The following is a 144,179-nucleotide window of genomic DNA, read 5'->3' as shown; positions in this document are numbered from 1 at the left end:
CAAGAGTTAAATGGTATCCATAAAATGAGGGACCCAATAACCAATAAAATTTCATATGACCCTGAGGAAATTGGAGAAATATTTGAAGACTATTATCGTAAACTATATTCTCAACCGTGGTCGGAAGGAGGAGAATATATGACCAAATTTTTAGATAATTTGGATTTACCAAAGATAGGCATAAAACAAAATGTGATGTTGATATCGGAAATTTCAATGGGGGAGATACAAAAGGCAATAAGCCAAGTAAAACCAGGAAAATCGGCAGGTGCAGATGGATTTGGGGCTTCTTTTTATAAAACATTCAGAGAGGAGTTAACTCCAGTTTTACAGTGTTCATTTAATTATACTCTTAGGACAGGAAAACCCCCCCCCCCTCCTGGAAAGAAGCCATCATTTCAATTATTCCTAAAGGTAAAGATAGAGAGCAATGTTGTAACAACAGGCCCATTTCACTTTTGAATGTGGACTATAAACTATATACATCAATAATAGCGAAGAGAATGGAGACATTTATGCATGATTTGATAGATGAAGACCAGATAGGCTTCATCAGGGAAAGACAAACACAAGATAATATTAGAAGGACACTCCTTATCATGGAGGAAATACAAAATAAAGGAGAAAGTGCAATCTTGGTAAGCATAGACGCGGAAAAGGCCTTTGACAGTGTTAATTGGGCCTTTCTCTTTACAGTAATGCAAAAATTTGGTTTTGATGAAAGATTTATTAATTGCATTAGATCCCTATATCAGGACCCACATGCAAGAATTAAGATAAATGGCAGCCTGACTGGAAATTTCAAATTGGCACGAGGGACGAGGCAGGGATGTGGCCTTTCCCCAACTCTTTTTGCGTTGGTCTTTGAACCATAAGCACAAATGATAAGACAACAGGGTAATATCAAGGGAGTGACAATTGGAAGGGAAGAGCATAAAATAGGATTGTTTGCAGATGACATTTTGGTCTACCTGCGACAACCAAATGAAAACTTACCAAAGTTGATGAGACTACTGGAGGATTACGGGAAATACTCGGGATATAAGGTCAATATCTCCAAAACTCAAATATTGACAATAAACTATGTGCCACCACAGGAAATAAATGATATGTATAAAATAAATTGGACAGCTGGATCAATAAAATACCTGGGTGTGAATCAGGGGTCGCGTTAACCGGAAATTTTCCGTCGTTGACCGGTTTTTTAAAACGGTGACGGAAAAAACTGAAGTCCGTCAGTCATTTTGACAGGTTGCAATTCACACCCCAGACCACAGGGTGGCGAGTTAGCATATTAATTAGCTATTGTCTCTCTTAATGCATGACGTCGTTGGCTATTCTGTCAGAATATTGTAGCGTAACCGGGGTCTGGCGGCGGCACCGTGATTGACACATCAACGCGAGGTTCTTATTGGTGCACCCGGTGTGCCAGTGCGTCATCCAATTGATGGACAAGATTCCCGCCTGTGTATAGACCCCAATCACATGACATCACAACTCCGCCCCCCTGACCGGAGCCGCCATATTGTGTGTCAGCCCGTCATGTTTATACATTACCGCTACGTACATGCCTCCTATTACGGCGTGTTTTTCTGCTCGTTAATATTAATAATCAAAATGGTGAAGGCGTGTGTGGCGGTTGGTTGCTGTAACAGAGAAGATAGACGGAGAGACTTGAAGTTCTACCGTATTCTGAGAGACGCGAAGATGAGAGCGAGATGGACTGCTGTAATTCGACAAGAAATTTGGGCACCAAACGATCACCACAGACTATGTAGTAGTCTTTTTATATCTGGTAAGATGCATTTAATATATATTTAGAAGATTTTTGGGCTGACAACCACAATTAAGATCATTGTGTGACGTTGGTGATTGGGGTCTATATCGTTGCCTCCTTTTCTTTGGGGGCGGAGTTGTTGGCGGTAAGCAGAGTAAAAAGGGAGAAAAATACCACGACTTCCGTGTCTAATTTTTCGCCGCCAAGCAAGCGTTACAATATTAATTAAAAATGAATGAAAACTAAATACTATTGAATATGTCATCATTATCATTTTAAAAATTTAAGTGACGGGTAAAAATAGACTATGACCGGATTTTTATGACCCTGTCAGTCAAAATGACAGACAACGAAAATGTCTAGCGCAACCTCTGGTGTGAATATAGCGAAGGGAATGGACAATTTATATGAAGCAAATTATACAAAAATCAACCAAGAAATAAGAAAAGACTTGGAGAGGTGGTCGGATATGGTTACTGATCTGAGTTCAAGGATAGAAGTGGTCAAAATGAATGTTTTGCCAAGACTATTGTATTTGTTCCAATCTCTGCCAGTGAAAGTTCCAAAAAAACAATTTGTAGAATGGGACAAGTGGATCTCGCGGTTCATTTGGAGGGGTAAAAGACCAAGAATAAAGTTCAAGACTCTGCAGCTGCCAAAGGAGAAGGGTGGATTGTCATTGCCAAATCTGCAAGAATATTTCTTTGCAGCACAAATCAGACCTTTGGTTTATTAGTGCAAGGAAGGTTACTCTGCAAAATGGAAAGATATTGAATTAGGAAAAACAAATATTGAGATGCGGAATTTAATAGCACACAAGGAACAGATTAAAATACTGCATAACCAACTGGGGGAGATAACTAAGAATACAATGGATATATGGAAAACTGGTGGAAAGGCACAATCTGGAAAGGGAAACAAAAATTCTGAGTTGGTTCGCATTTGATGAAACTTTTACACCAGGATTAAATGATAAAGGGTTTAGGAGGTGGGCAAAAAGAGGCATAACGGCAATAACTAAAGTGGTGGAAGGCGGCAAGCTGCAGAGTTTTGAAAGATTGAAGCAGAGATTTGGATTGGAAGAGGAGGACAATTATAGATATATACAATTGAAAGACTACTATGACAAAGAGGTCAAGGGTGAAACTGAAAATGAGATTATCAAGGTATTCAAGAAAGTTTATGATGGGAAAAAATGCAAAGTTATTTCTGAACATCTTTTAAGCACTCATGTCATGTCAGACGCACACATCTCTGTACATTAAAGAAAAATGGGAGAAAGAACTCAAAGCACAAATAACCGAGGGAGAATGGTCAAAGATGTGTGAGACACAGAGCACATCCACTAGCTCCAAGGTTTGGAGAGAATTTATTGGAAAAATATAGTACGTTTTTTTATAAGTCCTCTGCAAAAGAAAAAAATTATATTCACTCAACAACCATGCTGGAGAGCATGTAGCTATAAGGACGTGGGACACTTGCATATATTCTGGTCTTGCCTGAATATAAAAGAATATTGGAATATAATTTGGAAAGATTTGTGGAAAATAATAGGATATGCTATTCCGAAAACATTCAGGGTGCTTTATTTGGGGAACTTAACTCGGGAAATGATTCAAAAGGAGGATGAGTACCTTGTTAAGGTGTTGCTGACGGCAAGTAAAAAAGCAATCACGAGACTGTGGTGTAAAGTGGATCAGCCAACTGAGGAGCAGTGGATGTGTACGGTGGAAGAGCTATGTGAAATGGAAAGAATTACGTTTAGATTAAGACTACAAGAAAGTCAATTTGAAGAGAAATGGAAGAAATGGAGAGACTTTAGAAAATAAAAGAGGGCACCAATTTCAAACGATAAACAAGAACTTTGATGTGGACTGGATTATTCAGGAGAGATTGAAGGTTGGGCCACGTTACTGTAGACTAGTGTTATTTTTATTTATTTATTTATTTTTATTATTTAACTTATATATGCATGTTTTTCTTTCTGATTTGTTGGTGTATCTTGCCTTGGTTTTTTGTCTGTCATTTCGATACACTGGGTGTAAATGTGATTGGTTTTGTAAAAGGGAATAAAAAACAAGTGGGGGAAAAAAAGAAAGACACAAAATGAGCAAAAGGTCTGACAGATATAATGCTTGTATTGATTTTTTTTTTCCAAGAACAAAAGTCAACCATTACGAATACAATTTTATAAATGTACATGCGTACATATAAACATATTTGTAGACATTATACCACTTTTCCCATTCAAGGGTCTACTGAGAACGATTTAAAATTAGACTAAATGTGGCTGGCAAATTCTGGACCAACTTCCTTAAATTTCTAAATAAGTAAATAATAAATAGGATGTACACATTATTATTTAGATTTGTCATAGGTCAGCTTTTAATTCAAATTGTTAAGAGATTGTACAATTATGTCTCCTTAAGTTTAATTTCCTACGTAAATGTGCGTTAACCTTTTTATTTGGCTTTTGCGCCTCATAAATTAAGCAGACAAGTGAACAAAATGGTGTGCACAATAAATTGAAAGTGACTGTGGAATAGTTGTTGAAAAAAAAAAAACATGCAGACAGTGGGAACACTGGGTATTTGGCTTTTTTTAAATCCAACTTTTTCTCAGACAGTTTGAAGAAAATTGCTTTAACACAAGATTTTTAATCCATATCTATGAGCAGTTAAACAATTATTTGAGAGCACACTCACATTTGACAAAGTCCTTCTGCAAGACTTCTCTTGTAATTATGTTACTGTACTGCTGTTGTTGTATGTAACTGGTGTCATTTAAAAAGCAATGGCAGGTTGTGTATGTATTATTTGCAGTCCGTCTCAGACCTCCAGGAGGCCCTGTGCCTGCTCAGTAGCTTGTGAAGTCCGTGGCTCCAGGCTGCACATTGGTGTGTTGCACATGGGGCAGACACTACGGATCTCTAACCATTTCATTAAACACCTGAAAAAAAGAAACGACAAATCTGATGTTCACATTTATGATTTCATTGATAACGGATGCCATAAATCCGTAAATACATAAAATATTTTAAAAATGCACGTTCTAATTTCTACTCTATTCCACAAGGCATAACAAGTTTGCTGTTGTATGAATAATGTGCTTGTTCAAACGTGTAACTAGGATGCACTGTTCGGAATGTGCAGTCTGAAAAAATGTCTGCATCCCTCTGTGCTTCAGAACAGAAATGTATACTACTGTGTGATTTCTATTCTACCAAAAGGTCAGTCAAGTTTTTTTTGTTGTTGTTGTTTTTTTTTTTTTTTTTTTTGCTCGTTTTTTGAAAAGATGCTTTGAGGGAGCATTTGACAATGAATTTGTAAATGATGCTTGTTCATTTGTGTGTTTCTATCAATTATTATTATTTAACAGTTGAAGAACCTACTTTTGATGAAAAGCATGGGAACACGGGCACACTCCAAGCTCATCCCGGCTGCGAAACTCTTCTAAACATACAGCGCATGTTTGCTGGAAGGGAAAAGTATTGAATTATAACATCAGCATTTCCTTGCTGTATGGCATCATACTTGGTGTTCATTTTGGATACACCTCTCAGAAATTACAATTCATGCAAGTTATGAGTATACTAAAAATTTAGCAACAGCTACTGATAAACAGCCAAAGCTACAGTTACTATTTATGTTGAGAAAATATGAAAATATGCTTCTAAGATCAAACATACAGTGGGGCAAATAAGTATTTAGTCAACCACTAATTGTGCAAGTTCTCGCACTTGAAAAGATTAGAGAGGCCTGTAATTGTCAACATGGGTAAACCTCAACCATGAGAGACAGAATGTGGACAAAAAAAAAACAGAAAATCACATTGTTTGATTTTTAAAGAATTTATTTGCAAATCATGGTGGAAAATAAGTATTTGGTCAATACCAAAATTTCATTTCAATACTTTGTTATGTACCCTTTGTTGGCAATAACAGAGGCCAAACGTTTTCTGTAACTCTTCACAAGCTTTTCGCACACTGATGCTGGTATTTTGGCCCATTCCTCCATGCAGATCTCCTCTAGAGCAGTGATGTTTTGGGGCTGTCGTTGGGCAACACGGACTTTCAACTCCCTCCACAGATTTTCAATGGGGTTGAGATCTGGAGACTGGCTAGGCCACTCCAGGACCTTTAAATGCTTCTTACGAAGCCACTCCTTTGTTGCCCTGGCTATGTGTTTGGGATCATTGTCATCCTGAAAGACCTAGCCACGTCTCATCTTCAATGCCCTTGCTGATGGAAGGAGATTTTCACTCAAAATCTCTTGATACATGGCCCCATTCATTCTTTCCTTTACACAGATCAGTCGTCCTGGTCCCTTTGCAGAAAAACAGCCCCAAAGCATGATGTTTCCACCCCCATGCTTCACAGTGGGTATGGTGTTATTTGGATGCAATTCAGTATTCTTTCTCCTCCAAACACGACAACCTGAGTTTCTACCAAAAAGTTCTATTTTGGTTTCATCTGACCATAACACATTCTCCCAGTCCTCTTCTGGATCATCCGAATGCTCTCTAGCGAACCGCAGACGGGCCTGGATGTGTACTGGCTTCAGCAGGGGGACACGTCTGGCAGTGCAGGATTTGAGTCTCTGGCGGCGCATTGTGTTACCGATTATAGCCTTTGTTACTGTGGTCCCAGCTCTCTGTAGGTCATTCACTAGGTCCCCCCGTGTGGTTCTGGGATTTTCGCTCACCGTTCTTGTTATCATTTTGACGCCACGGGGTGAGATCTTGCATGGAGCCCCAGATCGAGGGAGATTATCAGTGATCTTGTATGTCTTCCATTTTCTAATAATTGCTCCCACAGTTGATTTCTTTAGACCAAGCGTTTTACCAATTGCAGATTCAGTCTTCCCAGCCTAGTGCAGGTCTACAATTTTGTCTCTGGTGTCCTTCGTCAGCTCTTTGGTATTGGCCATAGTGGAGTTTGGAGTGTGACTGAGGTTATGAACAGGTGTCTTTTATACAGATAATGAGTTAAAACTGGTGCCATTAATACAGGTAACGGGTGCAGCCTCATGAGACCTCGTTAGAAGAAGTTAGACCTCTTTGACAGCCAGAAATCTTGCTTGTTTGTAGGTGACCAAATACTTATTTTCCACTCTAATTTGGAAATAAATTCTTTAAAAATCAAACAATGTGATTTTGTGTTTTTTTTTTTTTTCCACATTCTGTCTCTCGTGGTTGAGGTTTACCCATGTTGACAATTACAGGTCTCTCTAATCTTTTCAAGTAGGAGAACTTGCACAATTGGTGGTTGACTAAATACTTATTTGCCCCACTGTACATAGGTTTTTGAGAGGTCAGCAAAATGTCAGTGAAAAGGATTCACTCTCTGTACTTCAGTAAATTTTGAATACTTGGAAGCTAGCAGGTAGTGCTGCAACGATTAATCAATTAACTCGGGTAATTCGATTATAAAAAAGATGCGAATTAAATTTTGCTTCTTCAAGTACTCGTTTAATTAAAGTGGCGCTGTAATGGTTCGTTTTGTGTGTTTGCATTTAGTTTTATTGATTTGGATGGATACACTGCCCTCGAGTGGCAAAAGTGAATATGACATAACTCATTTCACATGGCGGAATCCAGCTCATCCCTGTTAAGACCAACATAAGCTAAGTTTTTGTTTGACCTAATGTGGTTTTTAAATGCATTCATAATTTAGATTAGAGGTACAGTGGTATGAAAAAGTATCTGAACCTTTTGGAATTTCCCACATTTCTGCATAAAATCACCATCAAATATGATCTGATCTTTGTCAAAATCACACAGATGTAAAACTGTCTGCTTTAACTAAAACCAACCAAACATTTATAGGTTTTCATATTTTAATGAGGACAGCATGAAAACAAAGACAGAAGGGGGAAAATAAGTAAGCGAACCCTCTGCCTAAGGAGACTTAAAGAGCAATTGTAACCACTTTTTACCAAACAATTTAAGTGAGATGCATGGTGCATGGTGAAGTGCTCAGTGATGAGTGGTTTAAAGCGGCCCTGCCCACTATAAAACACAAACCTGGTAAGAATTGTGTTGATGAGAAGCATTGTTTGATTTGCATCATGGCTCGGTCAAAAGAACTACCTGAAGACCTGTGATCAAGGATTGTTGATTTGTATTAAGCTGGGAAAGGATACAAAACCAACTCTAAAAGTCTGGATGTTCATCAATTGACAGTCAGAGAAGTCTACAAATGGAGAGAGTTTAGCACGGTTGCTTCTCTGTCAAGGAGTGGCCGTCCACCAAAGATCACACCAAGACTTCAGAGCAGAATACTCAGAGAGGAAAAAAAGAACCCTATAGAGTTTGCTAAAGACTTACAGAAATCACTGGCACAGTCCAATATCTCTGTGCACACATCAACTATATGAAAAACTATGGCCAAGATTTGTGTTCATGGGAGGACTCCACGGAGGAAGCCACTGCTGTCTAAAAAAAAAAAAAAAATGCTCATTTAATGGTTCGCAAAAACATGCTTGGACAATCCACAGACGTTTTGGCAAAATATTTTGTGGACTGTTGAAACCAAAATTGAATTGTTTGGGAGTAACACACAATGTCATGTGTGGAGGAAAATTTGAACAGCTCTCCAACATCAACACCTCATCCCCACCGTGAAGCATGGTGGAGGGAGCATCATGATTTGGGGCTATTTTGCTACCTCAGGGCCTGGACAACTTGCAATCATTAATGGAAGAATGAATTCAAAAGTTTATCCGGATATTTTGCAGGAAAACCTGAGACCGTCTGTCAGACAGTTGAAGCTAAAAAGAGGATGGATGCTGCAACAAGACAATGATCCAAAACACAGAAGTAAATCAACTTCGGAATGGTTTCAGAAGAACAAAATACATGTTCTGGAGTGGCTAAGTCCAAGTCCAGACTTGAACCCCATTGAGATGCTGTGGCATAACCTAAAGACAACGATTCATGCCAGACATCCCAGGAAGCTGACTGAACTACAGCAGTTTTATAGAGAAGAATGGGCCAAAATTAGTTCTGATCGATGTGCAGCTACAGGAAGCGTCTGGTTGAAGTTATTGCTGACAAAGGGCGGGGGAGGGGGGGGGCACAAAATATTGAATGTTATTTTTCCCCGTTCTGTCATAGTTTGCATACTATCCTCATTAAAATATGAAAAGCTATAAATGTTTGGGTAGTTTTCGTTAAAGCAGACATTGTTTTTTTCATCGGTGTGATTTTTACAAAGATCTGATCACATTTGATGGGGATTTTATGCAGAATTGTGAGACATTCTAAAAGGTTGCGATACTTTTCATACCACTGTATATTTAGCTGTTTTTTGTGGGAATATCTGTTTGAACAATTTGTTAAGAGCATTGTACAAAAAAAAAAATAATAATTTTATTGCATTTAAGCTAGCAGACTTTTGCTATGTAAGTTGGCCAGTTGTTGTTTTGTTGTACTTAGATCCTCATTTATTTATTTATTTTTTTATACCATTTGAGGCTTAGCTCAGGTATTTTAATTGCTTATGTTCCTTATCCAATTACTCGATTATTCAAACTAACTAGTTCATCGATTAATCGACTACTAAAATAATCGAAAGCTGCAGCCCTACTAGCAAGCATCACTAAAGAATAATCTTTGACAGCAAAATAAATTTAAACTGGTCCCCAATTACCTCGTACTCAACTTACCCCAACAAGGTTCAGCTTTTTGCCAGCTCCTTTAAGAACCACCTGTCAAGTAACAATAAAAAAAATATTATTTCTCCATTTGTAATAACCAATACAATGTGATTTTGTGCTACAATTCTTACCTCATTATAGCCATAGTATTCTCTTGCATTTTGCCGGCTGAGTCTGTGAAACAACATTACACTATTAATGCAGTTACGTAGTAATCAAGAATCATGGAAATTACATAAATTGCACATTATTATCCCAGCATGGGTAGCCGTGCCTCAGGAATCAGCAATAGTCCTTGAACAAATCTTGGAATTCACATAATGGCCAATTCAAGTATGAGCTTGTCTAACCAAGCTTACCCCATGTGACCCCTATCCGAATTGCCAAAACGTTGGTCAGAACAGATGTTAGAAGTTAATGTTGGGTGTTAGATATTTTTGGTTTTGGAGTGTAAATAAGCTTTTTATCTTGTTACTGATATAGTCTGGGTGTAAAGAATTACATAACAACCTGTGTGAAAGTACTTTACACGGTTTTGCAGAAAATATTTGTCTAGTAGACAGCACAAACATTTTGAGACGTGACTTTCTGAAAATAAAAATGAACACCCTGATTAAACCGTAGTCCAATTCCGTTAAGATATCATGTGTCAAAGAGTGCATGTAAATGTCTGGCGCTCCTCAAACTGGAAAATGATCAGTACTGGATGTAGCCTGCTTGGGATAGATTCCAACCAAGTATCCCTTAATAGAATACGATGTGTATGTTATGGATTTTAAAACATTTATATGTATTAAGCACTCAACACACAACTTGCCATTCATATTTGTTCGGACAAATTTTACCGAGTACTTCTGTATGGTTGAAAGGAATTCTGCATGTTTTGTTTTTTTACTGTGTGATTCTTTTCTAATATAACTAGTAAGAGTGTAACGAGTACTAACGACATTTGTATTCGTCCCGCCTCAGTACGGGCATCATCGTTAGTCCTCGAGTTAGACCTCCTCCATTCCAGGGGGCGGGAGAGGTAATGCGCCTAAACCAACAACCAACAAAAAACTCACTTCAAACTCACTACTAGCAAAGTTATGGCGAATATTCAGAGAGGGAACAATCAAATGCAATTTTTGAAGTCCATTTATTTTATATTTTCAAATCAGGAAATGTTTATTTTGCACTGTACTTTTTCAGTTTTGGAATTATTGGCACTTTTTATTTTTAGTCAATATAAAATTAGGGCTGTCAAATTTATCGCGTTAACGGGCGGTAATTAAATTTAATTAATTACGTTAAAATATTTAACGCAATTAACGCATGCGCAGAACAAGCGACACGCGCATTGCCACAAACAGACTACAGTGGCGCCATTTTACTAGTATGCAGAGCTAAGAGGGAGCGTCAAGTGAGTGGAGTAGATACAAGCTTTCATTGGGGCCGTGCTTTTAACTGGGAAAAGACATCTCTCCCACATCAATTATAAATATTGTGGGAAGCGAAATGGGGAGGAATGACAAGAGTTCATCTTTTTCTTAACACCCTGTATTGTACCCAACACAGAGAAGATATACCATTTGCAGCCACCACACACAGTCATGGTTGCGCCACTTCCCATCATGCATTTGGGCAGAACAATTAAGTATCATTTACTGAAAGCTCAACAAATACACTAGATGGCAATTTTTAGCCACAATATACAAACTCACATTTATCCTTTAAGAATTACAAGTCTTTTTTATTGAAATTTTTACAAATTTTATTAAAACGAAAACATTAAGAGGGGTTTTAATATAAAATTACTATGACTTTTACTAACATTTATAATTTAAGAACTACAAGTCTTTCTTTCCGTGGATCCCTTTCACAGAAAGAATGTTATTAATGTTAATGCCAGCTTGTGGATTTAATGTTATAATAAACAAATACAGTACTTACGTACAGTATGTTGAATGTATATATCAGTCTTGCCTTATCTTTCCCTTCCAACAATAATTTACAGAAAAATATAGCATATTTTAGAGATGGTTTGAATTGCAATTAATTACGATAAATTAATTTTTAAGATGTGATTAACTCGATTAAAAATTTTAATCGTTTGACAGCCCTAATAAAAATATCTTATGCGGCAGTGTACGTTCACTGGTAATGATTTACAGTTAACTGTGTCCAATCTACAATTGAAAATGGTGGTATCTAATTTTCATTTTAAAAAAAGTTACCAAGGTTCAACTTTTACCTCAGTCGATCCCTACAAAAAAGGGTGTTTTGCCTGTTTTTGCACATAAAGTGTGAATTAAAGAATGTTACAACAATAAAACACAAATTCACAAGTTTGATGTTTTCTTCTATTTAAAAGCTGCTTTTTAGTTTTAGCCAACAGAACAACCTTAACTTCCAAATGCTATGATTAAAAAAAAAACAAAACCTTGTTTTTACTGTTGTACCGAACCATGACCCCGTACCAAGGTAGGTACCAAACCATGACTTGTGTGTACCGTTACACCCCTTATCATTAAGGATGTCTCCGATCCGATTCGATCACGTGATCAGAAATACCGACATGTTAATTTTAGAAGATCGGAATCAGGTGATAAAGATCACAGTTTTTTAAATGTATTTATTTTTATTTTTTAATATTATCTCACATGTCTGCCATTGACGGCAATAAGACATCCTGGGAAGACTCAGGTAACAATTAGGGATGTCCCGAATCTGATCACTTGATCGAAATCGGGTGAAAATTTGTTTTTTTTCCAGATTTTTTTAAAGGCTACAAAGCAACAAAATAGGATGCACAGTGATACCTCGACATACGATCCCTTCGACACACGATCTTTTCGACATCCGACGTAAAATTTGACTCGCCATTTGTTTCTACATCTGACGACATGCTCGAAATACGACGACATGAAAGCACCACAGACGGACGCACAGCAGATTTTCTTGTGAGAGAAATCAACACAGGCTTCAAAAAGGTTGGTACAGGTGCCGAAAAAGGAAAAAGGTGATGCTGACCATTGAAATGAAAATGCAAATAATAGAAAAATATGAGCGTGGGGTGCGCATCCGTGAACTGGCTCAACAATACAGCCATAGAATTTCTAGAATGTCCTCCTCCAACCACTGTTCGCCAGTCTTTAAAAGTGAAGGTGACAATTATTTTGTGGTAACATCGTCAAAGAAATCGCCAGCTTTGTCAGGTTTGTATCATTTATTTCATAACCGTAGTTGACGGTGTTGTCAAAAAACAATAAAAGTGAACGTAAACTCAACTAAACTCAACGGCACCGCTCCCTCTCTAAGTCACGCCAGCCACTGGGTGTGTTCAGGTACAGCAAAAAACGTCCACCACATTAGAATCCGATTCGTTACGTTATTACAGGAATTATTAGTAGTATTATATTATTATTATTATTTTTATTTATAATTTATTTTTTTGCTATGTGTAATTGCCATTTGTAGTATAGTACCAGCAGTATTTATTAAGGATTTAGTTTGGTTTTTGGGCTGTGCAACGAATTAATGGAATTTTATTGTATTCTTATGGAAAAATCCTACTCGACATACGACCATTTCAACTTACAAACAAGGTCCTGGAATTAATTACCTTCGTATGTAGCGGTACCACTGTACAAGGATATCATCAAAAGAAACAACAACTACGCAACATTTTTAGAAGATCGGAATCGGGTGGGAAAAGATTGTTATTAAGATTTGTATTTAATGACTACAAAGCAACAGGATAATAAAGATGGGCAAGAATAATGTCAACGAAAAAAATGTATGTTTTGTAATAAATTATTTGATAAACTAATAAATATCCGAGGTATCAGATCGGTGTTGGCAGATCCTAAAAATCAGGTGACTCGAACTCGGGGTGCAAAAATATGTGATTGGGACAACTCTATCACTAGGGATGGGAATTGATACGATTTTTACGATTCCGATTCCATTATCGATAGTGCTTAACGATTCAATTCTTTATCAATTCTCATATCGATTCTAATTTGGGGAAAAAGAAGGTCAAACGTTTTGATTGGCATCGAGTTTAATCAGAAGTATTTAATCAGAAGTCACAACCACAGTTGGAAATAAGTGGCAAATACACAAGAATGTGTAACATTTCACTGAAACATTTTTCTAATAGAAATGAAAAAAAAAAGTATATATTGGCATATTGGTCGTTGTTCTGCCTTTGGCAATATGTGCTCAAGTGTATTATTTACCATTATATTGAAATCCATGACTTTTAGTTTTTAGTGTGCTTTCACGCTCAAGTGGGGGTGCCCTTGCGCTTCCTCACGCGAAGAAGAACTCGCTCACGTGAAGAAGAGCGCGCTTACGCGCGATGAAGAAGTGCAGCTACAAAGCAAAAACATCCAAGCGAGTGAGCGAGTTAGTGAGAGAGGGAAACACTGCTACGAGCCTACGTTCTTTGTTCATGTTTGTAAAATATATACAGAGGCAACACCTGTATGTATCATCTTTCGTGTTGTTGTTGTGTGTTTCCACTCGCGATCGGACACTTAAATTGAGTTGTGTAGAGGTTTGACGATGTGCTAATGCTAGCGAACGCATGCTAACCCTTTGTGTCATTACTGTATTAGCAGCTAATCAGCGCTGATTTACATTGATGCGAACCTGTTTGTTATTGGGGACGAAATTGATTTGTTTCATTTCTATTTTTAGTTTCACTCTTCAAGTGATGGTGTCGTAACGTAGGCTGAATAAAGTCAGCATATTATACCAACGTTTTCTGCATCGTCATTTGGGAGTTTAGCTCGCTGTATAGCCAGGACTGAGCCTTTGCGTCTCGGTGAGGACAGTACAGTCGTATTCCCTCCCGATGCAGTTTTCTCCACCTTGCAATGACTGCAAGTCGCTTTGTTGTAACTTTTATGTAACTGTAACTGGTACTGGTGAAGTGTAGTCAAACTTTGCAGCGAGTGGTTCTTGGCGCCATGCTAGTTTGATGCGCCTGGACAACAAGACACGCCACATGACGACGCAATACGCGTCTTTAGGAATCGTTAAAGGGAGCGTTAAGGCTTTTTCATTGTGATGTCGAGGCTTCGAAACACTACGAACCGGTTCAGAATTGGAATCAGATTTCGATTCCCATCCCTATCTATCACATACCTGTACAGGTAGCAGCAGAAAATGAAAATGACCAATAGGATAAAAAGGGCAATGCCCAGAATGATGATATAGACATTAAGCGGCAAATCGAAGAGCTCTCGAGATGTCATCTTGCAGGTGGGGTCTGAGTTCTGCAATGCAAGGTCACACCGACACCCTGAAAAAATAGGAGTAACCAAAAAATGAATGTAGAAAAATATCTGGGTCTCACCCAACTATACATTCTTGATAGTGCTTGTTGTCATCAGTGCGAGTTGGAGCCCATCCCTGCTGACTTTGATTGAAAGACTGCTGTTCGATCATCAGCCAAGTGATAGACATCCAATCCGTTTTGACTAGGAATGCTGGCAGCAATCGCCCTGATAGGATAACTTTTTAGATGCTGATTAAATATTTGCTTTTAACAATTATTGTTTACAAATAGTCAGGTTGTTGATGATTCATTGCAATAAAGAGATGTTTTCATGACTGATTGCCAGAAAATATAGATAGACATGTTTTGCTCGCAATAAAACTGCCTTGTCATTTTCACCAGTTCAAAACCGGCCTTCATTCTACAAGTCAGCCTTGAGACAACCGGCAGACATTAAGAAATCAAACTGACACATTTAATCCCTTGCTAAATGCATATTGCTAAATGATGAACTAATTCCACCTACATGCACACGCATAGCAAAACGAGTTCAAGCGGTGTCGCCAGCTTGCTTCCCCAATTTCCTTTTAGGGCAAGACACCAATCGGTTGCTAGGGCTATCCCGAATAAAAAGAAAGCAGATGAAAGGCTTAGGTGAGAACGATGTTCAGGGACTGTATTGTGTAGTCTAGTATTGCACTTTATAGCTCCCTTCTGTTCGCCTTGTTGCTTGCTATTGGAATGGAAAAGTTAACTGTTGATGAAAGAGGCGTTAACATGGCACAAAAACGAATGAGCGATTTTTTTCTTTACAAAAACAGCGAAATTTTCTAAAATTCAATTCGAGGTCAAAAATTACGGAAGAGAATTGCATTCACATGAAAAATAAAAAATTGGGGTGGCTGTTTTTTGAAATAATTTTTTTTCAACTCTCCATTTTTCTGAGTCATTTATTTTGGAGGTCGTTTTTTTGAATTATTTTTTTTTTCCAACTTTATTTTTCTGAGTCATTTATTTTTGGAGTTGTTTTTTGATTTTTTAGCCCAAACCTTGTTTTTCTGAGTAATTTGTTTTGGGGTTTGTTTTTTTGAATTACTTATTTTTTCCAACTTTGTGTTTCAAATGATTTTTTTTCTCCGTTTTTCCAAATATTTATTTAATAATTTGATAACTTTTTTTTTCTCCGTTTAAAAAAAAAAAAAAAAAATCCTGAGCTTGGCTACCAAAGAAAAAAAATTGCAAAATTCAAGCACTTGTGAGTAATCAAGATAGCTTGTTGAGTCTCGCTCGAACTGCGTCCTTCAAGTTCAATACTGAAAGACACCTCCCGCGACCCTTCAAACCGCCGTTTTTCGGGGAAAAAAAAAAAAAAAATATTCAGAAAAACAAATTTGGAAAAAAAAAATTCGAAAAACAAACCCAAAAATAAATTACTCAGAAAAACAAAGTTGAAAACAGCCCCCCAATTGTTTTATCTTTCATGTGAATGCAATACGCTTCCATAACAAAAAATTAATTCAAAAAACAGCCCCAAAAATAAATTACCGTATTGGCCCGAATATAAGACGGCCCTGATTATAAGACGACCCCCTCTTTTTAAAGACTCAAGTTTGAAAAAGACTTTTTGAACACAAAATTAATTTTTATATACAGAAAATAATTACAGTACATCCGAAACAAATGATAACAATATATTTGAGAGAAAAAGCATGTTATTTTGCCTCATTTTAATCTTAATATCTGATCATTTAAATATGTAAACTAAAGTCCAATGACATTTGTAAATTAATGGCTTTTGGTTTTTGAAATGTAAATAAACCAATCTATTGTGATAAAACAACAAAATTGCAATAACTGCATTAACCATCAAAGTGAAGTCTAACTATAACTGTGGTCTTGAAACAAATCTGAATAAGGAAACAGATTTTCTATGGGGTTGAGATCTGTAGAATGGCTACGCCACTCCAGGACCTTGAAATGCTTCTTACAAAGCCACTCCTTTGTTGCCCTGGCTGTGTGTTTGGGATCGTTGTCATGCTGAAAGACCCAGCCACGTCTGGGTTCTGGGATTTTTGCTCACCGTTCTTGTTATCATTTTGACGCCACGGGGTGAGATCTTGCATGGAGCCCCAGATCGAGGGAGATTATCAGTGGTCTTGTATGGCTTCCATTTTCTAATAATTGCTCCCACAGTTGATTTCTTTACACCAAGCATTTTACCTATTGCAGATTCAGTCTTCCCAGCCTGGTGCAGGTCTACAATTTTGTCTCTGGTGTCCTTTGACAGCTCTTTGGTCTTGGCCATAGTGGAGTTTGGAGTGTGACTGACTGAGGTTGTGGACAGATGTCTTTTATACGGATAATGAGTTAAAACAGGTGCCATTAATACAGGTAACGAGTGGAGCCTCGTTAGACCTCGTTAGAAGAAGTTAGACCTCTTTGACAGCCAGAAATCGTGCTTGTTTGTAGGTGACCAAATACTTATTTTCCACTTTAATTTGGAAATAAATTCTTTAAAAATCAAACAATGTGATTTTCTGGGTTTTTTTCCCCACATTCTGTCTCTCATGGTTGAGGTTTACCCATGTTGACAATTACAGGCCTCTCTAATCTTTTCAAGTAGGAGAACTTGCACAATTGGTGGTTGACTAAATAGTTATTTGCCCCACTGTATATCAACTGACAAGGTAAATTTTTAAATTAAAGAAAGAAAAACTTACCGTTGCACCACTGGAAAGGTTGCATGAAATATTGTGGATTGTACAGATGTCCAAGTCAAGAAATGTTTGGAGAAGAGTAATTAATTCCGCAAAGGCGCAACTTGATAGTGATTGCTTCTGTAAAGCAAAAAAGTTGTATTTTCCAGTTCTTGATGTCACAGTACTTTATCCCCTAAAGTGACAATCAGTTTCTCAAGAAGTCATCACTAGCTCCTTATTTGTCCTCCAATTACAATGTCAGTGATGTTTCACCCAAAAATATGGCACAAACTTACTCCATGATTCCCATGGGATTAAACTCAAATTCTCAAACGTCCTTGTCAACCTAGAAAATAACAAGTCTTGAAGAGTGAAGCCCTACAGTGCGGAGAGGGAACCCAATGAATAAAAATATTTCAATTCCCATACAACACTGTGCTTGAAGGGTTTTTTTTTTTTTTTTTTTAACTGTGCAGTACCTTTAGCTTCGTCTCCCACTCAAAACATTGTCACGAGGCTTAGCTTTCTTGTCTTCACTCCTCTTTTAGATATCCACGTCGCTTTCTTCCTCTCTGGGTGTGAAAACCTGCCGTGGCCAATTATGGAGATACATAGGGAAGGGACACGGATGGCAGCAACGAAGCCAGCCAAGCAAGCAGCCTCGGTGTTCTTGTTGAAAGCAGCTCTTCATTTCTTCACCTGCATTCCTGCTATAAAGCCCAACATAAATGAGGCTACGTGACACAGCTCAATCCTTCAGATGAAAGTGTCGATCCTTCGTTTTGGTCTTGCGCTTGTTCCCGTCTTTTGACTTTACCTCTATGGAGCTCTCAGTTTGTAAACAGATCCATGCTCATGTGATTCGCTGCCTGCATCCCAGCTCTACTTTCACTGCCCCCTCCCGTCGTCTTTCTCTCTCCGGCCAGCCTGCCGCCCCTTTCGGTTTTTCTTTCCACCTCCCCCACTTCTCTCCTTCCTTTGCAGCTGCAAGTTATTATTAAATAACATTTAAGAAGCCAGATGTGGCAGTAGAACATGAATATCCCATAAGCGGATTTTAAGGGGGGGTCAGGCCCCCCTGGTGGCCGAAAAGTGTAATTGCATGTAATTCACTTGCCTATAAATGATATTAAAATTTAGTTTTCCGGTAAAATATTGTCTGTAAAAGTTTTAAAGCAATAAAACATCAAAAATAATAAAAATAATGAAATGAAGAAAAAAAAGATATTTTATAATGAGTCAAAACCTTAGACGGTCATTTGCTTTGCATATAATTTTTTTTTTTTTTAATTAGAAAAAAATATTTCAAAAAATGATTTTATTCTTTGATTGAAAATATTTTTTTTTATTTTAGCAGCTTTTTGGGGGGATTGAATGATCTAGACACAAATGTCCTAATCATTAAATGGCCCATAAAGAGGATTGCTTCAATCAAAGAAAACTTTAATTATTAAGATTTCAAATGCAAAATTTTTAATCTCAAATATTTTTTGGCATTCAAAAACTTTTTGGGGATTAAAATTTTTCTTGTTTTTTTTTTTTTTTGTTGAATAAAGTGATTTTCTTTTTGAAAATGTATATTTTTTTGGAGCAACTTATTTTTGGATTGAATAATAAAGACAAAAATGTCCTAGCCAAAATGTCGCCCAAACACAAATCAGCATTACTTCAATCAAAAAAGTTGCTCCAGGTAAAAAAAAAAAAAAAAAATGACTTCAATCAAAAAAAAAACAAAAAACAAAGAAACAAACAAACAAACAAAAAACAATCAAAGAAAAATAGCTTTCTGATGCTTTTTTTTTTTTTTTTTTTTTTTAGTGTTTCAAATTTATTTTTGCATTCATTTTTTTTAAGATCGAAGTAACATTTTTTTGGTTGAAAATATACATTTTGATTGAAGCAACTTTTCTTTTTATTGAAGCAACTTTTTTTGATTGAATAATAAAGACACAAATCTACCTCCATATGGTTCCGCCCAGGGGATACAATTTTTGACTGGGGTAACTACATTGGCATGACACCGGCGGGCGTACCATATTCAATGGATGATGATCTTGGTGAAAATTATTGCCTAAGCACCCTGATTTAGAACTCCCCTCAAGAATGATGGGAAACAAAAAAACGCTCATTGTGAACTTATTATTATTAATATTCTTGTAAGTTAATTTTATTGCTGACACTGTGTTTCGGGGTCATCAACATGTTGTGCCCCCCCTGCCCCAAAAGTCAAACTACGCCTATGGCATATCCCTTTAAAGCAACACTAGGTAACTTTTCAATTTTGGTCGATTTTAGCGACGCAGGTGGACAAAAGCGGTAGTGTTTTGTCCATACGACACCAAAAAGCATAGGCGGAGTTTGACTTTTGGGCCAGGGGGGCACAACATGTTGATGACCCCAAAATGCAGTGTCAGCAATAAAATCAACTTACAAGAATACTTGAAATAATAAGTTGAAAATGAGCGTTTTTTTTTGTTTGTTTGTTTCCCATCATTCTTGAAGGGAAACTGCTTAGGAAAGCTATACTTTTCGCCAAGATCGTCATCCATTGAATATGGTACGCCCGCCGGTGTCGTGCCAATATAGTTACCCCAGTCAAAAATTGTATCCCCTGGGTAGAGCCATATGAAGGTAGATTTGTGTCTTCATCATTCGATTAGAAAAAAAAAAAAAAAGTGTATCAATGCAAAAATAAATTTGAAACTCAAAAAAATGCATTTGAAAGTTATTTTTCTTTGAATTTTTGTTTTGATTGAAGTCTTTTTTTTTTATTGATTGGAGCAACTTTTTTGATTGAAGTAATTGAAGTTGTTTTGCGTTTGGGCCACAATTTGACAAAAAATATTAGGGCAGTCAAAATTTTCGCGTGAACGGGCGGTAATTAAGTTTTTTTAATTAATCACATTAAAATATTTGACGCAATTAACGCACATACCCCGCTCAAACAGATTTAAATGAGAGCACAGTGTCATGTCCACTTGTTACTTGTGTTTTTTGGTGTTTTGTCGCCCTTCTGCTGCCGCTTGGGTGCAACTGATTTTATGGGTTTCAGCACAATGAGCATTGTGTAATTATTGACATCAACAATGGCGAGCTACTAGTTAATTTTTTGATTGAAAATTTTACAAATTTTATTAAAACGAAAACATTAAGAGGGGTTTTAATATAAAATTTCTATAACTTGTACTAACATTTATCTTTTAAGAACTACAAGTCGTTCTATCCATGGATCGCTTTTACAGAATGTTAATGTTAATGTCACCTTGTTGAGTTATTGTTATAATAAACACATACAGTACTTACGTCCAGTATGTTGAATGTATATATCCATCTTGTGTCTTGTCTTATCTTTCCATTTCAACAATAATTTACAGAAAAATTTGGCATATTTTATTGATGGTTTGAATTGCGATTAATTACGATTAATTTTTAAGCTGTGATTAAATCAATTAAAAATTTTAATTGTTTGACAGCCCTAAGAAATATATTTTCAAATCAAAAATCACTTCAATCAAAAAAAAGACAAATTTCAATCATAGAAAAAATGTGAAAAAATATTTGAGACTCAAATATTTGCATTTGAACATTTAATTTTCAATTTATAAAAATGTCTTTGATTTTATCAATCCTTTTTGTTTTTGGGCCATATTATGGGTAGGACATTTGTGTCTAAATCATTCAATCCCCAAAAAAGTTGCTTCAATCCCCCCAAAATATTTTCAAACAAAGAAAAAAGTCATTTGAAAGACAAAATTGCCCTCCCCTATTTTTTAAAAAAATAATATGCAAAGCAAATGACCGTCTAAGGTGCTAGTCACATGATCTGTTCGAAAAATAATTTTGACCCATTGTAAAAATCTTTTTTTTGTTGTTCATTTCATTCATTTTTGTTGTTTGCTTTAATGCTTTACAACTTTTATACATATAGGAACGTCAGTTACATACAATGACACTTTTTGGCCACCAGGGGGGGCCCTGGCCACCCCCATAAACTTAGTTTATGCCAAAAAGCATGTTTATCCATATTTCACGCGGTGTTGTATGCATACTTGTCAAGTTGTACGGTTTCGGCGTAATTTGTACGTGTGAGCACTGATTTTTAAATGTGTTCGCCGTACGTTCAAAATCTGTACGTTTTTCGTGCGTTACGTTTTTTTCTCCATTCGGATTTTTTCACCGTTTCTGCAACGAGACAATGCACCGAAAATGTGTGCGTTGCTATGCGTTACTACGTTGGTTGAATGACGCAAGAAAAGTCAGAGACACGAGAGAGGAGCGGGAGTAGGGAGGAGGGAAGAGTGTTGTGACGTTGTTGCAAACGCAATGCAAGGCTAGGTGGCTCCGATATTTCCTGACTGTAGCCGACTGCCTACAATCTACGCCCACTTGATGCTACGCTAGATATCACATGCATATTGAACTAGATGCGAAATGACTCGGCGGCGTTAGTAAGCAGCCGCCATCTTAAAGCAGTAGACTTTTCAGAAAAGCTCTGTTGTAGTGAACCTTCCGAGCGAACCTAAGAAACTTTTTATCTAAAATACTCCTAAATTGGGAAACTCTTGATTAAATGATTAAACAGTTTTAAAACTTTCACACGCCGAAAGTAGACAGAAGGGAACTAATGCAAAAATGGGAGCAATTTGAACAACTTTAACGGTTAATTCATAACATTAAATGACTTCCCAACATAGCAAAGGTTACTATGTTTTTGTTTTGTTTGGGTTTTTTTTGGGAAAGGTAACACCAGTTACTTTGCCAAGTAACTAATTACTCTTAAATTCAGGTAACTGAGTTACTAACTCACTTACTTTTTGGGAAAAGTAATTTGTAACTGTAATTAATTACTTTTTTAAAATAAGATTAACAACAGTCTGCAGAATGAAAAGCTATGCTGTGACCAGTGTTGTCAGTAACGTGTTACACGTTAATGCAATCCAGTGCTTCTCAATTATTTTCTGTTACGCCCCCCCCAAGGAAGACGTAAATGTTTCGCGCCCCCCCAAACTCTGCTGCCACTGTAAATAGTATCATTTGTCTATAAAATTACTATTATAAATACGCATCTGCCTAACATTGTATCCTTTTTTTCTAATAAAGAAAAAAAAAGTAACATAGATCAACTTATAATAAAGTTATACTTTATTAACATTGTTTTGTTTGTAACAGAAGACTTGACGCGCATCAATTTGCCTGAATTAAAAAAAAAAAGTCACATCCAAAATGTAAAAATACACTCAACGTACATTTTTGACCATTTGATACAGAAAAATAAAATGTAGTAAAATCAGTAAATAATAACAAATTCAAATTCATGAGAAACATTCACTCATGAGGACAATATGCCAAAAAAATTGACCGAAAAAAACAATACTGAATAAAAGGGAAAAAAAGTGTCCTTGGACAGAAGGACAGTTTTTATTTTTGCTGCTCACACCTCCTTTGCAATGAGCATGCTAAAAATGCTAACTGGTTTACTGATATAACACTGACAAAGCAGGACGATTGTTGGCAATATTCGGCACGTTTTCACTGAAAAACAATCAAGCGGCTTATCAATGAGATTGGGGTCTAATGTCTTTAAGTGGCGTCTTAATTGATTTGGCTTCTGGCTGTCCGCTATAATTATTTTTAGACACAGTAAACAGTGGTCTTTCCTCATCACCCACTGTATTAAAAGTCAAAGCTAAAAGGCAAACGGCACGAAAAAAGCGCATTCTCGGCGGTAGGTGAGGGCGGTCGTCGTGACGATCCCAAGCCGAAAATGGTACTTCTTGGATGGCGACTTGAGAACCGGACAAGACACAAGTCACAAGTCGCTGCGTGAGTGAGTCCAGTCGGCCAAACGGCTTTCGGAAAACGGCTTTCGAAAAACGGCGGCGGCGCACTGCTCTTCATATCTGTTTACTGTGTGCCGAGTGCTCTTCCTTAGTCCAAAAATACTGCGCGCACTCTGAAAATGAGAGCGCCACTGCCACCCACTGAGTGGATGTGTAAGTACACTTTATTCCAGTACGGCGCGCCCCACTATTTGAGAAGTACTGCTGTAATCTGATTACGTTCTTTCAGTAACGAGCAATCTAACGTGTTCATTTTTCCAAGCCAGCAATTGATTAAAGTTTACAGCGATTACTAAGTAGACACTAGAAACATTCTTTATATGAAGGACTATTTACTTACATTTGATCATGGACGGACATGTAGAAAAGTTCTCCTCAGACACATCCTGCCATGTTAGCTGCACAACAACTGCTCTCTCACTAGGGCATTATTTTACGCCATATTCGTATTGACCATGTGGCAGCTACGCGCTCCTCCGACATCAGCCAGTTTGTCCGGCGGTACTCTCCAGCTGCTTCCCTGGCGAACTCTCCTGTCAGCACCGCAGGGGAACGAGCTGTAACTTGCTCGCCGCCAGGTGGGTTGCCGATTGGTGAAGGCAATCGACAACCCCGCCGCCACGCGACATGTTTCGGGCTAGTTTTGTGTGATTTTTCGCTTCGAAAAGCGAAAATAGACTTTGAGACGTCACTCGGTTCGGGTTAGCATGTCGGCTAGCTGTCACGCCTCTTGGTTTGTTTACATTCTCCGAAGCCGGAGCAGGGAAATGACAAAAGCCGGACTAATTACGGTGGCATAAAATATCATTCGGGAGGAGCGACAGTAAAGGTGAAGTCGACAGTTTTGACCATTATGGAGTAATTTTGCCATGTCGTACTGAATAAATGCATTTTTATTATTTCATAATCCATTTAGCACAATACTGATATTTGTCATGACCATACCATTTATTTAGCATTTGGGGAAAAAATACTACAATAAAAAGAAAATCCAAAAAAATATTAAGAGTAGAGAGACTGAAACAATGACAATTTGCGTCTCTCTTCGTCGCATTTTCCTCGTTCTGAATAATTCCCCCTCAGTGGACTGAATTCTAAATCAGATGAAACCATGACCCTGCTGACGTCATCCTGCTGTTGGGGACGCTAGAGCCCTATAATGGTAGGCGTGGCTAAACGGCAGATTCAAAAACTAATTTCTCGTTATCTGCGCTTTGCCAAATTGTTGCGTATGATCGAATCGTCCCAAAATATGATTCTAATTCACATAATAATGCGGTGTCGTAAAATCAGGATCTCCCGGTCGCCTGCAGATGGCTTAAATGATATTTCTGTTTCCAGCATCTGTTAGAAGGATTAATAGTAATAAGGTAATGAATCCAGTTGTGGCTAAACAATAGCATATGACGATGTTGATTATGCATGCACAATATATCGTTTGAACTTTGCCATCGCAATGTGCGCATGCGCTAAAGTCCTATCGCAGGATCGCTTTTATATACACCAATCTTCATCATTCACAGATAAACACCCTTAGCCTGGATTAAACGGTATTCTATAAATGTCCCGATTGCGTCAGGATTATCACTTAACCCTGCAAAATGCATACCACATTATTCTGTGGTGATGTTTCTTGGCAAGCCGTCATATTTTTTCAGATTTTCATTCATTTGAGGCACAATATCACATTTTAACAATTTTGAGGCAAATTTTTGACCAATTACTTTAAAAATATACACTTATTCTTCCTTTGCCCCAGTGCTGTTTTCGTCAACGATGACGGTAACGAAAATATTTCATCGACGAACAATTTTTTTTATGACGATGACGAGCTTAAATCGTGTCTTGGGGGACTAAAACATAACGAGACGAATGCCAGTTTTCGTCTGATGAGACGAGAAGAAAATGTGTCATAGAATTCGTCATAAGTGACATTTTCTTATCGTATGTGCAGTTAGCCTGCATTGTAGCGGGTGTTTCGTTGTGTTACTCATGTGACGTGCCCCCCCTCGCCCCACGCACACACCGGTGTCCTCTCCAGGCTCCAGACTTGCCTTTTTTGAAAGACATGTCAGTTGCTACTTGGTGAGTTTTGCTTTCTTATCTTGGCTAGATATGCCATGTTGCTTTAGCCGTATGTGCTGAATGATCATCACACTAAATGTAACTTGTTGTGTTAGCTTAGCATTCGCATTAGCATTCAGCGTGGTGAGTGTCGTCTTTAACTCTTGGAAAACTTTTTACATACACTGAAAAAATAACTGGTGGATTTACTTAATAAAATCATTGTAACAATTTGCACTTACTTTGAGTAAATTTTATTGCTTGCAATATTAAGTTCAGTTCACAAGTGATTACAATGAAATTTACTTAAAAGTAAATGCAAATGTTTACAATGATTTTATCAAGTAAATCCGCTAGTTATTTTTTTCAGAGTACAGTTTTGTGGCATCCAGGTTAAGTTTAATTAATTGAAAATAATGTACTGTTTTCCTGCTGAGTGTGCATTATCATCATGAAGATGGTGATGTCCTTGTAGACGCTAAGGTTATGTGGTTTTCGGTCAATGTTAATTTGAAATTGTTGGAAACCTTTTATTTATTTATTTATTCATGGTAATAAAACTTTTGAAGTTTACAGACGGAAACATTTTGGGTAATTGTCGACTAAAACTAAACAAAGACGGACACATTCTGAAATTACTCAAATATGACGAAGACTCATTTTTATCCAAAAGACAAAGACAACAATTAAAAGGGCTGCCAGTCTGACAACAATGCGATTTATAGTCTCCAAATAAAGTTGGATGGACAGACAGACAGATTACGGTATTATTGTTATTGTATGATGAAAATGTACTGTGTGTGTAGAGTATGAAGAGCATGGTCTATTTACAAAAACATGAGAGAATATAATTGTTGTAAGAGGTCTTCCAAATCTTATTTTGTTGATGTTATGCAATCTGGCCTGTTGACATGTTGTCCACATGTCTTACTCGTGGATAGTGGTCTGGATCTTATTGCAAGTTTGTGGTGGAAGGTTGCATAATAAAGAATGCAGCAAGGGCATGTCAAATTTCAGGGAAATGAGCAATGTTAGCATATTCCAGAAAGTAACCAAGTAACATGTATTTCTTATTTGGAATGACACTGCTCGGTTTATAACGTTGTCTTTGTTTTCAATAAATAAATGTGAAAATAACATGCAAGTATTTTCATTTCAAGTATCCATGGCGTCAATGTCTAAAATATTATGAATGATTTTGAGGCCTCATTTCATGTACAGTGGGGCAAATGAGTATTTAGTCAACCACCAATTGTGCAAGTTCTCCTACTTGAAAAGATTAGAGAGGCCTGTAATTGTCAACACGGGTAAACTTCAACCATAAGAGACAGAATGTGGGGGTGGGGGTGGGGGGGACAGAAAATCACATTGTTTGATTTTTAAAGAATTTATTTCCAAATTAGAGGCTGTCAAAGAGGTCTAACTTATTCCAACGAGGTCTAAGGAGGCTCCACTCGTTACCTGTATTAATGGCACCTGTTGTAACTCATTATCCATATGAAAGACACCTGTCCACAATCTCAGTCAGTCACACTCTAAACTCCACTATGGCCAAGACCAAAGAGCTGTTGAAAGACACCAGAGACAAAATTGTACACCTGCACCAGGCTGGGAAGCCTGAATCTGCAATAGGTAAAACGCTTGGTGTAAAGCAGGGGTGCCCAATCCCGGTCCCCGAGAGCCCCTATCCAGCTTATTTTCCATGCCTTCCTCCTTTAACACACCTGAATCAAATGATCAGCTCATCAGCACCCTCTGCAGCAGCCTGATAACGATCCTGATTAGTTGATTCAGATGTGTTAGAGGAGGGAGACATGGAAAACAAACTGGATAGGGGCTCTCGAGGACCGGGATTGGGCACCCCTGGTGTAAAGAAGTCAACTGTGGGAGCAATTATTAGAAAATGGAAGACATACAAGACCACTGATAATTTCCCTCGATCTGGGGCTTCATGCAAGATCTCACCCCGTGGAGTCAAAATGATAACAAGAACGGTGAGCAAAAATCCCAGAACCACACGGGGGGACCTAGTGAATGACCTACAGAGAGCTGGGACCACAGTAACAAAGGCTGCTATCAGTAACACAATGCGCTGCCAGGGACTCAAATCCTGCACTGCCAGACGTGTCCCCCTGCTGAAGCCAGAACACGTCCAGGCCTGTCTGCGGTTCGCTAGAGAGCATTTGGATGATCCAGAAGGAGACTAGGAGAATGTGTTATGGTCAGATGAAACCAAAATACACCTTTTTGGTAGAAACGCAGGTTGTCGTGTTTGGAGGAGAAAGAATACTGAATTGCATCCAAAGAACACCGTACCAACTTTGAAGCATGGGGGTGGAAACATCATGCTTTGGGGCTGTTTTTCTGCAAAGGGTCCAGGACGACTGATCTGTGTAAAGGAAAGAATGAATGGGGCCATGTATCGAGAGATTTTGAGTGAAAACCTCCTTCCATCAGCAAGGGCATTGAAGATGAGACGTTCCTGGGTCTCTCAGCACGACAATGATCCCAAACACACAGCCAGGGCAACAAAGGAGTGGCTTCGTAAGAAGCATTTCAAGGTCCTGGAGTGGCCTAGCCAGTCTCCAGATCTCAACCCCATACAAAATCTGTGGAGGGAGTTGAAAGTCCGTGTTGCCCAACGACAGCCCCAAAACGAGGCCCAAAAGGAGATTTGCATGGAGGAATGGGCCAAAATACCAGCAACAGTGTGTGAAAAGCTTGTGTAGAGTTACAGAAAACGTTTGGTCGCTGTTATTGCCAACAAAGGGTGTGTAACAAAGTATTGATATGAACTTTTGGTATTGACCAAATACTTATTTTCCACCATGATTTGCAAATAAATTATTTAAAAATCAAAACAATGTGATTTTTTTGTTTTTTTTCCACATTCTGTCTCTCATGTTGACAATTACAGGCCTCTCTAATATTTTCAAGTGGGAGAACTTGCACAATTAGTGGTTGACTAAATACTTATTTGCCCCACTGTACTTGGTGATTTCCATTCAAATTTGGCAGGGGTGTTGGTAAAATTCCTCTCTGGAGTGTCAAATATAGAAGATATATTTATTTTCACAGACAGGGTCATCAAGGGGATGAGCTAGGAGCCGATCCTAATAATACTTCGGGCGAGAGTCCAGTACACCCTGGAGTGATTGCCAGGCAGTAGTGGAGCACATATAGCCAAACAACCATTAAAGTCTACAGACAACATAGTCTTCAATGATCAAACATGCACGTTTTTTTTGGAATGTGGAGAGAAGCTGAGGTACCAGGAGAAAACCTATGCTATATTTTAGGGAAAACATGCGAAATCTGGACAGTGAAACTCCACACATAGTAAGGCAGGAGCTGAGATTTAAATCTCAAATCTCCAAATTGTGAGGTAGTGCTGTGAATAAATATTAATATATTAGCTAGCAGAGACGCCCTTTTGAATCATATTTTAAAGTTCAAATATATAGAACTGAATGAATTAGTAATTTGTGCTTCAGATTCTAATATAACATAGGCTACTGTAAGAGATGGGTAGAGTAGGCAAAAAATGTACTCAAGTAAGAGTAGCTTTACTTCTCAATAATATTACCCAAGTAAAAGTAGAAGTAGTCATCCAAAATTTTACTCAAGTACATGTAAAAAAAAAAAAAAAAAAAAAAAAAAAGTATAAGTTGAAAAGAAATCTCAAGTAATGAGTAATATTGTGAGTAACTGCTCACGATAATGGTATATTTTTTTCTCAGTACAAGTTCATCTAAAGCAGACATGTCCAAAGTCCGGCCCGGGGGCCAAATGCGGCCCGTGGTCAAATTTCATCCGGCCCCCAGCCTCTAACATAAAATCAATAACGTCTGGCCCGCACACAAACATAATAAATTGGTCAGCTGTACTGCTACCAGCATATGAAGCAGCTTACACACTAAATGCTGCTCCTCATTTACGCACTAAAAAGCAGCAGCACTCTAAGCAACATTATCTCGTGTGAATCTTTACTCCCAATTTTCTAAAATGGCGACAATCAACAACAACAAAAATTAAGTTGACTCCGACGGCCGATTCTTCAAGGATAGGTGGAAATTGGACTATTTCTTCACTAAAATACGCAACTGTGTCTGCCTCATTTGCAAAGACAGTTTTAAAGAGTTCAATGTGAGGCGATATTACCAAACAAGACACGCTGACATGTACGACAAGATTACAGGCAAGATACGTAGCGAGAAATAGAAGCAACTTGAAGCTAGTTTAATTTTAAAGCTGCAGTATTTCGCGAGAGCCAGAGAGTCGAGAGAGAATGTCACAAAGGCTAGTTGCGAGATTGTTGAAATGATTAATTAAAAAAAATACTAGAGCAAATTTGACACACAGAATGGTTTGCTAAAATTTGCTTAAATATATTTTTTTACGTAAAGACGTCAGCCAAGGTCGGCCCCCCACATTTTTATCACACCAAATCTGGCCCCTTTTGCAAAAAGTTTGGACACCCCTGATCTAAAGTAACTGTTATTATTACACAAAGTGTTCCAAAATGTTTGACCCCATTTCGTAGGCCAATAATTTTGACAATTTTCATTGGAATGACCTCAAATTTTCACAGCTTGTGAAGAAACGTTTCAAGTTTTTGTGTGTAACGTTTGGCATTTCTATCTTTTCAGGTTAAGAAATGCCGTTCACTTCTAAAGAAAAGGCATTTTGCGTGTTAGAGTATGCTCAGACTCATTCACCAAAGACAGTGCAGCGTGCCTTCTTCACAAATTTCGTAAAGAAGGCACCAGAACTGAAACGGAGAATTACAGCTGCACTAGAAACTGTTACCGAAGACATGCGAGTTTGGCACGAGCTGGAATACCGACTCGACGTGTGCAGAGTCGCAGGCAGCGCTTATATTGAACATTTATGAAAATCTGTAATAGAACCAACAAATATTTGTACTTTTCTTTGTAAATTTAACCAATAAAACTTATGACCTTCAAAATAAAGTGTATTTAGTTTCATTAAGCTCCATCAAGTATTTTCCGAGATATGGGCATTTGGAATGGAGTCAACCGTTTTGGAACACCCTGTTCTATAATCTATTACATGACAATATTAGGACAAAAAGATGACACAAAAATCGAATTCAGACCAGAACAACACTCGATACATCACCCGTCGAAAGAGCATGAGCGTCCTCTAGTGGAAAAAAAACATTGTTACCTCTGATTGATATAATGGAGTCATGTGGTTATTGTTGCAAAGTCTCATTAGTGAACGTGAGACAGCCACTATCGGTATCTCTGGCAAAAATAAAGCCAATACTGTACTGTAACGACTCCATTGTAGCCCAAAGTAACGAAGTGTTTTTTTTCACAAATCTGCTCAGGTAAAAGTAAAAAGTATTTGTGGTAAAATTACTCTAAGAAGTACATTTTTCGTATAAGGTATATAAATGAATATAACGGAGTAAATGTAACGCGTTACTACCAACCAGTAGTAAAAATTGTCTTGATGAGAAGCATTGTTTGATGTGCATGATGGCTCGGTCAAAAGAGCTGCCTGAAAATAAAAAAAAATAATAAAAATTTTTTTAAAAACTGTCTGAAGACCTGCGATCAAGGATTGTTGATTTGTATAAAGCTGGGAAAGGATACAAAACCATCTTTAAAAGTCTGGATGTTCATCAATCGACAGTCAGAGAAGTTGTCTACAAATGGAGAGAGTTTGGTAAGATGACGCCAAGAGTTCAGCGCAGAATACTCAGAGAGGTGAAAAAGAACCCTAGAGTGTCTGATGAAGACTTACAGAAATCACCGGCACAGTGCAATCTCGCTGAGCACACATAAACTATATGTAAAACTATAGCCAAGAATGGTGTTCATGGGAGGACTCCACGGAGGAAGCCACTGCTGTCTAAAAAAAATATTGTTGCTCATCTAATGTTCGCAAAAAGGCACTTGGACACTCAACAGACGTTTTGGCAAAATATTTTGTGGACTGATGAAACCAAAGTTGAATTGTTTGGGAGTAACACACAACATCATGTGTGGAGGAAAAATGGAACAGCTCACCAACATCAACACCTCATTCCCACTGTGAAGCATGGTGGAAGGAGCATCATGATTTGGGGCTGTTTGACTGCCTCAGGGCCTGGACAACTTGGAATTGTTAATGAATGAATTCTAAAGTTTATTAGGATTTTTTGCAGGAAAACCTGAAGCCGTCTTTCAGACAGTTGAAGCTAAAAGAGGATGGATGCTGCAACAAGACAATGATCCAAAACACAGAAGTAAATCAACTTCAGAATGGTTTCAGAAGAACATAATGCACATTCTGGAGTGGCCAAGTCAAAGTCTAGACTTGAACCCCATTGAAATGCTGTAGCATGACCTAAAGACAGCGATTCATGCCAGACCTTCCAGGAATCTGACTGAACTACAGCAGTTTTGTAGAGAAGATTGGCCAAGATTAGTCCTAATCGATGTGCAAGACTGATGGAGGTATTGGGGGGGGGCTACAAAATACTAAATGCGATGGCTTACTTACCTATATTCCCCCCATTCTTTCATTGTTTGCATACTTTCCTCATTAAAATATGAAAACCTTAAATGTTTCGGTGGTTTTTAGTTAAAGCAGACACTGTTTTTTCGTCTGTGTCATTTTGACAAAAATCAGATCACATTTGATGGGGATTTGATGCAGAAATGTGAGAAATTACAAAAGGTTCAGATACTTTTTCATATCACTGTATATAAGGTTTTCCATTTTCTGACATATTTGTTATCTTTTTTGGTCCATCTTTTTTTGGCTGTCTTTTGTCCAGGCGCTACTTTATTTGGCCAGGAGAGGGTAGTCGAGAATCAAAATTGAAGCCACAACGTCAATCACTGATGAAGCAGAAGATGGCGCTGCTGATTGGTATTTTTTAAATTCTACTCTGTGACAACATGGACTTGGGTGATATGACCAGTCACGATGACGATCATATTTATTCCTTGTAGGCATACTTTAGCGACGAACATAGACAGATTCCTCCGAACAAAGACAACCTGACTTAAAATAAATACAAAAATTTTAAAAAATTAACTAATTTATTTAATGTACTTCATTTAATTTTAAAAAATATATTTAGACATTCACAAAACTTTTATATTCACTCCTTGGTAACAGGACTAAGTAAATTTTAAATGACTTTCAAATTATTTCCATCATGAGGTCAACACAGATTGGCGTGATAATATATGTAAATGAAGTGTCACGCTCTAACCAGACAAAACAAGCTACAACCAGCCTCCACCTGACTCTCCCCGCTCTCCGAACTTCGCACATGTGTAACAATACATTCCAGCCCCTTTGCTTTGAGGGGAGTTGCGTTTGTAAATAGAAAGTTTGAAAAGTTCCCCACTTTCAGATTTTGACTAACAAAAACTTTATCATTACCAATAGCATGTATTTATTAAATAGAAATAACAATACCTTCAGAAATGGATGAACAAAAACAACTTTTTCAGATACTGTAGTGTTTTACCTCAGTGTAAAATAATGGCAAAATCCTGTTCAAAATATATACACTTAACTCATTCACTCCCAGGAATTTTCACCGATGCAACCCCCTTCGCTCTCGGCCGTTTTACTGGATTTTGTCTGATTTTGCAAGGCCCACAGAAAATTATGTTCTATTACTATATAAACATGGAACCCACCAAAAGAAAGATTAGACTCTCTTCTTTCAGCAGGAAAACAAGTTAGTTCATATCTTTTTCCATTCTTTAGAAATTTTTAGCAAAGTTTGAGCAATTTTCCAATTTCTGATGAAAAAACAGCGAAATTGAGCTTTTTGTAAAAGCATACATTTCAAACATAGCTTTGACTTTAACACAGCTATTTTTTGCTTTAGTGACATCCCAAACATCTGAATAATGTTTTCCTTCTACAAAATAACACAAACAACAAGACAAATAGAGCTTTTGATGCAAAGTAACAATTTATTTACACATAACTAAACTACTAAACTGAGAGATGACGCTGTTGTGGCTGCGACAGCCGGGGTCGCGGGACACTGGAAGGTGGCGGGGGACGCGAGCGGCCGAGCACGGCGGTGCGGGCTCTGCAGCACGGACTCAACGGCATCGTACTCTGCACTGGTGGTCCCGGTCGTTCTGCTCAGTCGTCCAGCGCCTGGCATCCTGGGCGTCCTCCCAGTTGTTCTGCTCGGTCGTCCGCCGCCTGGCCTCCTGGTCGTCCATTCGGTCGTCTTCCGCCGGCGCCCCGGCCATGCGTTCCGTTGCATCGGGTTGCGGGTCTTACCAAATGCGCTACTGCCCTCCAGTGGCCAGTTTTAAAATAGATTTTCAGCATTGTGCTTTGGAGCCAAGTTGCATCAGAACCTAGAGATGTCTCTTGTGGAAAAAAACGTAAAAGACGATTAAATCTGTCTTTAGGACACTGAAACAATTAAAAATAGAACATATTTATACGTTTTTGGGAGGCAATGAGTTAAGATAGCAGCCTTTTGCTATGTAAGTTAGCTAATTGTTCTTTTGTTGTACATAGATCTTCATTTTTTTGTTTTTTTTTTTATACCGTTTGAGGCTCAGCTCAGGTATTCTAATTTTTTATGTTCCTTATATGATTACTTGATCATTTGAACTAACTAGTTGATGCGATTTATCGACTACTAAAATAATCAATAGATGCAGCCCTAGTTCATACTACAATTATTGACATGCTATGGTAAATTCTAATAACTTTATCCTGAAAACTGAGTCAACACTGTTGATTGCATGGGTCATCTGTGATTCTCATGTGAGCATATGATGTTTTTATTGGTATGTAAAGCAGGCACCATTGACCCGCACTAGCTTAGCCACTCCGGAGCTAACAAATAACTGACAAACTGCACAGAATTTGTTGAAATCAACTCCACCAATTAATTAAACCCCCGCTAACTCGAAGATTAAGCCTCATGTCAAAAATTCTGATTTTCCCTTTAATGGGGTTATGTAATAGGTTAGAATACAGTATAATAATAATTGTTTCCATAACTTTGTGCTGTGAAAAAAATACCATTGTTTAATTTTTTTTAAATCAAACATCGCAAGCAGTTACTCACAATGTTATTCATTACTTGAGTATTTTTTTCACCCAATTCTTTTTTACTTGTACTCCAGTAATTTTTTTGGAAGACTACTTTTACTTTTGTAACATTATTTAGAAATAACGCTACTCTTGAGTACACTTTCTGGCTACTCTACCGACTTCTGTTTAATTGTCAATTATGCATACATAGTGTATAGTTGTTAAACTGAGGATTGAAGCCAAGGGCGTAGGTTTGGTCTCAACATTGGTAGCGACGATATAACAGCATAACCTGCATGTACACTTTTTGCTGGGGACGGGACATTTATAAGTCCAAACAGACTGGGTGAACAGGGGTCAAGGCTACTTTTCAAACCTTTGTTTTCAAAAACTACTAAAGAAACATTTTTAAAACTTCCAGAATAAATGGCTGGATTTTATTAGCAAATTTAAATTGCAATATTTGACACAAATTGCATTACCAAACACAAGGAAACAAAATTGTTAATAATCAATTAACTATCGATAACATCTATTACTTACAGATTAATTAACGTTAACAGTAGAAAAAATACAGGAGGATATTTCCCTTAGCGCAGCTTCCTCCTCGAGTTCGAGAAATTCACACGGATTAATGTTATGCTAACTCTGATGCAGGTCGGACTTTTAGTAGCAAAATGTGTGGTGTGTTCCCCACCTCCACAACATTGATGTCTTTTTACATTACTTATAGTGGCTGCTGCTGTTGGAAAAAAAACTTCTAATATCCCTCGTCTTCGAAGGGGGCGGAGGAGGCGGCATGTTGTATTTCTGTCAGGCTGTGAATGTGTGTGTGTTTGGATGGAGTCAAGTCATCAGCCAATCAAATGTGCGTTTGAGGATAATTCGCTGCTCAGCCTTCACCGTGTACAGACGCACTCTGAGCTCCTGAAGCACTCATGAAGCTAGCAGACCACAAGACCAAGACTGCCCTGCTTAACCAGTGCAAGAAAGCTGGGAAAATAGCCAACACCTGGGTCTACTAAACCCAGATTGTTGATTGTGTTATTGTACAGTTTTGTGGCCATCTGATGTATGTACTATGTCTGAATGTGCGTCTTTAGTTGTATGGGGGCGGGAAACTGATAAGCATATGCTTCATCCCGTCCGCCTTTGTCTTCTTCTTCAGTTCTTTCGAGGAAATCATATCACATTTTGTAATTGTCAATGATTGTCAATGATACCGATGATGATAATATAGTTTCATTCATTCAATCATTCATAAATAAATTACTGTAATTAATAATTGTTAATAATGGTCAGGTCAATTCTATCCTTACAACATATGGGGAGACAATCTAAATGACCTATATAACTGAAGTCATTATAAAATGCAAATAAGGTTGCTTAAAAGTTGGTGGGGACAATTTCAGCATCCTGAAAAGTTGGTAGTGTTATGTCCCTACCGTCCCTATGCAAACCTACGCCCTTAATTGAAGCAAATTGTACCCGTTTCTTAAAAAATTCGAGGTTGGTAGTTCATGGAATGTATTAAAAAATAATAATATTGAATTTACTTCAATGACTTGAATTATAACCATTAATCGTAGTGATTATGCAATGATCTATCCTAGTCCAGCCCAATTTAGTGACTTGACATTAAATTTAGCTTTAAGTGGCCCCTGAACTGCAATAAGTTTGCCACTCCTGCACTATAGTGTACCTAATCGTTATTTCAGCATGACAACAACAGTCTTGCTACATATGCACCTGCTGTGCTTGACGTTGCATTTGTTTGGATGTCTAATGACGATCAATTTGCCACTAAGTGAATGTTGCATTACTATTAGGTAGATAGTTCAAATGAATACTTGCAGAATGATAAATAACGTGACATCATTTAATAATAATATAAAATAGTTATATACACGCAAACTCCCCTAAAAAACCTACAAGAAAAACAAGCATCGCTCGATTGTCGTGCGCGTAGACGTGAAGACGTTGTTGCTGGGTGAAGTCCGAGACGCCCTTAGAAAAATCCTCTGTGAATGACTTTGTACTTGGTTGTGTACTGTCTCTCCACTCAACACCAAATCCAGTATTTTTCCATCAAGTAGCGCGCTGAACCACGTGACCACAGAGTGGGTGGGGGTGGGGGGCGCTGTCATGTTTGCATCCTCGTTGACAGCAATGCCCCGAGTATGGTTCGGAACGGGCTAATCCTGCAATGTTCCACTTTATAATCTATTTATGCTGCCACTGGCGATCTGTGCATCTAAAGTCCACCTGTTAGTTCCTACCGTTGCCCATTCTGGAAGCAAATTCTCCGCCAGGTCGTTTTTTGTAACCTCGTGCGTTAGTGATCGTGTAACCACTCCCACTCGTGGCTGGTGGAAAATTACCAGCTTACAAGCAACAGGCACATGAATGGTGCTTACAGTGGTTTTCACCACACGAGCCAGCAGTGTACCTGTCAGAGGCTTATGTTATTCTTTTTTATTATTTCATTTGAAAATAACTCAAATAATGAGTGTTAGTGGACAGAAATATTCAACGGCGTCACTTTTTACGGCTGGTCGCCTGTTTGATATTGATTGAAACCTACGTTAACCCCAGTGTTTATGCATTTCACGCCTTCATAACATGAATTAAACATGTATTTAAGCTGTTCGCTTTTCCGACAGAGACTCGTAAAGAAATCCATTCTACATAGGAGTCTGCCCTCTTTTTCTCTCCTGGCGGAGTGGTCGCGTGGGCGCTTGAGCCAATTGAAAGTGATTGACAGGTTCCTCGTCCAATGGGAGCGCAGCCGGGATTTCTCCGCCAAAGCTGCAGCCAATCACAGCAAGCGATGGGCGGAACTCGAGTCCAAACTTTACGCGGCGCCATCGGCTGAAAACTAAACCGAGATGGAATCTCCCAGTCTGAACCGGTTTCAACCGGTTGCGAGTTAGTTGCTTGAGAGAGGAAAGGAGGCGCAGGCACACAACCTCCATACCGCCCCGCTGGAAATTTATTAAGAGTAACGAATTTATTAGGTTTGTGACTCAAGGTTTGCTTTGTTTCGTAAAATGTCTCGGAGTGACAGCTTGCTGTCTTTACCTCGATAGTAGTTTTGCTAGCCACATCAGTGGTCATTACCAGTCAGACATCCCTCGCTGCTGGAGCTGGAGATAGTCAACGCTGCAGAAATAGGAAACCTTTTCTTATCAACTGTGATTCTCAAGTGCTCATTATATCTCGTACATTGTTTGGCTAACGCCACACTTTTCAATCAGAGCCTCGGACTTTAGGTACGTAAACTGAGTGGAGTGCAAAACCGCTAAGTTGTCGATAGGTCGGCTGTATTCATTCATAACTAGCGGAAATTGTATTGTTTCATGTCGTATTTGTTTAGCGATCGCTTTGCTCGTGAAACGGCTCTTAATTGACACCGATAGCATACTTTGTATCATCAAATAGCCATGCGCGGGGCGAGCGTGGTCTATCTGGTGAAGGTGGAAGTTACGTGTGGGGTCCGAATTGTGTTTGAACTTGATTTGAAACCAACGTTGTGTGATTAAATCCACGCCTCTCCCACCTCGCCAGCATCACTCGTGTACGTGATGGCAGCGGATGTCAAGTTGGTGTTGCTAGGCACTCTTCTTGCTCGCCACTGTAAGCCTTTTTTGTCACGTGTCATGCGTACACAGCCAATCATCTTAAAAGCACTAACTGTATATTTTGGAGGAAACAATCTAAAGCACCGAAAAGTCATTCCACTTAAGGAAAATCGATGGCGCCTTGATCGGGTGGGAGGGGTTGTACAACGCCATTGCTGGACCACATGGGATCTGTGAGCCACTCCACAGCGTCACAAAATAGATCCGAAGGACAATTTCATGTTTCGCATGCTTTGTGTGAAGTTGTGCAGAATGAATGCTGACACGGCCACAGTTGCTGCTTGCTATTGTCAATACAATTGTTAATTGCTCACTTTTTTTTTTCTGTGGGGGGGGGGCGACTTTGGTTAGCGCTGTTTTTTTTTTCAGGATGTAAACAAAGTGACGTCGAGTTGTGTATCTAACACGTGGCTTGGTTAACTACTTCACAATCAAAATTGAATGCATAACATATCAAGGTGCAATATACAAGTAGTTGTATAAGTTTCCAGTCGTGGGCAACGTTTGGCCAGAACGTTTCTGAATCTGACAATTTGATTTCTTTATAATTTGTCTTGGTTTTAGTCAAGTTTCCCGGTTGTTGACAGTTGGTAGGTCGAGGGGATGTTGTTGTTTCATTGTCAGCTGTTTGGAATTGTTTCAAAACACTCTGTGCACATGACTTTGCCTGTTGAATGAGTTTGGTGCTTCCATGACCCCTCCTCTCCTTTCCTGTCGTTGTTTCAGAGCTCTATGCCAGCAATTATGACAATGTTAGCAGACCATGCAGCACAGCAGCTGCTGGACTTCAACCAGAAACTGGATATCAACCTGCTGGATAATGTGGTGAACTGTGTATATCATGGAGTGGGGCCGCAGGTATATTATGTTGCAACTTGCATTTTTGGTAATTTCCATGACATCGTATTTCGCATAATTTCAAAGCTACAGTCTCAGTATCAACTTTTGTGTTGTGTAGCCTAAATTGTGTATCTCTTTCGTGTAAATGGTTGTATTCAGTAATGTCTTGAATAATTTCATTGCAGCAAAGAATGGCACAAGAAGTGTTGACACACCTCAAAGAACACCCAGATGCCTGGACAAGAGTGGACACAATCCTTGAGTTCTCACAGAATATGAACACCAAAGTAAGCAGAGTTTATTTGTAGAAATTAGGTGTGCACCAGAAACAATCCAATTGTTGTATTAACTAAGTACTGAGCTGTACGACAGAATGATGAAGTCGAATACAATCCACTCTGATACATGGTTGACCTGATCATTGGTGAAAAAAAAATAATCCCAGGGTGACAGTGGAAACTAAAGATTTTAGCATCAACCTTTAGCCACTATAAAACATTTACATACTATTTTTCTTCATCCCTACAGCCATTCAAACGTTGCTGTCGGCCAATGGCGTACCGCACGCATGCTATTTTTAGACCGTGACGTCGCATCGTAAAGCGGAAGTAAAGTAGAAGTGGGACATTATAGACCCGCCCTCGCATAGAAGCAATGGAAAATCTGCTACTTTTCTCCGGTAATCTTTCAAAAACGAGCATGCTGATCACACGTTGCTTTTTTGGAACTTGTAGAAACGACTAGACATTACGACATATGAAGGATGTTTTCTTCATACGTTTCCCGAAACTAACAATTCGGAGGAGAAAATGTGAAGTCTGAATCGACTTGCACGGACTTTTAACGCCAGCTCGGCAGTAAATATTTATGCAGTAAACATTTTGTTGGGTTGGCATTGTCTTTCAGAGGACAAAGAGGTAAGCCATTTTGATATTTTTAACTTATTTTTTGGCGTGACGTGCTGCTTCTGTCTGACAATGAATGACCTGAAAAGATTTAAAATAGTATCTGACTGCCACTGTTAAATTTTCTGTTGTAAATAAAACAACTTTAGTAAGGGGGAAGTGTAAATAAGTTATAGAATTAAGATTTGTTAACAATGAAAAAAAAAAAAAGTGTTCGTTGGCTGTCACTGAGTAGCATTTGCGATTTCTACACAAAACTAGCTAAATTACCTCCAAGAAGGGTCAGAGACGTAGGACAACCAGAGGATATAATATGTAAGAAAGACAAGGCTGGTGGTAAAGGATAGCTTGCTGAAACAGGAGAATGTCAATTGCCACGTTTACATGGAGCCAAATATTCCAATTACAATCGGAATATTTGTTCAAACCGAATAAATGTGTTCCATATAAACACCTCATTCGGAATGAACAGGCCCAAACCAAATGGAATTTCATTCCGTTTCACAGGGGTGGAATATTCCTTTTCCCAAACCGATTAGAAGTAAAATTATATCATGTAAACAGGGAAGCGGAATGGTGTCTGGTTGCGTTCTTTCTGCACATGCTCCGTACTGACGTGGTGACGTCACTTGGTGACGTAAGTAACGTCACTTGCAACATGGCTTCCAAGCACACGCACAGCGCACCCACACAACTTTTTAAATGAACGGCGTGTCATTCTGAAGTTTTGTTTCCACTCGAAAAGTTAAAACAGTAGCTGATCTGACGATCGATCTCCATGTTTTGCAACGTGACGCTTTGTTTTGATTAATCTGCGCATGTCAGACGGCAGTTGTCAAACGTCTTTTCGGAATAAAGGCAGACACATGTAAACGCTGGATCGGAATAGATGAAGTGACATGTAAACAGCTGATCTGAAATTTCCATTCGGAATGATTTGAATCGGTATGAATAAAAGTCAGCATGTAAACGTGGCTAATGTCAGTCGCATCGATAAAAAAGCTAAGGCTATGCTTAGATCGGCTCTTTTTTTTTTTTTTTTTTTTTTTTTTTTTTTTCCCCCCGTCTTTTACCGCCTTCGACACTCAAGCCATCTCTTTAACTGAACATTTTTTTGTTCTTCCACATCTTTGCCAGTGAATTTGGCACCAGGGACATCAGTTTCGGAGAGAATTGGTAGGTTTAGCTCTGTAAACATCTCCTTCGTACACGATTTACATTCATTTCCTATGAGGGACAAACGGTGGCTTGTCCCCACTTAGCAACAGTAGCTAATGTCATGAATATTAATGAGTGGAAGTGACGTGTTGCTTGCGGTACGCCATTGCAATCTTTCCTAATTTTTTGTGCCATCTCCACTTGGCGATAGGGATCTGACAAATAGGCATGTGCCGGTTACCGGTTTCAAGGTATACCGTGGTATGAAAACGTCAAGGTTTCAAAACCGCGAAAATTTTCTGTCATACAGTCCCTACGGTATTAGTTATTTTTTATGTCCCAAAAATGCTGGGCTCACCACTCCCCCTGAAGTTGTTGCTCTGTGTCAGTGAGTCAGGTGTGCTGCACATTGGCTGGAGGACATGAAACACCTGAAATGTTTCCCCCATCGAAGAAAATGAAGTCGCTGGTACGGGAATACTTCGGGTTAGGCCTGAACGATATTGGAAAAAACTATTGCTGCGATTTTTTTGGGGGGGGGGGGGGGGTTGCGATATTATATTGCGATATTAAAAAATATATATATTTTACATTTCTTTTTAAAGAAACTTTCACTAGATGACTTGAATAGCTGTTTGGAAAGACTTTAGATGACTCACAATGACCAGTGTACAGTGATCCCTCGTTTTTCGCGGTTAATGGGGGCCAGAACCCGCCGCGATAAGTGAAAAACCGCAAAGTTGTGCACCCCCCCAAATTTTTATTTTTTTGTGTGTGTGCTCAATGATTTTTTTGATTTAGCATTGTAAAGAGATACATATAAGACATGTTTTTTCTTACTTTTTCTCCAAAGTATGATTTTAAAAAATGTGTGTGTGTGTATGTATATACATATATATATATATATATATATATATATATATATATATATATATAAATAAATGGTTTTAAGCACTTCAAATGTAATAATTTTTATCAGTTTTAAACATAACTGTCCAACCAAATAATTTTTGAACAAGAATAAAGTACTGTAGTAGAAAAATGCTTGGCCTTATTAAATACTTCTGTTTTTCTACCTTAGCTGTGACTCTTGGTGGACTTGTAGAAATTACAGACTCCTCATGATCACTTCTGGCATTTAATTTATATGTCTCAAACATCTACACACACACGCACGCACGCACACACACACATTCATTCCAAAGCGGCCTCCTTGCAGAAACTGCTTAACAAGTTAAATGATGATTGACAGCTGCTGCGCTGTGATGTCCGCTTCTTTGGCAAGATCAAAGATACCAGCATCTTTAACTTTAATAAGGAAGTGCTGCAGTGACTGTGAGGTTCAAAGAGCTGGGAGAGGGAGGGTGTGAGGCTCTGTGCAGAGCAGAAAGCAGGGCGTATGTGGATTAAAAAAAATAAAAACTATCGCATGTCCTTGCGATGGGACTATCGCGCACGCACACATCGCGATGGCAATGTTTAAACGATATATCGTTCAGGCTTACTTCGGGTACAGGAAAGTTATAGACAGCCTCAGCTTATGTGGGCCAACCGACATGTAAAACATGTTTGCGGGGGGTGGCTACTAGAGAAGGCAATATCTCCAATATGTTTTCTCATTTATACAAAATTAAAGGTTAGTAAACGCTGTCATGAACGTTACCCAATAGCTAGCAGAGTTACCTCCAGCGTGTGCTGTGTGTCTAACAGTGGTAAAACACTAACGTAAACTTGTTAACGAGGTAGATAACATGGCTAATTAGCATGCCAATTTAATGTTGGAGTATTTTTTTTATTTAACTTAACATTATGCTTATGTTCCAATTTGCTAATATGTTGTTCTGAAAAATCTTGTTCAATGGAAAAAGTTTGTTTTTTTTAACCCAGAAATCTGGGTTAAAAAAAAATAAATAAAAAAAAAAAAATTTTTTTTTTTTTAGAGCTATAATTCCAATACTGTGGTACAGTGTAACTGTGATATATTTGCTTAAGGTTTTCATACCGTCAGAATCTCATACTGCCGCGTGCCTAGTGACAAAATATCAAAATGATATTAGGGCTGCAGCTATCGAATATTTTAGTAGTCGATTAATCATGGACTAGTTAGTTTGAATAATCAAGTAACGGAACATGAAAAATTCAAATACCTGAGCTGGGCCTCAAACGGTATAATTAAAAAATATATATACCTATGTACAACAAAATAACAATTGGCTAACTTGCTTAGAAAAAGTCCGCTAGCTTAAATGCTATAAAATGCTAAAGTTTTATTTTTTTTTTTTTTTTTTACAATGCTCTTAACAAATGGTTCAGACAAATATTCCCACAAAAAACGGCTAAATTTACCTACAAACTAAATTAAGAATGCATAAAAAAACATTAGCTCAAAAAAAAACTTAGCTTACGTTGGTCCTAACAGGGAGCAGTTGGATTCAGCCATGTGAAAAGAGGCAGACCAGAGGGCAGTGTGTCCACCCCCATCAATAAAACTGAATGCAAACACTTTCAAAATAAACCATTACAACGCCACTTAAATTGAACGAATACTCGAAGCAACAAAATTGAATTCGAATATTTTTTTTCTAATCGAATACTCGAGTAAATCGATTAATCGTTGCAGCACTAGATGATATATCCATACTTTGCATCCCAAAAGGTTATCGGTACGCTCATGCCAAGAATCGAGAGATTATTTTTAACAGGTAAACCAACAAGTTGCTACCAAAATCTTCCACCATAATTGTGTCTCTCAACTCTATGGCTGCAAAAGACTGTGAACCACGCCCAATCCAGGCTGGGAATTAAGACTGGGAAGGGTGAATGAACCGTTCGTTCATTCGAAACCAGATCATTCTCAGTCATCACTCTTTCCAATTTTCGGGGCATTTACAGGTCACTTTCTGTTGAGTTTGAGTCAGTGCTTATTCATTTTAGAGATTCCCGGGTAACTCTCTCTCCTGTAACCCAAAATCAACAGGAAGTAACTCTTTAAATGCCCCAAAATCAACAGGAATTGACTGAAAGTCAACAGGTAATGACCTGAAATGGCCCAAATGACTTCGTGGCTTGGCATTGGCGGCCACTGACGGCCATAGAAGTGGGGGAAACCCATTTGAAGTGGGAAGGGTTTATTCGCTGCCACCATACAATTTAAAATGGATTGAACGTCTACAAGTGAAAAACTTACAGCAGAAGGATGAAGATAGCTTGTTTTTCTGTTTATTATTTGTTTTGTTGTTGTTGTTGTTCCTAGAATGATTTCCTGATCAATGTATCGATAATCATTGTATCGCCATATCGTGAGATCGTTATCGAGAGCTTTGTATCCCATATCGTATCATGAGGTACCAAGAGATTCTCACCCTTATTTGAGGATGACAGTTTTCAGTGTTTCATGGCTTCTGTAATCATTTAGAAAGTATTTCGTACCCTTCTAATGACTGATATCCGTTGAATGGTGAGAGACTGTCTCTTTGATGCTCTGCAAGCTCAATGTAGACCATTGCTTTTTCCATGAGTGTCACTATAAAAATATTGGAAAAGCCTACTACAACATATGACGTTTATTTGGGATAAAACGGGTGCGCTTGAAAGTTAACCATTTACAATATAAAAGCCATCATGAGCTTGAAAGATATTTTGATACAAACAAAAAAGGTTGAGGTAGGCTGAAAATGTTTGCTTTTTTAAATCGGTTTAGTTTTACAATTCATTACACTATACAGCACGTCGGCTACACTAATGTACCTCTTGTCCGTAGATTTCATTGCACAGGGTAAGGGGCCATGTAATTTCATGAAACTTCAGACCCGCAGTCTTATTTAGCCGGGGTGTACGTGTAATAAACAGAGCCAAAAGAAGCGACATCATGGTGCCATGGCCATTTTTTTGTGTGGCATTATGGCATTGTAAACAATGGAGGTGAATAGGACGCGGCTTTCCTGCTCCTCTTTGTACAACTGTAAGAGCTTGTAAATCTTAGCTTGAATATGGCTGGAGAAGACATCGAACAACGCCGAAAAATGCTAAGCGTCCAGTTCAGAGGTGACCCGTGCGGACGATGGCATCACACATGAGGCAGCTCTTTTTTTGCCCATGTGTAGTCTGCGCAATTGCAGGCATCCCGTGCAGGAGCAGGGCGTTGAACGCACCTTAAACGTGGTGTGGACAGTTAGAAAATATTGTTCGAATTATAAGGCAGAAAAATTGTATGTCCTAGTGGATTTAGCATATAAGAAACGTTTACATAATTGTTGTGTTTACTTTTCCACAAACATTTGCGTTGCTCAACCATCTGTGGCCTTTGTTCATCAGATAAAGGCAGTTAGTATAGGCCTTGAATATGTACTTTCTTGCCCATAAGAATAAATCTTGTAATGCCATAGATTAATAGTTCTGCCTGGTCTGTAATGACCCTGGGAGAAACGGCAGCACCTCTGCAATACTTGAATTTACTGCACGTAGAAATAAATGCATAATCTACTTGAAAGATGGGGTCTATCAAATATTTAGCTAGAACTAGGCTATTGCTGGCATTTCATTTGTTTTCCCGTCAAAGTTCGCGGCATATTATTCACTGTATTTTAACATTTGTCTCTTCGCTTTTTTCAGTACTACGCACTTCAGATCCTGGAAACAGTTATCAAAACAAGATGGAAAATTCTCCCAAGGAATCAATGTGAAGGTAATTTTTTTTTTTTAACTTTCATTTGATGTGTGATGCTCTCAAACTATACTAAAATCTAGGGCTGCAGCTATCAATTATTTTAGTAGTCGATTAATCTATCAATTTGAATAATTGAGTAATCGGTTTAGGGACATTTAAGGCGTTGCAGAATAAATTTTAGGAGATGAAAAACAAAGGCTTGCGAAGATTGCATTTTTAAAAGAGCATTAAATGCGAATATAAAATATAATTCCCCAGTGTTTCTTCAAACTGAACAGAATTTCACTTTCATTTAAAAATAAAATACCTTAGCTTAGCCTCAAATGGTATAAAAAAAAAATACATGAGGCTATAAGTACAACAAAACAATTGACTAACTTGCATAGAAAAAGTCCGCTAGCTCAAATGCTATGAAATGCTAGCCTTTTTTTTTCTTTTACAATGCTCTTAAAAAATGGTTAACTTACCTTATGTTGGTCTTAACAGGGAGCAGCTGGATTTAGCTATGTTAAATGAGTTGCGTCATATTCACTGTTGCCACTAGAGGGCAGTGTATCCATCCAAATCAATAACTTGAATGCAAACACTTTCAAAACAAACCATTTACTCTAAACTCGAAGCAGCAAAATATATACAAAGCTTTTTTTTTTTTTTAAATCGACTTAATCGTTGCAGTACTACTAAAACCCTCGAATGATACGTCCGGAGAAAACGTCAAACAAGGCAGAAAAACGATAAGCCTCCGGACATGACATGTCATGATTGGTGCTCGGTGGTTCCAGTCATGACCATTGGATAGCATTTGGGCGATGCTGGTCCTCTTAGCCAGTAAGCAGTAGCTCTGAATATGTTGGTATTTTAATAAAATTTCTTAATGCGGAATACAAGCGACCCTCGTCCACCTTGTTGTTCATGACTATTACTGTCTGACTGATCAATTGGCGTTTGTGTGCTCTCAAGACCATTTGAGGTGGAAACGGTCTGAGCTTGGTCGTGGTACTACTGGACAGTGGAAAGTAGCCAGTTAATGTGTAGTGCACCACTAACCAAGCTCACCTTGAGGTTTCAACTCTTCAAATTTTTTCCCCTCCGATTTTACCATGCGGTCCCTGTAGCGTAATTTTATTGAAGTCATTTCATCTTGCCCCAGTGGGGCTTGCTGATAAAACTGAAAATAAAACTAAGTATATTCATCATTAACTAGAGCAGAGCTCAGGCTTGGGCTATGCAATTAGCCCCCCACAAAAAAGTAAAAACCGCAATTTGGTGCTTCTAACCCAGATAAAGCCGCGATCTCAAATGGCAAATCTAGTGAATGGCAACCAGCAATCTCTTTTCCCCCCTTGTGTTGGAGTGTACTGCCTTGTTTTCAGTTGCATTTGCATCAATCAACCATATTGATAATATATTTAATCTGTTCAGCATTTAATGACACTGTGATCTGTAAAATAAATTGTGAATGATAGAGGTGTGCAAAATTTCCGATTCTTAGATTATTCGCGATTCTGCCGTGGAAGATTCAAGAACGATTCACAAATATCCAAATTCCGATTATTGAAATATGCGAAATAAAGCAGAAGTACAACACACTCAGTGCGCTACGCGGGCTTCGGGACACAATGAGGAACGAAGCGAGAGTAGCTAAACATCATGCTTCTCATTACCCAGACCCTCGGGTAATGCCAATGCTCAACTCACGGCTCTAGCTGAAGTCATGCCATGAGATAAAAAAAAACCACAACAACATACCTGACTGCTGCCGAAAAGCTGCTCCAAAGTACATCCACACAATGTTATGGTAGATATCATTTATATAGGACTAGATGCAATATAGATTCGATAGCCTTAGCAGCACATCTACAAAAAGCTAGATGTGGGTAGACATGTGCCGGTTACGGGTTTCACGGTTTACCGTGGTGTGAAAAAGTCGCGGTTTCAAAACCACTAAAATTTTCCGTCAGACCGTAGTACGGTATTCGCCATTTTTCATGTGTCAAAAATGCAGCCAGAAGTGGCGTGGCGCGGCAGCGCTCACCCCCTCCCGTTTGTTGCTGTGTGTGAAAGTGACTATCAGCTAAACAGCCAGCAAACCCTAAACAAATACTCCAAACATAAGGCGTTCTTTTCTTCAATTTATTGAGCTCTCAAATCGTGGTAAATGGAATATACAAAATGAATACATTTAAAACGTTGTACAATTGTATTTTTCCATGTGTGAGTAGCTAAACAGATTAGCACTATGACAAAGTTCGCCAAAAACAAAACACATATTTTCCTTTGAAATTCGATATACAAACTAACTAAAAGCTTAAAAAAGACGAATTTTAGCCTAGACTTAGCTGGGAGAGCAACTTCGTCGAGTGTTACAGCCGCAGAGTGAGAAAAACAAGCTTGATTCGCGTGAATGAAGGGGGGGGGGGAGGCATAGCATCAAAAATCGTTAATTGAGGAAAGATGATCTTGCCCTAAGCACAAATCCACGTTCACTGGATCAAGGAGAGGTCTCCCTCCCAATGAATTTTTTTTTTTTTTTTTTTTGATGAAACCTTTCCACAACAATATTTACATTTTAACTAACTTATACATTTTTAACTAACTTATGAACTTTTGAATTATTTGTTCTTTCTAACACAAAGGCATGACATCATGTAGACTAGAGTTGACACAGTGGCTGAAAATGGCAAAACTTCACTTGAGCTTTTCAATCCTCAAAAAAAATTATGCAGTATAAATTTTTAAAAATTTTATTCAGAAGAGTTTTCACTTTTTATTTTTATAGAAATTATTTTGTTCTTGCTCTAAACTTGAGCAACTTGAGCTGTGGGTATAGTCTACGTTATATTTTAATTTTATTTAAAATATATGTATTTTTTTTAATTGATTATTTATTTTAACAATACATTCATATTCCAATTTGCAACTATGTTCTGAAAAAAAAAAATCCTGTTCAATGGAAAAAAGTTTTTTTTTTTTTTAACCCATACATCTCAAAATAACACATTTTGGAGCTATAATTGCAATACCGTGATACCGTGAAACCGCGGTATTTTTGCTCATGGTTATCGTACCGTCAAAATCTCATACCGGCACATGCCTAGATGCGGGTGTTAGTAAACGGCCGCCATCTTAAAGCAGTACACTTCCCTGCAAGGCTGTTGTAGCGAACCTTCCAAGCGAACCTAATTAACTTTTTATCTAAAATACTCCTTAATCGGTAAAATATTGACTTGAATCTATCTTTAAAATAGTTTTAAAACTTTCACATGTCGAAAGTAGACAAAAGGGAAATTATGGAATAACGGGAGCAATTTTAACAACTTTAATGGTTGATTCACAACATTAAATGAATTGAATGTAGTTTAAAGCTGCTGATACAGAATGGGGACTGGAGTTTTTTATTTACTGTTATTTTTGTATATTTGTTTACTGCTATATGTTAACTTGATACTGAAATAGTAGTTTGGTTTAGCCTGAGAGTATTTTTTGAACAATTTTGGAACTAATGTACAAAACATTAAAAAAAAAAAAAAAAAAAAAAAAAAAAGGAGGGGGGTGCATCAATAATCGTTTTATAATCGAATCAGAGCCTCTGAATCGTAATCGTAATCGAATCGTTAGGTGGCCAAAGATTCCCAGCTCTTGTGAATGATTTAAAACTTCTTTTAATGCACCCTTCTCACAGTGACACTTGCCACGTTTACATGGAGCCAAATATTCCAATTACAATCGGAATATTTGTTCAAACCGAATAAATGTGTTCCATATAAACACCTCATTCGGAATGAACAGGCCCAAACCGAATTTCATTCCGATTCACAGGGGTGGAATATTCCTTTTCCCAAACCGATTAGAAGTAAAATTATATCATGTAAACAGGGAAGCGGAATGGTGTCTGGTTGCGTTCTTTCTGCACATGCTCCGTACTGACGTGGTGACGTCACTTTGTGACGTAAGTAACGTCACTTGCAACGTGGCTTCCAAGCACAGCGCACCTAATTGGAGTCCGGCGGAAAGATTGTATTTAATTCAAACTTTAAAAGAATTGAATATAATTGCTCGCTTAGACGGGCGTAAAACGAGGAACAGTGAACTATTTAAAAAAGTTCACGAGAGGTTAGACGAAGCCGGAATAGACCGGAGCGTTGACCAGATTAGAAACCGGTGGAAAACCAGCTACTACAAGGCAAAAGAGCAAAACAGCAGAAGCGGATATGACCCCACAAACACAACAAGTGGGTTAAAGTTAAAACAGCAGCACTTCGATGATCGATCTCCATGTTTTGCAACGTGACGCTTTGTTTTGATTAATCTGCGCATGTCAGACGGCAGTTGTCAAACGTCCTTTCGGAATAAAGGCAGTCACATGTAAACGCTGGATCGGAATAGATGAAGTGACATGTAAACAGCTGATCTGAAATTTCCATTCGGAATGATTTGAATCGGTACGAATAAAAGTCAGCATGTAAACGTGGCTAATGTCACTCTTCTAGGGAAATATAACAAGGTCTTCATCCCATGCAAGTTTAGTGGCGGTCCAAAACCCACAACGTTGTTAAACAATCAATTGGCAATTTGTAAATGAAGAAACTGTTTATTATTCAAGTATAGAGTTACTGGAAAAATGTCAGTTTCACCGAGATAATGACAGGTGATGTTCATGTAAGGATATGTTGATGTTTACATACTTTTATCAAAGTGAGTTAACGATGTATCGTCTATATTTTTATAGGAATAAAAAAGTATGTTGTTGGTCTCATTATTAAGACGTCATCTGATGCTGCAAATGTCGAGGTATGTAACACTGTTTTAAGTTTCTGTATTTTTTTTTTTTGTCTCTGTGACAAAAAAAATTGTAGTTTGTAAAATTTGAGTGGCTAGTAACACACTGGAAAACCCCAAGCTAAAGTGGCTGGTGGTTTAATATAATAATAATAATAATAATAATAAATGAATAATAAATATATAATTAATAAATAATACAATAATAAAAAAAAAAAGTTGTCAATCTCTTCAACTGTCAAATATTTAGCTATACAGTATTGCATAAAATATCTGCATCAAAGTGGTTGTAAGTAGAGACTGGGTCATTTTTTTATTGTTGTTGTGAAATGGTGTTTGTATTTTTCTCGTGCTCTTTTTGTTAGCATAATTTTCTTTTTTAAACTTTCTACAACCATATATTAGTGGCTTGCACTGTTGTCAGTAAGGTTGCCTTAGAATCAAGAAAAGCTCACATGTTGTGTTTCAACTTTTTAGAAAGAAAAGGTGTACATTGGAAAGCTGAACATGATTCTTGTTCAGGTAAGTCCAATTATTTCTACTGATAATGATGTGATGAAGAGATTTTTTTTATTGCAATTTCCACGAAATGGTACCCCAATATCCATTACATGTGTAGTAAGAGGGTGAGGAATAACACGTGAATTAACTAGAGATGTCCCGATCCGATTGCATCATTTTTCAGAGGATGAGGAATCTGCCGAAAAGGATCGGGTTTTTAAAGAAATATATTTGTTTCTCTGCTTCATGCGCGTACAGCCTTCACTCTCCCTCCTGCTGCTTTTCTTGCTCACCAGTGCACTGCAGTTCGCTTGTTAAATTTAATAATGAGTGACAGCCTTTGAGGCTTTGATGTTGCCAGAGAAGCCTGGAAGTGCTACCTTGAAAGATGCCGCATGTGTCAATCATAGTTGAGCTTGTAAAAACACTGCGGTAGTGTGCTGTGGCAACTCATTGTGTGTGTGTGTGTGTGTGTGCGTGTGTTAGTGTTCTAAGCAGCGTGAGCGGATTTGAGTGAACTCACTCAATGAAGCTTAAAATAAAGGCAAGTATTCTTCTATGTTATTCTTGTTTAAAAATAATTTGGTGGGACAGTAAAATGTTTAAAACTAGTGATGCACGATAATACATTTTTCAACCAATATCGCTAACCGATAATTACCTGCCCCTTCCACCCGATAACCGATAATATCACGCCGATAATTCTATTCAAATATGTATGTAAAATTTTAATGTATACAAAGATAAATGTTACTGTGCAAAAATGTAATTTAGTGCTTTTTTTTCCCACATCAAATGTGAACAAGTAGTAAATTCCAACAACTTAACAATGGCAATGACATTGTGTAATAGTAAGCTTTTGGAAACAATTACTTAAGGAGTAAACACCCAAGTTGCACAAAAATGCATTTAAAAGTAAGCCATTCCTAACATATATCACATTACTACACTGCAAAAACACCTCCTTAAAACTAGCAGAATTGGACAAAACTGTTGATTGCGCACATTTGGAGGCTAAATCAAGTATATAACTATCAGATTGCATTATCGGTTGAATTTCGTTTTATCTGGATTATCTGTGTGACGTCATAATTGCCATTATCGGCCGATAATTATCGGTGACCGATATTATCGTGCATCTCTATTTAAAACTATTTTTTTATGGAACAATTTCTTATCGGTATCGGATCGGGATTGTATCGGCGGATTCTCAAAATCAGGTGACTCGATGACTCGGGTGAAGAAATATACGATCGGGACATCCCTAGAATTAACTGTATCCTGTGAAATCTGTTGTCATCGATAGTGTTGTCCAATGTACATTAGTGAGTGGTGTGGCGTGGCATTAGTCAGACGTGAGTGGAGGAGTGAAGTTAAGCTGCATTCAAATCTTGCTGGCACCTTGATCGCTACAAATAATACCTTTTTAAATGTTATTGGTCAATTTGCAAAATGTTGTTTGACCTTCATGCACTTAAAAATTATTCAAAGATTGGGCAAATACATGACAATCCACCTTTGCAGGGGTTAATAATCAACAGGGTAATAATCATTTACATAAAATGCTCTGTTCAGCAGCTGTGCAATGGTGTGGACTGGAGAAGAAGAAAAAAAAAAAAAAAAATTCACCTATGATCAGTTTTTTGTCAATTCTTAACATGTGAGTCATTTGACTCGCTCAAATGAACAATCATGCATGTTCCTGATTATTCTTTTAAAATTCAACTAACCTAATTGCTAAACTATTGTCCAGAAAATGTTTGAATATGTGCTGTATATGAATTGGACATGAGGAGATCCCCAAAAAATAACGTAATATTAAAGAATTGCCTTTTGATCGTGGGAGTTTACTTGTGAGGAAATATTCCCATACTAGCTAAGTAATTGTTTTATTTAGGAAGATTGTATTAGATATAATTATGAAAACAGTTTGGAGTCTGGAGAAATCAAGAAATGTTAGCGTAATTATAATAAAGATTTTCCTTTGATATTACTCGGAGCTTAATAACATTTTTAATGATAGGTTTTGAAACGACATAATAGCACAATTTTGCTTCTGATCGTCTTGTATACACTTAAGATTTAAGCTAATTGTTCATCGGCTTCATGAGTGACTGTGCATTAATATCAGTAAAAATGGCTTACCTCTTGTGTTGCTATTAATGTGTGGGACTTTAGGGCCAAGAAGTCCAGTTTACATAGCTGTTCTCGGGCAGAATTTGAAATTAGATGATTTAAAACCTCTCTCAGTAAAGATGCATTTGACTCTGTTGAATGGATATTAGGGGCACACACTATACTTATTTTAAGGACGAGCTATTTTTAGTCACACAAAATTTGACTCTTTCATCTGTCATTTTCATCGAATTTGTCCCTCTAAAAACGGTTTGATTCATTGTGCTCTGTGATTACGTAGATCTTGAAGCAGGAGTGGCCTAAGCACTGGCCCACATTCATCAGTGACATTGTAGGAGCAAGTCGAACCAGCGAGAGTCTATGTCAGAACAACATGGTCATTCTCAAACTGCTCAGCGAGGAAGTCTTTGACTTTTCCAGTGGCCAAATGACCCAGGTCAAAGCCAAACATCTAAAAGACAGGTTGGTAAAGTACTGTATTTAAAAACACAAGACATACTATCTCCACTGCACAGCTTATAATATGCCCTTGTGTGTCTTTCAGTATGTGCAACGAGTTCTCCCAGATATTTCAGCTTTGCCAATTTGTAATGGTATGTGAAGCCCGGTCCCATATCATAACAGTGTTGTTTCCAGATTGTTTTTAAATCTTATCATCTTGTACCCTAGGAAAATTCCCAGAACGCGCCATTGGTCCACGCTACTTTGGAGACCCTCTTACGTTTCCTCAACTGGATTCCGCTGGGTTATATCTTTGAAACTAAGCTAATAAGCACGTTAGTGTATAAGGTAGGCATGCTTGGAAAGAGTGAAAAAAGGATCAAGAAGGTATTTCGCAGCTAAATATCTCTTTTGATTGTTTATAGTTCCTGAACGTCCCAATGTTCCGCAATGTGACGTTGAAGTGTTTGACAGAAATTGCCGGAGTAAGCGTCAGCCAGTACGAGGAGCAGTTTGTCACACTCTTCACTCTGACAATGTGTCAGCTCAAGCAGGTGACCTTTATGATACTCTGATAAGCAGTAGCAGGTTGTAGCCTCCCTCAAAGGAAACATCCAATTCTTATTTTTATGTTTTTTTAGATGCTTCCCCTCAACACTAACATCCGGCTGGCTTATGCCAATGGGAAGGACGATGAGCAGAACTTTATCCAGAACCTCAGTCTGTTCCTCTGTACTTTCCTGAAAGAGCACGGAACGCTCATTGAACAGCGGCTTAACTTGAGAGAAACGTTAATGGAGGTAAGTGGCTAGCCAGCAAGAGTTGTGGACTGCATCATAGAATCCCAACAGGTTTCTGATCTGCTAACTTGACCTGGTCTTGTTTCAGGCACTCCACTATATGCTACTGGTGTCAGAAGTAGAGGAGACAGAGATCTTTAAAATTTGTCTGGAATACTGGAACCACTTGGCGGCCGAGCTCTACAGAGAGAGTCCTTTCTCCACATCCACATCACCGTTGTTATCTGGCAACCAGCACTTTGACGTGCCGCCACGTAGGCAACTCTACCTGCCTGTGCTGTCCAAGGTAAAGTGAACTGCAACCATAACTTGAAATTCATTCATCCTTCTTAAATGGTTCTGTGGGGCACTCGTAAATGACTAGTTTTGTTGTTAGCTGACTTTTGCAATATTGTGGCTGATTTTTTCACTCAAAATAGGATTTGCTCACACCCTTGCCCCACAGGTGCGCCTGCTTATGGTGAGCCGGATGGCCAAACCAGAGGAAGTACTCGTGGTAGAGAATGATCAGGGAGAGGTGGTCAGAGAGTTCATGAAGGATACAGATTCCATAAACCTCTACAAGAACATGAGGGAAACACTTGGTAGGTCTCTCATTCGATCCAATTCAGCCCTTCGTTCAATTTTTTTTTTTTTTAACTTGACTTAAACTACTGATTCTTCACTTATTGCTCACATCCAAACAAGAAATGTACAATTCTGATCATAAATGTTCTCTGCAGTGTACCTGACTCACTTGGACTACGCAGACACAGAGCGCATCATGACTGAAAAGCTTCACAACCAGGTGAATGGTACTGAATGGTCATGGAAGAATCTCAACACATTGTGTTGGGCCATTGGATCCATCAGTGGTGCGATGCACGAAGAGGATGAAAAGAGATTCTTGGTCACCGTCATTAAGGTATTTTAAGTTTATTTGTGAGACAAATTTAAAAGGCGACAAAAGCTAAACTTAATTTTAAACAAATAATAGATATAGCTTTAATCAATGTTTTTTTTCTTTTTTTGTGTGTTTAACTACGATTGGTGCGATTGTTACTTGTATAAAAAGCCGCCAAATTTATGAGCTCGTTGAGCAGCACTTAGTGTGCTGTGGCAATTCATTGTGTAAGTGAGGCTTTCTGTACATTTGAGTGGACTCACTCAATGAAGCATTTAATAAAGTCGAGCATTTTTCTATGTTATTGTTGTTTAAAAATATTGCACATTATGAAGTTGGCGTAGTGATTAGCACGTCCTGTTCTGGGATTGTGGGTTCAATCCTGGCCTATCCGTATGGAGTTTACATGTTCTTCCCCTGCCTGCCTGGGTTTTCCTCCAGGTTCTTGCCACATCTCGAAAAAATGTGCATGTTATGCTGATTGTACACTCCAAATTGTCCGTAGGTGTGTGCGTGAATGGTTGTGTGTCTACATGTGCCCTGCGACAGGCCGACAACCTGTTCAGGGTGTACCCTGCCTTCTTCCTGGAGTTAGCTGTGATAGGATCCAGCACCCCCACAAACTTCATGAGGATAAGCGGTTCAAAAAATGGATGAATGAATTATATGAATGTTATGGAGAGTGATTAAAAGTATGGCGTTAAAGGTGATGCAATGAAAAATGTGGGTTCGCCTACATTTTGTGCTGGTGCACCGTAAGAAAAAGTTGTGAGCACCGGTGCACCCAATGCATAAAAGTAAGCGTGGAGCCTTTACAATATATATCGCAATGTTAATTTTTTCCAATATTCTTCAGCCCTATCTAAAACCGCTATTCAAGTTATCTAGTGAAAATGCATCTAGTTTTTTAATATTGCAATATAATATATTAAAATTCCCCAAAAATCGCAATGATCGTTTTTTTTCCAAGGCCTAATTTATATATATGTATTTTCTACTTTTTAAAGGCTAAAAGTAACAATATTATCCAGAAATAGTGGCATTGGAAAAAGATAATTTTTTAATACTCTGCAACACTCCTAGAAAAAGCGTAAGAGGAAGTACTGTAAATAGTACAGTAGTTACTGTAACATCTTTGCAACTTCTGTTCAAATAAAAACAAAGTTTTTGTTGTTGTATCGGTTCAAGACTGTATCGGCAGATTCTCAAAATGGGGTGTCTCTGACTCACTCGGGTGCAAAAATATGCAATCAGGACATCCCTAATTACAAGTGGTTAAAATCCTGTACGCATTCGATCTTTTGTTGCTCTCTATTAGCCTGGCGCCCCACCAGGCTTACAGAGTGCTATGGAAAAACCTTTTAACACCTGTGTTTGTCCTAGGATCTGCTCGGTCTGTGTGAACAAAAGAGAGGAAAGGACAACAAGGCCATTATTGCCTCCAACATTATGTACATCGTCGGCCAGTATCCTCGCTTTCTAAGAGCTCACTGGAAGTTCCTCAAAACTGTGGTCAACAAGCTCTTTGAGTTCATGCACGGTGAGGTTTTGAAGGTGGCAAATTTTGTATTACTGTACTTCCGCTTAATAATCTTGCCAACCGCCGGCAATGGCGCTTTGTCAACAGAGACCCACGACGGGGTTCAGGACATGGCCTGCGACACGTTCATCAAGATCGCTCAAAAGTGCCGGCGCCACTTTATCCAAGTACAAGTGGGAGAGGTGATGCCCTTCATTGACGAGATCCTCAACAACATCAACACCATTATCTGCGACCTACAGCCACAACAGGTCAGTACACAGATGCATTTAGGTTTCACAGTCATCGCATTCCGCTCACCTTACCTCGTTTGCGTCCAAGGTGCACACGTTCTACGAAGCTGTAGGTTACATGATCGGCGCTCAGACAGACCAAGCTGTACAGGAGCATCTTATCGAGAAATACATGTTACTACCTAACCAAGTGTGGGACAGTATTATCCAGCAGGCTACAAAGGTAAGCCATATACTCGTTAGACTTTGAAGGTGCCATCGGGTATTTTAGATTTCAGGACATACAACATTTTAAAGTCATCTTAAAATGTGTGGCCTCAGGGAATCATATTTTGTCAAACACTTTTTGACTTCAATGGATCTTCATTCTTTGTGCTTTTTTCTCCTGCTGCGTTGGCCTTCAGAACGTGGACATCTTGAAGGACCCAGAGACGGTGAAACAACTGGGCAGCATTCTGAAGACCAACGTCAGAGCCTGTAAGGCTGTCGGACACCCTTTTGTCATCCAACTGGGACGGATTTACCTCGACATGCTCAATGTGTACAAGTGCCTCAGCGAGAACATATCTGCTGCCATTCAGACAAATGGTATGGGAGGTGTGTGTTCATTATATGGCATTTGTGATTGGACTTTGGAGATATTTAAGGAGTACATCAAAATTCAACTTGGCGATTCGAATCTTCAAACCTCTTCATTTTACACACTGACCTAAACTCATTTGCTTGCTCTTATTACGCCTATCAATAGCTCACCTTTAAACAGATCAAGGCAGATGTTCCTAGGGCTGCAGCTATCGGCAATCGCCTACTAAAATAAATCTATCAACTAGTTGGTTCGAATAATCGAGTAATCGGATAAGAACATTTCAAAATTGCACTTTCAAAAGATCTTTAAATGCTAATACAAAATAAAATTCCTGAGTGTTTCTTTCTACTATGCAGAATTTCAATTTCATTTAAAAATAAATTAAAATACCAGAGTTTAGCCTCAAACGGTATAAAAAATAAATAAATAAGAGGATCTAAATACAACAACAGAACAATTGGCTAACTTGCAGAGCAAAAGTCTACTGGCTTAAATTCGATTAAATGCCGTTTTTTTTTTTTTTTTTTTTTTTTTTTTAACGCTTATAACAAATCGTTCCAAAACATACTGCCACAAAAAAAGAGTTAAATATAACTATAAACTAAATTACAAATGCAAAAAAAAAAAAAAAAAAAAAAAACAATAGCGGAAAAAATAAATAAGAATAATTGGCTAACTTCAATAGCAAAAGTCTGCTAGCTTAATTGCTATACAATGCTAACTTTGTTAACAATGCAAATGGTTCAAACACATATAACCACAAAAACAGCTAAATATACCTATTAACTAAATTAGGAATGTATTAAAATAAACATTAGTTTAAACAAAAATTTACCTTATGTTGGTCTTAACAGGGAGCAGCTGGATTCAGCCATGTTAAATGAGTTTCACTGTTGCCACTAAAGGGCAGTATATTCACCCAAAACAATAAAGCTAAATGCAAACACTTTCAAAACAAACCATTACAACGGCACTCTAATTAAACGAATACTCAAAGCAAAATTTGATTCGAAGCTTTTTTCTAATATAATTACTCAAGTTAATCGATTTAATCGCTGCAGCACTTTTTCCTTAAAAAATGAACTTCCTTGTTTAAATCAAGGTTTGGAAAAATTTCACTTTATGCCTGTATAAAAAGGCAGCGTCGTGTGAAACATTTACATTCTCAAATGCACTGTGCTAGTAAAACAGGAAAAAAATTGAATTTTTCATCTTTGTTATGAAGTCCACACTACATTTCTTAGCAACTCTGCAAACTGGTTGTAATTACACCCCCTGCTGGTTGCTTGAAAGCTCTACATCACTTTAAGAAGCAGCAATTAAATTACAATTCACATTCTATCAGGACCTGATTCACATGAACCGCTTGAATTAGTGAAGGTTGAAGATTCTAGCCATACCTACACTTTAGAGTTGAGTAGTCTGGTGGCGCCACCAAAAGGTGAACTCGGTCAGCAAAATCATTTCCATCTGATTTAGTGCGCAAGTCGGGTTTAACATGCTGTTTTGTTTGTGGCGCAGGAGAGATGGTGACCAAGCAGCCTCTGATCAGGAGCATGAGGACAGTGAAACGGGAGACCTTGAAACTGATCTCTGGTTGGGTCAGCCGATCAAACGATCCGCAGATGGTGAGAAATTGCCGTGAATTCTGGACCTCGTAGATCTCACAGCTGTTGAAATGAACACATAGGACTAAACTTGGCAAATGACTCACCTTGGGCACAAGCGTTTATACTCAATGACGGCCATAGACGTCCAATCCCTTTCAAGTGGGAGGGTGGCAGCGAATGAACGGATGTTCATTCGCTGCCACCCTCCCACTTCAAAGGGATTGGACGTCTACCAGTGATGCTGATTTAAATTCACAGCTGAAGAATGATTGGACGTAAGTCATCGTCAATGACACTACATTTTTTTTGTTTTGTTTTGGTCCATTGCAGGTCGGAGAGAACTTTGTCCCCCCGTTGCTAGACGCCGTCCTCATCGACTATCAACGCAACGTGCCGGCGGCCCGCGAGCCTGAGGTTCTCAGCACCATGGCCACCATTGTCAACAAGCTGGGCGGACACATAACCTCTGAAATACCCCAAATTTTCGACGCCGTCTTCGAGTGCACTCTAAATATGATCAACAAGGTACTTGTGATGTTATTTGTAGGCTTTTGGAGTAGAAGCTCAGCTCTAAATAAGGAAGCTTTCATGTTTTGGCAGAACTTTGAAGAGTACCCAGAGCACCGAACCCACTTCTTCTACCTGCTCCAAGCCGTTAATTCGCACTGCTTCCCCGCCTTCCTCGCCATCCCTCCGGCCCAGTTCAAATTGGTGCTGGACTCCATCATCTGGGCCTTCAAACACACAATGAGGAACGTAGCTGACACCGGTAAGAACTCAGGAGTCGCAGTTTGTTAACTTTAAAAAGCAATAGGGCTGCAGCTTTCGAATATTTTAGTAATCGAGTATTCTACTGAAAATTCCTTCGAGTAATCGGATAAAACATATATTTTTAGGTAAAGAGCAATTATAAATATGGCGGAAAACACTCAGGTGACTTGAAGTTCCACTCTGACACCCCCAATTTGGCCAAATTTCAAAATTGGCCTATACGCATGTGTGATAGCTCATTGGAAAGCTTAAAATCTCAATTTTCTGGGGGAAGAAAAATTTTGAACAGGAGGACATTTTTAAAAAAAAAAAAAAAAAAAAAAAAAAACTTAACCCCTAACTTGAGGTGAGAGCATGAGAGAGTGTAATTAAAGACAACTAATGTAAGACACGCTAATTTTAACGAGATATTATCGCGTATTTACCTTTTTTTTTTTTTTTTTTAAATCCAAAAACTCCATGTAGCATGTCTCAACAAGTGTCAAGAAACAGCTGTGAATGGGCCCAGCTGGACTTTTGGGGGATTTTATGGGTGAAACACTGTAATACAACAAGGGTCGCAATGCAGAAATCACAGACATCAAGGAGTGGTCGAGATTTTCTTTTTCAAATATTTACCCATGTAAAAAAATTTGTTTTCAATTTTTCTTTGTTTGGATCGATTTATTTAAAAAAAAAAAAAAAAATCTAAGCTATCGGGGAAAATGTGACAGTAACAAAAAAATACAATTAAGTCATGTAATGAGGTAGGTATCTGTGACCTATTTACAGGCACTATTTTTTCATTGTGACATAATTTGTTGAAAAGTTTACAATATGCGAGTGGTTGCCAGCCAATCGCATGGCACAAAAAACAGGATCTTATTAAAAAAAAAAAAAAAAAATCTACATTTTTACTTAAAAATGATAACGCACATCACTTAAAAATTTGGTGTTTTTCCCATGTGTTTCAATTGAATTTCCATTTGTGTCAAGCTATTTTTAAGTGCTTGTTGGTCTACATGGTAAGTCCCAATAGGATTTTGAGTTTTTGCAGTGTTCAAAATAAATGTGTGATGCCTGCTCTATTGGAGTACATTAGGCACCAGTGCTACTTGGTTTTTTTATCCATCAATAAGTAGCGAGCCAAGATTGACAGTTAGCTTTATCATCACTCTACAATGCTGTTTTTACATATTAAAAAAAGCCTGTATGAAAGACACGTTAGCCACGCATCGACAGTAGTCATAATTAATGGAAACCCAGCCCTCCCCCCAGGGCTAACGTTATATTAGCAAGGTACAGTAACGTTAATCTTGTCTATTAGCGCTACGTTAACTTAATTTTACCTTGTATCGCTCCTTCGCTCTCGGAGTAAACGTGGTGCCTTCGGTGGAGCGGGGGCTAGGCAGGGGGGTCGTGCGGTGGCACCTGGCCTGTGTTTCGGGGGCTGTCATCGGTCGCGGGGTCCAGCCGGGGCAGCGGAAGCATTGGCGGGGCCGAGCGGGGTCATTGTTATGCTAGCGCTGTCTTACAGTGAATACATGAAACTAGTGCGGCATTTATCGATTATTATAGTAATTGATTAATCGATGAACTAGTTAGTTCGAATAATCGAGTAATCGGATAAGGAACATAACAAATACTTGAGCTGTATAAACAGTATAAAAAAAGGTTCTAAGTACAACTAAAGAACAATTGGCTAACTTACATAGCAAAAGTCCGCTAGCTTAAATGCTGTTTTTGTTTGTTTGTTTGTTTTAAACGCAATGCTCTTAACAAATGATTCAAACACATATTCTCACAAAATCTAAATATACCAAAGAACTAAACTGCAAACTAACGAATGCATTAAAAAACATTAGCTCAAACGAAAACTTAGGTTGGTCTTGACAGGCCATGTGAAATGTTACACCATATCAACACTTTCAAAACAATCCACTACAATGCCACTTAAATTAAACAAATACTCGAAGCAGAAAAATTCAAATCTTTTTTTTTTTTTTTTTTTTAAATGACTTTTTAAAATTGAGTTACTCGAATTGTTTGAGTAATCGTTTCAGCATTGGAAAGCAGAGACGACTGGTGTGAATGAGGATAATGCTACGCTAGTAAAGACAGAGCATTGTTTCCCCTCGATCAGGTCTTCAGATTCTCTACACCATGCTTCAAAACGTGGCACAGGAGGAGGCCGCCGCTCAGAGTTTCTACCAGACGTATTTCTGTGACATCCTCCAACACATCTTCTCAGTGGTCACCGACACATCTCACACTGCCGGTACGCTCGCACACGTTGTGACAACAGAGGGATTTGTGATCAAGTTGTAATGCGGGGATATCACTCTTAGGTTTGACAATGCACGCGTCCATCCTGGCCTACATGTTCAATCTGGTGGAGGAGGGCAAGATCACCACTGCACTGAACCCCGCCTCTCCCGCCAACAACCAAGTTTTTATTCAGGAGTACGTGGCCAACCTGCTCAAGACGGCCTTCCCTCACCTGCAGGAGTAAGTCCAAATGCATGCAAAATTAACCGACAGCCGGTCTGTTATCAAATTACCGTATTGGCCCGAATATAAGACGGCCCTGATTATAAGACGACGTTTTTTTCCAGGCTGAAGTTTGAAAAAACTTTTTGAACACCTAATTAATTTTTATATATTCATAATATTCCTATTCATATTGCATATTAATCATAATAATAATTATTAATAATAATAAACTAGTATAGTATATAAATAGATAGTTAATAAAGAAAAACTTTATTTTATTTTATTTTTATTTATTCCATTCCTGTTCATATCCAATTCCTCATTCAAATCTTAATGTCTGAACATTTAAATATGTAAATTAAAGTGCAATCACATTCGTAAATGAATGGCTTCTGGTTTTTGAATGTAAAAAAATCCATTTATTGTGATAAAACAACAAAATTACAATTGAATTCCCTGGGGAGTCAAATTCAGCATTTGCTTCAATGATAATCTGGCGCCATCTAGCGTCGTGAATGGCTATAATGTCTAGACCCCGAATTTAAGACGACCTAGTCTTTTTCAGTCTTATTTCAATGCATAAAACAGTCTTATATTCGGACCAATACGGCAGTTGTCAAGTCTTGGTTAATCACCAGAGACGTTTTTTTTTTTTTCCTTCCAAACTCATTGGCTGCCGTTGACGGCAATAGATGTCGGATCCATTTGAACTGGAAGCGATCCAATGACCCAGTTTTTAATATTACTTTTTCCGTGAAAAAAAACAAAGATGGAATGGTAAATAGATTTTTAAAAAATATGTATTTAAAATTTTTTTTAAAAATCATTCCCTAATTTCTAAAGTTGCACCGATACCAGTATCGGCAGGGGGCGCCGATCCGGCCCAAATTGGTGGTATCGGTATCGACGAGTACCAACATTTGGGGCGCCGATACCATCTACCGGCATCATTTGAAAGCAAATATACTGTCCTCCCCACGTGAGCTAACTTCCCAAATCATTACCTCTGTATGTCTTTGTCTCGAAATTACCACACGAAATTTACACCTCCGTCTTCGATATTGCGGATGTACACTACAACGCATATCCGCAATGTTATGTTGCTCATTTAACATGGTATTCACAAACGATTAGCATGCGTAAGCTAATGCTTTCTGTTGTGGCGCCGATGGGATCAGAAACGTTAAGACCGTGGGAGACTCCGCAAACTCATGGTTTCATGATGAACAATGAGTGGCAAATTAAGAGTGCCGTACTTCAAACTCGTCCTGTTTATGAAAGTCGATTGTAATATGGTGGTGTTGTGCAGTAATGAGCAGAAGTGACTTCTGTGGCCAGAAAACACTCTAGCGGCGCAGCGCGCGCACTAGATATCATCAAATAGCAATCTAGATGTCGTATGTTAGATCCCATGCCGACTCTCGCGCGCACACACTAGATATCATCAAATAGCAACCTAGATGTACTACATTAGATCCCATGCCATGAGCTGCGTGAGCCCAGAGCGACGCATAGTCCACAGACTACATTGATTAAATAGAAACCGCCATGACTGAATGGCGAAATCAACCCATACCAGTGACTATAGATAATGCTGCAAATACTGTAAATTCAGTACATGTTACAGATGGACTCGGACCACAAATAGGATGTTTAAATATAGCTGCTAAGAGAGCTGCAGCAATCAACAGTGTGACCCACTTTACAAACAGTAAAAATTGTTCTCAGCACTTATATACAAAATTTTTCTTCAGATCAGTAAGAAGTAAGCACATAAATATTATGCACTAAAATGCTTGTTTATATGGTGGCACTGTTATTTTTGCTTGTTAGCGCAAAAAAAAAAAAAAAAAAAAAAAAAAATAATAATAACAGTTGTATTTTCTGTTTCAGAGCATTAACTGTATTGAATTGTATCGAAAATCGTACCGAACCGTGACTTAACTGTAACGTTGCATCCGTTATACGCGCACATACACACACACACACACACACACACACACACACACACACGTATATATATATATATATATATATATATACGTATGTATTTATTTTTTTTGCAAACAGATTGGTATCGGAATGGTATCGGTATTAGGGCTGTCCCAAACGACTAATTTTCTCCCGATTAGTCAGCCGACTATTTTTACGATTAGTCGACTAATCTAATAATTATTATTATTATTATTATTTTAAACTAATTTAGCAATGAAATTTTTGTTGACGCTTATCAATTCACAAAAAACATATTGGAACACTCAAATTATTTATTAAAGTACAAATAAACACGTAAATAACAATAATAAATCACAAATAAACAATGAGTTCAAATGCTGATAGAATTAACTAGTGTAGCATCCCGATTGAAAAGATGGTCTCTTAAACTGATGGTTTACAACTTTTATTCCATCCTTGATGTAAACACACTGTAAGAGCTACGGTACACACAAATAAAGCAACACAATTAGAAATTAACAAAAACTTTTCACCTTTTTCCTTTTAAACCTTATTTATATATCAATGAATTGCCTATATGAATTGCCTTTACCTTATTACCTTATCATTGACAATCTCTCCCTTGAGTGCAATCACTGTATATACTGTATATATTTATAACCTTTTAACCTTATTTTAACCTAATTTTCTATACCATAAAATAAACCATAACATGAAATAAACCTTTCAATTAGCATTAAGAACAATACTAATAGCACTTATAGGCCCATTGTCAATGAAACATTATTATTTAGTAAGGCGACAGCACCCTCTGGTGTACAAAAAATGAAAAAAAAAAAAAAAATTACAAACTGCGTGAAGGCGCTTGAGGTGTTTATTCACGGCCGACGTGCAGCCAAGCTTGGCATTGAAGAGACAGGACAGAAGAGTGTACTCTCCTTTGTTTCTTTGAAATAAGGCAATGTTTTGGACACTCTGGTGCGCTTTTTTTGGCTTTGTGCCGCTTCCCCCGCTTGCAAACAGAGCATCCGACATTTTAACTTTCCACGCATATATTTTTTTAACCCTTCATTAACCGTCGACGGGATGTTGTGCTCGTCGACGGATTTACGTCATCGATGACGTCGACTATGTCGACTAGTCGGGACAGCTCTAATCGTTATCGGCTGATACTGCACAGCCAGGTATCTGTATCGGTATCGGGCCCAAAAAATGGTATCGGTGCAACGCTACTAATTTCTGTAATACAAGGCGATTGGCTGGCAACCAGTTCAGGGTGTCCCCTGCCTACTGCCCGTAGTTAGCTGGGATAGGCGCCAGCACCTCCGCGACCCTCGTTAGGAAAAGGGGCATGGAAAATGAATGAATGAATGAATAAACGGTAAATGAGGTGATTAAAAGTTGAACTGATTGGTTGATTAATCCCAACAATTATTTGGTGATAAATCGACTGTCAAAATGGCTGGGAATGAATATACAGTGATCCTTCGTTACTTCTCGCCCTCAGTCCATCCATTTAAAAACTTTTTTTTTTTTTTTTTTTACAATTTAAAAATACAGATGAGCTGTCCCAATCGGATCACGCATTCTCACACTCCCACCTGCTGCTTTTATTGGTCAGGCAGTGCACTGGAGTTGCTTACTTAAGTTAACGATGATTGACAGATGTTAAGGTTTGATCTTGCCAAAGATGCTTGGAAGCCGAAACTTCAAAGTGCCGCATGCGTCGATCATCGTTTAAGTTGTTAAACAGTTGCTGTGGAAACTCATCGTGTGCAATTGAGCAGTTTGAGCGGATTTGAGTGGACTCTTTACAAAAAGGAGATAACTTTACAAGCTGACAATAACTCAAGTGCTAATATGCTTCTCCAGAACACAACAACAATGGACACTTAACACTAATTAGCATATTCGCTAACTAGCTTAGCACTCCATGCTAAATAGTAATATCTCATCAACAAAAGATACAAACAATAGAATTGGCTTCATATACTCACCTCTGACAGAGGCACACTGGATCTAACAACACAAAGGACAATTAAACTCTTGACTCTTAATAATATTGATTCTGCAACTCAACAGCTGCAGTTGCAGCATTAGTGAACTGTCGCTCTAATCACTGGCGCACACACACACAGCCTCACATTACAAACAAGGACCCGAATGATTTAAATCAATTATCAAATTAGTTGGCAACTAATTTAATAATTGCATTTAATCGATTTACCTTAATTTTCGCACTATAAGGCGCACCTGACTATAAGCCGCCTCCTACCAAATTTGACACGAAAACTGCATTTGTTCGTAGATAAGCTGCACTGGACTATAAACTGCAGCTGTCCTTACTGTATTATGAGATTTTTACACCAAAAGATATCAACCGGTAACACTTTATTTGACACCGGCATCATAAGACCAAATGAACCACCATGAAGCTTTGAACCAATTGGCTGCAAAACATCATTGCTTTAAGAAGCTTCATTTAGCCATCACTGTTCTCTTTGGGGGAGACGGTCAACCTCTGCTGTCAACACTGTTGTCGTCCAACATGCCTCCTAGCATGTATTGCAGCACTACAGATGTACAGTGGGGAGAACAAGTATTTGATACACTGCCAATGGGTTTTCCCATTGGCAGTGTATCAAATACTTGTTCTCCCCACTGTAAATGAATAAAAATTCACTTTCTGTGCTAATTCTTCAGTTACTGTTCTAGTTGTTTCATTCATTGCTAGTTATGGAATTTGGTAACATTTTGACAGTGGTGCCATAAGACTGTCAATACGACCATCGTAATTATGACACGACACTGCCAAGAACATTAATAAATGCATATGACCGATATAATTTTGTGTCATCTGGCAAATTATCTCACTTTTGAATGGATGTAAAAGATCCGAGCTGGACATAAATGGAGTTGGTAACTTAATTTGCCGGATGAGACTTAATAACATCTGTCATAAGCTTGCCTGGCATGGCCAGACTGTTCTCCCTGTATTTTTCAAACACTGAGAGAAAAGTCTGGGAACCAGCCCATTAACGGCCTCTCGAGCAGGTACAAAATCAATCGACAAATCAGATTTGTTTATTTGCGTGACGTGTTCTTCACGAGCAACGTTACTCTTGCGCGTCGAAAGTCGTCTCCACAACAACACAGATGGTGAACGGGAGAGCCGAGAATATGTTCCAATCCACGGTAAAATCAGTTTTAAATGACCAAAAACACATCGCGCTAGCCATGTTGAATAAACTCCGCTCTCCTCGTATGTTTACTTCCGCGTGCAAGTCCCTCGTCCTGCTCGTCGTTTTACTAACGTCACGTCTGCCCGTCACTGATTGGTCCACTCCGCTGTCTGTTTGCTGTGGCTTGCTCCGCCCTGGAAATTGTATCCGCTGAATGGTGGCCAGACTCAATAGCTGGAACAGCGGTGAGTCTGGTGTACCAGGCAAGTCATAAGCATTCATTAATGCCCATGATAATGTCAGGTCATAATTATGACGCTCTTTTGGCAGTCTTATGATTCCGCTGTCAAATAAAGTTTTGCCTATTAACTAGTGTGTAACGGTACACAAAAATCTCGGTTCGGTATGTACCTCGGTTTTGAGGTCACGGTTCGGTTCATTTTCGGTACAGTAACAAAACAAAATGCAAAATATAAATGTGCTAGTTGTTTATTACACACCTTTGTGCTTTCAACAATAGGAATATTAGCCTATACAAAGCTAGAATTCTGCTCAAAATGTAGCGGGTATTTAACGATAATCCAACAACAATTTGCCTTTCAGACCCCGCATATTGGTCAGCTTTCTTTCTGAAAGAAAGAAGAAAAAAGAAGTCCTGTGCTAAAGAGAAAAGCAATCCCGATGACAAAGATTTTAATATGTATTTTACAAATGAAATGCCTCAATGAATCCTTTCTTTTTCTTATGAACGGTTTTCAAAAGCTTTATTGGTGGATTTTCTTAAGTTAAAGCACCACACAGAAATTAATAAATTTAATTGTGTAAGCAGGACCTGTGTTTTATTCTTAATATCTAATTACAGGTGTTTTAACTCATTTCAATTTATTTTATTTAAATGGGCTATTATTTATTTTATTATGTTTATATTTTACAAATGTGATGTAGTGTTCATTTATATTGTATATTTTATGTTGTATAACTTTAGTTCCTATGTGAATATTAGTTCCTACTTGTTTTGTTGTGGTAGGAGGGTTTTGTAGTGAACACGGGGCCGTGTTGATTATTATAGCAGAGAAGACAGCAGTAAATCAACAAAGACAAATCAACTGTGCCCCGATCTACCACTCAAGAGATCTGATGGACTCAAAAAGTGGGTTACGATTGCATATTAGTTTTAAAAAATCGACCGGATCCACCTTATTTTTACACGAGTGACTTCCGGTCTGCCTGATCCCAGCTACCGGTGGTAGTAGTATCGACACAGGAGGGTCGCGTCTCACGTCAAATAATAAACTCTGCCGTTCTTTTCGCATGCGTCGTGTTGAGCCGTTTCTGGGACGCGTCTAACACGCGGCTGCACTGCGACTGGTGTGCATTGGCTGATTGACTTTAACGGCTGCGTTTCACTGCGTTCTCGTGGCGGCCACGTTGTCGCGCCGTTGATGTTTCTGGGTTATACTGTTCTACCGTGTTGGTCCTCATTATAGTAGAGAAGACGGAGTAAATATAAACTACACAAAGAAACTGTAACCTGATCGACTCACAGCCTCGAAAAGTAAGGGTTACATGACGTCAGAAACTCGTTTGGTACGCCTCCGTTCTGAACCGAGCACCACGTACAGAAACTGTTCAATACAAATACATGTACCGTTACACCCTTACTGATAACCCAAATAAATTAACAAATAGGCCGCAGGATTCAAAAAGAGGGTAAAAAGTAGTATAGTCCAAAAATTATGGTAGTTGTTGCAGCCTTAATATTTATTTTAAGGGATCCTCTATTTTTAAGACAAGTAATTCTTATAAGATAAATGTTAGTATGAGTTATCATAATTTGGTATTAAAACCCCTCTTAATGTTTTTGTTTTAATAAAGTTTGTAAAATTATTTTAAGTGATAGGTCGCCATTCTTGTTACGTCGCATTGCGTGACGTCACTGGCCCCGATGCCGAAACATGTCGTCAGTTCTACCCTTCCTATTTGAACCAGATCTGAAAAGTGAAGGGCAGGACAGCACTGTCGGTCGTTCACAAGACGAGCTTCAGGGGAAAATGCGTGCAGCAAATACCTGATCAGACAAAAGTTGGGCAAAACTGGTGATGCACTCGCTGTCTCAATGGCAACAGAGCGACAGAGTGCTATTGGGAACTCGGGTTGGGAGCGAGAGTGTTGGGATCTCCGGTTTTATTAGCAGATATTCAAGGTACGCATATTGCGTTTTCAAACATCCCAATATAATTTTGTAGATTGTTAGCATCCAGAGCTGTCGTGTGCTTTACATACAGTACAGGCCAAAGAGCACACCTTGTGTAATCCATGTCTTGTACATTGTAACGCGTGGTAGGTAGGATACATGTATATAAGTACCAAAAAGGGGAGAAGCATCCACTTATGCACATTTATTCACAAAAAATATTTCCACCTTGACCACTCTTCACTGGGGAGCTCAGCAGTACGCAAACCCGTGTTCCCTGACGAACTCCAACATTGTTGTAAGGTCCACGACAGTCACTGTCGTCACTGTAGCGTGCCATAGTGCTTTAATTATTTAGTATGATTTGGGGAAAACTTCCACGAATAATAGTCAACAAAAAAGATCGCAATAGTAATCCAAATCCGCGTTTTTTTACTCACTCGAAGATCCAGGAATTAGACCGATCCCATGGCAATGGTTCAGCCGCAATCAGGCCGTCGATTCCACAAAATAGACTGATCCGAAAAGCCGCGGTGGGACCGACAAATCAAAACAATAGACAGATCCGAAACCAATATTGCAGGCGCGGTGGGACCTTGCTCGACTGAGGATCCAGGATACATGTTCGGGCGTCAGTTGCAACGCGTGGTGGGTAGGATACGTGCATACAGGGACCAAAAAGGGGGAGAAGCTTCCACTTATGCACATTTATTCACTAAAAATAATAATTCCACCTTGCCCACTCACTTCACTCCCCTTGTTTCCATTTGACTGGAAATGGCATCCAAAAGCAGCACATCGTGGCATTTTACTTCGCGAGTTTAGGCAGCAATAAGCAATTGTTGAACACGCTACACATTTGGAAAGATGCCATTGACGTCATCACTGCGAGCCCGCAAACCATGGTGTCAGCTAACGGTCAAAATATGTACTATAAATATTGCCATTGATTTAACATTTTATGTGTTTCGAACAACATATTTTAGTACAAGAGAACAATTGTGGTTTATTAGAGCCTACATGTATTTAAGTTAGAGGATCACTTTAAAAGAAAATACCCAATTTCTGTAATATGAGTGGTAAATAACTGAAATCAGTGATTGACCAGCTACCAAAATAATTGTTTTTAAGCGGGTTTAATTGGCTTCTGGAATCCTAACATCACCTTTGTGTTGTGTTGTAGTGCTCAGGTGAAGGTGTTTGTAACTGGACTGTTCAGCCTCAACCAGGACATTCCCGCCTTCAAGGAGCACCTTAGGGACTTCCTCGTGCAGATTAAGGTAAAGAAATGGCGCGCCCGTTTAGCCGAAAGTGGTCCGCATGACTTGCCAATTTACAGGAATTCGCCGGCGAGGACACGACGGACCTATTCCTGGAGGAGAGGGAAGCGTCGCTTCGTCAGGCTCAGGAGGAAAAACACAAAATCCAAATGTCGGTTCCGGGCATCCTCAATCCGCACGAGATCCCCGAAGAGATGTGCGACTGAGCCCCGTCGGCCGGCACGCCTCCGTCGAACTGTCTGACTAACTCGACTAACCACAGCAAAGACAACAAAAGCAGAGAGCGGCGCGACAACGGGGGACCACCCCAATCCCCCGGAGCGGAGGCCGCTCATGCGAAACGACGCCAACAATGTGTAAATGGACTGTGGCCCTTTTTACATAACCCACGTTTTGTATGAAGACTTTTCCTCTAAATCTCTTTCCACAACTTGCGTTTTATCAGTCAGGCTCGTTGCCGAACTGCATGATCAAGTCTTGTTTTTGTCGTCACCACCACTTCCCTCGCTTCCTCCCCGTATATTTGTTGATATATAAATATATATGTGATATATATATATATATTTATATATAAGAGAGGTTTTTGATCCGCATCGCAGTTTGTAGATTAAGAAGGTCTTTTCGAGGCACATACGCCGTTTGACGGGAGAATGAACGGAGCGGCTAATGAATGAAGGCTTAAAAGACGGCAGCGGGAGTTGCGCCGCATCTGACGGCAAAGTGGATTGAACATTTTTTCTAAGGAACGTGTGCATATCATCCCAATTGTATAGCATCTTTAATACCATGGGAACATTTTGTTTTTTTCCTCTTATTCTATTGTTTCTTCGGCGTGTGGTTGTGTGCGCGCGCGTATGATTGGGTACTGTCGCGTAGTCGACATCGGGCTTTTGTTTTCCTCTAAGAGGATTGTTGCTCATTTGTGAACCTTCATGAATGGGATGTTTTAGAGAAGTGGCACAGGTATTTATGGGTTCTCGGTTGACTGCTTTCAACACGTTCAATTCCGCTCACTTAGATTGTTTACTCGGCAGTAGTGAGTCAAGACACTACCCGTAGAGCAAAATGACAAATAATTCGGGTTTACATTTAATTTTGTATTTTTGCATTTTTCATTCATGTGTTCTGAGTTCTGGCCAAACAAACAATTAGGCTAAAGAATGTAAATTCTTCATAAGTACCCAGTCTCTAATGGCAAATATCCCTTCTCGAGGTGTTACATTTGTTGTGAATTTTTTGAACTGATTAAAAAGTTTAGAGTTTTACAAGCCTCTTTGCGTTTTTTGTCCCTCAACGTGTCAAATCAACGGGAACGGAGGGGTTGAATCTAGGGCTGTCACAAACGACTAATTTCCTCCCGATTAGTCAGCCGACTATTTTTACGACTAGTCGACTAATCTTTTTTTTTTTTGTACTAATTTAATGATGAAATTTTTGTTGAAGCTTATTAATTCACAAAAAACATTTTGGAATACCTAAATTCTTTATTAACGAATAAATAACAATAATAAATCACAAACGAGGTCAAATGCTGCTGGCATTAACTAGTACAAAAAAAGTAAACGGAAACACTTTGACTTCACCTTTTTAACAGGAGTCAAAACAATTCTTTTTTTTGTGGTATGTCATTGTATAAATTGTTCTAAATTTTAAAATCAATTGCAATGTCCTGAACAATCATTTTCAGAATACTTTGATTTCAGATGCTCTTTCTGGTGTGCATTCCGCATTTTTTAGGGAGGGGGAAAACTGTTCCTTTTGCTTTTTTTTTAACCTGAAAATACATAAAGCAGAGAGCACACGGAAATATTACAATTATTTTGAATGAAAGGCACACATAGTCGTAGTAACAAAAATTATAGCATTCATTTTATAGTATACTACTATATGTACAGTGGCCTCCATAATTATTGGCAGCCCTGAAAAAGATGTGTTTTTTAGCATCTAATAATTTTTTTAAAATTCAAATAAAATGGGACCTTAATGGAAAAAAAAGAGAAAAATCCAACCTTCAATACAAGTGCATTTATTGAGTGGGGGGAAAAAAACCACATAAAGAAAAAAATATTTGACATCAAATAATGTGTGTCACAATTATTAGCACCCCTGGTGTTAATACTTTGTACAACCCGCTTTTGCCAACAAAACAAGGTCTGGGGACTGAGATGGCCATGGGAGGAGCTTGATTTTGTGTCTGGTGAACCATTTCTGTGTAGATTTGGCCATATGTTTAGGGTCACTGTCTTGCTGAAAGACCCAGTGACGACCCATCTTCAGCTTTTGGGCAGAGGGCAACAGATTTTGATTTAAAATGTCCTGGTATTTCAAAGCATTCATGATGCCATGCACCCTAACAAGGTTCCCAGGACCTTTGGAAGCGAAACAGCCCCACAGCATCACTGACCCACCCCCATACTTCACAGTGGGTATGAGGTGCTTTTCAGCATGCGCATCTTTCGTGGCACGCCAGACCCACTTAGAGTGTTTGTTGCCAAAAAGCTCAATCTTGGCCTCTTCTGACCAAAGCACACGGTCCCAGTTGAAGCCTGGGACCGTGTGTATTTTTTGTGAGACCAAGATTAATTCATTTTCAATCTGTAATTAACTCGATTAAAAATTGTAATCGTTTCACAGCCCTAAATATAGTATAATATAATATAAATAATATAATATAATAACACTATTAATTAAATAGATAATAACCAAATAACCCTCTCTGGGTTCTTCACAGAAAAAGCCAGGAAATAAATAACACAAGTAATAAAAAATTTTTAAAATGGAAAAATTGTTTAGGGGGTCGGACCAAATGTGGAGGCGGGCCCGCAGGCTGTAGTTTGGGGACCCCTGGCCTACACTAACTATGAATATGTTGGTGCTATCGTTAGCTAGTTGTATTATTGAATTAAGAACATTTCTGACGAACAAGTTTATTTAAGATTAAATATACCAACTTTTGCTTAAAATAAGTCTCTTAAGCTTATTTTCAGCTAGCTATTTTTCTTATTCCAAGAAATCTGAATAAAATTTACTTGAAGCATTTCCCTTATTTCTAGTAGATTTACACTGAAAACAAGGGGGGGGGGCTCAAGTCATCAGCCAATCAAACGTGTGTTCGAGGAAAAAAATGGAATGGCACATTCAGCAAGTGAAATGTAACTAAGTCGAAAATAATAACCACTTAATAATGGTAGGGTCAATTCTATCGTTACAACATATGGGAAGACAATCTAAATGACCTATACTAGCATAACTGAACACATTATCTAATGCAAATAAGTTTGCTTAAAAGTTGGTAGGGACAATTTGAGCCTCCTGAAAAGTTGGTAGTGTTTTGTCCCTACCGTCCCTATGGAAACCCTTGCCCGGACTACTTTTGAGACACAATGCGCTGACGTCACGTGGGTAGATGAAGAAGGGAGAGGCGGCGAATATATTTGATTTCAACCACGCAGAGGTAACGGCGAAGAGAAAGGCACTGGATTCAATATTAGGTGAAATGTCTTGTTTTCTCATGTATTTTTATAATTGCTCTGTACTAGGGCTGCAGCTATCGAATATTTGAGTAATCGAGTAATCGACTGAAAATTCTATCGATTAATCGAGTAATCGGATAAAACATTTTTTTTAGGTATTGAGCAATTATAAAATATAAGAAAAAAGACATTTAATCCAATATTGAACCATTTTCAGTAAATCAATGTCTTAATTTTCGATGTACATTGTTGAAAACAGCTAACAATTGCATCTCAGATGTGACTAGAAAAAAAATTCACTGCTTTCACTCAAAAAACTTCAAGATCTTATAAAAAAACAAAACATATTTCTTCCCTAAAAATGTAATTACGCTTGATCATCACTTGAAAGCTAGGTGTTTTTCCCATGTGTTTCAATTTACAGTAATTTCCATTTGTGTCAAGCTATTTTTAAGTTCTAGTTAAGTTTTTAGTTAGTCTAAACTGTAAGCACTGATAGGATTTTGAGTTTTTGCAGTGCTCAAAATAAAATGTATGATACCAGCTGTATTGGAGCACATTAGGGACCAGTGCTACTTAGTGTCTTATTCAGCAATGACTACTGAGCTAAAACTGACAGTTAGCTAGGGTGACCATATTTTGATTTCCAAAAAAGAGGACACTTTGCCCGGCCTCGAGATACTTGAATTTTACTTGAAGTTCACTCAAAGATGCCTATATCACTTTAATATATTTAAAGTGTGCCTCCTCCGTCTGGACAGAAAAATTCAGTTTTATTTAAAAAAAAAAAAAAGCCATATAGTTATAGTATATTTTTTTACTCAACAGGCTTTATTTTTACTAAAAAAAAATAATCAAACAAACAAAAACAAAAAAAAACACACAAAAAAAAAAAATTAAATAATGACCACAAAAAAAAAAAAAAAATGCAGACCCGTGGAAATATAGTACAGTCAATACAGACACACAGTAGGCTTGTGCCACATAAACATTTTTATAAATTATTATCACGACAATTGTCGTTGAGAAATTGTTATTCCCACTCAATTTTTATTCTCATTCAATGTTCTAGATTACACGCAAACAATAACTAAAATAAACTGACAAATTATTCAACCGGCATGTTTCCAAACGCAGCAGTTCGAAACTACATTTCGCATAATGCCTAGTGCGGCTTAGTTAGCTTACTGATAGCTACCTTATTAGCGAGTACCGGGAGACGAGGCAAAATCAAACTTTGCTATATAAGTTTACAATCATCTGTAGCACAACGATGCGACACCAAACGGGATTTTACAGATCACGCCAGTACAAAACTCCAACAGAAGTCAACAGTTGCCATTATATACGTATTTATCGTAAAAAACTTAACAACTGTGCAGGCGCTCCCACTTAGAATATAATACTAACATTCAACCAAATACACGAACGCAGAACAATTAATACAAGACTAATACATTCATTCATTCAACATACCATGTACAGTATATACTACTATTGTATAATATATAACAGAAGACACATGAGCGACACTAACAGAAGATAAACTTACAGAAAGGTGCACGGAGCATTATAAACGTCTCTTAAAAGTACACCTTATTGTAGTCTGACTGCCTGTTCTCTTGCCAAACCGTCAACCCAGTAGATGGCGGTAATGCCCCATAATACAAGGGGTAAACTGTACTCCTTCTCCCGCCCCTACTAGTAGGAGCCACGACAACGCAGGCAAGCATTGCCCCCCAGCGGCCGGAGGGATTCTCTTCAAATTGGTCCCGTGAAAAATCATAAAAAACGGACATTTTCATGAATTAATATAACCCGGCCGGATGACGAGGACACGACGTGAAAGGTGGACATGTCCGGGCAAAAGAGGACGTTTGGTCACCCTACAGTTAGCTTTATTATATTTTAATTTTACACCCTCATCACTCTACAGCGCTGTTTTTACAGATTAAATAAAGCCTGTATGTAATATGTGTTAGCCACGCATCGACAGTGGTCATAATCAATAGAAACCTAGCCCTTCGAAGGGTTAATCGTTACGTGAGCGAGTGACAGTAACGTTATATTTATTAGCGATAAGAAGTGCTTAAAGATGGTGGCTGTTTACTATCACGTCCCAGACGCGGCCGAGTCTGTCATTTCGCATCTAGTCCTAAATGCATGCGATATCTATGAGACACATCGGACACTACCTGCTACCACACTAGCATCATGGGGGCGTAGTTTTTAGCAACGTCGGCGTAGTTTGTAGCGGCTGTCGGCGGCGGTAAGTGTTTTTTTAAATTTTTTTTTATTGCTTCTTCCTCTACGCACGTGATGTCAGCGCGTTGTCCCGCATTAAAAGTAGTCCGGGCAAAACGTGATCTTTAGAGCTGGCAAAATTAAACGATTCCTCGAGGTGAATAAAATTACTCGGATCAGTTTTTAACCCTTGAGAGTCGAAGGACGCGCCGGCGCGTCCTCAGCGCACGTCGTCTTTGAAGCGCCCTCACGTTTAAATTACGTCACCCACATGCCGTTGGTTGGTCTCGTTTTAAAGTGCGGAAGTTGCGGTTTACTCTCGTTATTATTTGAAGTCAATCGACCAACTAAAACGTGAGATATTGTCATTTAAGTTTTATAGTTTTATTGTCCTCTCAAAAAAACATTCAAACGCTGCATGGATCATTTGTTTATGTCTATATTTCCATCATTTCTTGTCCTTTTTCAAAACGGAAGCTCCATGAAAAAAACACAAATCAAACGAACCCTTTCGAAGTCACAGTGGAAGCACAAAATGCGATTTCTTTTAATAAATATAACTGCCGTGCGAAGTTCCACCGAACGAGAGGGAGGAGTGTTCTGAAGCAGCGAGGTGGCGAGCGACGGCCGTTTGGATCGAGCAGCGACTTTGTGTGACTTTGAGAATGAACGGAAAACTTAATTTAGCGCAAGCAATTGTGCTTTTTGATCAACTTGAGGAAGAGGATGGTCCAAATTCGTCATCATCGTCTTCTTCGGAAGAGTCCTCGAGTGAAGATAGTGACGGATTTGAACACGTGGGTGACGCCATCGACGAGCAGAGGTAAGCCAACTCACTTTTTTTTTTTTTTTTTTATGCTGAAAAGGTTTCTTTTGAAAGTTTCTTTTGATATTGCAAGACAAAGTTAATTTTGATGCAATGTAAGTGTGTGTTTGTGTATATAATGATAAAATGTGCATATCAGATCAAAGTCGTACGTGCACTGTGTGTATCCCAGGCAGGAATTTATAATTTGTGTTCTTCTTTCCATATGAAGATTAGGGATGTAGCACATATTCAGCTATGATATTCTTTCTATTGTCATACATATAGATTTCCATTATTATTTATTGCTGTATATATTTTTATTTTATACTTTATTATTTTCATAAATACTGACTTTTTTCATGTACATTTATAGGGACTAAGAAAGTAAAGTGAAATGAAAATGGAAGGGTGGAAAGAGGACCGACACCCCATGGAAGTGTGGACTGTGTGATGTAGCCCTGTGTCTAATTCCAGGACGAAACTGCTTTTCGGAGTGGCATGCCTGAAAAAAATTTAATTTGTTTATTGTAAATATTTTTGAAAATACTTTTTTTCCCAATGTTATATATATATATTTTTTCCCACAATCAGTCTTCTCAATTTGTGCATATAAATGTGTGTTCAAGAAGCTTGATTGTGTGTACATAGTTTTCATCAGGTGATGGGCCGCAATACCTAAACTCATAAAGAGATGGCCTCTAAACACTTTTTGTGTTAGATGGTATATATTTTTTCACTGTTCTTCACTGTTTGGTCTGCTGTATATAACCTGTTTTGACTAGAGCATGTATAAAGGCAAAAAACAACTATGGCTATACCTGTTGTTAATGTTGAATTGTCAAATATAAGACTATTTATTCTAAAATTTTTTGGTTGAATGTTCATCCTAACATGTTGAATAAATATTACAAAGTTTCAAAACGGTTCGTTACGCATGTTTGGTTGTCAATTGGACATCAATATTAAAAATTTTGACAAAACGATTTTGGAATTTTTTGTCTTTTTGGGCCCAAAATGATGATTTATAATTGGTCAGTGAAGGAAACAACAGTCTGGACATGAAGTTCTAGGTGTCACAAAAAAAGGGACCAAACCAGGCCATCGTAAACAATTCTTTCTTTGAAATATAAAGGCAACTTCAAAGGCATGCAAAATCAGACAAAATAGGCCCAGACCTTAAAGGGTTAAACTCGAGTTGCTCGAGTATTCGTTTCAGCTCTACTCTGTACCTTTAAAAAAAAAAAAAAGAAGTTTATTCCGATTACTCGATGGAATTTTCCGTACAATCCGTACAATAAAATATTCGACGGCTGCAGCCCTAGTTGAATGTTAAAATAAATAAAAAGACAAATCTATTAAGTGGTGTTCTGTTGCTATTTTTATTTCTCTTAAAAGCAGTAAAGAATAGTGGACATGCCAAGTTAGGTGATGAGATTGTTGATGGGAGGTCACATCAATTCAGATTCTTGTTTCATGTTCTTTAGAAGACAGAAATGGAGCTACTATAATACTCCCATGTTGTCCTTTTGCAAGCCCCTCCTTGTTTGCGGTCCAAAAATAAATCCTCCAAGAAACACTTGAGATGTGCGAGCAAGTCAAGAGTGGCGCTTCCTACGTGCTCCTTGTTTTTCAAGGACTGAGTGCAGCTGCACAAACAAACTGTGGCGCGTGTTGATCCCTTCATGGTCACCTGAGTTTAGCAGAAGAGACGGCTCGATGGCGTTTGACGGCCCTCTCGGTGTGAAAAGCGGGTGCGTAGGGGGGAGGGGGGGTCGATGAATGGCCGCATAGCAAGCAGACATGTCAACCATCACTTCTCGGTGTTTGTCCGGATTTGAGCGTAGCGTAATTTTGGTCTAGAAGGGGACACAGACATACAGTTTTCAGTCATTTTTGTCAACTTGATAAAGGAGCTGAATCACAAGTTTTATGTTTAAGTAATAATATTTTTTTCCCAAATCATTTTTTAAATATTTTTTGTATTTTATATATTCAAATATTTTTTTTTTCTTATAAAAATAGATGCTTTCCTCAAAAATTTTATATCACAGAAAATGTTTTGGGATTATGGAACTTGAAATTCATTTCATGCATGAAATTCAATTTTTTAAATGTGTATTTTGCGGGAAAGGAAAATAAAAAAAAAATTTTTTTTAAAAACTAAAATGAATAAAATCAAATTAGTTCTAATAAGACAGGTTGATTTAAATTGTTTATAGTATCAAAATGAATGCCCTATAAAAATTTAACAAGGAAACAAAGTGATACTTTTTAGTAATTTGAATCAATCATCATATTTAAATACTATGAATAGCGTACCGCACGAATGCTATTTTTAGACCGTAACGTCGCCATTGTAACCCGGAAGTGGGTCAACATAGACACGCCCTCGCATTCAAGTCATGTTATTACTGCTTGTTTTCTGCCAGTAATCTTTCAAAAAAGAACATGCCGAGTGAACCCTGCTGCTATGGAACTTGCAGAAACGACTGTAGACAATACGACAAACAGTGGGGCAAATAAGTATTTAGTCAATCACCAATTGTGCAAGTTCTCCTACTTGAGAAGATTAGAGAGGCCTGTAATTGTCAACATGGGTAAACCTCAACCATGAGAGACAGAATGTGGAAAAAAAAAACAGAAAATCACATTGTTTGATTTTTAAAGAATTTATTTCCAATTTAGAGTGGAAAATAAGTATTTGGTCACCTACAAACAAGCAAGATTTCTGGCTGTCAAAGAGTTCTAACTTCTTGTACGAGGTCTAACGAGGTCACTCATATTAATGGCACCTGTTTTAACTCATTATTGGTTTAAAAGACCCCTGTCCAAAACCTCAGTCAGTCACACTTCAAACTCCACTATGGGCAAGACCAAAGAGCTGTCAAAGGACACCAGAGACAAAATTGTACACCTGCACCAGGCTGGGAAGACTGAATCTGCAATAGGTAAAACACTTGGTGTAAAGAAATCAACTGTGGGAGCAATTATTAGAAAATGGAAGACATACAAAACCACTGATAATCTTCACCGATCTGGGGCTCCATGCAAGATCTCATCCCCTGGCATCAAAATGATAACAAGAACGGTGAGCAAAAATCCCAGAACCACACGGGGGGACCTAGTGAATGACCTACAGAGAGCTGGGACCACAGTAACAAAGGCTACTATCAGTAACACAATGCGCCGCCAGGTACTCAAATCCTGCACTGCCAGACATGTCCCTCTGCTGAAGAAATTACAAGTCCAGGCCCGTCTAGAGAGCATTTGGCTGATCCAGAAGAGGACTGGGAGAATGTATAATGGTCAGATGAAACCAAAATAGAACTTTTTGGTAGAAACACAAGTTCTCGTGTTTGGAGGAGAAAGAATACTGAATTGCATCCGAAGAACACCATACCCACTGTGAAGCATGGGGGTGGAAACCTCATGATTTGGGGCTGTTTTTCTGCAAAGGGACCAGGACGACTGATCTGTGTAAAGGAAAGAATGAATGGGGCCGTGTATAGAGAGATTTTGAGTAAAAATCTCCTTCCATCAGCATGGGCATTGAAGATGATACGTGGCTGGGTCTTTCAGCATGACAATGATCCCAAACACACAGCCAGGGCAACAAAGGAGTGGCTTCGTAAGAAGCATTTCAAGGTCCTGGAGTGGCCTAGCCAGTCTCCAGATTTTAATCCCATAGAAAATCTGTGGAGGGAGTTGAAAGTCCGTGTTGCCCTACGATAGCCCCAAAACATCACTGCTCTAGAGGAGATTTGCATGGAGGAATGGGCTAAAATACCAGCAACAGTGTGTGAAAAGCTTGTGAAGGGTTACAGAAAATGTTTGGCCTCTGTTATTGCCATCAAAGGGTACATAAAAAAGTATTGAGATGAACTTTTGGTATTGACCAAATACTTATTTTTCACCATGATTTGCAAATAAATTCTTTAAAAATCAAACAATTTGATTTTCACTTTTTTTTTTCCACATTGTCTCTCATGGTTGAGGTTTACCCATGTTGAGAACTACAGGACTCTAATATTTTCAAGTGGGAGAACTTGCACACTTAGTGGTTGACTAAATACTTATTTGCCCCACTGTATGACAGAAAAACGTGTGCCGACAGCTGGGATGCCTGTATGTGAGCCCGTGGGCTAAGCTACTATCTGAGCATATATCTCGTAGGTTAATTTTATTGCTGACACTGCGTTTCGGCGTCATCAACATTTTTGCCCCCCCCCGCCACAAAAGTGACATATCGGTCGACCTCTTCTCTTTTAATCCTTATCCAAATGAGTTTGTCACGAGCAGACATCCAATTTATCGGAACGGGGAGAGTTGGCAGTCAATGTTTTTTCGCCAAGCTCATCACCTGGGTGTCTTGTCAAAGGCGTGTCTGCTTTGGGTGGCGCTCTTGAAATGTGCCTCCAGCCTGGAGTAAATTCCCCCTGCCGGCTGTAGCATAGACATACAAAACACTATAAATCCAACTCCTCCGTAGTCTGCACTGCGACACAATGTTAAACAAGCACCTCCTTAGTGTCCTTGAATCTGTTTTGCTCGTGGTCTCCAAAGCGCATCTTGGTGAGGTAGTCGGTGATCTCGGCCATGCGACGCTGGTCTGTTAGGAGACAAACGGAATGTTGTCATGCTATTAGGGCGTGTGACTGCAATAGATACTTAATTACCTCCTAAAAGTGTGCTTACCCTCCTCTCTCTGAGCATCTTGGTTGTACCGCATGGAACGGGAATTGTCCCACTTACTTTTCTGGATGCTCACTCTGCAGTTGCAAGTAAAGAACCGCTCCATTATTGAACAGAAGTATCGTAGAGTTAAAGTAAGATACTGTTTTTCACTTGAAAACTCACGTGAAAGGAGTGTTGTCTCTGCTTTGAGACTAGAAAGAAATCACAAGTTTGAAATGTCGATTAATGTTAACAGTAAATAATACTAGTAAGTAAGGCTGCAACGACTAATTGATTAAATTAATTAACAGCGATTAATAAGATAGTTGCCAACTTATTTGATAATTGATTTTTGCTGCCGCTTGGGTCTTTGTTGTGTGTAATGTGAGGCTGTGCCCGCACGCCAGTGGTTAGCACAAGAGAGAGAGTTCACTGCTGCACTCGGGTTGGGTTGCTGAATAAATACAGTAATGATACGTGACAAGAGTAGTGCTGCAACGATTAATTGGTTAGAAAGAGATTCTAATTCAATTTTGCTGCTTCGAGTTTTCGTTTAATTAAAATGGCGTTGTAATTAGAGATGTCCCGATCGATCGGGTCCGATCACGTCATTTTCAAAGTATCGGAATCGACAAAAAAATATCGGACATGCCTTTTTTTAATATATATATATTTTTTAATTAAATCGTTTTCTAATTGTATTTACCGTTACAGACATAATGTGTTACACTCTTCCAGAGTCTTTAGTTTAAACCTAAGGTAGGGTTATCAAATTTATCGCGTTAACAGCGAGAATTAATATTTTTTACATTTATCACGTTACAATATTTAACGCAATTAACGCATGTGCTGCACGACCCACTCACGCATTGTCGCATTCAATCTATAATGACGCCGTTTTACCCATACAGTATATAGAGCTAAAAGGCAGCGTAAATTGAGTAGAGTGAATTTAGGCAGCCTTTGGAACCCATTTTTAAATGGCTAAAGCCTTACAATCCCTCTCCCAACGATTAGAATAATCGTGGGAAGCACTGTGGGGAAGAAAGGTAGTAGTTGATCTTTTTCTTAACATCCTATTTTATTTCCCAACGCAGAGAAGATATCTCAATTGGTACCACGAGGCACAGTCATGGTTGCACTTCCCATCATGCATTTGGGCAGAAGTTAAATGGCTACAGTATCATTTACTGAAAGCTCAACAAATACACTAGATGGCAATATTTAGTCACAATATACAAGGTCACATTAATCCTTTAAGAATTACAAGTCTTTCTATCCGTGGATCCCTCTCACAGAAATAATGTTAATAATGTAAATGCCATCTTGAGGATTTATTGTCATAATAAACAAATACAGTACTTATGTACTGTATGTTGAATGTATATATTTGTCCGAGTTTTATTCATTTTTTTCTTAATGCATTGCCAAAATGTCTATGATCGGGAAAAATTATCGGGAATGAACTGAATTGAATCGGGAACAACAAAAGCAATCGGATTGGGAAATATTGCGATCGGCAGATACTCAAACTAAAACGATCGGGATCGGATCGGGAGCAAAAAAACATGATCGGAACAACCCTAGTTGTAATGGTTTGTTTTGAAAGTGTTTGCATTTAGTTTTATTGATTTGGGTGTATATACTGCTCTCTAGTGGCAACAGTAAGTATGAAATATCTCATTTTACATGGCTGAATCCAGCTGCTCCCTGTTAAAACCAACATAAGTTTTAGTTGCGCTAATATGCTTTTTTATAGTAATTTAGTTAAAGGTATATTTAGCCGTTGTTTGTGAAAATATGTGTTTGAACCATTTGTTAAGAGCATTGTAATAAAAAAAAAAAAGTTAGCATTTTATAGCATTTAAGTTAGCGGACTTTTGCTATGTAAGTTAGCCAATTGTTCAGTTGTTGTACTTAGATCCTCATTTATTTATTCTTTAATACCCATTGAGGCTAAGCTCAGGTATTTAAATATTATGTTTAGGGCTGTCAAACAATTAAATTTTCTAATCGAGTTAATTACAGCTTAAAAACTAATTAATCGTAATTAATCGCTATTCAAACCATCTATAAAATATGCCATATTTTTGTGTATATTATTGTTGGAATGGAAAGATAAGACACAAGATGGATGTTTACATTCAACATACAGTACATAAGTACTGTATTTGTTTATTATAACAATAAATCACCAACAACATCAACAACAACAATCAACAGCATCAACATTATTAACATTCTGTTAAAGCGATCCATGGATAGAAAGACTTGCAGTTCTTAAAAGATAAACAGTTAGTACAGGTAATAGAAATGTTATTTTAAAACCCCTCTTAATGTTTTCGTTTTGATAAAATTTGTAAAATTTTCAATCAAAAAATAAACTGGTAGCCCGCCATTGTTGATGTCAACAATTACACAATGCTCATGGGAGCTGAAGCCCATAAAATCAGTCGCACCCAAGCGCCAGCAGAGGGCGACAAAACTCCAAAAAACACAAGTAACAAGTGGACATTTGCACTGTGCTGTCATTTTAATGTTTGAGCGGGGCATGTGCATGTGCGTTAATTGCATCAAATATTTTAACGTGATTAATTTAAAAAATTAATTACCGCCCGTTAACGCAATAATTTTGACAGCTCTAATTATGTTCCTGATCCGATTACTCGATTATTCGGACTAACTAGTTCATCGATTAATCAACTACTAAGATAATTGCTAGCTGCAGCCCTAGTCGAGCGTTCATCTTTTGTGTTGTTAGATCGAGTGTACCTCTGTCAGAGATGAGTAAATGAAGCCAATTGTACTGTTTGTATTCTTTGTTGAATAGAAGTTACTACTTAGCACGGAGCGCTAAGCTAGTTAGCGATAATGCTAATCAGTGTCTTAAGTGTGTTTTGGAGAAGCATGTTGCTAATCAGTGTCTTTAAGGGAACTTCGGACCTAAGGACTTGTAGGCATTTAACCACAATAAAATAAATAAACAAATAAAAATAAACCACAATTGTTCTCTTTTACTAAAATTTGTTATTAGAAACACATAAAATATAGCCAATCATGTTTAGGCCATGTTTTATGCGTGCAATGCACACTTGCGGTGATGATGCAGTTGGCCTGGGGTGATGATGCGGTTGGCCTTGACTGGGAGAATAGCTGTGCTAGCTAGCAAGCGAAGCTAGTATGACGACTGACATGATTTTGTCACAACCTGCTGCTGGTCAGATGGTTTTGTTACAGAGCTGTGGAATGAGTTCCCAAGGTCGTACCTGCAGCCAATTCCCGCTCAACAGTCTTTAAACCGATCATAGGCGGCTTGCCGAGATATTGACTTGCTGCCATTTGACAGTTTGTGTTCTCGATCCCATCCCTGCTTGCCTTAATTTTTTACGTGGCGAGACGTCCAACACAAGCGCACATCAGTTTAAAGCGGTATTTACTATTGTATTTTTATTGAGACTTTTATTACCTTTTCATTGCCTCAAAATACATTTTGCATGTGTTTTCCCCTGATACTTTTTAGCATTGTGTTTTCTTGTGGTAGCTTTAAAGCAGATTGTTGATCTGTTGACCACATTAGTCATGTCGCGAATTTAAACCACCCTTAATTGATATTACTCCGTTTAAGTATTTCTTAACGCATCTTTAGTATGTTCTGTCTGTATGCATCTAAACAAAACAAGCTGAAAGCGCACGGTAGTACTTTGGGTGTCAAATTTGCCTCTTGTAGCACGTTTTGCCGGTGTAGCACATTTTGGCAGAACACCGGTTTTGTCCTACTCTCGTCTCATCCAGTCTTTCTTTTGCTGCTCATTTTGTGAAATACTAACAGTGCTGTCCTACTCATTAACGTTGAAATTGAAAGGGCTGAACAGATGACGTTTATGTCGCTAGTCATACTCTGGAAGCCCGGCAGCGTAGTCCAGTGATGTCACCGCCGTTAACGACGATGGCAACCTACTAGTTAAACTAATTTTACAAATTGTATCAAACGAAAACATTAAGAGGGGTTTGAATATGAAATTATTTTAACTCTTACTAACGTTTATCTTTTAAGAACTATTCTTTCAATCCGTGGTTCCCTTTAAGTGTGTTTTGGAGAAGCACATTAGCACTTATTAGTTAGTAAATTTTATAAAGAAACCACACATATAAACCTAAATTAGGGTCCTTTCAACACAAACTCCCATTCAAATTGTAAATTGTCATACAAGAGAGCGTGCTTTGAAATTGGACTCGCGTTTTATTTATGAACAACTGTTTGCTAAAGAAAACGGATTCAATAGTATTCCTCCTCCTTATTTGATTTTGTTGTCTAGTTTGTTTACAGAAAATAAGTGAGTCATTAAAACAATTTATATTAGCGCTTTGCCCACAAGAAAAAAAATGTCAATCAGCAGCACTTTTTTCAACTTAAAAAAAACTTTATTAAAAACTTAAAAAGTTGTGTGTACTTAAAACAGTACAGTTGTAGACTACAGTAAAGTCCAGAATAAGTAATAAAATCTTATTTTTGAAGAAAATGGTCATCCATTTTGTATTCATTGTTATTCACAGCATGCCTAAAAAAACGTATTATAATTAAAAAAGTGGCATTTATCAAATGAAACGATTAATCGTTTAATCGTCCGATTAATCAATTATAAAAAACAATCGTTAGTTGCAGCCCTACTAGTGAGTATTCAAGTCACATTCATATTTTGAATCGAAACTGGGACTTACTTTGTCTGTTTGTTTGACTTTTCGCTGGAGGTTTGGTGAGGACATTTGCTTTTTGAGAACTCTGTTGTTCTTCTTGGCCTTCTTTGCAGCTGCACACACAAACAAGAGGATGAGGACATACTAGGTAAATGACGCCATCTGCTGTTCAGAGAAAGAAACAGGAAGTGAATGGTCGAATTAAGGGTTACATGAAAATAACATAATAGAAGGCAATTTGGTATCTTTATATTCAGAGGACATGCTGCATTCATGAAAATGTGTAAATATGTGACGAGCATACAGTAGATGCACAGCCGCACTTGACTACTTTGCTCCATTGAATATGAAGTCAAATGATTAAAAACAAATTATCATGATGTTCTTTAAATAGAAATGAGCGAGATTTGGCTTGGTGCTACAAATAGCTTTTCTTATTTTGTTTGTACTTCATTTTTTGGTCACGTCATTTTTACAGTTCCATGCTGAAACTCTACAACTTTATTTGATCAAATTTAGGGTGACCAAACGTCCTCTTTTGCCCGGACAAGTCCTACTTTCACGTAGTGTCCTCGTGGTCCGGGCGGGTTTTATAAATTCATAAAAATGTCCGGTTTTTATGATTTTTCACGGGACCAATTTGAAGAGAATCCCTCCAACCGCTGGGTGGCAGCAGTTGGCATGGCTCCTACGAGAATGGAGGGAAGTAGTAGTTCTTCTTGTTTTTGTTGGCAGTTTACCCCTATCATGAGGCATTACCGCCATCTACTGGGTTGACGATTTGGCCACAATGCCTGAATTTGTTTTTTTTTTTAATGATAAATACGTATATAATGGCAACTGTTGACTTCTGTCGGAGCTTTGACTGTAAAATCCCGTTTGGTGTCGCATCGGCGCGCTGCCCATGATTGTAAACTTTTATAGCAAAGTTTGATTTTTGCCTCAGCTAGCTATCAGTAAGCTAAACCGCGCTAGGCATTATGGGAAACATAGTTTTGAACTGCTACGTTTGGAAACATGCTGATTGAATAGTTTGTCAGTTTATTTCGGTTTTTGTTTGTGTGCAATCTAGAACATTGAATGAGAACATCAATTGAATGGGAATAACAATTTGTCAACGACAATTGTCGTGATAGTAATTTATAAAAATGTTTAGTTGGCACATAGCCTACTGTGTGTATGTGTATTGACTGGACTACATTTCTATGGGTCTGCATTATATATATATATATTTTTTTAAAGGTATTATTTTGTTTGTTTTTTTCAAACTGCATTTTTCCATCCAGAGTGAGGGGGCACACTTTAAATACATTAAAGTTATATAGGCATCTTTGAGTGAACTTCGAGTAAAATTCAAGTATCTTGAAGCCGGGCTGAGGCTGGGCTGAGTGTCCTCTTTTTTAGAAATCAAAATATGGTCACCCTAATCAAACTGAACAGTTTTGTTGCTTTTGGAGAAGGGGTCATCAAGTGTCAAAAAACTGACATTGACACCAATGTGTACTTCACTGGAACAACTGGATCACAGATTCACAGAACAAAGAAACATCTTCTGCCTCTTTTTTTCTTTTTTTAAACAATGATGAGGGAGAGGTACAGCTCCATCATTAGACAGTCAGGTCAGCCTGCTCCAACAAAGTGTCGCCTACACCTCTTCTGCCTGTTACCATGGAAACATAGCAATAAAAATTGAGGTACGTCAAGCCTTAAAATATAATCTAAAACTTATCGAGATACTCCTAGATAGCACTGCACGGTAAGACGATGTATATAGCCAAAGCCATAAAAACTTTCGAGATATTACATTTGTATTAGTGTTGTTTGTGACAGACCTTTTAATTTTCGTCTTAGGTTTTTGGTCTAAGTCATATTTTAGCAGTGTTGTCACCAATTACGTGAAAAAGTAATTTAATTACTGATTACTGATTACGCCTCAAAAAAGTAATCTAGTTACTGATTACTTCATTATCAAAGTAACTAAGTTACTTTAAAAGTAATCTATCAGTTACTTTTTACCCGTTTTTCTCCCTTTGCCGCCTCAACATAAGAATGATAACAGAAAAATATCATCACATGTAATTGACTTTCCGATGATTGAATTTAAAGGGGAATATCAGAATTTTGCGCTAGTTTAGCCACTCCGGAGCCCTGAAACTAACAAATATCTGACAAACTGCTTGGAATTTGTTGAAATCAACTCCGCCGACCAATTACACCCCGCTAACTCTAAGATTAAGTCTAATGTCAAAACTTCTGAAATTCGGGTTATGGTTAACAGCATATCAGTGCCAATGTAAAACAATGCAAACTGACTGCACAAAATTGCAAAGGTCGTAGCGGGTACGGATGCGCGTGCACAACCCGGAAGTACTCCTCTCAACACACACGCGGTCAATTTGCCCACAAACCGTGGCAGCGACTAATCACGTTACACTCAATCGGACTTACAACACATCCCACAGATGCTAAACGAACACATCACCTCACGGCATAAATGTGCAACACGCATATGATGTAAACAAAGCTTGCCAACTTGTAGCGATGACTGTCCGTCGTTGCTACAGCAAAGCTACGAAACGGTTGCGCATGTAGGGGGTCCAACCTTTTGCTGATACCCTCCAGAATGAAGGAAAAATACTCACCTTCATTCATGGATATCCACAGATCAACATTCCCTCGCAACGTCTCAACACTCGGCTTGAATGTCCACCCGCTTGGCCAACGCCTTAAGTCCCACAACACGTGATGCGAGACCGAAACAGGAAATAGCTAAGAGGTTGTCATGGAAACACGTACCGGGAACCTTTTATTTTAGCATTTTCTATTCAAAATGCTCTTCCTACATGACTACAATATTCTTCATTCTACATACGTTATGAGGCAATGAAAAAATAGTAACGCAGAGACACTAAGGAAACTAACTTTAATCAGATTACTGGTGTAGAAAAATGAAGGCGTTAGATTAGTAAGTAATCATCGTTACTAACGCGTTACTGACAACACTGTATTTTAGTCATCTCAAAATGAGTTTGTCTTTGTCTAGTTTTTGTTGACATAAACTTAAGACTAATTTCGTCTAGATTTAGTTGATGTTTACTCAGAATGTTTTCATCTGTCTCGCAATCTCATGAGAACCTATCTTGCTCGAAACTCATTGAAGGGGGCGCCACTGAGCCATTTTGTTACGGTTTTTCGTAATGTCGCAATATTATCGAAATTTATCCAAAGCCGCATGTACGTGCAAAATGTGGTCAGTTTTCGTGCATGTTCAGGCCTCCAAATATAAACTGTACTATAAATTAATAAAAATTTCACATTCGATCCAAAATACCCGATTTCCTATTAGATTTGGAATATGGGTGCAAGAGACTTTTTGGAGCAGTTTTGCATAAGGTATTGACTCCCCAAATTTCATTGCTCTATGTTGAAAAAACTTACGGCCTTTTTTAAAACTCCTTTCTGTCACCACTAGTCTCAACAAGCACGGGAAGTTTGGCGCCGCTACGTTGTATATCTGTCGAGTTATGACTGTTCAAAATTTCTGGCGAGACAAAATGTGGACATTCATTTTCACTTTCCTGTTGGACCCTTCTGTTTCAACCAAACCTCAATATTTTTCATCAGGCACCTGAACACATGTCTTAAGGCTCCCCTGATTGAGGTTTGAGATCAATATTTTTTTTTCCGTTGGAGGAGGAGCCTGTCTTGTAAAAAAAAAAGTCATTTCCTGTTCCCACTAGGGGACGCTTGGCCTAATGGGTAATATTTCATTGCACTCGTGTAAAGGGTGGGATACCGCACATACATGCCAGATATGAAAAAGATTGAACGTTGTGTCAAGGAACTACAGTGGTACCTCTACATACGAATTTAATTCGTTCCAGGACCTTGTTTGTAAGTCGAAATGGTCGTATGTCGAGCAGGATTTTCCCATAGGAATACATTATAATTCCATTAATTTGTTCCAAAGCCTAAAAACATACACTAAATTCTTAATAAATACTGCTGGCACTGTTACAAATGGCAATTAAACATAGAAAAACAAATAAGTTATAAATAAATAAGTCAGAATAATATAATAAGAAGAATAATAATTAATAATTATTCCTGTAAATAATGTAACGAATTGGATTCTAATATGGCGGACACTTTTTACTGTCCCTGAACGCACCGCGAAGCTGACGTCACGGTGAGATAGGTCGGTGCGGTAGAGATAATACTTTCGTTTTCTTGAGAGCAGTCAACTGCTTAAGACAATGGGCGTTTTGTGTTGGATAAGTTCTTAAATAAATGATAAAAACGTGACGAAGCTGGCGATTTCCTTGGCAATGTTACCACAATAATAATTGTCACCTTAACTTATAAATAGTGGCGAACGGTGGTCGGAAGAGGACCATGGAGCTGTATTGTTGAGCCAGTTCAGGGACGCGCACACCAAGCTCATATTTTTCTATAACTTGCATCTTCATTTCAAAGGTAAGCATCACTTTTTTCCTTGTTTCTCCAACTGTATCAACTTTTTTTGAAAACTGTGTTGATTTCTCACACAAGAAAATCCACCGTGCGTTCGTTTGCAGTGCTGTCATGTCGTCGTATTTCGAGCAACTCGTCGGATGTAGAAACAAATGGCGGCTCAAATTTTACGTCGGATGTCGAAAAGATCGTGTGTCGAAGTGATCGTATGTAGAGGTACCACTGTATTAGTCATTTACTGAATTTATCATTTTGCCCCCCAAAAAATGGCCGACTTTGGCACCCCCCCAGGTCAGACCCATGAATGAAAACACACTATTTTAAAAACTTTAGATCTCATATGTCTCCTGAATAGTCTCACCAATTTTGAAGACGATCCAACTAACTCCCTTGGCGAAAAGATCTCAAATGTGCACCCTGTAAATTGATAAAAAATTCACATTTGATCCAAAATAACCGATTTCCTGTTGGGTTTGGAATTTGGGTGCCGATGCTTTTTTGGAGCAGTTTTGGACAAGGTATTGACTCCCCAAATTTCATCGCTCTACGCTGACAAACCCTAATGTTATAGGCCAATTTTAAAATTTCAAGGGGGCACCACTGAGCCATTTGTTAAATTTTTTTGCAACGTTGTAAATTTATCAAAATTTAAACTTTTCATTTGCCGAGAGAAAAAAAAAAAAAAATCCTCTATATTACAATAGGGCCTTCGCACGCTTAGTGCCCGGGCCCTAATAAAGGTTTCCAACTATTTTGAATGCAAATGGGGCGCCATCTGCTGGCCAAAATGCACATTGCAGGAACAGGTCTACTTATGAAAATAATGACAATACAAATCAGTGTTCTTTTCGTCAACGATGACGATAACGAAAATATTTCGTCATTGAACACCTTTTTCATGACAATGATGAGCTAAAAACGTGTTTTCGGAGACTAAAACATAACTACTAGCCTCATAACAGTTTTTATCTGACGAGACGAGAACGAGACAAAAATTCGCACTTGTTTCTGTTACATGTTCACAATGTGTGACATTTGATGTGTAGTTCGCCTGCATCGTAACAGTGTCTGGATTTGTCACTAATGTGAGTGGCTGCTAGTTTGTCGTGTATGCGTTTCTAGTTCTTATCGTGTTTTTCTCAATAGCTGTTTTAGGGTCCAACACGCCTATATAATAACAGGTGGGACTTTTGATTAATGACCATGTTGAACCCAGACTAAACAAGTTTAGAACTGCGGTGCGGATCTTCACACAAGGTTCTTCAGCGAGTAGCAACATCACCTTGCTTTTTGGACAACTCCTCTTCATCTCCCACCTCATCCTCGGTGACCTCAGACCCAGTGGTGTACTCGTCATCCTCTGACAGGAGAGACTGCTGCCTCTGGAAGGACAAGTTTGTCATGTCAAGGTTTTTTTCTTTATCATATTGGACTACAAAATAAGGATGATAGAACTCTTGACTGATTGTTCAACAGAAATGTATGACATAATGTAGAACTCTGCATATGTCCTGATTGTTCAACGAAAATGTATGACTTGATGTAGAACGTATGTCGAGCTATTAACACACATGTCAAAACATTTTAACAATTGTAAACATTGTTACCTCTGTGATTACAGGTCTATTTATGGTGATGAAAAGCGTTTTATATGGTTTTGGCGATATACCGTAATTTCCCGAATATAAGGCGAACCCGTGTATAATGCGCACCCCAAATTTACTTGTAAAATCTAGGGGAAATTATTGTACCCGTTTATAACGCGCACCCTAATTTTAGCACCAATAAATAGAAGAATACAAGAAAACAGCTCGTGTACAGATACGGAAATGTCATTTTGCTGACTGGTGAAACACAGCACAAGCATAGCATATTGGTAGTTCAAAACATTTCCATAAACTGACAATATTTACGGTAATAATATGATTTGTCAACTCCACCAACTTACCAGAATCTAGGAGAAAACAAAATAAATGTGACTTTTCTTTTAAAGGCTGCTGTATAACTTGCTCATTTAGCCATGATGAATAAATGTCTGAAATCCGTGAGCGCTCATCGCTGTCGACACGACAGTAACAATAGGAACTATTGTTATTTGGGTTTGAGTTTCCCGAGGGACAGATATAGTTGACGGACACAGGAAGTCTGTGCGCTTACGTTTGTTATGGTCCGAGTTGCGGAGCTGCAATAAACGTTGACTCAAATGAGTTCAAGAAACGAACTTATGCATTATGAAGAGTGAAAAAAGCTGAATTTAACACGGACGAAATCATTCGGCCGATTAGAGTGAAGTATTACCGACACAAAATGGTGACCTCACTTACCGTAATGGTCGGCAACGGGTCGCCGCATACGTTTCTTCAACACAACGTGGCCATGTCAATAAAAAAAAAAATCGGTTTATATATATATATATAGAAATATATATTCATTCATTTTCCATGCCGCTTTTCCTCACGAGGGTCGCGGAGGTGCTGGAGCCTATCCCAGCTAACTACGGGCAGTAGGCAGGGGACACCCTGAACTGTTTGCCAGCCAATCGCAGGGCACAAGGAGACATACAACCATTCACGCACAAACTCACACCTACGGACAATTTAGAGTGTTCAATCAGCCTACCATGCATGTTTTTGGGATGTGGGAGGAAACCGGAGTTCCCGGAGGAAACCCACGCAGGCACGGGGAGAACATGCAAACTCCACACAAGAAGGCCGATTGAACCCTTGATCTCAGAACTGTGAGGCAGACGTGCTAACCACTCAGCCACCGTGCCGCCTAGAAATATATATGTAATATATATATATTTCTGTCTCCATCCATGTACCCGTTTATAATGTGCACCATGATTTTACAAGTTGATTTGGGGGAAAAAAGTGCGCGTTATATTCGGAAAATTACGGTATATCGTACAGCACTAGATTACGTACAAGATGAATCTGCAGTTTAGGGAGTACCGGAATTTTTTCGGTCATATATAAGTAAGCAGTCCTACCAGTTGCAGACTCCAGTTTTTTAAAAGAGAAAACTGGTTAAAAGAGAAAGAACCAGTCAGAAAAATAGGAAAAGAGAAATATAAAAGAGAAAGTGAGAAGGACTTACAGTGCTTAATTCTCCTCTTTGGTTTCTGAGGAGTGCTGGCTCCAAGAGGATTTCACAGTCCTTCTCCATGTTGGTTGGGCACTCTTCACTTCTAACACACAGAGCATGATTAAAAATATCATAAATACCAGTGATCCCCAATCACTGGGACGTGGCGTATTTGCTACCGGGCCACAGAGAAATAATAATAAATTTGTTAACGACCACAATCTGGGCTGTGCCTCTTGACACAGCAACATGCCTTTCTACTCTATTGACTAATCCGACTCGAGATTTGTTTACATCGCCCTCTAGTGGTTGGCCGCCATTACTGGGGTGTTTGACACATAGAGCAGCCCAGTGTCAGTCAATGTAAACAGTAACATTAGCTGCTGTTGGATGTGTGCTGCGGGCAACGATGTCTTTGGATAGCTTTTTTACGGGGAAAAGGCCACCTGTTGAGCCAGAAGAGGACCCTACAACCAAGTCCATTCTGTATAATATGTGGCTAAAAGCAAGCAAATGAGAAAACAATAGTCAATGCACTGATAGCATCATACCTTGTGGAGAACTATATTGCTAAAGCCAAGAAACCGTTCACTATCGGAGAACTCATTATGCTCGCGACCAAGGATATTTGCTGTCAAGTCTTGGGAAAGGCCGTTGTTAAAAAAGGCTGATCCAGTGTATGATGAGTTACACTTTCCCTGCACTTAATGTTAATTTCTACCCCTGTCATATTATATTATATTTACTGTAATTTTCAACACACATTGCTGGTCCATGAAAAAAGGCCAACATCACTATGGTCCGTGGTGCAAAAAAAGGTTGGAGACCGCTGATATATGTTTGCTACATACCAAGGTTATTTTCATTAACGAACCCAAACTAAATGCCAAAACCTAAAAATGACAAAACATTTGAGTTACTCTATTTTTTTTGGACTATTTACCATATTCACGGCTTTTGATGAATGGTGAATGTGTGTCTTCAGCGCTTTACTAGAACAGTTATGCTCCAACAAAATAAGGCCATGTCTATTAGTAGAAGGGTATTTGGCAAAAAGAAGAACTTTTTCTTCAATTTGGCGTATCTTCCACATACACACGCACATTTAAACGAGGGTTCTTAAAAACTGCATCCAAAGTGAAGAGGTGCGAATTCTGCGTTTGTGGCGCCATCATGTGGACACTGATAACCGCAGATTTAACTGTGGAAACGTCACTGACTGCGACAAACTGTGTTCTTACGTCACAGGAGACCAATATTTACATTTTGAGTAAATTTGACAGGTGCTTTTTTGCTTCCAATAATTTACAAACTCTTGCAGTTTTTCATATTGAAGAACACATGTGAGGGATGGAGGTATGATGGAAAATTATTTTTCACGCATTGTTATGAATGTACTTAACTCATTCACTCCCAGCCATTTTCACCGGTGCAACCCCCTTCGCTCCCGGCCGTTTTACTGGATTTTGACTGATTTTGCAAGGCCCACAGAAAATTCTGTTCTATTGCTACATAAACATGGAACCCACCAAAAGAAAGATTAAACTCTCTTCTTTCAGCAGGAAAAAAAGTTAGTTCATATATTTTTCCATTCTTTAGAAAGCAGCCTTAGAAAATAGCTTAGTTTGAGCAATTTTCCAATTTCTGAATAAAAAACAGAGAAATTGAGCTTTTTGTGAAAGCATACATTTCAAACATAACTTTGACTTTAACACAGTTATTTTTTGCTTTAGTTACATCCCAAACATCTGAATAATGTTTTCCTTTTACAAAATAACATAAACAACAAGACAAACAGAGCTTTTGATAGCAAAGTAACTGTTTATTTACACTAGGGGTGTCAAACGATTAAAATTTTTAATCGAGTTAACGACAGCTTAAAAATTAATTAATCGTAATTAATCGCAATTAATCGCAATTCAAACCATCTATAAAATATGCTATATTTTTCTGTAAATTATTGTTGGAATGGAAAGATAAGACACAAGATGGATATATACATTCAACATACGGTACATAAGTACTGTATTTCTTTATTATAACAATAAATCAACAAGATGGCATTACCATTATTAACATTCTGTTAAAGCGATCCATGGATAGAAAGACTTGTAGTTCTTAAAAGATAAATGTTAGTACAAGTTATAGAAATTTTATATCAAAACCCCTCTTCATGTTTTCGTTTTAATAAAATTTGTAAAATTTTCAATCAAAAAATAAACTAGTAGCCCGCCATTGTTGATGTCAATAATTACTTACACAATGCTCGTGGGTGCTGAAGCCTATAAAATCAGTCGCACCCAAGCGCCAGCAGAGGGCGGCAAAACTCCGAAAAACACAACAAGTACACCTTTCACTGTGCTCTCATTTTAATCTGTTTGAGCGGGGCATTTGTGCGCTAATTGTGTCAAATATTTTAACGGGATTAATTTAAAAAATTAATTACCGCTCGTTATCGCGATAATTTTGACAGCCCTAATTTACACATAACTAACTGAGAGATGACACTGTTGTGGCTTTGACAGCCGGGTAAACTTTTCCCTCATCGCCGCCTGTCTCATAAAGATTGATTTTTTTTTTTTTGAGTCTCTGCGGGGTCTGCTCGGCGAGCAGCATGGACTCAACGGCATCGTCCGCTGCACTGGCGGTCCTGGTTGTTCTGCTCGGTCGTCCAGCGCCTGGCATCCCGGGTGTCCTCTAGGTTGTTCTGCTCGGTCATCCGCCGCCTAGAAACCTGGACGTCATTCGGTCGTCTTCCGCCGGCGCTCTGGCCGTGCGGCCCGGCCGTTCGTTGCCGTTGAATCGGGTTGCGGGTCTCACCAAATGCGCTACTGCCCTCCAGTCGCCAGTTTTATTGCTTTAAAATGGATTTTCAGCTTTGTGCTTTGGAGCTAAATTGAATCAGAACCCAGAGATGTCTCTTGTAAAAAAACAAAAACAAAAACAAAAAACGTAAAAGACGTATAAATACGTCTTTGGGACACTGAAACAATTAAAAATAGAACGTATTTATACGTTTTTCGGAGCAAATGAGTTAAAAATGAGTGATTTTTTGTTCTTTCTACAAACGTGCTGGTGTGGATGTCAATTTTTCCCGACGTAATAGGGCATTATCCTTGGTTTTAAAAAACCCTGCTAGGTGTAGACATGGCCTAAGTTGCAGGTCATTGTCAGCTCTTCGAGTTCAAATGGACTGGATTTCTACTAGTGAAAAACTCATTTTATCATATTCATCTTCATATTTTATCCACAAGATCAATTATTTCCAAAATGGCTGAATACATGTTTTTGAAAAAATTATCTTTTGTTGAATTTTTTTCAGGTGAATCCTATGCCTGACAAAAATAAAAACTAATAAAAACTACTAAATTCATTTTAAAATCTAATTAAAACTATGTTTGTAGAAAAAAAAACCCGATCTAAACTAAATATAACCAAACTATAAACATTCTAAACTATACACTCACCTATCGGCAAGTATGGAGTCAGACACACACACAGCGTCTCTGTGCAGCAGCAGGTCATTGAGAACTCTGGTCTGAGCCGACATGACTTCGTCACACTCGTCCTCATTTGGCACGTTTACGATGTGGTCTCGCATTCGACAACCCTGAGTATGCACGCATTTACGGTCGTGACACTGATAAACTGACATAAAGTCATACTTCAATGACTGTCTATTGTACCTTTGGCATCCCGGTTGGATCAAAGCGCAGTACCGTCTGGTTACAACAGGGGTAAATTCCCGTACCGTTCCAGCTTTTGTCCATCCCTGAGCCGGTGCCGGGGTACGTCACACTTTCCGGGTGGTACCGGCAACGGGTCAATTCAGCACATATGAACTCCTACATGTGAGAAAAAGAGAATAAACCAATCATTCCAACTGGATTCTTCTCCTCATATAGGCAAACCTGCTGACAACGGGAGCAGGTCAGACAGTTGACAGTTCCCCAGATTCTCCAGTAGACCAGAACCCATGACTTGAGCTCCTCGTACAGGCTGCTAATGTATTCGTTGGCATCCCAGTTCTTTTGTCTGCACAAACAGAAAAAGATTACAGAGTGGCGCGTGACTGAGGCGGAGCCGAAAAGATGCTCGGTCATACCTTGAATGTGTGTAGACAATCTCTCCATTAGAGTCAATGTTGATCGTGCCTGGAACACAAGAAATCTTCCTCTGTGTGTCATCAGTCAGCATCTTCAAGCAGAGACCACACCTAAATGTGGAAAAATAATGGATTTTTTTCTACACTTCCTGAACAGAAATAAATGTGATTGTGGTTGAATATTAGGCTTGAAATGAATGATTTCAACTTTTTCAGTGAAGCCCAAAAGACCCTACTCACCAACGTCACAGAATGACGTGTCGTTGTATCCGGCCGCCATATTGTCCGTCAGTGTTTATCCGTATTCTCAATGGTTTCAATTTGTGGTGCAATTTATAGTGCAATCCATGGAAGCCCCGGTGCTTTCAGACGCTGTAAACTCATTGGACGCGTTGCATAAAAGGCGTTATGTGGAAAAGCTTCAGTCTACCCATTCGCCAGATCCATATTTGATGCCTAAATCGATATTTTTCGACCCGCTGTCTTCGCCCTCTCTGCCTGACATCTGCTACCCTGATATCTACAACTATCTTGTCCACACAAAATCAGCCTATTCTCACGAAAGTTTGAAAAACTTTAAGAGCAGCACTCACTCTAAGCAACATTACCCCATGTGACCCTTTACTTCCAATTTTCTAAAATGGCGACAATCAATAAAAAAAAAGTTGACTGCGATGGCCGACGCTTCAAGGATAGGTGGATATTGGACTATTTCTTCAATAAAACACGCAACAACTGTGTCTGCCTCATTTGCAAAGAGACAGTCACTGTTTTCAAAGAGTTCGATGTGACGCAATATTACCAAACAAGACACGCTGACATGTACACAACATTACAGGGAAGATACGCAGCGAGAAATTATAGCAACTTGAAGCTAGTTTAATTTCACAGCAGCAGTATTTCGCAAGAGCCCGAGTGTCGAAAGAGAACGCCACAAAGACGAGATTGTTGAAATTATGAATTAAAAAAATTATAAAGCAAATGTGACACACAGAAGGGCTTGCTAAAATTTGTTTAAATATATTGTTCTATGTAAATCAGCCAAGGTAGCCCCCCGCATTTTTACCACACCAAATCTGGCCCCCTTTGCAAATGGTTTGGACACACCTGTTTAACTTCTTTCACTTGGTACCAGCTAAATATTATTCAATAAATAATGATGGTGGAAGAAAAAAGCATCTTGAATTTGAAACTGTATGTTGTCGGCGATTAGCCTCGCAATGATCTTAATTGTGGTTGTCAGCCCAAAACCCTCTAAATATATATTAAATGCATCTTACCAGATATAAAATGACTACTACATAATCTGTAGTGATCGTTTGGTGCCCAGTTTTCTTGTCGAATTGCAGCAGTCCATCTCGCTCTCTTCTCCGGGTCTCTCAGAATACGGTAGAACTTAAAGTCTCTCCGTCTATCTTCTCTGTTATTGCAACTAACCCTAACCACACACGCCTTCACCATTTTGATTATTAATGTTAACGAGCAGAAAAACACGCCATAATAGGAGGAATTTACGTAGCGGTAATGCTTAAACCCGACGAGCTGACGGACAATATGGCGCGGAGGCGTGGTTGTGACGTCATGTGAGTAGGGTCTATTGGCTCTCAAACTCATGGCTGATTCGTATTTAAAATGGCAATCCCTTCATGATGCTAGCCTGTCTATTTAGAATAGGTGGTCTAATAAACTTACTAAGCACCATTCATACTAGTCTATAGTAGAGATGTCCCAATCACCCATTTTTCCACCCGAGTCCAAGTCACTCTCTGCCAATACCGAGTCACTATACGATACAGAATAAAAAGTGTTGTTAAAAAAAAGTTTTAAACATATTACTGTCCCACTGTGCCGCATTCATAATGCGTTTTTTTAAAAACAAGAATAATGTAGGAAAATGCTTGTCTTAATGAAATGCTTCATTGAGTGAGTCTACTCAAATCTGCTCACGCTGCTGAGAACAGCCGCTTATTTACCCACACAAAATTAGTTGCCACAGCACATTACCGCTTGTGTTTAACAAGCTAAACAATGATTGACACATTCGGCGCCTTGAAGGTAGCGCTACCTAGCTTCTCTGGCAAGATCAATGCTTGAACGCCTTTCAATCATCGTTACCTTTAACAAGCAAACTCCCGCTGCCTGTCAATCATCGTTAACTTTAACAAGCAAACTCCAGCTGCCTGCTGACCAAGAAAAGCAGCAGGAGGGAGAGTGAGAGGCTGGACGAGCATGAAGCAGAAAAACATAAATATGGCGGAAAACACAGACAAGGCTGAAAAAGAAGTTTTTGCTCTTGCACCCCTCTTTAAAATAAACTGCTGTAGTTTAAGCCAAAAGAACTGTTGTGTTTGATAGAACAATATGTCTATATGCTGCCATTGCAGTTTCATGGTGCATTAAGCCCCCGAACTATTTTAATTTGTCCGTTTTACCCTGGAGACTCCCATTTACAGACACCGCGCAACCCCTTTTGTTTCAACCCAGCCATAAAAAGAAGGTAAGTGTCACGTTTGTGTGCCTTCTCAGTTATTTTTCTTTCATTCCAGCACATGAATCAACTAGATGGGCGGGGCTGCACAACACACCTGCGACGCATCAGGAGCACTTATTATTTAAGGAGTCCTGTCACCATACACAAGTGTCGGACTATTGCATATGCTTGTTACCTGCCTTGCTTACCGCTGTGTGCTCATCGTCATCCTCGGTGCTTCCCGACGTTCTTCGGTCGTGTTCTGGTTTGATCTTATTTACTTTTGTGCTCTTTTGGATTTTGTAGTTAGGATTTTGTACTCGGTTATATTCACGCCATCTTGGGTGCTCTCTTAGTTATATTTTGTTATACTCGCGTTTTCTAGCGTGCTCCCTAAGTTGTACTTGTTATATTCGTGTTTTCTAGCGTGCTCCCTAAGTTGTACTTGTTATATTCGCGTTTTCTAGCGTGCTCCCTAAGTTGTACTTGTTATATTCGCGTTTCCTAGCGTGCTCTCTAAGTTGTACCTTGTTATACTCGCGTTTCCTAGCGTGCTCCCTTTGTTGTACTCATTAAATACAAACATTTGCTCTATTGATCTCCTGGTCTGTGTTTTGGATCCACATTAACGGCTTGCCGCCATAACAGTAAGAAATTATATTTATTATTCGAAATGTCTATCATTATTAGCTTTGAATCATTAATTGATGTCTAGTATTTAGTAAAAAAAAAAAAAAAAAAAAAAAGACTATAAAACCATTCACTCGTATATTTTAAACTTTTAAACAAATTATGGCACAATGAAAAAAATAGTCTGTAAATAGGTCACGGATATCCACCTCAAAACTATCGCTTAATTGTATTTTTTTTGTTACTGTCGCATTTTCCCTGATATTTTAGATGATAAATAATCGATCCAAACAAAGAAAAATTGAAAAGAAAAACGTTTAAAAGGGTAAATATTTGAAAAAGAAAATCTCGACCACTCCTTGATGTCTGCGATTTCTGCATTGCGACCCTTGGTAAATTACAGTGTTTCACCAATAAAATGCCCCAAAAGTCCGGCTTTGGCCATTCACAGCTGTGTCTTGACACTCGGTGAGACATGCTACAAAGAGTTTTTGGAGCGAAACAAGGTAAGTACGCGATAATATCTCGTTACTTAAAATCATGGTGTCTTTAATTATGCTCTCTCATGCTCTCAACTCGAGTTAGGGTTTAGGGGTTTATTTATTTATTTTAAATGCCCTCTTGTTCAAAATTTATCTTCCCCCACAAATACAAGGAAAATGGACCATGTTGGTCATGAAATCACAAAGGATAGACTATAAATTTTTACTGATGCTCTACCAAACACATAATGGCCTTGGACCAAAATACACATTGAAGGAAAATTGTATTTTTGCTTACATGCTAATTGATCATCACAGACAAGCCTGCTTCTATGATTAGGATGTTAGCAAAGATACCATTTTCTTTCAACATGCTGGATTTGCTAGATCGCCATGAAGGATCTACAGTGGTGCAAATAAGTATTTAGTCAACCACCAATTGTGCAAGTTCTCCTACTTGAAAAGATTGGAGAGGCCTGTAATTGTCAAAATGGCTAAACCTCAACCATGAGAGACAGAATGTGGAAAAAAACAGAAAATCACATTGTTTGATTTTTAAATAATTTATTTCCAAATTAGAGCGGAAAATACGTATTTGGTCACCTACAAACAAGCAAGATTTCTGACTGTCAAAGAGGTCTAACTTCTTTTAACGAGGTCTAACGAGGCTCCACTCGTTACCTGTATTAATGGCACATGTTTTAACTCATTATCGGTATAAAAGACACTTGTCCACAAACTCAGTCAGTCACACTCCAAAGTCAACTATGGCCAAGACCAAAGAGCTGTCGAAGGACACCAGAGACAAAATTGGAGACCTGCACCAGGCTGGGAAGACTGAATCTGCAAAAGGTAAAATGCTTGGTGTAAAGAAATCAACTGTGGGAGCAATTATTAGAAAATGGAAGACATACAAGACCACTGATAATCTCCCTCGATCTCGGGCTCCATGCAAGATCTCACCCCGTGACGTCAAAATGATAACAAGAACGGTGAGCAAAAATCCCAGAACCACACGGTGGGACCTACTGAATGACCTACAGAGAGCTGGGACCACAGTAACAAAGGCTACAATCAGTAACACAATGCGCCGCCAGGGACTCAAATCCTGCACTGCCAGACGTGTCCCCCTGCCGAAGCCAGTACACGTCCAGGCCCGTCTGCGGTTCACTAGAGAGCATTTGGATGATCTAGAAGAGGACTGGGAGAATGTGTTATGGTCAGATGAAACCAAATTTTTTGGTAGAAACACAGGTTTTCGTGTTTGGAGGAGAAAGAATACTGAATTGCATCCGGAGAACACCATACACGCTGTGAATCATGGGGGGGGGAAACATCATGCTTTGGGGCTGTTTTTCTGCAAAGGGACCAGGACGACTGATCTGTGTAAAGGAAAGAATGAATGGGGCCATGTATCGAGAGATTTTGAGTGAAAATCTCCTTCCATCCGCAAGGGCATTGAAGATTAGATGTGGCTGGGTCTTTCAGCATGACAATGATCCCAAACACACATCCAGGGCAACAAAGGAGTGGCTTCGTAAGAAGCATATCAAGGTCCTGGAGTGGCGTAGCCAGTCTCCAAATCTCAACCTCATAGAAAATCTGTGGAGGGAGTTGAAAGTCCGTGTTGCCCAACGACAGCCCCAAAACATCATTGCTCTAGAGGAGATCTGCATGGAGGAATGGGCTAAAATACCAGCAACAGAGTGTGAAAAGCTTGTGAAGAGTTACAGAAAACGTTTGGTCTCCGTTATTGCCAACAAAGGGTACATAACAAAGTATTGAGATGAACTTTTGGTATTGACCAAATACTTATTTTCCACCAAGATTTGCAAATAAATTCTTTAAAAATCAAACAAAGTGATTTTCGTTTTTTTCCCCCCACATTCTGTCTCTCATGGTTGAGGTTTACCCGTGTTGACAATTACAGGCCTCTCTAATATTTTCAAGTTGGAGAACTTGCACAATTAGTGGTTGACTAAATACTTATTTGCCCGACTGCATATATTTTAGGTCATCTGGAACTGGTTTATTTTGTTTTCAGTGGTAGCAGTTGGATTATTACTGAGTGTTGGGTACACAAGTGGCAAAATTGAGCTCAAAATGTTTCACTTTTCACCTGTAGAGGGTTGAGGCATTTCTTGGCGAATCTCGATTCTTGTAGTTCGGGTCAAAGAGTAGTTCGATCTTCTTTTGGAACAATTTGCTTTATAAAGTGAGGAGAGACATAAAAAAGACAAAAACACTCATTTTCACCTATCTGTATCAACAAACAGCTCAACAGGACAAAATAAGTACAAATGAGGACACGTGGTGTAGAAAGTTGATAATAATCGACATTACCTTTTGAACTTATCTTTCTTGTCCCTAACGTCGTCTGCCTCGTTGTGGTTGAAGAGTTCGGCGATCCGTGATACCAAATTACTGTTGATGCAGTTCATGCTGCAGGGCGTGGCAACGATGGCGCTCATGTGTTTGTGACAGTACTGGATACACTCCTCTACCTGCATAGATTGACGCAAAATGCAAATCAGTTCTTACATTGTACGATACAATAAAAGCTCCAACATGACTATATAAATACCAAATGTGAAGACCAAAATGTAGAAGAATAACTAGATTCATACTTATATGCCTACTTAAGGACAAAATTACCTTTGTGAGGATAAGCACTAAGCAGTATGGAGGAATGAATATAAAAATACATATATAATTTTTAACAATTTGATGTCAAAAATCATTTCTCAGTCGTGTAAAAATTCCATTCTAGGCTTGAATTGATGCTTTCATAAATGTCTTTACTGTGTAAACTTCTACTTTTTCACGTCATTTCCAGATACCCATAAAAAAATTCACTTCCACATCACTAGAGCTAAAAATTTGTCCAAGGTCTAACCCAGTGGTTCTTAACCAGGTTTCGATCGAACCCCAGGGGTTCGGTGATTAAGTCCAAGGGGTTTAGCGAAGGTAAGAAACGCAGAGCCCTATTTTCGTACGTTAAATCCAGGCAAAGTGGCTTTTTAGACTGGTTTGCGCCCAATTTACAGGCTTAATCCATTTCTTTTAAATGCTAGTCCTCAATCTTATGGGAGGAGGAACTGGTTTGCTCAGTGCATAGACTTCATAATGTATTGACGGCTCAGATCGGTCATGCACTGCGCCTCGCATTCAAGTAGGGGGCCACCCACATCAAGAGGAGCTATTCAAAAACACACGAACGCAGCGATCTAATGCCAGAGTTCTATTGAAAAAGTACGATAGCTGTACCGCACGCAAACAGGAAGGATTGTCACAGGAATTATTACGGTATATTTTTCGTACCATGCATACATTTTGAAACGTGCAAAAAAAATCAATGGGAGAAATTAGCTGCTACTGCATTGGCATTATAGTTCGCAATATTTACATAAAATAAATGCTAACTGCACATTTTTTTTTCTTTTAACCAAGAATCGAGACTGTTTTATGTCCATATCTATAAAGAATTCAGGGATTTAAGCATTTATTCACAAGAATTGTCACCGGAAAAGCTCTGTTTACATCAGGCGGCCGCTACCTACATTCACTATCATACTAGCATTAAACGTAGACATATTTACGTAAAATAAACGCTAACTGCACGTTTTTTTGTTTTGTTTTTGTTTTGCTTCTAACTAAGAATCAAGACTGTTTTATGTCCATATCTATAAAGAATTTGAGGATTTAAGCATTTATTCACAAGAATTTTCAATGGAAAACTCTGTTTACATCAGGCGTCCGCTAGTTACATTCACTAACAGACTAGCATTGTACTTCGACATTTTTACGTAAAATAAACGCTAACTGCACTTTTTTTTTTTGCTTTTAACCAAGAATCGAGACTGTTTTACGTCCATATCTATTAAGAATTTGGGGATTTAAGCATTTATTCACAAGAATTGTCACCGGAAAAGCTCTGTTTACATCAGGCGGCCGCTAGCTACATTCACTATCATACTAGCATTAAACGTAGACATATTTACGTAAAATAAACGCTAACTGCACGTTTTTTTGTTTTGTTTTTGTTTTGCTTCTAACTAAGAATCAAGACTGTTTTATGTCCATATCTATAAAGAATTTGAGGATTTAAGCATTTATTCACAAGAATTTTCAACGGAAAACTCTGTTTACATCAGGCGTCCGCTAGTTACATTCACTAACAGACTAGCATTGTACTTCGACATTTTTACGTAAAATAAACGCTAACTGCACTTTTTTTTTTTGCTTTTAACCAAGAATCGAGACTGTTTTACGTCCATATCTATTAAGAATTTGGGGATTTAAGCATTTATTCACAAGAATTGTCACCGGAAAAGCTCTGTTTACATCAGGCGGCCGCTAGCTACATTCACTACCATACTAGCATTATACGTAGACATATTTACGTGAAATAAACGCTAACTGCATGTTTTTTTGTTTTTTGTTTTTTTTTGCTTTTAACTAAGAATCGAGACTGTTTTATGTCCATATCTATAAAGAATTTGAGGATTTAAGCATTTATTCACAAGAATTTTCAACGGACAACTCTGTTTACATCAGGCGTCCGCTAGTTACATTCACTAACAGACTAGCATTGTACTTCGACATTTTTACGTAAAATAAACGCTAACTGCACTTTTTTTTTTTGCTTTTAACCAAGAATCGAGACTGTTTTACGTCCATATCTATTAAGAATTTGGGGATTTAAGCATTTATTCACAAGAATTGTCACCGGAAAAGCTCTGTTTACATCAGGCGGCCGCTAGCTACATTCACTATCATACTAGCATTAAACGTAGACATATTTACGTAAAATAAACGCTAACTGCACGTTTTTTTGTTTTGTTTTTGTTTTGCTTCTAACTAAGAATCAAGACTGTTTTATGTCCATATCTATAAAGAATTTGAGGATTTAAGCATTTATTCACAAGAATTTTCAACGGAAAACTCTGTTTACATCAGGCGTCCGCTAGTTACATTCACTAACAGACTAGCATTGTACTTCGACATTTTTACGTAAAATAAACGCTAACTGCACTTTTTTTTTTTTGCTTTTAACCAAGAATCGAGACTGTTTTACGTCCATATCTATTAAGAATTTGGGGATTTAAGCATTTATTCACAAGAATTGTCACCGGAAAAGCTCTGTTTACATCAGGCGGCCGCTAGCTACATTCACTATCATACTAGCATTAAACGTAGACATATTTACGTAAAATAAACGCTAACTGCACGTTTTTTGTTTGTTTTGCTTTTAACTAAGAATCAAAACTGTTTTATGTCCATATCTATAAAGAATTTGAGGATTTAAGCATTTATTCACAAGAATTTTCAACGGAAAACTCTGTTTACATCAGGCGTCCGCTAGCTGCATTCACTAACAGACTAGCATTGTACTTCGACATTTTTACGTAAAATAAACGCTAACTGCACTTTTTTTTTTTTTCTTTTAACCAAGAATCGAGACTGTTTTACATCTATATCTATAAAGAATTTGGGGATTTAAGCATTTATTCACAAGAATTTTCAACTAAAAAAGCTCTTTGTCTGTGATTCTACTCGGTCAGCTTTGACGGCCTCGCCAACAATGCAGGCCCCCTATTTATCGGCCCCGCGCCCCGTCAATACATTATGAAGTATATGCTAAATGGAAGGTTGACTCACATTGGCATGAGAGAATACAACAGACCAATTGGGAGGGGGATCTCAAATTTTGACCTGTTTATAAAACATGCTCTCAAAATGGGAGGAATTTTGAACGGGAATTTGCTAAATTATTCGCTTGCTAGCTTAGATATATTGGTTTTGAATTTGAAAAATCTTGTTGTCTATTATGTTATCTATTTTCGAAGGGTTCGGTGAATCCACATTTGAAACTTGTGGGGTTCGGTACCTTTGCCAAGGTTAAGAACCACTGGTCTAACCTAATGACCATGAACACATAAATGTAGAGTAAGGCGCACAATTTTCATCCAAGCAATATATCGTCTGAATTTTTAAGATTCTTTTTTTCATTCTTGACAATAGTACAGTGTTGTTTTCGTCAACCATGACAATAACGAAAATATTTCGTCAACTAACTTTTTTCATGACGACGAGTAGACAATAACGAGCTAACGAGCTGTTTTAGGGGACTTAAAAATAACGAGACGAATGCCAGTTTTCATCTGAGGAGACTAGAACGAGACGAAAATGTTCACAAGGTGTGAAATTTTACAAGTAGTGAGCATGCATCGTAGCAGTGTCTGGTTGTGTTACTCATTTGATGTGCTGCGCCAACCACCCCCAACCCGCCAGTGTCCTCTCCTCTCAAGGCTTGCACACACGGTAAAATTTGTTTTCTTATCTTGGCCAGAGACAAGATGCAATGTTGCTATAGCCTTTAAAGGTCTGTGCTGCATGATCATCACACACTAAATGTAACTTGGAGTCGTAGCGCTAAGGTGAGCGTCCTCTTAAACTTTTGGACAACTTTTTTTTTTTTTACATACAGTATATGGGGTATAATTAATTGAAAATAAAGTACTTTTTTCCTGCTGAGTGTGTATTATCACCAAGTTGGCGTTGTCCTTGTAGATGCTACATTATGTGCTCGTCTGTCACTGTTCATTCGAAATAGTTGTAAACTAGGGCTGTCAAACGATTAAAATTTTTAATGGAGTTAATTACAGCTTAAAAATGAATTAATCGTAATTAATCGCAATTTAAACCATCTATAAAATATGCCACATTTTTCTGTAAATAATTGTTGGAATCGAAAGATAAGACAAAAGACGGATATATACATTCAACATATGGTACATAAGTACTGTATTTGTAAATCAACAAGATGGCATTAACATTATTAACATTCTCTTATGGATAGAAAGACCTTGTAGTTCTTAAAAGATAAATGTTATAGAAATTTTATATTAAAACCCCTCTTAATGTTTTCGTTTTATTAAAATTTGTAAAATTTTCAATCGAAAAATAAGCTAGTAGCTCGCCATTATTGATGTCAATAATTACACCATGCTCACTCATGGTGTAACACATAAATTCAGTTGGATCCAAGCGCCAGCAGAGGGCGCCAAACACCAAAAAACAAGTAACAAGTGAACACTATCTGTTTGAGCGGGGCATGTGCGTTACTTGCGTCAAATATTTTAACATGATTAATTTAAAAAATTGATTACCGCCCGTTAACGCGATAATTTTGACAGCCCTATTGTAAACCTTTATTTATTTATTTATTTATTTTGGAGCAAATTTTTTAGAATTCTAAAGACGAAAAGATTTGTAGTATACGTCGACTAAAACTAGACGAAATTAGTGTTTTTGTCAACAAAAACTAAACGAAGACAAACACATTTTGAGATGACTAAAATATGACTAAGACTAATCAGTATTATCGTCTAAAAGACTAAGACCAAGACGAAATTTAAAAGGGCCGCCAAAAACAACACTGCGATGGTGTACAATTTGTGGATAATTGTCTTCAAGTCTTTGAGGCTAAATTCTACAAGAACTACTGTTACTTTTTCCAATGCAACACCAGCATGACAAAAAAGGGCTTCCAAACATTCGTAAAGATTTTGCTCGGCTTTTGCTTGGATCGGGAAAAACAAGGCGCTCGAAAATCAACACCCATAACCCGGCCTTGCACATCACCGCACTTACTAACGTGTCCATCTTCAAGAACTCGGAGGAGATCAGGATTGAGATCACATTGCTGGGCTCTGTAACCGACAAACACCAAATGACCAACCGACAACACGTGACGCACACAACAGTGACCCACCAAACACAACAATAAGTCAAGCCACATTTACTCCTGTGTGGAATATGTAAACCGGAAGAATTCCCAGGAGGATTTTACCGAGCCGAGGTTTGTCCTTGGAGGAGTTCCTCCTGACGTAGTTCATGAGCCAGTCGAAGATCTGAACGTCGCAGTGAACCGAGATGTCCACTTCTTCCCATCTCTGCGAGTCCACGGACAAATACTCGGCAAAGTAGCGCATCTCTTTGACTAGAAGATCTCTGGGACACGTGAAATCCTGCTTCAGGTTCTTGGTCTCGTCACACACGTGGATAACCATGTTGGGACTGTGTGGAGACAATTTTGCATCACTACTTGACGTTGTGCCATTTAAGCAGCACTGTGAATAAGGGGTGTGACAATATATCGAAAAGGTGATACAGTGGTACCTCTACTTAAGAAATTAATAGGTTCTGGAAGTAGTTTCGTAACTTGAAAATTCTGTATGTAAAGACGTGTTTTCCATGTAAATGCCCTAATCCGTTCCAAGCCTCCCAAAATTCAGACATACATTTTTTTTATAATGCATCAAAACATGTAACAAATACATGTTACAAATAGGGCTGTAGCTATCGATTATTTTAGTCGTCGATTAATCTATCAACTAGTTAATTTGAATAATCGAGTAATCGAATTAGGAACATTAAATGCGTTGCAGGATAAATTTTAGGAAATGTAAAACAAAAGGCTTGCTAAGATTGCGCTTTCAAAAGAGCATTAACCCTTAAAGACCTGCAACATGAAGCAATTATCAGAAAATCCCAAAATTTGAAAAATAAGGTCCTAATAAAACCTTTTCTTCAAATTTGTAAAAAGAAATGCCAAAATGAATATGTGTAATAAGCGCTCTAATATCTATAACCATAGCTAAATCCTGTTTTTTTTTCCTCAAGGAACCTGCAGATGACTTGCATCCATATTTTTTTTTTCAAAAAGAAATGTCAAAATTCTGAATTACTCTCAAAATCATGAAATTTTAGGTGTATCAAATGTGATACATTTGGCAATAAAGGGTTAAATGCGACTACAAAATAAAATTCCCGAGTGTCACTTTAAACCATGCACTTTCATTTAAAAAAATAAAATAAAATACCTGCGCTTAGCCTCAAACGGTATAAAAAAAATAAATAAATGAGGACCTAAATACAACAAGAGAACAATTGGCTAACTTACGCAGCAAAAGTCCGCTAGCTTAAATGCTTTTTTTTTTTTTTTTTTTTTACAATGCTCTTAACAAATCGTTAAACATATTTTCCAGCAAAAAATGGCTAAACCTACCTATAAACTAAATTCCAAATGCTTAAACAAACATATTAGCCCAAACAAAAACCTTACGTTGGTCTTAACAGGGAGCAGGGTCAGCGTATCCACCTAAATCAATAAAGCTAAATACAAACACTTTCAAAAGAAACCATTACAATGCCACTCTAACTAAACGAATACTCGAAGCAGCAAAATTTGATTTGAAGCTTTTTTTCTAATCGAATTACTCAAGCTAATCGATTAATCGTTGCAGCACTAGTTAATTAAGATTAGATTATTGCACAATAAAAATAAAATCTGAGTTGTGCATAATGTAAAAAAAACAAGAGTAGAGTAAAGAAAAAAAGTTAATACACTCATGTAAAGCTGTCGAAACACGAGGGACGAATAAAGAGGACGCTGGGATACACACATACAGTAGAGGTCCGTCTAAACCAATTGGATGCCAGGAATGCTAAGTAACAGCCAATGGCAGAACAGCTATAAGTATGTTAAATTCAGTAAATTCCTGGAGCTGTGACCACCAGCCATACTGTAGTTTTGCTTTTCGTATACTGAAATTTCTTTCATAACAAGAGGCAATAATTTCCCGTAAAGGCTTGTCCAAACCTGAAAATTATGTATGTAGAGTAGAGCAGGGCGGTAAACCGAAAATTTACCGTCACCGAAATTCTTCACGATGACCGACGTAATTTTGAACATGTCGGCAAATTTGGTAATTTAATAAAACAAGAAAATATAGTCTTTTCATCCCGCTTTGACTCTGTGTTGTTCGGCCATGTTCATTCCCCTTTAAGAAAGCAGAGAGTGTGCTTACGTATGGAGTCACGTGGTTTTCAGGAAGCCAAACAAACAGAAGCCCGGTGTTGGTTCGGCTACACCGGTAGGCTAACGCCAGCGGCTAACGCTACAAGTAAACAGGATGGAGTCGGGCTTAAGTTACCTTCGCCAAACTTTCACCCGACGTTAAGTAAACTCTTGGCGGGTTCCAGGCGGGCTTTCACCCGCTGTCCTCCCTGGTTCTCACGATTTCAGGAGAGGATGCTTTTAGTGCTTTCTTCTGGTAGCCAAGCTACAGGCTAACGCTAGCAGCTAACAGCGGCTACAAATGAACGCGAAAGAGTCGGATAGCGGCTCTAACCTTGTCGAAACGGCTGAAATTAATGAGTGGACTGGGCACGGACTTCATGTAGCAATCATTATGTCGCGTTATTTGGCATCTCTGTGTGATTTCTCTGAAAGCTTTCATGATGGTAAAGCACTCAGCCTAAAGTATAATCCAACAGTGAAGCCTATATATAATATGACAGTTTAATGGCCACAGCTATTTTTCTGTATGTGTTTGCTTTATTCTGCCATCATAAAACCTTAAATATTTCATTGGCATCAGAGCAATACTGATTTAATCTGGTTGTGTCTGTGTGGGGGGGTGCATGTATTAAAAAATGTTTCGGGGGAAAAAAAAAAACCTGAAACCTTGACGTAAACACTTGTGTTGAATAATTATGTCACAGCAGCCATTACCAATAAGTTGTCTGAAGTGTACTGTTAAAGCTGCAAGTCATTTGTGTTAGAATGACATGTTTGCACAGTCGTCATATTGATTTTTATAATGTTGTACATTTTTCAAGTCATACAAGCTGTTATAAATGTTCACACTAGAATTCTTATTGTTTACAAGATTTTTTTAATACTTAATGTTTAGACTGCATGTGCAATTGTTAAACTGAAAGCTGGTAAATAAATTTAACGAGAAATGGTTAATTTGTATTCCATGCATTGATTCAAATTTTCAAATTATATAACAGTCCGCTTGGGAGAATTTATCGTCATTTATCGTTACCAAGGTAAATCTGCTCAATTTATCGTGATACGTACTTAAGGCCATATCGCCCAGCCCTAATGTAGAGACATTCGTAAGTAGAGGTACCACTGTATTTCGCAATACTGTACTTTGTAACCCAAAAAGTTATCGACATGGTCCCGCCAGGAATCAATGTCGTTTTAAAAAGGTGTCACTGTTTAACAGAGGTAAGTAGTAATTAGTTGCACCAATGCGGACCGGTCCGCGGCGCATTTGGTACAGGGCTGCGCAGAAATAATAAATAATTTATTAACGACAGCATTCTGGCCGATTGACTTTGGCCTGTGCCGCTTAACTCACCAATACCTCTGTCTACTCTAGATATAGTACATACAACTACAGGATAGGAGGTCGTCATAGAAATGCATTGATTGGACTGTTAGCAGTACATCTTGTTTTGTATATCTATGTGCGCTTGGCCTTGATAATAATGTATGACGTAGGTCGTCGCCCATCACATTTGTTCCCGGAAATAATTAGCCCCCACACTAGAATGACTGAAAAACAGACGTCTTTGGACAGATTTTCTACAGGAAAAAGGGAACCTGACGAGCCAGAAGATGAGCCTACAGCTTTGAAGAAAACAAAATCTATGCTACTTCCCAATCACTAAAGACCCACGAAATGCTAAGGTGGATTCGTGACCCGTATGTGAATAAACCGAGTGATTCGAGCATGTCTGTGCAACAGGAATATCTGCTTGTAGAGATCGCAAATCACGGCGACCTTAAACGTACATTTGAGACAACAACTCTACCGAGGTTCTAGATTAAAGTCATTTTGGAATATCCTGACATAGCCAGGAGAGCGCTGAAAACTGTGCTACAATTTCCAACATCATATCTTTGTGAAGCGGGCTTCTCTCACTCTCCCATCTCGGGACCATCTCGTCTAAAACGAAACAAGCTCGGGCTTCTCACTGATTCCACGGGTGAGATGTATTTTCCCTGCAATTAACACGACAGGGCTAAAAACAAATTTTATTTTATATTTGCTGTATTTTTCTGCCGCACATTGCTGGTGTTCTGACAAATTTGGCATGCGCATAACGTTAAAAATGACCGCGAATGCAGATTCCAAAGTACACACTACAAACTTTCTTTAAAGAAAGGAATATTAACTTACATTTGCCATGTTAGCTGCACACAACAACTGCATGCAGCTCTCTCACTTAGCATCTTCGCCATGTCGTTAAGCATGAATTTACGCCATTTTTGTGTTGCACATGTCTGTTAATGATGTTAATCATGGGTGTCCAAACCTGTCCTCAAAGGCCGCTGTGGGTCCTGGTTTTTGTTCCTACCAATCGAGCACAGACAGTTTAACCAATGAAGTTTGTGCTAAAACAAGCAGCACCTGACTGCAGTCAACTGATAACACTGGTGAGACACCAGATTGGTGAAAAGATGTCGTCTTGTTTTGTAGGAATGAAATCGAGCACCCACTGCGGCCCTATGTGGAATAGTTTGGACACCACTGATGTTCATAAATAGTTTTTTAGCACCGTTGGATATCATTGAGAGTCCAACTGAATATTAAAGAGGGCTTTTTTCACCGCCACAAAAGCTTTGGGAGCTTAAATTTTATAAGGGTGCAAAATTTGACAGAACACCGGTCCGTGAAAAAAAGACCCAAATCATACCGGTCCGTGGTCCAAAAAAAGTTGGGGACCACTGTCTTAGTCGACAGGGGGTAGGGGGGGAAACCGGGTATGTTGTCCTGGGCCTTAGGACCATAGTGGCCCCTGAATGACCCTTAATTTATTTTACTTTACATTTACATATTTATTTTTTATTTAAATCATTGTCTGATTAAATATTATGTTCTACTCGATAGGTTCATTCGCTGCCACCCTCCCAGTTCAAATGGATTGGACGTCTACTAGTGACAAACTCATTCCAATTCACAGCAGAAGGATAAAAGAGCTTGTTTTTCTATTAATTGTTGCATTGCCATAAAGTGAGATCATGGTTATCGTGAGCCTTGGATTGCAAATAATATCCTACTGTGAATACAAGGAAAATCCATCTTACTCTCTTTGTTTGGGAGGTTTTTCGGCATCCTCGCTCAAAGCCTTTTTATCTTTCCTTTCAGAAGAACAAATACTTCCTGAGAGTGTTGATTTGCGACCTGTGCGGACAGAAAATACAAAGAGATTTGTAATTTATCTGTATGTAATAGTACATAGATGATGACAGGTGTAAGAATGATAACTGTAAGTCAAGGCAATAGTAAAGAAGTCTTTTAGTAGAAGTACCTGTACCGTTACTGGCACGATGATGACTTCCCGTCTCCACTGCCTGACCAGTGTTCAGTACAGTTGACACCACATCCGAGGGCACTCCTGTTATGACTGCATTACAATGGTCGTCCAATTGAGGAAGACCTCCACAACTTTTTAACTCCTCAAAGCGAAGTGCGCACTAAAACATAGAAACCACATGGCATGTTGTGAGGCAATCACAAGCAGGCGGACGCCTTCAAATAATGCAGGGGCAAGGGCGTAGGTTTGCATAGGGACGGTATGGACATAACACTACGACTATTCAGGATGTTCAAATTGTCCCCACCAACTTTTAAGCAACGTTATTTGCATTATATATAATGAGTTCAGTTATATAGGTAATTTAGAATGTGTTCCCATATGTTGTAAGGATAGAATAGACCATTCCATGATTAAGTGAATTATTTCCATTGTGTTTAGACTTACATTTATCCCTTTCACTTGCTGAATGTGCCGGTCCATTTTTTCCCCTCAAACGCACGTTTGATTTGCTGATGACTTGACCGACCCCACCCACTCCAGCCACACACGCAGCCCCGACAGATTCATGTCGACAACATGCCGCCCCATTTGAAGAGCAGGGATATTAGAAGGTTTTTTTGGGGCCAGCAGCAGCCATTGTAAGTAATGTAAAAAGACGTGAATGTTGTGGAGGTGGGGGAAACACCACTAGTTTTAGTACTGAAAGTCCAACCTGCATCAGACACATTAACATTAACATTAAACTTTGTGAACTTGCTAATAGGAGTGGGAACCTCTTGGTACCTCACGATACGATATGATATGCGATACAAAGCTCATGAGCTCGGTGGGTGCAGGTTTTCATTTCATCTGAACAAGACGACACCTTTTCACCAATCTTGTCTCAGTACAAACCTCATTGGTTAATCTGTATTTTCTGAATCGGCTGGAATACACAGCAGGACCCCTTTGTGGAATAGGTTTGAGACCCCTGGAAAAATGTATTTACCTCCTTGGGAGTGAAGCTTGGCACAATTTTGGCCACACTATCCCAGTCTATTGGCTGGGACAGTCCCCAGAGGGAGCCCAGCACCATGTCCAGAACTAGAACATTGTTGTCGAAGGGAAAGTTGTTGTTGTCCAAGGAGCAGCGACTCATCTCTGACCAGAAAAAAAGATCACTCATTAATTTAGGGCGCACCCTATTGCCATTTTAAAAATATTACGGGGTTATATGACTGACACAGGGGGGGAAGCTTATTATTAAAAAGCTCAAGATGTCTGTTATGCAACATTCACCCCCAAAAGGATTTGATGTCCCCTACTACAGTAAGTATTCTTAACTGTTATCTTAAATTGCAGTTACAGCAAGAAAAGCAGTATTTTATAACAACAGGATTTCTCAGCATTCTTATATCTACATCGTCACACTGATATTGAGATGATGCTAACAGGCCGAGTATATCTACTGTACAATACTGTACCAAATTTAACATCTTCTCTGCAAAATCAATCCAGGAAGAAAATAATACACGCACACTACATCATTTGCATACTTATCTGCTGCCAATGAGGTCTTCACCTGAAGATTCGTACAGTAAAATATATCTGCGCGTGTTTTGTCATTGAAAATCGATGATGCTGATGCTGAGACGTCCTATCGGTGGCTAAGGGCATCGCTAATGCTAGCTAAATTTGTGGGACTCGCGTTGCCTTCAAATCAACTCGTAATTTACGAAACACTTTAAGACACGGAGGTCACTGCCATTGGTTTTATGCGCCACTTTTCCAAATTGACAATTTCTTTACATACATCTGTAAGTTCAAATATTTTTAGTTGGTGACGCTGTTGGTGATACTTTCAGCAACGGACTTGGATTTGTTTTGTCCAATTATTATTTTTGAACCTGAATGGTCCATCAGCTCCTACCTTTACTCGGTTTCGTCACTCGTCAGAGAAAACATTTTCCGAAAAAAACCTAAATAAAATTATACTTACCAAATATGTGCTGAAAAAACTCGTCCCACCGACAGGAGCCACGTTATAATAACAATACTATGAATAATGCAATTTCCACAAGTTGGTTTATTCGCTACTGTTGTGAAATGAAGCTGTAAACCAAGAGTCATGTTGCTAAGAGACAACGCTACAAATAAAGTTAAATGGTTTACGAAAACGAGAAATTGTTTTAATAAGGCAAAAATAACACTATTGGCGGTTTTCAAAATCATTTATTTGACAAAAATAATTATATTTGGTATTTAAACTTGTATTTCAGGAAGTTGACAAACTTCTCCATTTAAAATTATGAACAATCTAACCCTTGTAATTCAGGTAAACAGGATAACACACAAAACAATACACATATAAATTATTGTATGGTAATTGAAGTACTTGAAAACTCGTTTAAAACAATAATGAAGAAACAAGGAAAATTGTAAATTCACTACCTCATTGGTTGACCTCCATGAAGATGGCCCCTCATTAGACGCAAATTTATATAAAAATGTCAATAGTTTGTGCTGGTTTGTGCTGTAAAGTTTGTGCTGCTATTGTTTTTGATACTCACTAATCTTTTCTAGCGCAATCATCCCCCCATTTTGATCTAATAATAGTGTCAATTGTTTGTGCATTAAAAAAATTTCATGTTTTGTAGAAATGCTGATTTTAATTTGAAGTGATGACATCACACAGCACCCCTTCCACAGTTTTATAGATATTACACTTTTTTTTTTTTTTTTTAACTGATGGTGTTACCACCACAAACAAGGGTTTGGTAAGCTCACAAATGCAGCTTTTTCAGCACAAACAATTGACTTCATCCATCCATCCATCCATCCATTATCTTCCGCTTAGTCTGGGGTCGGGTCGCCACTTCAGCCAGCTCCTCCGGCGGGATTCCAAGGCGTTCCCAGGCCAGCCGAGCGACAGTCTCTCCAGCGTGTCCTGGGTCGACCCCGGGGCCTCCCGCCAGTGGAACATGCCCGGAACACCTGTCCAGGAAGGCGTCCAGGATGCATCCGAACCAGATGCCCGAGCCACCTCAACTGACTCCTCTCAACGCGTAGGAGTAGCGGCTCGACACCAAGCCCCTCCCGGATGACCGACCTTCTCACCCTATCTCTAAGGGAGAGCCCAGACACCCTGCGGAGGAAACTCATTTCGGCCGCTTGTATCCGGGATCTTGTTCTTTCGGTCACGACCCACAGCTCGTGACCATAGGTGAGGGTAGCAACGCAGATCGACCGGTAAATCGAGAGCTTCGCCTTTTGGCTCAGCTCCTTCTTTACCACAACGGACCGGTGCAGAGTCGACCGGTAAATCGAGAGCTTCGCCTTTTCGCTCAGCTCCTTCTTTACCACAACGGACCGGTGCAGAGTCCGCATCACTGCACCGATCCGCCTGTCAATCTCCCGCTCCCTCCTACCCTCACTCGTGAACAAGACCCCAAGATACTTGAACTCCTCCACTTGGGGCAGGATCTCATCCCCGACCCGGAGAGGGCATGCCACCCTTTTCTGGCTGAGGACCATGGTCTCGGATTTGGAGGTGCTGATCTTCATCCCAACCGCTTCACACTCGGCTGCATACCGCCCCAGTGAGAGTTGGAGGTCACGGCTTGATGAATCCAACAGCACATCATCATCTGCAAAAAGCAGAGATGCAATGCTGAGGCCACCAAACCGGACACCCTCAATGCTTCGGCTGCGCCTAGAAATTCTGTCCATAAAAATTATGAACAGAATCGGTGACAAAGGCCAGCCTTGGCGGAGTCCAATTCTCACTGGGAACGAATTCGACTTACTGCTGGCAATGCGGACCAGACTCTGACACCGGTCGTACAGGGACCGAACAACCCTTACCAAGGGGCTCGGCACCCCGTACTCCCGGAGCACCCTCCACAGGACTCCCCTAGGCACACGGTCGAACGCCTTCTCCAAATCCACAAAACACATGTAGACTGGCTGGGCGAAATCCCATGCACCCTCAAGGACCCTGCCGAGGGTGTAGAGCTGGTCCGCTGTTCCACGGCCGGGACGAAAACCACACTGCTCCTCCTGAATCCGTGATTCGACTTCCCGACGGACCCTCCTCTCCAGCACCCCTGAATAGACTTTACCGGGGAGGCTGAGGAGTGTGATCCCTCTATAATTGGAACACACCCTCCGGTCCGCCTTTTTAAAAAGGGGGACCACCACCCCGGTCTGCCAATCCAGAGGCACTTCTTTCCCCGATGTCCACGCAATGTTGTAGAGGCGTGTCAGCCATGACAGCCCTACAACATCCAGAGCCTTTAGGAACTCCGGGCGGATCTCATCTAACCCCGGGGCCTTGCCACCGAGGAGCTTACCAACCGCCTCAGTGACTTGAACCCCAGAGATCGAAGAGCCCACCTCAGAGTCCCCAGACTCTGCTTCCTCAAAGGTAGGCGTGTCGGTGGAATTGAGGAGGGCTTCGAAGTATTCTCCCCACCGACTCACGACGTCCCGTGTTGAGGTCAGCAGTACACCATCTTCACTATACACAGTGTTAATGGTGCACTGCTTTCCTCTCCTCAGACGCCGGATGGTGGACCAGAATTTCCTCGAAGCCGTCCGGAAGTCGTTTTCCATGGCCTCGCCGAACTCCTCCCATGTCCGAGTTTTTGCCTCGGCGACCGCCGAAGCCGCAGTCCGCTTGGCCAGCCGGTACCTGTCAGCTGCCTCCGGAGTCCCACAGGCCAAAAAGGCCCGCTAGGCCTCCTTCTTCAGCTTGACGGCATCCCTTACCGCAAGTGTCCACCAGCGGGTTCAGGGATTGCCGCCACGACAGATGGATGGAAATCTTTTCTAGCGATTGACTTCATTTTTATATAAATTTTCATCTGATGCAGGGCCAAGTTCACGGAGATGGACGCCCAAGCCAGTTAGCAGTGAATGAGTTAATATTTCCACAAATTACCATGAACTGTTAATCAGTTAACCTTAGCAAGTGAACAGTGAATTTCTACCAGAAAAACAGACATGCATACTTATATAATTAAGCTAGCGGAAGCTTCATAGGTCAGTTTTCTCCGGGATGTTGACAACAGTGTTGGAGCTGGAATTTGAAGGTCCCACATTAGTGGAAGTTGGTGTTTCATTGTACGCAGCCTCCAGCGACGCTTCAGATGAAAGACTCCCGTTTGTGGTGAGGGTAGTCCGAGAGGCCTGTGAGCTCTCTTGCTGCACCTGAGCCAGCCTCTCCAACTCCGCCTGTTTGCGGCCTCTCCTCTTGCCGAGGACCTTGACGTAATTGGCCGGGATGAGACCTGTCGTCTGACCGTCCAGGCTGGCCAGTAACCAGCCGCGCACACGGGGCTGTTGCTCTGAATGTGACATGAGCAAAGATTTTGTTTCATTTAAATGCAATATTTCCGATATTAAAAAATACAAGCGGAAACCCTCAGTTCGGCTGACCTTTCGGTGCGAGGTTGAGCATGTCGCCAGCCTGGAAAGAAATCTCCTCATCGGATGAAGCTGAAAATCCATACTCTGCTTTCGCCACAACATGGTCGTCCTCCCCATTAGCCCAGTTAGTCCCTATGAGAAAACACAGTCATACTTGATAAGGCCTTGAGTAAAACGAAAGAAGCAGTGTGTACTTCAGTCCCTGACAAAAGTCTTGTCACTTATCCATTCTGTAGAAACAGTTGCTAACAACCTGACTTTTAATTATTTAATTGGTTTCAGAAATGGCTCATATGAAAGCTAAGACCCTACAAAATGATGTTGAATGTACAAAAATAATATTTGTTTCACTGAAAAAAGATTTATCATTTAATGAAGACATAAAGGTCAAATTTGGCAAGACAAAAGTTTTGTTACCTACTGAAGGGGAAACGATATCGTCATCGCACACACCATATAACTGTTTGCATTAGTCTAACACATATATAGTCTAACACATACATATGGTACAGGTTTTCGTAGGCACCGTCTAACTGTTTGCATTAGGCTAACACACGTAATATAATTAATCAGGAAATGTGTATCATTTTCATATTTGCGGTAGGACTACACTACTAATATAAAATAAATAGCACACCATAGTTTAATGAGAAGAAATAGAGATACACAATGCCGTCTTATCATGAGTGACGCACATACTCGGGGAATCTGCTCTCAGCAAACTCCAAGGACAAAGCGTTTTGTCCTGGAACAAGCACCACCAGCCCGGACAGCGAAGTGGATAGCGGGCGTCCCAAATCCGCGCACGAACCTAAACCGCCCAGGGCCGGCCACAGCGGGGGCGGCCCCAAAGCAACGCCCAGAAACGCCTTCGACAAGACCCGCGTCAGCAAAGACGTTAAAAAGACTGAACACTGATAACAATTGGTCGCTCCTCGGAAACATTTCCTATGTAACCGTTGTGACACGACCCTGGATCCAGCCTCTGTACCTCCGTCGTCTGTTTTTGCCTTGTTCTTTAGACCTCTGTGAATCATTAAATTGTCAACCTGTTTTCCGGTGAGCCTTCTTTAGACTTTTTGGAGCTTGGAGTCAGAACAAAGGGTTAACACAGGAACGCGCGGAGTTTGGCTTCCTCCTGGCCTGGCTCCGCTCGGAGGGGTCGGGTGGCGGAGCACATTTCCGTTCTGTTGCCGGCCTCCCCGTGCGCTTCTGGGCCGGGAGGTCCAAATTCCTTCAGTTGGCGACCCGACGTGATGGTTTGACGACGTGATAGGCCCAGACGACGGAGGGGATGGACGAACGGCTGCGGAAGAGTCAACTGGAGCCCTTTTAGGTGCACCGCTAAAAGCCGAAAAGGTAAAAAGACGTTTTGTCATAATTTAAGGCGGGTGAAAGTTGACTTGAAGCGACCTTCGACCATTTTGTGTTTTGTCTAACTGTGATTTGTGCATTCTGTTGAAGGAATAAGGGGAGAACAAGTGTAGTGTAACATTAGTCTTCATTAGTCTTAGCACTAGAGGGGTAGATTCAGAAAGAGTGCAACATATATGCCATGCGTCGCGTAGTTTAGGCTGGGCGAAAGATTTTTAAAAAAAAAAAAAAAAAAAAAAAAAAGAAAAAACAGGACAAGCTTAGGTTATTAGGAAGCGGTGTCCCCGGAGCCTTATTAAATTGCGAGAAACCTAACAACACAAAAGAGGTTGTGAGCCGCTGCCTGCGCGACCCTCTCCATTCCCCCTCTGGGGAATGGAGAGGGTCAGGCTGGTTGGCTCCTAGACAACAGGTTGTTGTTTCCCGATTTGATGGGTGGGACATACGTAATATATACATGCGCATGTATGCATATACATACAAAGATATGTGTATGGGATAGATATGTGCATGTATATTTGAGTATAGAGTAGATGCGACGACCCACTTTCTAAGTTAGATGAGGGGTCTGTACGCGCAATATGTGTATGCATTTATATGTATATTTAGAGGTATACATATAAATTTGGATAGACATATACTTGTCCTGAAGGTTGTGGTGGTTTGGCTGGCGGGCAGCGTCAGGCCGGGCCAAAGCCACCGGGACTGGAACGTAGCGGTTCCACACCTCAGGGCTGACGAGTCTGAGGTTTGAGAGCTGGGTTGTGGAGGCCCTAGGAAGTGGTCCCCCCTTAAAAAAGAATAAAGGTATTAAGGCCGCTGTTGGAGTGACGCCCAACAGCAAAGGGGGCCTCGCTGCTTGCGGTAAGCAGAACAATGGACATGGCCATGAACACATTCGCCCAGCGGAGATAGGTCAGGGACCCGTGACAAACATGGCTATATGAATGCGCTAAGGAGGGCTGTGAGGGTACAGGGAAGAAATTAGACGAGTTGTTCACGGAAATCGAAACTCAGTTGTTGGACTGCCACTGTTGTTGTTTAAATGTTAAGTTGCTATGGTGTCGTGTAGTCTCCTGTTAAAGTAAGTGGACGTTTTGTTTTGCTTAGTGTTGTTCGAAATGAAGCCGAAAAAATAGGAAGCGCCCCTGTTAACGTTCTGGGAGACAGCCGTTGGCATGGCGCCTGGAGTTGGGCTATCTGATTAGAAAAGAACACTGTGTTCAAAATAAGGAGGGCGGGCCGTCGGTGGCCCCTATTTGCAACATGGGGTCCTCGACGGCATCCGCTGGGTTTTTTTGCCAAAATTGATTATAAGGGGAGGCTAGAATTGAAGCTGGGAATTTTCCAGTCCTTGTTTAACATTTTAAGATAAAATTGAGAGCCAAAAAGGGACAACATGTAAAAAATTCTAAAAAATCAGTAGATCTGATTAGAAAAGGAACACAGTGTTCAAAATGAGGTGCGCGGGCCGATGGGCGGGAGGCCCCTCTTGCTCTTGTTCAGGCCAAGCAGAGCAAGGAGGGCTGAAGGCCCTGGATGTTTGGTAAAGTTATAGATTTTTTAAAAAAAAAAAAAAAAAAAAAGCTTTTTCTAACAAGAAGATTTTTACTCACAAAAGAATGTAGATAAAACAAAAGAATATTAAAGTGATGCGTTCAACCACGAACTTACAATTATTAGAATAACAAACATGCAAAACCGAACCAGCAAAGAACACCTTAAAATTAGTAACGGGGAATTGATATCATGGCTCGCTTCTAGTATAACGAATAGTTTGAAATGTAATTTTTAGGGGATTCAAGCATGATGAATATGGGGAAAGTGTCACTTTTGGATCACATGTTGATAGAATTGGCTGTCGTGAATTCAGCTGGGATCCAAAGAACAACAGGATAACTTTATTGATTTTAGTTTTGATATAAGAAGACAATTAAAATTGAACTAATTTTTGCTGTTATGAAAATAGAGTAGGAAATAAGTGGCCAACTTTGTCGAGACAGGCCATGACCAAAGTTAATTGACAAATTATCAAATAGGGGGCCACAATAAAACATGTAACAATGCAATATAAGAATTGTAAATATTTGAGCTAATTGACATTCATAACACCCCTTAGAGTAACTAGAACATCTTTGAAAAAAAAAAAAAAAAAAAAAAAAAAGAAGCAAATGGTTCTTTCATAACACTTATCACGATTCCAAATTTACATCGGAGATAACGTTCCCAGAATGAGATAAATAGTAAGTCTTATTAGTTTTTATTTTTATCTTAACTTGGATATTTTCTTTTCATTGTTGACACTTGAAGGAAATAATTTCATTTAGTATATTTTCTTTTCCTTTTGCACTTTTGTAAAACTGATTTTGGAGTTATTTTGTAGTTCCGTTTAATTTGGAGTCTATAGAAGCTAATTTAAGTTTGAGATGCCTTGCCTAAAGGGTTAAAGTTTAGGAAAGAGCAAAGTTTTAAAGTGGGTCATCTCAAGCTCAAGTCTCTGGTTGTTTTGGTAAAACAATAGATAAGACAGTCCTTCCCTAGCCACTATTGACTCCCGGAAGAATGCGGAGGGAGAATCTCCTATATGTGTTAATTTTGATATACGGGACAATGTAAAAGTGGATTTAGGTTTTTAAAAAAAGACTTGAAAATGCCAGATTTCACTAAAATATAATCTTTTGGGTCACCTGCGGATAGAATTGGGCTATCCTTGCAAAAAAGAAATCAAGAAATGAATAAAATAAAATAAAAAAGGGGAATAAGACATTTTCACCAATTTCATGATCTGGAATGAAAAGACAAGACCAATGTAGGTAAATTTTGTGCTTTGAAATTATAGGGGAAATTAGCAACCAATTTTTTTTTTTTAAGAGAAAGACCACAGTAGGAATCGAATTAACAAACTACATAAGAGGGGAGGAATTAAATTTGAGAACGTAAACAAACACGGGCATCGTGCCAAATGCAATTTATTATGCTGGGGAAGTTGCTTATGTTAAAAGTTAAGAATAATACTCGAACGATACAACGATAATGAGACAGAATCTAGAGATGAGTTAATTTAATTTCAGAATACCTTTCCAAGTCTACTGCCTATAAATACAATTTCCCCAGTATAAGACAATTTTTATGTTTTCATTTTGGATTTTTGTTCTTGATCTTTTGATGAATTACTCTCATGTGATATTTTTCCATTCCTTTGGACACCTTTATGGAACAGATTTTTATTTTTAAGGACTTGAATAATATTAAAAAAAAAAAAAAAAAAAAAAGGAGGAGTGGAGAAAGTGTTGTTTAGTTCCATGTCTGTGCTAACTGTATTTTTCATATTTTTTTAGAATTTTTTCTAAAAATTCTATTCATCTATTCTTTTCCATTTTTTATAAAAAGTCAAACTGGTTGACTTGCATTTATTCTATTGATCCTATTCACTGGTTTGTTATTTTGCAATTATTTTCGGGGGACCTAATTGTTTCACAAAAGGGGAGAAAGATACATATTTTGAATGACATAAGGAACAAAGGAAAAGGCATCACTTTCCAAGACATAAATATTTTAATTATTGCTGAGTGGCTTTGTTTGGGATCTGAATTGGACATGAGGGGTTTGTAAACTGGAAATAATAAGACATATAAATGTTTTTGTGTTGATTGTTGCAATGGTAACCATTGAACAGTTTAAACGTGTAGTAGACAACCACACACCGTAGAAATGAATGTACAACGCCCATCCTTTGACAAAATGATTCCTTGTGACTAGGGTTGTTGACGATCAATATTATTAAGCTTATTGGAAAAAAAAAAAAAAAAAAAAAAAAAGGGAGTTAGAATCTCAAATGATGGCATTTAGACCACCATAGGGGATAGTTTTTGATTTGGTCTAGATAATTGGGGTATCACACAAGCTGATGTAACTTGGGAATGATAACATGTACCGGGTATTCATAATGCACTTTGAGTAGTAGCTATGAGTGATATAGCCATGCTTACAATTGCAATTGTGGGCATGGCTAGAGGGGGTTAAGTGGGCCAAGATAACACCAACATTATTACTGAAAGTTAATATGGATGCGGACAATTGTAAATTTTTATTGACTTGTACAGTCTGTTCAACTCTAAACATACAGTTCTTAGGCCCAACAAACAGTAAATTATTATAAACATAATACTATTCATAATCCCACTTAGCTTTAATAGCACGACACATTTTAGGAGCACGCAGAGGCCATTAAAACGATCTAAAGTTTTCCCTGACCACATTGTTTCCCAAAAGATTTCAAGGTTTAAGGATAATAATCTGCCACATCACATGTTGGAGTTTTGAGACTGGTGCGGTTGGGACGTTTCAGGCGGTAAGGTTACAAATAGGCCCAGTTAAGATAAGTAAGTATGACAAATCGGCTATTCTTAAGTTTATCCTTATTTCTATTTATCGATCCCCTGAAACACCAGATGTGTATGTTGACAGGATGGGAGGACATTCGCCCTGAACGCTAGCGGGGCTGGAACTGGGTATAACAAGCGGAGCCATCGCACCGGCACACGGACCACCGGTTGCGCGGGTGGGAGAAGGGATCGCCAATGGTTGGAGGATCAAAGGTTTGATTCCAGACCCCACCTATTCCCTCAGGGCTGTGACTGCGGTATCGCACGAGCCGTGAGCGGGTGGTTGTGTGAGAACAGGTGCTCACAAAATAATGGTTCATCGCCAAGGGACAGCCGTCACGACTGTCCGCACGGTTTTATACTCACCCCAGCTGACGATGCTGCGTTTTGTCGAGGTGAATGTTTTCCGGCCTTTTTGAGTTTGAGAGAGTATTTAAATGTTAGAGAGATTACCGTGCCTCAGACGTCTCGACAAGCATTAGGAAAAAACTAAAACATGTGAGTACGTGACATATTTTAAGTACACCACATAGTCCCAGATGTATTTGATTAAGATTCTTTACTTTTATTATTTTATTTTCACTTTCTAATGATTAACTTTCCTGTAGGTACCGCATTATATTTTAGACACCTTAAGCTCATTGTTTGTGTTCTACACAAAGGCAAAGTCGTTCTATGCTTTAATTAGGGAGTGTTTTAAAATATGTTGGAGGCTCTGTATTCTTTTGAGTTGAACAGATTACAGCTACACTAGGATCCACTAGGGTGGGGGGCAACCATGACGGATCCGGACTGGGAGAAAATAAACAAATTCCCATACGACCCATGTCCTAGGAAGCGACAATTGATTATGGAAATAAATAGGTTTAGCGTCATGGTCCCTGTTGCTATAGTGCTCTCGTTTATTTGTTCTTTGTAATATTATTTTTCGCTAAAAGGTTTGGATTTTCTTTCCTTTTTCCCTTTTATTGATTTCACATGCGGATGTTGCTGTTAGAAATGTGATGTGGAAAGGTGCCCCTGACGTTGTTGGTAAGTGGTGGGAATACACATTGTTTATGTAGTGGGGTTTATTTTTTCCGTCACATTTTTTCGATCTTTTGCAGTCACATTTGGGTTTTGTAATTCCTCGACACATGTCATATCACTGGATTGTTTTACATCTCCACAATCACCATAGATTCATTTTCGTTCTTGGGATTTTTGTTCAAAGACTACTATTTTTTGTTAGGTTCTAAATCATAGTACTCGGTAGATTTGTGCCATTTTTAAGTCCCAGTTTTATTCTTTAGCCTTTAGCCATATTTGCCATTTGGGGTGGAGAATATAACTTTTATTATTTTTATATACTTTTGATTAGGATATTTATTCATTCTTTGGTCAATGGGGCGGAATAAAGTTTTTCTTTAATTGGGGTGGAATAAAGTTTGCCTACAGGCGTCTGTGTCCATCATTTTCAACAACTGGTAAGGGGTGAAGACGTTTATTTCGAGTTTCGAGTTCATGGTGTCCAAGTTTTTCTGTATTGCAACATTCCGCTTTTGTACAGTACCGCTTTTTCACCATTCTCTAGTCAATGGGGGAATGTTTTTGCTGTGTTATGTTTTTAGATGTAGTAGTTTGTCAGTGCTGTTCTTTTTCTTCATTTAAAAGCTGTTCTGAGATGTTTGACACACTGTTGCATTCCTTTTTCTTCAGGGCTGCGCACAGTTCCCTCTTACTACAGGTGGTGGTTGACCCTAACGTTACGGAAGTGAAAAGAGGGGCACTTAAATTTTAATTTACTGGACCAAAATTTAACTCAGTACGGTTCTCACTTTTCCTGATTTAAAGGTTGTTATTCAATGGACCAAATTTAGCTTAGTGTGTCTCTCATTTTTCTTAACTAAAGATTAACTTTATTTTTATTTTAATTTAATTTAATTTAACTGAATGTATATCTCATTTTTCCTAGCGACAGGAATAACTTGATGGGTAGCCCGTCTATTTGATCATGAAAAATCGGTCTCAATGCACCTGTACAAAGAGGGCACTGTGAGCTGATGCCTATAGCCACGGGACCGAAGACAACCAAGGATTAACCCTTTGAGGCGGTATCATATTGTTTTAAAGAGTACTTAACAGGAGTCCTGAGGGGGACAAATTTCGAACATCCCTGTTAAAACTGTTCATCAATTGCTACATTTCTTCCACCACTTGACAAAGCTAAGTTCTAAGGCCACATCCATGTTTTTTCGATCCCCTGTCGGGGCTCGAGAGGGGGAATGAAGGGGAAACGATATCGTCATCGCACACACCATATAACTGTTTGCATTAGTCTAACACATATATAGTCTAACACATACATATGGTACAGGTTTTCGTAGGCACCGTCTAACTGTTTGCATTAGGCTAACACACGTAATATAATTAATCAGGAAATGTGTATCATTTTCATATTTGCGGTAGGACTACACTACTAATATAAAATAAATAGCACACCATAGTTTAATGAGAAGAAATAGAGATACACAATGCCGTCTTATCATGAGTGACGCACATACTCGGGGAATCTGCTCTCAGCAAACTCCAAGGACAAAGCGTTTTGTCCTGGAACAAGCACCACCAGCCCGGACAGCGAAGTGGATAGCGGGCGTCCCAAATCCGCGCACGAACCTAAACCGCCCAGGGCCGGCCACAGCGGGGGCGGCCCCAAAGCAACGCCCAGAAACGCCTTCGACAAGACCCGCGTCAGCAAAGACGTTAAAAAGACTGAACACTGATAACAATTGGTCGCTCCTCGGAAACATTTCCTATGTAACCGTTGTGACACGACCCTGGATCCAGCCTCTGTACCTCCGTCGTCTGTTTTTGCCTTGTTCTTTAGACCTCTGTGAATCATTAAATTGTCAACCTGTTTTCCGGTGAGCCTTCTTTAGACTTTTTGGAGCTTGGAGTCAGAACAAAGGGTTAACACAGGAACGCGCGGAGTTTGGCTTCCTCCTGGCCTGGCTCCGCTCGGAGGGGTCGGGTGGCGGAGCACATTTCCGTTCTGTTGCCGGCCTCCCCGTGCGCTTCTGGGCCGGGAGGTCCAAATTCCTTCACTACAGAAAGTAGTGTGAAAATTGAACAAAAAATGTACTTCAAATACAAAAATATGTTACATAACATAAGCGAATTAAGTAGTGGTGCTGTGAGATCCAAATTTAATATTTTGCATGACTTCCATGGGCTTGAAGGACTGAATCTATGCGGTTCGGCAAGGATTCATACAATTTATTAAGTCATCAAGAACATCAAAGAAAGCACTATTGCATGCCTCCCAGAGTTCACCAACATTCTTGGGTTTCGTCTTCCATCCTGTTCATGTCTGGTGACTGGGCTGGCCAGTCCTGGAGGACCTTGATCTTCTTTGCCTTGAGGAACTTTGAGGTAGAGATTGAAGTATGCGATGGAGCACCATCCTGCTGCAGAATTTGTCCCTTTTTATGGTTAGGAATGTAAGAGGCAGCTGTGATTTGTTGATATCTCAGACTATTTATGTTGCCTTCCACCCTGCAGATCTCTCGCACACCCCCATACTGGATGTAACCCCAGACCATGATTTTGCCACCACCAAACTTCAACCAACTTATTTTGTGGCAAAAGGTGGATTTTTCAGATGAATCTTCCATTGAATTACACCACAGTCACCGCAAATATTGCAGGAGACCTACTGGAGCCCGCATGGATCCGAGATTCACTCAGAAAACAGTGAGTGAAACCAATTGAATTCTGAATTCTGAAACCAATTTAATAATTAAAAGTCAGGTTATTAGCAATTGTTTCTACAAAATGGATAAGCGACAGGACTTTTGTCAGGGACTGTATACTACTCATTACCTAAATGGAAGTTAAGAATACTCAAAAAAAAAATCCATTAAAAAAAGTGTCTGTTAACTCAATGGCTGACATTGATGGCGCTAGATGTAATTTTCATATTGACTAGGACCCTCCCAGTCAAAATTAATTGGACATCTACCTCTGTTAATGGCCCTCAAACATAAGCATTCAAAGTAGAGGTGAAACGATTACCGTATTTTTCAGACTATAAGTCGCAGTTTTTTTCATAGTTTGGCTAGGGGTGCGACTTATACTCTGGAGCGACTTGTGGGTGAAATTATTAACACATTATTATATAATTTCACATGTTAGTTTCACACTAAACCGCAAGAGGGCGCTCAAGGACTGTGTTCCAACATTGACGGTACTTTATAAAAACAAATAAAAAGAACTCAGAAAGGCTGAACATAATGGCACTAAAAAGAAACTCATATACTGCTGATAACAAGCTGCAACTAGTGAAATATGCATTTGAAAAGCAGCATCGAGCAGCAGAAAGAAAGGTTGGAGTTAGCGAGAAACTTTTAAGGGATTGGCGAAATTAGGTTACTCTTACTGAAATAAAAAAAAAAACGACTATTCAGACAGTATCTTAGTTGCCTTCCACCCTGCAGATCTCTCACACACCCCCATACTGGATGTAACCCCAGACCATGATTTTGGTAATGATGTAACCACCAAACTTCACTGTTTTCTGAGTGAATCTTGGATCCATGCGGGCTTCAGTAGGTCTCCTGCAATATTTTTGGCGACTGTGGTGTAATTCAATGGAAGATTCATCTGAAAAATCCACCTTTTGCCACTTTTCCAGCGTTCATCCTTTTGACAGGCTGTGGGTCTTGGCAAATGCCACACGGTTTTTTTAATTGTCTGCACCCTGAGAGATAAATAGTCTGAAATATCAACAAATCTCAGCTGCCTTTTACATTCCTAACCATAAAAAGGAACAAATTCTGCAGCAGGATGGTGATCCATCGCATACTTCAATCTCTTCCTCAATGTTCCTCAAGGCAAAGAAGATCAAGATCCTCCAGGACTGGCCAGCCCAGTCACCAGACGTGAACATCATTGAGCATGTCTGGGGTAGGATGAAAGAGGAAGCATGGAAGACGAAACCCAAGAATGTTGATGAACTCTGGAAGGCACGCAAGACTGCTTTCTTTGATGTTCCTGATGACTTCTTCAATAAATTGTATGAATCCTTGCCGAAGCCCATGGAAGTCATACAAAATATTAAATTTGGATCTCACAGCACCACTACTTAATCCGCTTATGTTATGTAACATATTTTTGTATTTGAAGTACATTTTTTGTTCAATTTTCACACTACTTTCTGTAGGCGACAAAACTTTTGTCTTGCCAAATTTGACCTTTATGTCTTCATTAAATGATAAATCTTTTTTCAGTGAAACAAATGTACATTCAGCATCATTTGGGAGGGTCTTAGCTTTCATATGAGCCATTTCTGAAACCAATTGAATAATTTAAAGTCAGGTTATTAGCAATTGTTTCTACAAAATGGATAAGTGACAAGACTTGTCAGGGACTGTGCATCTAAAATAAAGACATTGATTGTCTAAAAATGATTGAAACTTAGGTGGAATGTCGTTTTCTTCATGTACATTTATAATTGCTCTTTACCAAAACAAATTAATTAATTAAAAAGAAAAAACGGAAAAAAAAAAAACGATTTGTCCAATTACTAGAATAATTGATGGAATTTTTCGTTGAATACATGATCAATAAAATATTCTAATTCAAAGCCAGTCCTACGGGTTTAAATGAATTTGAAGTGCATTGTTGTGGCAGGCGATGAGTTAAGACACTCATTTGTTTACAAGAATGTGGCTATTATATAGTGTTGCTGTATTAAAGTTGAACATTCTCAAGTTTTTGATAGATTGTCTATAACAGTGCAAACAATAAAGTGTATTTTTCTATTTAGAAATAGTTATTCTCTTTTAATAGCTGTATCGTAGAATATCGTTCCAGACCAATGTATCGATAAGTGTTGTATCGCCACATTGTTAAGTAATTGTTATCGTAATCGTATTCCAAGTAGCAGTTTGCTTTTCTCTTGACTGTAACCCATTTTAACACGATTACAATAGGTTTTCATACTATTAGAAAAAAAAAAAATCCACTACTGTAACTTTGGCATGGTGGTAGACAACTGCAGGTTGGTAGCGTGAAGAAACTGTGCCTTGGTTGATGTATGCATGTTACTAATACAGTCTTACCAGTGAAATGTACCCTTGAGCTTGATATCAAGAATATTGCATAAATGCTAAAATGGTATTTCATATAGCAGTTAGAGAATTTTATTGTTCTGAAATCTCACCTCCGTCTTCTGAGCCAGTGGCAGAGCTCAGTAATTTCCAAATAAGGTAGGGTCCACCCAGGACGACAGCGAAAAACAAAATGATTGGCCAGGATTTAACAGCTTGATCGTCCGTTCCTCTCGTCGAACTCGTCGCCAGCGCGTCGCTTGCACTATCTGCCCATAAATCCTCAATCTCAGCGCCGGATCCCCGCCGTCCAAGCAGTCTCTGTAACCGTCGATAGAGGTATCTCAAAGTGCGTACCAACGCGAACGCTGACAAGACCCTGGTGAGATGCGCTCGTAAGCGTGTCAGGTGGTTGGCCACGTCCAGCACGGCGCGGAAGCTGTTGTAGACGGCTGAAAAGGTGGCATCAAGCATCATGCTGACGGAGGAGAAGGCTTGGACGATGCTTTCGATGGACTGGAAAGCGCCACGGCTGCTTTCCTCCGCCTGCTGCACGAAGCGACTCGGCGCGGTGTCCTCCGTGTGCGAGAAGCGATTGTAACCTCCGAGGCCATAACCACCGCCGTAAGGGCTGTAGGGGCTGTAGCCCCCGTAGATTGAGGTCCCATAGGGACTGTAAGACGAGGTGAAGGAGCTGTAAGCTGGACGGTAGGACTGTTGCATAGGACGTGGAGGGAGTGGAGGGGCAACTCTGGTCAGGACTGGCGGGCCAACAGAGGGGCCTACAGTAGGTGCAAAGTCTGTAGACCTGTTTGTGATAACAACAGATTTATAGGAAATGTGGGTGAAATTCATAAAGTACTAAAAAATTCATTTTTCAGGTATCTGTATTTGAACAAGGAATTTCCTTTAGGGCTGCAGCTATCGAATATTTTAGTAGTCTATTAATCTATCAACTAGTTAGTTCGAATAATCAGGTAATAGGATTAGAAACATTTCAAAATTGCGCTTTAGAAAGAGCATTAAATGCGAATACAAAATAAAATTGCCGAGTGTTTCTTCGAACTAGTAAATTAAAATGGTATCAAAAAATAGATGAGGATCTAAGTACAACAGGAGAACAATTGGCTAACTTGCATAGCAAAAGTCCGCTAGCTTAAATTCAATGAAACATTTTTTTTTTCACCACAGTGCTCTTAACAAATCGTTCAAAAACATATTCCCACAAAAAACAGCTAACTATACCTACAAAGTATATTACAAATGCATAAAAAAAACATTAGCTCAAAGAAAAACTTGCCTTATGTTGGTCTTAACAGGGAGCAGCTGGATTCAGCCATGTTAAATGAGTTAAGTCATATTGACTGTTGCCAATAAAGGGCAGTATATCCACCCAAATCAATAAAGCTAAATGCAAACCCTTTCAAAACAAACCATTACAATGCCTAGGCTTGTCACGATAACAAATTTTGGTGGGCGATAAAATTCTCTCATAAATTATAATTACAGGCTTAACAACGCCACTGTAATTAAACAAATACTCGAAGCAGCAAAATTTTAATTTCGAAGATTTTATTTATTTTTTAAAATCAAATTACTCGAGTTAATCGTTTAATCGTTGCAGCATTACTTTGTTTTACCCATTTCATTCACAAATTATGATTTTATTTCTTTTTCCATTACAGGGCACAGAAATTAGACGTCCAATCCTTTTAGACTGGGAAGGGCGAATGAACGTCACAGCTAGACATGTGCCGATTACCGGTTTCAAGGTATACCGTGATATCAAAACGTCACGGTTTCAAAACTGAAAAAAAAAATTCTGTCATACCGTCCCTAAGGTACAGTGGGGAGTAGAGCTGGGAATCTTTGGGCACCTAACGATTCGATTACGATTACGATTCAAAGGCTCCGATTCGATTATAAAACGATTATTGATGCACCCCCATCCTTTTTTTTTTCTCTTTTTTATTTTTTTTTTATTTTATTTTTTTATGTTTTGTACATTAGTTCCAAAATTGTTCAAAAATACTCTCAGGCTAAACCACACTACTATTTCAGTATCAAGTTAACATATAGCAGTAAACAAATATACAAAAATAACATTAAATAAAAAACTCCAGTCCCCATTCTGTATCAGCAGCTTTAAACTACATTCAATTAATTTAATGTTGTGAATCAACCGTTAAATTTGTTAAAATTGCTCCCGTTATTCCATAATTTCCCTTTTGTCTACTTTCGACATGTGAAAGTTTTAAAACTATTTTAAAGATAGATTCAAGTCAATATTTTACCGATTTAGGAGTATTTTAGATAAAAAGTTAATTAGGTTTGCTTGGAAGGTTCGCTACAACAGCCTTGCAGGGAAGTGTACTGCTTTAAGATGGCGGCCGTTTATAACGCCCGCATCTAGCTTTTTGTAGATGTGCTGCTAACACTACCAAATCTATTTTGCATCTAGTCCTATATAAATGATATCCACCGTAACACTATATGGATGTACTTGTAGCAGCTTTTCGGCAGCAGTCAGGTATGTTGTTGTGTTTTTTTATCTCGTTGCATGAGTTGAGCTAGAGCCGTGAGTTGAGCATTGGCATTACCCGAGGGGCCGGGTAATGGGAAGCATGATGTTTAGCTACTCTCGCGCCGTTCCGTCCCGAAGACCGCGCGGCGCATTGAGTGTTGTGTATTTCCGCTTTACTTCGCATATTTCAATAATCGGAATTTGGATGTTTGTGAATCGTTCTCGAATCTTCCACGGCCGAATCGCGAATAATCTAAGAATCGGAAATTTTGCACACCTCTAGTGGGGAGAACAAGTATTTGATACACTGCCAATGGGAAAACCCAAATACTTGTTCTCCTTGTTCTCTCTAATACACTGTATTAGGTATATGTTATCTCCCCAAAATGCAGGGAGAAAATCCTTGCTTGCAGCTCCAAGGCTCAACCCTCCCCCACCAGTTGTTGCTCAGTGTCAGCGAGTCAGCTGTGCTACACGATGGCTGGAGGAGGTGAAACTCCAGAACTTTTTTCCCCCCATCGAAGAAACGAAATCGCTGGTATGGGAATACTTTGGCTACAGAAAAATTACATATGGCCGTGGCTTAGAGGAGGAGGGCCAACCGACATGTAAAACATGTTTGCGGAGGGTGACTGCCGAGGAGGCAATACCTCCAATATGATTTCGCATTTATACAAAATTAAAGGTTAGTAAACACTAGAGGTGGGAATCTTTGGGCACCTTATGATTCGATTACAATTCAAGGGCTACGATTCGATTATAAATTGATTATTCCATAATTTCCCTTTTGTCTATTTTACAAGTGAAAGATTTAACTGTTTTAAAGATAGATTCAAGTCAAGATTTTGCCAATTTAGGAATATTTTACATAAAAAGTTAATTAGGTTCGCTTGGAAAGTTCGCTACAACAGCCTTCCAGGGAAGTCTACTGCTTTAAGATGGCGGCTGTTTACTAACGCCGGCAAGTCCATCATTCCGCTTCTAGTTTTCTATACATGTGCTACTAATGCCGCCGAGTCTCTCATTTCGCATCTAGTTTATTATACATGCGATATCTACCGTAGCATTATGTGGGCGTGGTCTGTAGCGGATTTTGGCAGCAGTCATGTATTATTGTTTTTTTATCTAGCGGCATGAGTTGAGCCAGAGCCGTGAGTTGAGCATTGTCACTACCCGGGTAATGAAAAGCATGATGTTTACTCTCGGTCCGTTCCTCATTGCATCCCGAAGACCGCGCTGACTGTGTTTTAGTTTCGGTTTACTTGACATATTTCAGTAATCGGAATTTGGATGTTTGTGAATCATTCTCAAATCTTCCACGGCCGAATCGTGAATAATCGAAGAATCGGAAATTTTGCACACCTCTTGTAAAAACTGTCATGAATGTTTCCCACCAGCTAGATTTAACTCCAGCATGTTTAGTGTGTCTAGTGGTGGTAAAACATGTTTTTTTTTTCTCTTTGGCAAATGTCTGTGTTGAAAAAGTGTGTGTTAAATGTAAACATGATACGAGTCATACACACATGCTTTGTATGGAAAATAATTCAATTATTTTTGTTCTGATGGTAATAATGTTGAGCTGTGGCTGGGGGTTTAGGCTCCCCTAAAGGACGGCATTTATTTTAATTTTACTTATAATATTTCTGTTAAAAAAACAACAACTTTAACTTAACATCACACTTATGTCTTATGTTCCAATTTGCTCATACGTTTCGAAAAATAAAAATCCTGTTCAATGGTAGGAGTGGGAACCTCTTGGTACCTCACGATACGGTACGATTTGTGATACAAAGCTCACGATAACGATGGCCTGACGATATGGCGTTACAATGGTTATCGATACATACAGTGCTGCTCGAAAGTTTGTGAACCCCACAGCGATGGTCAGATTTTTTGTAAAAAAAACTAAAATAACCTTATTAAATGTTAAGTTATACCCAAATCCACAATACTGACATTCCAAATAATGGACTGAAACAAAAGAAATAGTTATATTGTCATTCTTTATTTAACAAAAGTGGTTGATTTAAGAAAAACTCAGATATCATGTGTGCAAAAGTATGTGAACCCCTTCAGTTAATAGGATATTGCGCCTCCTTTTGCAGAGATTACCTCAACCAAACGGTTTCTGTAGTGACTAATCAGCCTCTCACATCTACTTTGGGGGATTTTTGCCCATTCTTCCTTGCAGAACGCAGTCAGTTGAGAGAGGTTTGATGGGCGTCTGGCATGAACTGCTCGCTTCAGGTCCCGCCACAGCATTTCAATGGGATTTAGGTCAGGACTTTGACTGGGCCAGTCCAGAACACGAATCTTCTTCTTTTTCAGCCATTCCTTGGTTGTATTGCTGGAATGCTTTGGATCATTATCATGTTGCATGATCCACCTTCTGCCAAGCTTTAACTTCAAAACAGATGGCGTCAGGTTATGTTCTAGGATTTGACAATATTCCTCAGAATTCATGATTCCCTGGACTATGTGGAGTTGTCCAGGTCCTGAGGATGAAAAGCAAGCCCAGATCTTGACATTCCCACCTCCATGCTTCACTGTTGGGAGAAGGTTCTTTTGGTGGTATGCAGTGTTGACTTTTCGCCAGACATGGCGGTTTTGGTTGTGACCAAACAGTTCAATTTTGCACCTACATCAGTTGATGAAAACTCTTTTTAATTTAGTCTCGACAACACAACTGTTAAAAAAACAAAAAAAAACTACTGAATTGATTGATTAGGAAATCAGGTTGAAATAATAGAAACTTCCAAAATGTTGAGGGGGTTCACAAACTTTTGAGCAGCACTGTAGGTCAGGAAATCATTCTAGAATATTCTACAAACTAACAAACAGAAAAACAAGCTTCTGCTGTGAATTGGAATGAGTTTATCACTTGTAGACGTTCAATTCGTTTGAACTGGGAGGGTGGCAGCGAATGAACGAATCATTCGCTGCCAACCCTCCCACTTCAAACGGATTGAACGTCTATGGCCGGTAGTGGCAGCCAATGCCAGGCAATGAGGTAATTTTGGGTCATTTAAGGTCATTTTCCTGTTGATTTTCAGTTACCTGTTGATTTTGGGGTATTTTATGGGTCTCTTCCTGTTTATTTGGAGTTACAGAACAGGAAGTGACCTGGGAATCACCCAAATGAATAGGCAGTGACTCAAACTCAACAGAAAATGACCTGTATATGCTCTAAAATTAACAGCAAGTGATCTGTAAATGCCCTGAAAATCGGACAGAATGACTATGAATGCTCTGGTTTCGAATGAACGAACGTTCCCAGTCTAAATGGATTGTGCGTCGAGCACCGTAATGCTGCCTTAGAGTTAACTGAAACACTATTATGCTGGATGATTTTGGTAGCAACTTGTTGGTTCCATTTTATTTTTTATTTTTAGACACTGACACTAGTGCTGCAACGATTAATCGATTAACTCGAGTATAAAAAAAAAAGAAAAGATTCAATTTTAAATTAAATTTTGCTGCTTCGAGTATTCGTTTAATCAAAGTGGGGTTGCACTGGTCTATTTTGAAAGTGTTTGAATTTAGGTTGATTGATTTGGGTGGATACACTGCCCTCTGGTCTGCCTCATTTCACATGGCTGAATCCAGCTGCTCTCCGTTAAGAGAGGATCTGACGTCTATCGCCGTCATTGGTAGCATGATGTTTGAGTTATGCTCCATCTCTTCTTTGGATTTCAGTGGTGCTTGGCCATGATTTGGCACAACATAGTCCAGTACTATACAACAAGTCCGATACTCTAAATTAAGACTTGTCAGTAAGCTTTTGTTTGAGGTGTTTTTTGTTTTGTTTTTTGTTTTAATGCATTCGTAATTTAGTTTAGAAGTACATTTAGCCGTTCTTTGTGGTAATATGTGTCTGAACCACTTGTTAACAGCATTGTAAAAAAAAATTAAAAAAAATAAAAGTTGGCATTTTATAGCATTTAAGCTAGCGGATGTTTGCTATGTAAGTTAGCCAATTGTTCTTTTGTTGTACATAGATCCTCATTTATTTATTTTGTTATACCGTTTGAAGCTCAGCTCAGGTATTTTAATTTTTCATGTTCCTTATCCGATTACTCGATTATTCAAACTAACTAGTTCATCGATTAATCGACTACTAAAATAATCGATAGATGCAGCCCTAATTGACACCTTTTTAAAACGATATCTCTATTCCTGGCGGGCGCATATCGATAACCTTCCTTTGGGATAAGTACCACGATATATCACCATTTCGATATTTTATCACACCCCTAATAAAAATACAATTGCCCTAAAAAAATGGGTTAAAGGTCACAAATGTCCACTGTCCCTGTCTTACTTTTCCCAACATCTCCTCCTTATTCCAAAAGTGCGCTGTCTAATGTGGGGAAAAGAAAAGAACACGTAGTGTTTCCTGTTTTTGACATTAGCTAATTTAGCATGTGTCTTAAAAATGCTAAATAAAACACAGTGGCGTGGAATGCAGTATTGATTAATGAGTAATAGCTTCATTTCACAAACAGGCATTGGAGGCCACAGTGTTAGCCCAAGCTAGAGTTAGCTAAGCAACACGACAATCGTTTCCTTTAAACTCGTCAGGATGGCGAAAACAGTGTAAAAGTATTTTGAATGCTCATATAATTATGACAACCACAGCGCTTTAACTGACTTCTCGCTTTGGAAGTACACTCACCGAACACGTACTTAGCATTTGTAGTTAGCAAAACATGTTGACATAACAATATTACGATCAAACTAGTTATTACAATGGTAAACGGCCTATTTTTTTGTTTACCTGTAATTTATAGGTGCACCAATAGTCCCGGGAATCCGCCGTTCCCACGGTTTTGGAGGCGGTTGCGAATCCATTGCACCAAAAATGTTTCGACAGTATCAAATAATGTGAAGCGATTTAGACCTAATGCTCTCGAACGCCTCTTGTGATGCCTTCCATTGCTTTTCGTAAATTTCACAATCTCATTTTTGACCGCGTTTTGCATGGGATCATATTAATCCTTTGAATCAATGGCTTACAAATGCCAAAATAAATAACAATTGACTATAATGTCAATTTGTGGCATTTAAGCGGTAAAATGTATCACCAAACATGAATTGCACTGTGACGTTTTCGTCAGCAGAGAGCGCTATTGTAAAAGAAACTAGCCAATGCCCTCATCATACAGACAATGATGAAAGGACAGTGGCGGATACTTAATAATTACGTAGATTCTCATCCAATCTGTTGAAAAGTGTCTGGAGTAGATTAAAGTAACACTAGGTAACTTTTCAACCTTTATAAAATATTTTCATGATATGTCGACTGACAAATAGTTGAATGACAGTCGTTTAGATTTTCAGGGGGTAAGTATTGCTTTCACCGGCACTAATTTGAGGATGGTGGCAAGAACCCTGCCACACAAAAAAACTGCAAATTTGCTGACCTCTTTACGGAATGCGTCACTTCCCCCTTTAATTATAAAGACGGAAGTCGATGCGAACGCTTTCGCGCGAATTCTGCAAAGATGGCAGAGCAACAAAAGTGACAAAAAGTTTTGTCTGAGGAGGGAAAAGAAGGAGGCTACCGGGGATAAAAGGATACTCAAGAATAAACATTGGCCCGGCTTTCACTCGTTGGCATGACGCCCCCCCTCAACCACAGTCGTCAGCTCTGACGAGTTCGGGTGGGGTTAGCCACACTAAGCTACACGGTTGCTAACCGTCATATGCATATGCTATGCCAAGGCAAGGCAAGGCAAATTTATTTATATAGCACACATATGAAGATCATAAAAATCACATGAAATGAGTAGAACGTAAAAACAAAGATAATCGAAACAGGAAATAAAATTATACATAAAAATCGCATTTAATCACGAATAGAATAGAAAAAAAAATACTACTACTACTACAACTACTAATAGTAATTGAAATCAGCAATGGAGATAAGGCACAAGAGGAATAGAAAGCAAGTTTTTCCATGTCTTGTTGAGTCAATTAAAATCTGTAGTGAAAGTTGAAGAAAATGATCCATGACAAGGTTCCAAACGGCAAAGCTGATCTGGCTGCAGCAATTTGAGATATTTGGAGAAATATAGATGAAGAAAGCATTAAATCTATGCCTCAGATACTGAAAGCTGTTACAGTATAAAATCCAAAGGTGTTCCAACTAGGTCTGATTTGTGTAGTGTTTTCATCATTCCATATTTTTTTCCAAGGAACTGAGTGGTTACGTGCAACTAGGCACATTCATGTACATGAGCTTGGCGGTGCCAGGAATAGCGGTCAAGTTGCATAGTGTTGGATGTCAACCTATCAATATTTACAGTTGATTTTCATAATACTGGGTTCCCCACTTTACATTACCGGAATTGCGTACACCACACCCTATCTAATCACGTTTGTTTTCGACTTAGCCTACACCACTCCACCCGGAGTCGAGGCCAGCTACAGCGCCAGCAGTTAGCCAGGTGGACCACCAACAGCCGGAGCAACAGGCCAGTACCCTTATCGGAAATCCGGGTTTGGGCTGCACAATTTGTAAGGCCGTGGGAACTTTGGGGCCAGAGAAGACGGGGGTGATGAAACTCACAAAAGAATTGGTTTGTGTTTTTTATTGTGATCTCTGATTTTATTGTATTTTTTCATGTTTTACAAGTTAGACCTGTTGAGAAACTAATTGCTGACTGTGTACTCTAAGTCCCACCTGTGGATATTTTGGCAATTGTGCAGAGTATAGCCTAAATAATTGTAAATTGTTGTCATAGCATTTATACCATGGATAGTATCTGAAATTGAGGCTTGTAAGTCCCACAGCATGGCAAGTGGGATTTGCGTGTTGTTTTCAGCACCATTTTCTGCTTATGTTCCAGGACCTGTGCCCGTCTTGTCATCCCTGCGCTGTCATATATACTTTGCGTTAAGCGCCTTATGATTTACAAATTAAGCACTGGTTAAAAGTAAAAATAATAATTGAGTGATTCCATATTTTGTCTCCTCTGCTTGTCTGAAAAAGTAACTCTTACTGACTACCACCATTGTTTTCTCTTGATTTTCGTGTGTGTTTTCTAAAGCCAAAAAGTTGCCAAGTTGCCAAGGTTTTGTTTTAATTCTACAGTGAGGAGAACAAGTATTTGATACACTGCCGATTTTGCTGGTTTTCCCACTTTCAAAGCATGTAGAGGTCTAATTTGTATCATAAGTTCTCTTCAACTGTGAGGGACGGAATGTAATACAAAAAAACAGAAAATCACGTTGTATGTTTTTTAAATAATAAATTTGCATTTAATTGCATGAAATAAGTATTTGATACATCACAAAATAAGATTTAATATTTGGTACAGATACCTATTACAGATACCAAACGTTTCCTGTAGTCCTTGACAAGGTTTGCACACACTGCAGCAGGGATTTTGGCCCACTCCTCCATGCAGATCTTCTCCAAAGCCTTCAGGTTTCGGGGCTGCTGCCGGGCAACACGGACTTTCAGCTCCCTCTATAGATTTTCTATCGGGTTCAGATCTGGTGACTGGCTAGGCCACTCCAGGACCTTAAGAAGCTTCTTATGGAGCCACTCTTTAGTTGCCTTGGCTGTGTGCTTTGGGTCATTGTCATGCTGGAAGACCCAGCCACGACCCATCTTCAGGGCTCTCACTGAAGGAAGGAGGTTGTCAGCCAAGATCTGGCGATACATAGCCCCATCCATCCTCCCCTCAATACGGTGCATTCGTCCTGTACCCTTGGCAGAGAAGCAGCCCCAAAAAAATGATGCTTCCTCCTCCATGTTTCACGGTTGGGATGGTGTTCTTGGGGTTGTACTCATCCTTCTTTGTCCTCCAAACACGACGAGCCGAGTTTAGACCAAAAAGTTCAATTTGGTCTCATCCGACCACATGACCTTCTCCCATTGCTCCTCTGGATCATCCAGATGGTCGATGGCAAACTTCAGACGTGTCTGGACATGCACTGGCTTCAGCAGCGGGACCTTGCATGCGCTGTAGGATTTTAATCCATGACGGCGTAATGGTTTTCTTCGGGACTGTGGTTCCAGCTCTCTTCAGGTCATTGACCAGGTCCTGCCGTGTAGTTCTGGGCTGATCCCTCACCTTCCTCATGATCAGTGATGCCTCACGAGGTAAGATCTTGCATGGAGCCCCAGAACGAGGCAGATTGACCGTCAACTTGAACTTCTTCCATTTTCTAATAATCGCTCCAACAGTTGTTACCTTCTCACCAAGCTGCTTGCTTATTTTGCTGTAGCCCATCCCAGCCTTGTGCAGATCTATTATTTTATCCCTGATGTCCTTACACAGCTCTTTGGTCTTGGCCATTGTGGAGAGGTTGGAGTTTGTTTGTTTGAGCATGTGAACAGGTGTCTTTTATACAGGTAACAAGTTCAAACAGGTGCAGTTCCTTCCGGTAATGAGTGGAGAACAGGAGGGGTTCTTAAAAAAGAACTAAGAGCCGAAATATTTACTAGTTGGTAATGTATCAAATACTTATTTCATGCAGTTAAATACAAATTTATTATTTGAAAATTATATAATGTGATTTTCTGGATTTTTGTATTAGATTCTGCCCCTCACAGTTGAAGAGAAGTTATGATACAAATTACAGACCTCTACATGGCTTGCAAGTGGGAAAACCAGCAAAATTGGCAGTGTATCAAATACTTGTTGTCCCCACTGTATAATTTGCTTGCCTTGCAAGCAAGACACTACTTCCTCTTGACTGATGTAGCATTGCGTCTTGCAAACCTCAACACTTCCGTGGTCATCTGATGTTCGAACCAATCAGGAGAAAGAGGCGGGAGCTGCAGACGTGACCAAGAAGCAACTATCTGCTTGAATACAATGGCAGAGTGCAAAGCCATTCTTGTAGATCAATTTCTGAGGTTTTTTTTGGAAATACACTTAATTTCCTCAATAAAAAAAGAGGAAAGGATGTCATTAAAAGCTTTAGTTGCCTTCTGATGGGCTGTGTACAGAGCTTCTTAATCAGTACAACGGGGACATTAGAGGGAAATTCCCTCTATGATGTGGTGAATAGTAGAATCAAGTGACAGTGAAGTGTGGGAAGAGGCGGCTTTTTTATTCTGAGGAGAGCTTCTGTTAACTCAAGCCGTGAGCGCAGAGGTGTGTTTTGTGGTTTAACCAAACATG

General features: G+C 39.0%; 4 protein-coding genes across 15 annotated transcripts in view; 1 reads left to right on the top strand and 3 right to left on the bottom strand.

Moving 5' to 3' along the window:
* The window catches only part of LOC130923367 (RING finger protein 122-like), a 19,365-nt gene extending 1,010 nt beyond the window's left edge, over positions 1 to 18,355 (bottom strand). Inside the window, exons 1-7 of one of the 4 annotated variants that reach the window (XM_057849034.1) lie at positions 17,883 to 18,352; positions 17,425 to 17,541; positions 14,572 to 14,728; positions 9,567 to 9,609; positions 9,445 to 9,486; positions 5,169 to 5,251; positions 1 to 4,726 (exon numbers count right to left, since the gene is read on the bottom strand). The exon at positions 1 to 4,726 is cut by the window's left edge and continues 1,010 nt beyond it. In XM_057849034.1, coding sequence (XP_057705017.1) covers positions 4,606 to 4,726; positions 5,169 to 5,251; positions 9,445 to 9,486; positions 9,567 to 9,609; positions 14,572 to 14,728; positions 17,425 to 17,449 — 471 coding nt within the window. In that variant the 5' untranslated portion in view covers positions 17,450 to 17,541; positions 17,883 to 18,352 and the 3' untranslated portion in view covers positions 1 to 4,605. Of the gene's footprint in view, positions 4,727 to 5,168; positions 5,252 to 9,444; positions 9,487 to 9,566; positions 9,610 to 14,571; positions 14,729 to 17,424 lie in introns of all 4 variants that reach the window. The other 3 variants (XM_057849033.1, XM_057849035.1, XM_057849032.1) reach the window with 3 other exon arrangements.
* An 18,869-nt stretch (positions 18,356 to 37,224) lies between these two features.
* xpo1b (exportin 1 (CRM1 homolog, yeast) b) lies at positions 37,225 to 72,243 on the top strand. Of its 4 annotated transcripts, none has more exons than XM_057848476.1 (25): positions 37,225 to 37,372; positions 38,723 to 38,854; positions 39,022 to 39,123; positions 45,511 to 45,583; positions 50,295 to 50,356; positions 50,822 to 50,866; positions 53,262 to 53,443; positions 53,526 to 53,574; positions 53,651 to 53,770; positions 53,848 to 53,976; positions 54,064 to 54,222; positions 54,311 to 54,508; positions 54,668 to 54,806; positions 54,945 to 55,126; positions 56,489 to 56,645; positions 56,733 to 56,896; positions 56,967 to 57,101; positions 57,283 to 57,475; positions 58,986 to 59,092; positions 59,405 to 59,599; positions 59,675 to 59,843; positions 61,968 to 62,102; positions 62,173 to 62,332; positions 70,833 to 70,929; positions 70,989 to 72,240. In XM_057848476.1, exons 2-25 carry the CDS (start codon positions 38,729 to 38,731, stop codon positions 71,133 to 71,135), a joined length of 3,225 nt encoding a protein of 1,074 aa, XP_057704459.1. In that variant the 5' UTR covers positions 37,225 to 37,372; positions 38,723 to 38,728; the 3' UTR covers positions 71,136 to 72,240. The 4 variants fall into 4 exon arrangements, with proteins under 4 accessions (XP_057704459.1, XP_057704460.1, XP_057704458.1 ...); XM_057848477.1 differs by lacking the exon at positions 37,225 to 37,372 and adding an exon at positions 37,381 to 37,627; XM_057848475.1 differs by lacking the exon at positions 37,225 to 37,372 and adding an exon at positions 38,041 to 38,169 and having other exon boundaries at positions 57,283 to 57,466; positions 70,989 to 72,243.
* A 6,536-nt stretch (positions 72,244 to 78,779) lies between these two features.
* sanbr (SANT and BTB domain regulator of CSR) lies at positions 78,780 to 116,916 on the bottom strand. Of its 6 annotated transcripts, none has more exons than XM_057848920.1 (21): positions 116,794 to 116,916; positions 116,247 to 116,398; positions 115,250 to 115,415; positions 115,026 to 115,122; positions 109,926 to 110,152; positions 109,727 to 109,785; positions 104,414 to 104,574; positions 104,190 to 104,276; positions 98,489 to 98,599; positions 98,295 to 98,418; positions 98,070 to 98,228; positions 97,851 to 97,993; positions 94,396 to 94,483; positions 94,289 to 94,321; positions 92,579 to 92,678; positions 86,848 to 86,936; positions 82,312 to 82,340; positions 82,150 to 82,223; positions 81,975 to 82,063; positions 81,815 to 81,897; positions 78,780 to 79,310 (listed from the first exon to the last, which is right to left on the bottom strand). In XM_057848920.1, exons 2-21 carry the CDS (start codon positions 116,394 to 116,396, stop codon positions 79,265 to 79,267), a joined length of 2,115 nt encoding a protein of 704 aa, XP_057704903.1. In that variant the 5' UTR covers positions 116,397 to 116,398; positions 116,794 to 116,916; the 3' UTR covers positions 78,780 to 79,264. The 6 variants fall into 6 exon arrangements, with proteins under 6 accessions (XP_057704903.1, XP_057704904.1, XP_057704902.1 ...); XM_057848921.1 differs by having other exon boundaries at positions 94,396 to 94,486; positions 115,256 to 115,415; XM_057848919.1 differs by having other exon boundaries at positions 94,396 to 94,486; positions 116,820 to 116,910.
* Positions 116,917 to 120,271: 3,355 nt separating this feature from the next.
* Positions 120,272 to 140,099, bottom strand: pex13 (peroxisomal biogenesis factor 13). Its single transcript, XM_057848503.1, has 4 exons — positions 139,817 to 140,099; positions 132,629 to 133,323; positions 120,677 to 120,799; positions 120,272 to 120,585 (listed from the first exon to the last, which is right to left on the bottom strand). The coding sequence occupies exons 1-4, from the start codon at positions 139,888 to 139,890 to the stop codon at positions 120,275 to 120,277; spliced, it is 1,203 nt and encodes a 400-aa protein (XP_057704486.1). The 5' UTR covers positions 139,891 to 140,099; the 3' UTR covers positions 120,272 to 120,274.
* Positions 140,100 to 144,179: the final 4,080 nt, after the last annotated feature.

The sequence above is a fragment of the Corythoichthys intestinalis genome, chromosome 10 (assembly GCF_030265065.1).
Source record: "Corythoichthys intestinalis isolate RoL2023-P3 chromosome 10, ASM3026506v1, whole genome shotgun sequence".
Classification (NCBI taxonomy): Eukaryota; Metazoa; Chordata; class Actinopteri; order Syngnathiformes; family Syngnathidae; genus Corythoichthys; species Corythoichthys intestinalis.
The sequence above is the reverse complement of the archived record's forward strand: the minus strand, read 5'-3'. Positions and strand labels throughout refer to the sequence as shown.

Bases quoted from the DNA above. Each gene is read 5' to 3' on its own strand.
- pex13 (XM_057848503.1), bottom strand. From the start codon at position 139,890: ATGGATTCGCAACCGCCTCCAAAACCGTGGGAACGGCGGATTCCCGGG. The intron at 133,324-139,816 runs GTAAACAAAAAA...TATCACAAACAG, and splicing joins GGTGCACCTATAAATTACAG to GTCTACAGACTTTGCACCTA. The intron at 120,586-120,676 runs GTCAGCCGAACT...TGTCACATTCAG, and splicing joins GCTCAACCTCGCACCGAAAG to AGCAACAGCCCCGTGTGCGC.
- sanbr (XM_057848918.1), bottom strand. From the start codon at position 116,396: ATGAGTCGCTGCTCCTTGGACAACAACAACTTTCCCTTCGACAACAAT. The intron at 115,123-115,249 runs GTACTTCTACTA...CTGTCCGCACAG, and splicing joins TCGTGCCAGTAACGGTACAG to GTCGCAAATCAACACTCTCA. The intron at 109,786-109,925 runs GTAAAATCCTCC...TGTCGGTTACAG, and splicing joins CAAGGACAAACCTCGGCTCG to AGCCCAGCAATGTGATCTCA.
- xpo1b (XM_057848474.1), top strand. The intron at 38,855-39,021 runs GTATATTATGTT...ATTTCATTGCAG, and splicing joins ATCATGGAGTGGGGCCGCAG to CAAAGAATGGCACAAGAAGT. The intron at 57,102-57,282 runs GTAAGCCATATA...GTTGGCCTTCAG, and splicing joins TTATCCAGCAGGCTACAAAG to AACGTGGACATCTTGAAGGA.